We start from the raw sequence: 124,876 nt of genomic DNA on the forward strand, positions 1-124,876 counted from the left end.
TTATTTGGTTTTGGTGCATTGAAACCAATGTTACATATTTTTTAAATCCGAAGATGGATAAACATCTGGCCGTCTTTTATTTGGCTGGAACTCAGGAGAGATGAATATACATATCTTTTGTGTACTGTTCCAACTAAGGTGAGACCATTACTGAGGAGATTCTCAACGAGTTCTTTGTCAGTAAAGTAGTTATCGCAAGTTACATTTCTGTTTGTTCTTTGATAAGACATTGTTTCTACAACCCTTCGACCTACTCCAGAGTGAACCCTTACACAGTTTTCTTTTCCGGTGTATGGCAGACCATTTAGGGGATAGAAGGTTTTGGAGTCACAAGCCCACCATACCTTCATGCCATATTTGTCAGGGTTTGATGGCATGTATTCCTTGAAAGGACATGTACCACGGAATGGAATAAGTTGCTCATCAACCGTTATATCAGTACAAGGAATATAGGCCTAATATATTTTTTTTAATTCGAATTCACATTTTCCCAGACATCTATAACCAGGGCAAACTTATCCTTCTCACGGCAAATGGATCCTGTTGTTCTGTCATCAAAGCAAGCAAAGATTTGAATCTCTTGGGACCCATGGTCGCTCTAAATACTGGAACACCATACAAGCTGCTCCATGGAATGTCATAATTAGTGTAATTTGCCTTGAGGTGTCCTGTAGTTACTAGTAGACCGAAAAATGGCCGCAATTCAGTGTCGTTACAACACTTCCATGGGTGTGCAACATTTCTTTCTAAATACAGCTGCTCAGCCTTTTGATTATTTATCTATGTCACTTATAACTGAATAAGTATAAAGATTGAAGGCATCACTAGATTTCCCAGGTGAAAGAGTGACTTTATTTATTGACCCTTTGATAATATTGTGAGCCCTAGGCTGAGAGTTTCACGTGGTGCCATCTTTACCAAAGAAATTAGCAGTTTGAACAAATGCTTCCCACCATATCCTAGTTCTAGACGGTCGACACTAACCTCTTGTGGATCACATTGGTGATAACTGCTTTTCTTATTGATAGATAGATCCTTATCATGAGGGTTTCAGGGTCATATGGTGGCTCTAAATGATGATTACTAACTTCTGATGCTTCACTCTGATGATCAGATTTGCTATTATCGGCGTTAATGTCTGGCTCGTAGCTAGAATCGTCTTTTCTTAGGTCAGGTTCCCTAAGTAAATCCAGAATGGATTCTTCACACAAGTACTTAAGCTGAGTCTGTCAGAATATTTGACCTAATTACAACTCTTCAGTATAACAGCATAACTAAGATGCATTCAAATATACTGTAACATCTAAAGACCGTACCTTTGTTTCTTTGACTTTCTTCAGCTTTTCCATAACAATTGCTCCCATATAAAAATAAAGTAAGGTGAGAGATTCAGTCACTCTTTCTATTATAAACTACACCGTATTATGGCTAGCATAACTTCACACTGACTTATATATATATTTATTATAATGCATAATTGGTCCATTTTTTAAAATGTCATTGTTGTTGAGCTTCGGAAATAATTTTGCCAACATTCCATTTCCGTCAGATTATCACTGAATGGTTTCAAATAGTGAAACCTCGTTGCGAAGTGAGAAAAACCAATAAAATATACTATGGTCCAATAGACCCTGCATGCTCGGTTAAGACTTTAAAGAAGTAAAAGTGTTCTAGAACATTTGTGAAAAATACTACAATATTTTCCTTCTCCCTAACTATAAAAAACGCAGAAATTAACAAAGTCATGAAATTTCAAGTAGGTAGAAATTATAGTTTTAATTTCATTCACAAAAATAGTAGTGCCAGGGCCCGACGGACCCTGGTTGCCCAGAGAAGGGTTAAACCTGAGAATGTAGACAAAATAATAAAATGGCTACCTGTGTTCTACATAACATGATATTGTACAGAGATGAGGAAGTGTGTGATGAACTCTTGTCATCTCCAGAAGCCTTTGTGAACCTAACCAGTGAGATACAGAGCAACACAGAAACAAATGTGAATGCCTCAAGTCGTTGCTCACGAGAATTTAGAGACAGATTTAAAGAATATTTCAACAGAGACTATGTTACACAAGGGGAATAGACGAGCAGTAGAGTTTTAAGACCCTTAACCATTTTTAAATTTATTACCATTTTGGAGCAAATGTAACAGATATTGTTTGAACAAATCATAATTAATATGGTAAGGAATTGCATATAGAATATGATAATAAGATTGTAATTATTTTATTTATTTGGAGAGTTTAGAATAAAGCCCGGTTCAGACGGTGCGTGTTTCTGTGATGGATTCCAAGGTGGCTGCGTGGATGGGTCGCCTGCCTGGTTACTCACTGGAAGTAATGCGCTCTGGTGGCTCCGTGGATGGCTAGCTTGCTGGATTTCGAGGGTAGGTTCCTTGCTATTTTTCGTGTTGGTTTGCAGGCTGGAAACCAAAGATGATCATATAATATCACCACTGAAACCATGTCGCCATGTTCGTTGTTTTCTAACTAAACCTGTTTTTTCCATATTTTCTAGTTTCTAAGAAACAACAATTAAATATCGGACTTTAGCTGTTTTGCACTTATGGCTTAATTACTTTATTACGACATTTACTACTGTTAATGTAGGTCTTTAGTTGTTTTCCACTCACAGTTTAGTTTCTTTCTGACCATGAGTGTTGGCAACAGATGAAGCAGCAGATGATTTTCCAATTTGAACTGTGAAAAGAGCCAGCTCCGTGTGAACAACTACCATCACCGTAGGCAACACTGGAGCCAGCCAGTCAGCACGCAGGCTACCCATCCGCGCAGCCACCTTGGAATCCATCACAGAAACACGCACTGTCTGAACCAGGCTTAAGTTAGGTTAACGCATGTTTCCTTCATTTATTTAATAGTAATTTATAGTATAAGAGTGTAAAATTTGATTTTATAGCTTGGGCGATAATTTCCACGAGTGCATAAAATCTCTTCACTCTCATGTGCTATACAATATTTTATCCATTACTGGTATCTAAATTCAGTTTTAAATTGTACGCCTTTTCTTTGTCATGTGTTGTTTGTGAACAAGTTATAAATGAATGAATGTAAGTTATGGATTTTATGGTTGCTAATGTGAAAAAGTTTTTAATTCAGTGCTGTGAAAAAAGCCATTGTTTAGGTTGCTAAGAACAATGAAATTAAGACCAGTTTTGATACCAGTTATGGATAAAATATTTAATAGTAAGGCATTTGTGTAGTGCATTGCATATCATTGCATTGTATATTTGTTTGTAACTCAAGTGATGAATTTTATATGCATGTAAATTGAATTAATCTGTTTGTTATATATTGTATACCGGTATTTTTATAGAGCCCACACTCTAGCTCAGTTGGTAGTCTCGCTTGTCTCCTGATCTGAAGTTGCGCTCGGGCTTGGACTGATTAGATACATGGTTGGTTTTTATCCCCCCCCCCCTTCGAGTTATTTTTTTTTACCACCTTAAAGCAAATTTCAAATAATCTATGATGAATTCTTGGCCTCAGCTCATCTCGCCAAAAATTTGTGTAACTCTTGAGTTGTTCTACATTTTAAAACTTCAGTGCTAATGTAAGTTCTGTGGAATACAATAAGTGTAGTGAATAGTAAATTAAAGTGCAACTTCGCTAATATGTGAAAGGAAAAAAATCAGCTCGGTCTCAATCATTACATTGATCCAGCCACCTTAAATGAGTATATCAAAACAAACTCGTTATATTAGTGTGCAAAATAAATTTTATCAATATGGTACAGTATGCATTCCTTTAACATTTAAAACGTCTTTGTATTACACCAATTTATTAATACTGAAAGTAAGATATTTGTGTTTTGAAAGAAAATTAAAAATCATTATGATAATAATGAATAAATTTGAGTGTAGTACCTATTGGCTTCTTGCTATTCACTAAAAATTCTCCACTATTAGATCCTACATTTGAGAGCTGATGGAGAATTTTGAGTACTAAGTAAAATGTGTTGATTTATTTGTTCTGTTCTATGCTATAACTTACGATATCTTGATCATGAAAGTAGGCCTATTTTTCGTCCTAAAAGAGCTGTCTAGACTCACATGGCTAAAAATTGGTATTTTATTAATAACTAACACATTTTTTTTTTCACAACTTTCAAAATATAAGTTTCAGTTCACAACTAGCTATTATTACCTCAACCTCAAGTTCTGAATTAAGAAAGCTCTTCCCATACTTACTGAGTGAAAGGACTTGATGAATCCCTAGTTTTAGAATTAATTTATTAAACTTCAGAAATCATGCTGAGATATTTAACTTCAGTATTGAGTGTAAAACTTCTATTTCATAATATTCTTATAACATTGAGAATAAGCCGTACATATGTTCTGTTTGTTTTCTTATACTGTATATTGAAATGTTTTTATTCTCATTGTTACAGAGACTTTGTCATGGTGTTTCACGATAAAATAAAGTAGGCCTACTGTATATATTTTCATAAACTTATCGTAATGTAAACTTACTCATTATTAGGGTAAGAACTTTAGACAACTTATAGGATATACCAATGCAGTATTAATGACAATATCACTGTAACATAGGCAAATAAAAACTATTATGACTATTACCTAACACCGGTATGGCCTATATAGACTAGGTTGTAATCTGATATAAAATGTTCAAATATTATGTATGAATATCTTGCCCTACTCATTATTATATCACAAAAAATTGTTACCTTTGACTTCGAATTCAATTTGGAAATATAAGAAATAAGGAAGCATAAAAATGTAACATAAAAAGAAGAAATTTAACAACACAATTTTTTTATTAAACACTATCTTCATCATCTAACATGGTGTTCAGAATTTCTTGAACTCTAAGTTTGAAGGCCCTTCGACCTCTTTCACTAAGTTGTTGCACATCCTCATGTAAACTTTCCAGAAACAATATGGTTGAAGTTTTTTTCCCCACTATTTAGTTTTTTTTTTTTTTTTTTTTTTTTTTTTTAATATCATTGTCACTTTCCTTCCTCTTTCTAGAAGGTCTCCCATTCATACTCATTGAACTGCAGGTGGAAGCAGAAGTCTCTTCCAGTACAAATTCCACGTCCTGTACTTCCTCCTCTTCTACAACCTGTGAAGGTACGGTACTTCTGGTATGTCTGGTGCTACTTCAGTAGGGGTGTTTGTAAACGAACTGGAAAGAATAATGATATCTGATATAATATGCCTTGTTTATACAATCTTCCTCATTTTTTTTTTCACTAGTCGAATACATCTAAATTGTGGTAGGTTAGGAAAATGAAAAGAACATAACCTAACTTAAATTATTCATGAACTATACTAAACCTAACCTAATATAAATTAATAATAAAACTAACTGAATCTAACAACCTTTTGGTTGTGGTAACCTACCTAACTTAAATTATTCATAAAGTACACTAAAACTAACCTAACATAAATTAATAATAAACCTAGCTGAACCTAACAACCTATTGAGTTGTGGATATTTATCTACATTCCTTACAGACTTAGACCTATAGAAGAAAAGAAAAATATTTTATCTTCTTCCAGCAACAAATGGCTCCAAAAAAATTGAGGGTATCAACGTATACAACCACTTCTTTACTTCCGATGCTCCAGAGCCTGAGGGGAGCACACTGCCTCTTCTACTTCTATACCCAGCCCTCAAAATTTGCCATTTCTTGACACAAGTCTTTGCTGAAACAAAGAATTACATGTCATGCAATTGTTCACATAGCCTACTCTTTGTGACTAAAGAAAACAGAATTGTCCATTAAATGTGTTGACTGAGTGATAGAGGTTAAGTATATGGTATTGCTTTTGATTATGTCATGAGTATAATTACTACTCTTATACAGGGTGATTCACGAGGAAAGGTAAAAAATTTAGGATACGATATCTTAGGCCATTTTGAGTGAAAAAGTTCATATGAACGTAGGTCTGTTTTCGAACGATGGCAGAGCTAGATGCATTTTTTTGGTAAAACGTCTCGCCCCAATGTGAATCAGTCATTACCATATGCTGCTGACATGAGACAAGGTCACCCATTGATCGCAATGAATGACGTAACACTGGAATCTGCATTGTGAGCGATGTAGATAAGAGAAGAGAAACAAACTGGGTGGTGAGGCATTACAAATGTCACAACAAATACGCTATCACTTATCAGTTCACAGCAGTTCAGTCAGTTACCTACAGTACAGTAGTTATACAGATACAGTTATCAGAAGTGTTAAGTTGTGTTTTTCAAGATGCCTTATAAGTTTTCGACTACAGAATACGCCGATATTGTGTATGTTTATGGTTTGTGCAATGGAAGTACCTTGCGTGCCATCGCTGAATATTAACGACACTTTCCGAACAGAAGGGTACCATATTGAAGAGTATTTACTGTCTATGAGGTTGGATGAAAGACTTGGTATAGCAAAGGAACGGGGAAACGAGAGAAGCATTAATTGATTGTATTTTGGATGCGGCATAAAGAACAACGTGCAACTCTCCCGAGCGATAAGCGCAATTTACGCCCGAGCGCAACAGTGCATTGAAGCAAAAGGAGGTACCTTTGAAAATGTGCGAAAACATCGACCCCGACATCTAGAATATTAGGTATGTATGCATACGTGAATATTACACTTGTATCTGTTTTACCTCTTTTTTCGTGTTATATGCAATTCTATGTTTTTTTTTTAATCTGTACTGTCTATTGTAATTGGGGCTTTGCCCTGTTATGGACATAAATAGATAAATAAATAAATAAATAAATCAGAAACTGTTTTGTGTTGAGAAATTCACTGAATTACTGCAATGTGAATTTTCTATTTCCGTTTTGCATGTATTTATCAACATTCACATCACGGTCTAGGCACTGAACAATATCACTTTCCGAATACAGAACCAATAAGTTTGACAATCGATCCTGTGTCATTGTTGACCGAAGCCATTTGTTTATTCTGCGCATTGTTGAGAAAGTCCTTTTGCATGTTTCGCTGTTTTAAGGCAGCATTAATGCTATTAACATTTGGAAGAACATCAGCTGTTATTTTATCCAGAAGTTCACTTATTATTACTTGCAAAGTGTCCTCTTTGAGTTTAGTGCTTACCACATTCCTAGCAATATCTATATCAGCTTCTAACATTCTCTTATTTGTTTGTGGCACTGAATAATGAATGATCAATAAAATATCTTGCGCCTTCTCAATATATCAATCTCAAAAATTCTTCACATGACATTACTAATATCATACCTCCATCTGAAAATCTCATTTCTGCTAATAGCATGTCAAGTACGGGTAATACAAACACTTAAGCTATTTCTTACTCTGTGTTGCTGCGCTGTCAGCCCTTCCTGTATCTTTGCCCCACAGTTTCACTAACAACATAGTCATCAAATTTTTTTTGAAATTGTGCGAGGTCGTTTCAGTCTGTATTTACATCTTTCTTGCTCTGTAAATGTGTCATTCTCTTTCAAAATATCTTTAGGAAAATGTTGTAAATTATTATTGTTACAATATTCTATTACTTCTTCCCACATCTCCAACCACATCTTTTCATTCCTACTTGACTCCAAATTTCCAATAGCCCCTTGAACTGCCAGATTGCAGGAAGCAATACATGAATAGAGACGCTGTAGTGATCTACGTACAACATTTGTATTTGAAAAATGATGTTCTAAAATATCAGAAACACAAGGAAATCTGAAGATTGAATATTTTGTAGCAGTTCTTTAGCAATTGAACATCTTGGGTGTCTTAAGTTACTAGATGTATTCTTTAGCACCCTTACTATTGCAGGATATGTTGCTTTAATGGAAATCAAAGCCCAGCGAGTATTACTGAGTTTGTTGATTTCATGCTTATTTATTTTAAGCTTTTTCTGAATATCCACAAATTGCACATGGATATCGGGATGAGAGAAAATTTCATATAATGACTCATTATATTAAATCCATAACAAGCAAGTAGAAACTATAACAAGATTTAATTTGTGAGCCATGCAGTGTATGTAAGATGCATACTTGAGGTTTTCAAGAACTAAAGCCTGCAATCCACTATTAACACCCGCCATAACAGCATCATAAGATTGCCCAATCATTAATGCTGTGATCCCCAAATTCTTAACCTGTGACTGAAATTATGTGCACTACCAGTACATGAAGTTGAAACGTCTCCCATTCCTAATAAGTTTTCCTTTACAGCAGATCCCTTAGCTATCTAACACATATAGCCTACTCGTCTCTTGGCACTTATGAGACTTAGCTTCATCCACAAGAAGTGCATAAAACCCCGCATCATTAATTTCTTCAACAATTTTTGTCACTGTTTCATTATAACATATCTCTAACAATTCGTTCTGTACAGTTCCACTGGTTAGATTATAATAACAACTGAATTTACTTTTGAAATGTTCGTGTTTCGAAAAAATTTCACGTAACTCCAGAAAGGTTCCTTTACTGCACGATTCTTCACCATCATTATGTCCTCTTATACCTAAACCCTGCTTTGCTAAGTACAACAGTATGTCAATTATCTTAAATAAATACTGTCTATTTTTGTTAATCAGATCCTTGTGTGAACTGAAAATCTGTGTGATTACTGATGCTTAGAATGTTCCGTATTAGTCCATTTAGTAACTGAAAACAAATGAGATGAACTTATCGCGTGTTTACTAAGTTTTTCTGATATTTTCTTCCAGTTGTGAGTGCCCTTTTTGGTAAATAAACATTCTTTACCAGAACTCGAAAACTGTCTGCAAGGAAAACAAAATACAGCATCTTTCTCCACACTGTACTCTAGCCATTCAGATTTACTGTACCATGAAGTTGTAAAACTTCTCTCAATACCAGCATATTCACTTTGGGGAAACTCCGAGACAACTGGCCTGGAAGCGCCACTAATAAGATTGCCAAGATCAGAAATATCTATTTCACTGACTGCATGGTCACTAGCACTAGCAATAGGTTGATCATCACACAGTACTGGTTACACTAGCATTAGCATCAGTAGTGGTGCTGATAGTGGTAGTGATTACTTATGTTGCAACTGGAGCATTTTTAACACTAGTTAACTCATTTTTAGATTTTTGTACACTGACAAAGAATGAACGAATGTCTCACAAACTCATTGCCCCGAAATCTCTCGCACAGCTGGCAATCATAATAATGGTGTATTGACAGTACAGAGTCACAGTTCCGTGTTTGTTGTGCATTGTTGTCACTGATCGGTATTTTTATAACATATTCACAACAATATATTGAAAGTAAAATTGTAACAAAATATACAGACAGTTTTACATTTAATTTATCTGTTTATTTCAGAAAGCAAGATATCATGAAATATAAATTCAAATTATTTTTATTTAATCTCGTCTTTAAGTTTATTTACACATTATACTGGAATCACTTTTCTTTTTTTCTGCATTGTTGTGCAGTATGTTATTCATATTTCTCCAATGCTTCTATTCCTCAAATGATGTATAGAAATTCTTATACATTCAGAAATTTAAAATAAATATTATAGTCCAGACACATGCTCTAAAGACTTAATTCGTCAATTTAAGTACAGAAACGTGATCAGAAACAAAACCAAGAAAAATCTTTTGAATGCAATATTTTCTAACATTAATAAAAAAAAAATAAGAGTTCAGACAAGTTTTGGGGGGGGGGGGCAGTGCCCCCACCATAACTCCATCTATGGTCCTATATATGTCATTTCAAACTTGAATTTTAAATTTCTGACCACCCAGTTCCCCTCAGGATATAACATACCGTAAAATGCAGGTGATCACTTAAAACAGATAAACTTCACTCTGCTTGGACTTAGAGAGTTGTTTCAGGACTTAAAAGAAAGCTAATTCATTGTTCAACAATTTTGAGTGAGGAAATTAAAAAAGTAATATTTCATTTATTTAAAAAATAAAAAAGCTATTTTAAAACTATTTTTTTATAATTATATATTAGAAAAATCATAAAAATTGTAAATTAACAGATAACAAAATTCCATCTCTCCAAATCACTCGTTCGTAGGCTATGTCTTCATCATGCCATGCATATTTGAAGTATTTATCTTTAATGGCTACAGAGTTTTTACAGTTTCATCATCATCATCATCATCATCATCACTGGCTCAACAACCCATTGAGAGTCCTAGCCTTCCTCAGTATTTTATTCCAGCCGTCTCTACTTCTGGCCTTGACTGTCCACATTCGTGCACCAATAAAGTTGGCATCCTCGTATACATTATCCTCCCATCTGCTCCTCGGTCTTCCTTTGGATCTGCTTCCTCCAGGATTGGATGTAAAGGCTCTTTTAGCGGGTCTAGTATTGTCCATTCTTACCAGGTGTCCAGCCCACTGCAATCGACCAATTTTAATAACTGTTATAATGTCTGGCTCCTTAAACAGATCGTATATTTCTTTATTATATCTAATTCTCCATTCATTATTTATTTTGACGGGTCCATAAATTGCTCTCAGAATTTTCCTCTCGAAGATACTAAGTCTTCTGATGTCCTGTTTGTTCATAGTCCAAGTTTCCAAGGCATACGTCAACACCGGCCTAATAAGCGTCTTATGTATTCTTATTTTACTTGAGATGGTTAAGAATTTCGATTTAATATATTTCAGTAATCCAAAGTAACATTTATTTGTTATAGATATTCTTCTCTTAATTTCAGGACTGATGTTGTCATTATTGATCATGGAGCCAAGATATATAAATTTTTTTACATATTCAAATTTGTAATTTTCAATTGTAAGATAAGTCGGTGCTTTATTAATAATACTTCCTTTGCGGCTGGAGATCATGTATTTAGTCTTGCTCTCATTAACTCTCAATCCCATTATCTTTGCTGCCTTTTCCAGGGAGATAAATGCCTCTTCTAGTGCTTTCTGTGACCTAGCAATAATATCTAGGTCGTCTGCGAATGCCAGAACTTCAACAGACTTATAATAATATTGTATTAGTTGTCTGTATTCCTGATTCTCTTATCGCTTTTTCCAAGGCTGTGTTAAATAGCAAGCAGGCCAATGCATCTCCTTGTCTTATACCTCTGTTGGTTTCAAATTCCCCTGATAAGTCTGACTGGATCTTAATACAGTTTATAGTTTCTTTCATTGTCATCTGGGCAAGTCTAATGAGTTTATTAGGTATTTTCAGTGCTGCCATTGCTTGATATAGTTGTTGCCTATTAATAGTATCATACGCCATTTGGAAGTCAATGAATAGATTGTGTGTCGTTACATCGTATTCGTTAGTTTTACCTAAAATTTGTCTGAGTGTATATATCTGTTCTATTGTCGATCTGTTGGGCCTAAAAAGCCACATTGGTAGTTTCAGATTTCTCTTTCTGTATATTTAGATAGTCTTTTATAAAGAACATTTGAGAGAATTTTATAGACATTGCTCAGCAGACTGATGCCTCTATAATTGCTACATTCCAAGGGGTTCCCTTTTTTTTAGTATAGGACATATAATACTGATTTTCTAATCTTTTGGCATGGTTTAATATGTCCAAACTACTTACAGATCTGTTACTAAATCTACGTATTACTCTGTGAAGAGATTTATTAAATCTACATACTTAGACTTTAACAAACAAAATTTAATAACACAATCCCAAGGGAAAAAATGGAACTTTCTGCATCAAAATCCACAGTTAATTCCCGATTTACCACGAAAATCGTCTGTAACTGCATTTAGATTGGCAACAGGCCATGATTGTTTGGCTAAACACCTGCATAGAATTGGAATATATCAGTCCCCTAACTCAACTCAAACCAAGAAATGGATTCGGAACACCTCAAATCTGTTCTTCATTGGCTGGTCATGATAATATCTTTGAAAAATATTGGAGTGCAAGAGGTCAAATGACTTTATTGTCAAACGCCTGGCATTAGAAAACAACAACTTATTCACTTCAACAATTAAATGCATACAACTATTGACATTAATTTGCCATAAATGTTATAGAAAGCATTCTATTGGAGGTATAGCCAGTCGTACGTTAATATATTCTTTCTGAATGCATTTTTCAGAGTATGATACAATAAAATTCATCGAAGCTGGGAAATGTCATTTTGAAGTTAATTAAAATTAACTGATTCCTCCTTGTGCAACTAGTTAAACAACACATGAAAAGTTCCTTGTAATAAAGGACTGTTGACTATTGGATGTACTCAATGTCTTCATCTTTACTTTGTTTATCAATAACTGCATTTCGAAGTACACTAGTATTGCACAGTGATTAGCATCTATGGTGACTGTCCACCTCAAATCCTTCCGTCTGTCTTTCATCCGCTCGTGTGGCCTCAGAATGGTGCAGCCGCCACGCGACTGCCGTTCCGCAGACATTCCGCTCGTGTGAACCGGGCCTAAAGTGGTGCCCTTCTTTGTCTCACTAATAAGTTGATGTAAAGCAGTGCCCATTCATTTCAGAACATGGTTCACCCATTCCTCTTTCTCAATGGGGTGACTGTCTCCATATACATTTAGCCCGACCAGTTCTTTGAAAGCTTTGGAATCCCCATCACTGAGTATTGTTGTATATCTAAATCCATGGCCAACAGATCTTGTCCACAAGCGTACAGCAGCTTCTCGTTCCATGGCAGGAGAGGAACCAATATAGTTTATGATACAATCAGGTTTATGGCCTTCAAACAAAAAGTGAAATTCTGCACTGTTCCCATGAAGCTTTTCTTTGCTACTGAACATCTTTGGCTGTTTTCGATAAAACAACAAAATCTGTCACATATCCTGTGACTACATCAGTCACACAACCGACACCAAAGTTTGAGGTATGGCCTCGTTTGTTCCAAGTACCATCGAAACTGACCATAATATTATGTAGCTGTCTCTCCAGTCCATACTCACACACCAGTCCGTGGGTATCAAGCACTTCTTGTCTAGGATAAGCTAGAACATCTGTACTAGTGTGTGTAGCAGTAACACATATTTTACTTAGATGATCATTGTATGCAGTTTCAGACAATGGGTTCATATCCATGACCATTGCGAAATTTTCTTGTACCATGTGACCTTTTCCAATTTCGGAAAATGCTCGTACAATCCTGCGTTTGACATCAAAAGCAAAGCTTGAAGTATCATCACACTTTACTCTACTTGATGAAGTAACATTTCCTCCAAAGCCACAATCTTCGCATAGAAAACCAGTGTGTGACTATAACCACGAGAAGAACTTATTTCAAGATTTGCCCTGCCTCCACACTTACATCCCAGCCTCCCAACTAATTCAAATAGTTTATTTTTAGATAAAAATAAATAATTGGGACCCTCAATATCATTAAGCCTACCATTACTGTTTCCACATTTTGAAAAATATTAAAAACTAGTCATACCTGTGCGCTTCACTGCAGTTGTTAGAAATAAATATGAAGTAATTACATAATTAAAATAGGACATTTGGTCCAGGGAACATCCGTGTTTGATAGGAGGATAAATTGTTTAATATGTTACTTAATTGAAATTGTATTTAAATAATTAAAATACGATCATTTTGGTCCAGAGAGCAGTCATTTCCTGCAAGGATAATTCTTTTAACACATGCTTAAATATATAACACTAGTAAGTTGCCCATTTATCAATCTTCTGTAATAAAGTGTTAAAAGTAGTGTACACAAGACTCAAGATGGACTGTAATATTCCATCTGACGTATTATCGTAATTCATAAAATAATGCTTATTACATTAGCTTTCATCAATATTTTTCATAGCAATACAGTCCTGGCCTTATAAATGAGAAGAGAAGTGTAGACGTATAATTACTGTGTAACTAAAGCCTCAACCATGTTGGCTTTCTGAAAAATCTGGCTGAAAAACTATAACCACACAAACTTTGGCAAACATTGACCATTCTGTTTCATGTGCTCTGGAAATATAACTTAACAATATGAAATATGGCCCATTTTGTTCTGTTCAAATAATGGTTGGCATATCCCATTTTGATTAATTCATTAATAATATATCCCATTTTGATCTATGTACTGATTTTCTCCATGCATTTTATACATCTAAAATAAACCATTTTGAAACTGAACCTTTCTCTGTATAAAGTCTTCAACCCAAACTTGCCCATGACGTCAGTAATTCATTTTCTAAAAAAAAGTCACATGGCCCATTTTGATCTCAGGCACCTCATTTGAAAAGAGTAAAATCCTGTCTTAGAAATACAATGAAAGAAGAGGGACTGATCGCATTAGCCATGTTGTCCATTGAAAAGACTATGTTAAACGATATTAATAAGAAGGTGATTCAAAAGTCTGCAACCTATAAGACAAGGCGAATGGAACTAATCTTTAAATAAGGAAGTTGCATGATTTATAATGTATGCAGCCCCTCTGAATTCAATACCCACGAGCCACAACTGTTATTATATTTTGTCTTAAATTTTCATTATTTCTTGTACTTCCATTTGCAGATGGTGTCCAGATGATAACCCTCTGAAACAGTCAACATATCACATGAAGGGCCTGGATGCACTGGTTCTAGTGGATGAAAAAGATGGTACTTTGACTTTTTAAAGTATATCTTTCATTTGTAGCATTTCTCTGTTATGTATAATAAAAAACCACCGATTTTCTAATTAGTTGTGAAGATTGTTCCACTCAGTGCAACATCTGGAAAAAGGGACTAAAAAGTGAAGATTCCATGTATGAACAATCTAAGCATTGTTTACGAAGTTTTTCTTTCTCCTTCACCTACACACTGCAGACAATGATCGTGAAGCAATTGAAAGGAATGGTGGAAGGCCATGTATGGAATTCTATTCTATCTTTACCACATCAAAATAACATCTTTCCAAGGTTACTTTGATTTCTGGGAACAAAAATAAGTCGCATGGTGCTAAGATCGGTGATTACCTGACTACAATAGATGAGACAACACATATTTTTTTTGTGCTGATCAGAAACTTCCTAGTAATGAAAGCCTTGTGACGTATTGTGTAGTCAGGCAATAGGAACAAACTGTTTTCTTCTTGACACTTACACTGTACACAATGGAATCTCAAAGTTTCCAGATAATAGTAACTGCCTGGTCACTGGTCACAAGCATTTTGTGCACAGCTCTCTTGCTGCCATACAAAATAACTTACAGCCTTGTTTATTTTTTATACAGCCGAACCTCATACAACATATTACTATGATGTACCGAAGTACATATGGAGTTTCAGTGCAGTAATTCTGCATCTCCATATGGTAAAGAATTGGTACAACAGAAAAAAAATTCTCTCTGGCACCAAGACTAGAACTCAGGTTTCCAGCTTTATGTGCTGGTGCTTTATCCACTAAGCCACAGAGAAAAGAGAGAATTTATCTCTGTTCTGCCGATTCTTCGCCATCTCAATACAACAGTTTTCTGGGGACTAGAAAAATTGTATTATATTAGGTTTATTGTTGTATTGAAGGATTATGAAATTTTTCCCAAATTTTCTGTTGTGAAAGAGAGAGTACAGTAGAAATAGCTATGAAACATTACATACTGTGAAATAACATTTGATTACCAGCACTGTGTTTGATTTTTCTTCTACAGCTGGCACTTTAATGAAAGTAATCCCATGTCTGACTTTAAAACGTTATAGCCAACTGTTGTTTGCTTTGAAGTTCGACTCACATTGACAAAATTAACTGCTTTTGACATACAATAGGGCCTGTATGACACTTCTGCCCAGCTGAACTGTAAATTTTATGTTCTTTCTTTGTTTCATTCTTGCTTTATGACACGCACACACACACAGTATATAAGAGAGACCTATAGTTCTTCTCACACATTTCCTTCTCAAATGGCGTCAGTTTATGATGACCTTCAATGTAGCACTTTTAAGAACAATCTCTCTTAGGATTCATATTCAGCTCTGGTAGATGACAGCACCAGTTGATACCTCGTAACACTAGTCCCTTGTTTCAGTTGCCGCACTGTGTGATCTAGTACTTGGAACATTTGGACGAACTTTTTTGTACCAAAAAGGCAAATATATTTGTTTAATATTCTGTCCTATACTTAGCCTTCATCTGTCATTTTTAAAGGTCTGACAGCCATTTTTAAAATGCTATGCACAGCTCTTTTAAACTGTCACAGCCAGTAAAACTTGGGTTTTCTCAGAACTACGTTTGTGATCAATAAAAGGCCCCTAGGGGCTTCTATTTGCTTTGATTTATATGAAACTTTTCAGCATGCTCCAATGGGTACAGTACACAAAGTTGTGCATGAAATCAGCTCTTCATTATAAACATTTCATCATATAGATTTTTAACTTTAAAAAAATCAAAGAATATTTTTTATTTTTTTATTTACTTTTATTTATTTAATGCAGGGCTGTAGAGTTTATCTTTAGCCTGATAAAGACAACATGCAATAGTGTGAGATAAGTAAATAAATAAACAGTGAGAAGAGTACAAAAATAGTTCATCTCAGCAAGAATGATGGAATTTGGATGGCCATCATCTTCTCTCTTGCTTCCCAATACTTCTCTACCAGTGCATCAAAGAATATTATCGAGTAAAAATTATGATTTCTATTAAAATTTTTATCTCATTAATCAATACTCAAATCTAAAAATTCATGCACAGTTTTCCTAATCATGAGATGTAATTTTAAAAATGCAAGTAAAAAATCTGAAGCTGTGAGGAATGTTTTGAATTTATACATAATTTAATTAAAATAAGTGAACATTATTACCTAAGGAACTAATTGAAACTTTATGAAATTTGTTACTATCATTTAAATGTACAGACACAAGAAACACAACGAATTTGGAAGCAATTTATAAAAAAATTTTAAAAGTTTCTAAACTCAGTCCCAGTGACCCTTTATAGGAACAATGGAATGATTTGAAATCACAATAAAAACAGAGGACAGTATAAACTATAAGTACAGTAACAACTCACACTTGGCAGTTGGTGTCAAACATGTAAAGGAAAAATATCCAGATTGTACACGGTTTGTTCCCCACAGCTTGGCAGATCATGTGTGACTGTATTGGACATGCCTTAGATATCACAGAAAATGCTCCAAGAAAACAAAATTCTTGGAATCGATTTATTGCAACAGATAGCTCTGAAACAGAGTACTGAATTACGGAATGGGATTGCAAAGAAACTGTGGTTTCAGAAATAATTAAAAGAAAAAAAATGGGGGGTTATAGATCTAGATTCATTTTCCGGGCTGAGAGGCCCTGGTCTATTGGTTGGTTTTATACCAGACGTTTCTTCTGCAACTGCGGCAGACATCTTCAGTGGAGTGGTATCCGAGGTCGCAAGACTCTTCTCGGCGTACCTGAGGCAACTGTTCATGGATATGTATGGTTAGTTGGGAGACTGGAGGGAAAAAGACCTTTGGGGAGACCAAGACATAGATGGGAGGATAATATCGTCGTGTGAATGCTAGAACTAGATAACTCGAAATTAGCGTTTTTTAGTTACCTCTTTTATAGCGCAAGAATCGAATAAAATGTAATGCAAGAACTTGGTAACTGATCAAACGATACCAGCGGCATCTATTTTCCATTATAACAAATAGGTAAATGAAAACGAGACATATTCCTTAGTGCAATAAATAAGTAAATAGGCAATGTCACAAAATATGAAAAATCAAGTTACCTAGTTCTTGCACTCACATGACAATATAAAAATGGATTTGAGAGAGGTGGGATATGATGGTATTGAATGGATTAATCTTGCTCAGGATAGGGACTGATGCGAGCTTATGTGAGGGTGGCAATGAACCTCCAGTTCTCTAAAAGCCATAAGTATGCTTAAGAATTCTTTTGGTATAAGTCTCCTTTTCTGTAGGCCTATACAATTCGCTTGTGACTTCATGAATAGAATTATTAAAAAGAATGGAGACAAGCTTGTTATTGTTCTGTGGCCCCTTGTGTTACAGTGCAGTCTTCGTATGACATGTTGAAGTACACATTCTTGTTACTGACCATATTTTGTAAAATATAATTAAATAATATGTGAATTCATTGTTTGGTTGGTTCTTTTAGGGCCATTCATTCTCATTGTTCTTTCTGACTTTTCATTGTGTAGTGCAACAGTACGTTTTAAACTGTGCATATTTTTTACATTTAAGATGGTTTCATCTGTATGTTGGAGTTTAGAATGTCATTTGTGCCCCTCGTATTGTCTATTTACAACCTGAGCTTCAAGTTTAAAAATTAATAAACATGTGGCACAACAGCCTGTAGAGGATCAAGGCCGACTGCTGACAAAGGTGAACGATCATCCGACTAGTATGGGGATAGCTTATGGCCCAAAGTGTTATGAACTGAAATTGCATTTATATTTTTTATTTATTCTTGAGTCTGTAAGGCTACTTAAAAGAAAGTAGTGAGTTTTGTCGCAAACATACAAATAACCAAATTTTGAATAAATTAGACCTACTTGAGGTTTTCTGGAAACATATTCCTTGATACTTCGTACATGGTTCTGAAATGTACTGATGACAGGAAATGAATTTGGTAATTCTCTAAAAGAATTACACCGAAGGAGACACATCTGCCTTTGCTCCCTTCTTGTTAAACAGACGAGAGGTTCAGGACGCAATACTAGGGAAGCAGACCATTTCCCTAGTAATTCGTTCTGGACCTCTCGCATGTTATTTTGGTATTTAGTAGTGGAGAGAAAGAGAGATGTACCTCCTTTGATGTTTTTCTGGAGAATTAATTTCAATTTCATTACATTGTTGTCAGTTTAGTCAACTGTCCGAGGACAGGTTGGAGCCCCATAAGTGACACCAGTAAGGTAACACTCATGAGGTAACTAAGCTATGAGATAATGGGGTAGGATGGCCAATTCCTTTCCCTCTTCATTTCATACATCATTGACTAGTAACATATTTCACTAATCGGACTTAAAATGTATACAAATAATAATTATTGTTCTTCCTCTGACACCTATCATCAAGTGAGATGTACTGCCTGATAATAGATGTACAGTATACATCAACCAGAACCTCAATCAGAGATGTTTTGACATTGTGGGTAGTAAAAATATATAAGTAGACAGATTTTGTCTATTCAGAATCCATTGTGTGAAAATTTATGGTGAATAAATATGCAGGTTACGAGACATGCACACTTGCTGCTGCTGCCGCAGCTGGTAATTGGGATAACACTGTCAGTTCTTTTGTTTTTATGTTTTAAAGCTATAATTTTTTTACTTAACCCCTATGTGGTTTTATATAGTGTTCCCATCCTAGTGATTAGTTGCTTGCCATTAGATACAAAGTTTCATTCTTCAAAATTCATTGTCCTTGACCATGCTCATACTTTGGATCTAGTTGATTGTAGTAGAACTGAGTTTGCTCCTTTCAAGAAAGAAACTTTACAATAAAAAAAATTTAAAATTATTTTATTTAATCTAATGTTCTTAATGTTACATAAAATTGAAGAATATCAACATACTTTATAAATAATACATAATTTGTAACATATCAAGTCATGACTATAATACTGTTTTAACATTTATCTCTTAAAGGTTAATGGCTTTGCAGTACTCATCTTTGAATAATTTCTATCTGCCTAGTCCCTTGAAATCAATTTTGGGTCCATTATTGTTTTTAATTTACATCAATGATTTAATCTCAACCATACATAAATTATCCCAGGTAATCTTATTTGCAGATGTCAAAAGTGTGATTACGATACAATCACCTTATTAACACATCTAATAGTGTTAAATCTAATGAGTGTATTGTTTAATATAAATAGACTAGCACTCAATGTTGATAATTCCATTGTGGTCAAATTTAGTACCAGTAGCTACATGTAACAGTGCTCAGTTTTTCTACAAGATTAGATTAAACGATATTGATCTCAAACAATCTATAAGCACAATCAAACTGGAAAACCCACATGTAATATATTACTCCTAAATTAAGCTCTCCTTGTTGAAGCATTAAGATCTATATTTTCTGTTAGTGATATAAACATTCCTAAAGTTTTATACTTTGCGTATTTCCGTTGTGTAATGAAATGTGGATTAATATTCTCATCTGAAGCTGAACATATTTTTGTTTTACAAAAGAAAGGTACTGGTATAACGATAGTGACAGTTATGCATAAAAGGACACCATGTGAAAAGATTTAAAAAATTTATAAATATTGACTTTACCTTATGAGTACATTCTTTCCTTTGTAATGTTTTGTGTTAAAACCAAAATACATGTAATACTAATAAAATAATTCATAATTTTAATACAAGACACAAATTAGACCTCCATCTATCCTCTGTTAGTCTCAGCTATTATAAAAAAGGAGTTCACTATTCACTGCCTAACTATCTCAAAGCTTTGAAGATCGAGAGAAAATGTTTAGAACAGAATTAACAAAATTTCTGCATACCGGTACTTATACCTTCTACTCAGTAAATTGATGACTTGTTTATACTTCTAAATTGAATTAATCTGACTTAGTATATTGAATGACATCTGTAAGTTTAAAGCATCATTAAGTATTATTACTACTGCTACAGATAACGATACTTACTGTTATTGCTGTTAGGATGAAATAAGCATTATAATCTTGTATAAATGTTTATTAAGGATTCTGCATGCTGCCATTGCTGCTGGGATAATAGACTGATCATTAAAATATATTAATACATTAAGTTGTTGAATTTTAGTGTTGTTAGTAGGAACTGCACAGTTTGCTCAGTGGTTCAAGTCCGTTGCATGATCATTCTTCACAGTTCAATGAGATAAGGGATCCAGTTTTGTTGAAATATTTTGTCAATGTAACTGTGTTACAAAATGAGTCGAATTGTTGTGTCATTGTTTCTCCATGGAATATGTTTGGGCTGATCAATTGATCATTAAAAATACTGTCACACATTGTTCTCTAGCTAAAGTTCGTGGTCATTGTTAGTTCTTGAGTTGTGGTGAATTTCTCTGGTTGAGTGAGATGTTGAAATTCTGTAGTTATTGCACATCCTTTCGTGGTAAGTTGGTTGGCAGTTTCATTCACAACAGTAGCGGTTATTCAAATGAAGGACATTTCACTTGTTATTTTGCGAGCCATTTGATTTATATTTCATATATTAAATTATTTAATTTTAAAAACAAAAGTGCTATAAATCAGTAAATCTCAAGTACAGTATCACCAGTCTGTTTAAATATTCCCGCTGTTGTGTAACTTTCACATCTCAGTTCCTCGAGCGGCAGCAACAAGGCACTGATTCTCAAATTTAAAATATTATTTTGTTCCTATGTGTTAGGGTGGTTGCTATGACAATGACTGAGACATTTCCCCCCGCACTTCTATATTCTTCAAAAAAATGGGTGTTGCTGTGACGAACACGTATTTGGTCTTCGGCCCAGTCGATGCGCTTTCTATAATGGATGACACGGAGATTTACGACTACTTGTCTGTCCAGCAACATGGCCCATCCTAAAGAAAACTTTCCTTAAAATTCTGCTTTGTCAAGTCTTCTTTCTATATAGGTCCTATTATGTTTTATGATTTTAATTTTTGTGCTGCTATCTTCACTCCTTTCATTTTTTATTCTTCTGGCTACAATTTTACTGTACCTCATAGGAAAATTCCACTAAAAATTAATACTATAAAAGCAATGGAAAGAAAGTTTGATGTTCTGAACACAGCCTTGTTAGTGTAAGTTATGAATGAATTTTTACCTTTCCTCAGTACCTCAGTCTGTTTTTCATTGTTTTTTATGTCAGTTCTCGACTCTCGCTATTCAGTTGTGATAATTTTTAAAATATAATTTATTTTACTTATTACTTTATTAGGTGAAGACATTAAGTGCGTTTCAGTTTTTAATAAATCTCTAATAAGTGTGTTAGGAACTGAACTACTATGTAAGTTTTTGTATTGTTATGTTGCAATGTCAAAATGAATCCATTCAATCACACAGTATGTACATTAATTCAAACCTCTTTTAATCGCTGGTGTGAGCAGGATAAGAGTTATCTATTGTTTCTAGACAGAACTCAACCAATTTTAGACATAAACTGTAAAAAGTTAAACTCACAAGCTGGTGAATCATACGAACTTAATTTTAAAACTTCATGGTACTGCAAGCATCAGTGAGTGGTAGTGTGGGAGCCACTACATTGAAATACTATTTTGTTTAATTTCTATTACTATTACTATTTTGTTTAGATTTGCATACTGTTTTGTTAGTCATGCCTACTATTGGAGTTAAAAGACGTGTGGAATGAAACCAGATTCAGTGATTTTTCTAAAATAATGTTAGTCATGCTCTACAAAAACATGAAAATTCAGCAGAACATTTAAAGTGCGTGCTGCAGTTCAAACATTTACAGAAGAATGTGAACACTATTGGGAATGTTCTGAAAGAAAATGCTAGGCTATTGTTAGTGCAGTATATTGAAAATGTTCGTGTAAACAGACATGTTATGCGGTCAGTCATCAATGCTGCTTTGTATTTAAGCAAGCAGGAATTATCATTTCGGGGCCATGACGAAAGCGCTTCTTCGCTTACTCGTGGAAATTTCAGATACTGCACCATGCTAGAATTTTGTACGTAGAGAAAAGTAGAAGTGAATTCTCAGGGAGGAAGTACAGACTGACTGCTGCTACAGTGGAAAAAGTGATGTAGAACATGATCGTAATTACAAGATATTGTTCTTTGAGATCCTTGACATCATCATGCAGATCGATAAAAGATTTGGGGATTTAGAAAAACTTTGTTTCTTCAGAAAACGTATTGTGTGTCTTTCTCGTGTTAAATTTACATTATCTCGTTAACATGTTTCAGCCTGTTATCGGCCATCTTCTGAACTGGTTGTAGCTGGTCTTAGCACCTTTTGTTTGTGTTTCCTGTGGGGGTGTGTTTGTGTAGTGTAGTGTGGAGTCAAAGAGTGTGTGTGTTCTGAAATTGAGTTGTGTGTTGAGAATTTCATTTGGATGTGTTTTTGTGTGCCTATATATTTCGTATTGTTTTAGTGTGTTTAGTTTCTGGCTTTTTAGTTAAATGTGTAGAATTTACATGTGTTCATGTCTCTGTAGGTGTGGTTAGCATTTGTGATGTGTTCTGCATATGTGGAAGTGTTTTGTAGTTTTGTTATGGCTGTGATGTGTTCTTTGTAACATGTTTGAAGTGACTGCCTGTCTGTCCTATGTAGAAGTTGTTGCAGGTGTTGCAGTTTACATTACACTACACAAACACACCCCCACAGGAAACAAACAAAAGGTGCCAAGACCAGCTACAACCAGTTCTGAAGATGACTGATAACAGGCTGAAACCTGTTAACGAGGTAATGTAAATTTAAATGAGAAAGACACATAATATGTTTTCCGAAGTGATATAGTGTTAAAAGTTGTGTAATCAAGATGTATAACTTCGTTTTGTCAGCCTGGCTGATGCTTCCAAATTTGACACTTATAGCAGAAACTTTCCACATGATCCACTTTCTTCACTGCAAGCTAGCTATTTCAGCATATTAAAAAAAAGACGCAGGTTCTGAAAACTAAACTTGAGCTTTTGTACCAGAATAGTGAATAAAGGAATATATCAGTTAAGAAAGTGCTAGACTTCTTCATGACAGCGATGTCAACAAAGATGTATTTGGAGAAGTGTATAAGTTAAATTCCCTCATTTTAATACTACCATCTACTAGCGTATCCGTCGAGAGGAGCTCCTTGTATTTAAAACGAATAAAAACAAAACTGAGAAACTCAATGTCACAGAAGAGACTGTCAGTGTTAGGTTAGGAGGGAATATTTCGCTCCAAAAAGATGTGTTGGACAAGAGATTGGAATCACAGCCCTTTCATGAGAACGTTATTAGCAGGTTCCAGCCCTGAAGGAATGGAGGATCAACTTAGTGTACAAAAGATAGGTAAGCAATAAGCATATCTTAATTTACATGTACCGTTAAGTGCACTGATAGCTGGCAGAAATAAATACAATGAAATCACTTTCCACGATTGAATATAATGGAAATTTATGGGAGGGAATTACTTTAGTTGCATAGAGTTCCGATTTTTATCAATGCAACTAGCTACATGGGCTTTGAAAACCTTGCAATAATTTTGTGCTTCACCTACTTTTTCAGGCACGAGCTGCTACTGATTCACAGTGATGCCATAATGTGCCAGGAACTATCGAAATGTGCATTGTTCTTCTACCTGTGAAGACATTTATTATTTTGCAGCACTCAGTCTGAGCTGGAGACGAATGTAAGATTTATTTAGTCCAACTCTTGTCTCCCATTTTTCTTGTGATCATACCATGTAACAGACACGGGCATATGGGTCTCAAATAAGCCAACGTGCTTTGCAATGCTCATTCAATATGATGTCAGCATTATAAGCCCCTTGTTGGCACTGCGGGCAGTATCAATGTGCTTTGGTGAATGTCTTGTATTTATTCATCTCTCTAAGCATTCTATTTTTAAGGTGTTTAAAATGCTGATGAAATAAATATAATAAAATGTTTCAGTGGTGTTACGAAATAAGCTTATATTTAGTTTGTCTTTTAATTTATGAGCTGTCTAATATTCAGAATTAGGCTTTTTAGTATTTCACCATGTCCTGGAACTTGAGATTTGGAACATTCAAGAACTAGATACAGGTTTCAACATCAGGGCAGATAGATTGGGCTCATTATACCAGGCTAACCCGGACAACTGAGCCTGGCATAACGGCCCAACAAAGTAAGCCATCCTATCTGCCCTGATGATGGAACCTGTATGTATTTCCAAAATGTTGGAGATGTCAAGTTCCAAGACATGGTGAAATACCCAGAAGCACCTAATTCTGCTCACAGTCACCATGAAAGCCTGAAAACTCAAATGTATGGTAGGCCTACTTATTTTACGCAGGTCTAAGGCTCTAGTACAGTTTTTCTACCACGTCTGTATTTTTTTGGTTCAAATGCCATCCTCAACTGAAAACAGTAAAGTCTAAGTAATATTTTGAATTATCTTTATTGTCCTGCTCCAGAATTTTATATTAATTTATTGTCTCTCGATTACAGACACTCAAATTTAATTTGAGCAAATATTTACTGATTAAAAAATGAGCAGAATTGAAGAAAATAATTTAATTAACTTTATGTTACACCGAGTGTAGGAGGCTTTTGCACTGGGATGAAAGTGGAGATGAGCAAGGACTGGGTTTGGGTTGAGTTAATTCTTGACCTTGAATTACGAAAGTAGGAGAAGTTGTGTCGTCATATCAGCCAGCCTGTACAGTTATGCTGCACATATATTATGTTGATGTGGAGCTGCACTACAGCTCTGCATTGGTAAGCTACCCCTTTTAGGTATACATAACTACGACTTTTCAGATACAGGATTTGTTATGAACAGTAACATCCTAATCTTCGATGTCAGTGTCAATGCCTCTATACAATATTTCTTTACTGCCGAACTCCCTCTGCACACATGTATACTGATCCGCTGTTTGCTCTGGACTGAGAAATTGAAATGTGTTGAATTCCATTACTACTTGCATCCCACTTGGTCTAATCACTTGCTTGGGTCACGTAATCCCGTAGCTCATCATCAATTCATTTTGCCTTAATATTACCTCCATTCCACCAATTCAGTCGACACTAAGTGATCTCGTTAAATAACAGACTCACAAGCTGCCGGAAAGGAAAAGGAAAGTGTATACATTTTATCTTTCCACGTTTGTATGTGAAAAGTTGCACTGTGTGTACTGCATTTTCGGCATTGCCTCCAATAGCGTGAAAAGAAAAAAAAAAATATGTGCACATAATTATAATCAATCAACCGGAGTGTAATCAAACTCACATCCCAGCACACGAGTCCCTTTTCCTACTCCATTTACGCCGGTTATCACCAGCTGTGTTAAATTGCATTCCAAATTTTAGGCAGTGTTTACAAGTCTTTCAGAACTTTCGAAAGAATTCCAGGAATCTTCAAGTAATTCACTGATTCGATTATCGAAGTTTCTTGCAGTATTGTAGGTTTACAGACACATCTTTTTTTGAAAGAGAACATTTTCAGAGAAAATGAACTCTCAATCTCTCATGGAATCCACTCATTCAGGAATAAGACGAATTTAATTGCGTCAATCTGTATCATGGGATATCTCACTTTATTTTTATTAAATCTACATACATAAACTTCAACAAACAAAATTCGATAACACAATCCCAAGGGAAAAAATGGAACTCTCTGCATCAAAATCCACAGTTAATTCCTGATTTACCACGAAAATCGTCTGTAGCTGCATTTAGATTGGCAACAGGCCATGATTCGCTAAACACCTGCATAGAATTGGAATATATCAGTCCCCTAACTGCCCATTGTGCAACTCAAACCAAGAAATGGATTCGGAACACCTCATAATCTGTGCTTCATTGGCTGGTCATGATAATATCTTTGAAAAATATTGGACTGCAAGAGGTCAAATGACTTTATTGTCAAACGCCTGGCATTAGAAAACAACAACTACTTTATTTTTGTTCTAAAGTGAGACAAAGAGCCCTTAAAACTTCACCATCGTCGATTAAAGTTTTACCATTTATTGTTCCACATTTCTGAAATTTTCTAGGAACAAGAGGGGCCCATGTGGTGGGAAGGCATTGACGCCGACAACGACCTGCAGCCCATGGGGTGAGACCCTTTAACTAACCCAGTCGAACATCAGGATTCCAGACAATGGAATTAATGATGGTGGACTAAACGTTTTGCCAACAAGGTAAGACCTTGCGGCTTTCATCTTCTTTATTACGTCAAATAATTGAATTAGCATGAACTATTACTCCAGAAATATTCCTGGTCCGCATTGCAGTAGCAGGAACCTGAGGGTTTAAGATTATTTACCTCTAGAAATATAAGGCTTTGGCTTTGAGAAATATTAATGTTAAATTATTGCATGTTCATACCATCTTGAACGGGCAATTCTTCTTAATTCTTGAAATTAGTTAGTAGAGATTTCTTGATAGTTTCTGCGTTCAAATTGTGTGAAAATATGTTGATTTTAACGACGATGAAACAGTATGTTCTTCCTTATAGGGGTTTGTGTCTTTCGGGGTTTAGGCAACACCAAGACTCAAGGGGCTTTAGTAGCACAATCAAAATTATCCCATGCATACCTGTGTGCCTTCCACTCCATACGAATATAAAACTTGAAGTTAAAACTTTTTTTTTTTTTTTTTCAGAATTCTATCAATCCTATAGTTATTACTTTAATAAATTATATTCAGTTCATGAGTTTTCTTTGTATTTGTTTCACAACTTCTCTTATCACTGCATAAATAAATAATATTGAAGTGTTAGTTTGCTTAAGGCCTGATGTCCCTACATTATACTGTACATTGTTTCTTTTTTTCTTTTTTGGAATGTTTTCGATACTTTTAAATATTTTTAAAAATTCAGTGTGATAGAAATGGAGAATATTATTTTTTAAACATTTCTATACCTGAATTAAAAATAAAATTTAAAATTTTGGGGCCCCCAGGGGTGAAAATTGTTCCTAAATTTTGATTTTCTGTGAAGACTTGATTCGGGAATTTTGGATCCCGAGAATGATTATGTGACCATTTTTTTTTTTTTTTCAATTTTTTAAAACATAAATTCAGGTCTGAAGGGATTAATTTTGATAGAAGTTTAACTTTATCTTGTTCCTGTTTCGCATCTAGTTATTGCACAAACTAAAAATTAATTAATAGTATTTGTGAACTTAAAAATTATGTCGTTCTAATAATCTTATTATTAATGTAGAAGAACTTCACGTTTATTTCTTAGCATGTATCCTATGCATCTAATGTCTTCTCACTTCACTTTAAGTGATTCGGATTCCGCACATTGTGGATAGATGGCAGGACTCTGACCCATTTTCTAGACTTGTGTCTAGTGCCTAACCCATCAAAAGCTTCCACTTGAGTAAGTAGTTATAATTTCACTCACCAGGTGGCAGTGGTGTTAATACAAAAAACCAAGGTCGGTGAACTGTCGGTCGCTATCACTCTCACAGGTCCCTTCATAACAGCATTTAAAGAGACAGTCAAGAGGGTTGTAAATCTGTGACTTCACCACGGCAACATTGTCAACCCTCAGCTTGCACTTTCTAACAATAACCAAGTGATTTAAAGACCTATATATATATATATATATATATATATATATATATATATTTGTTTGGGTTACATACACACTGGAGGAGTAAAGGCTTAGAGGTAGAACTCTCACTTCAATATCCCATCTTTTTTTTTTTTAATTCAATGATCGTTTACTTTCCAAATTCTCATAGCAATATAAAAACTACTGTGAATGCTTCATTGTACCTACTTGCTTTTGTATCTCTAATCTTTGTAGAATATTTCAGTCCAATTTTAAAGAACGTTATTAACGAATACACATTGCTCAATAGGTAGCCTATATTTAATTTATTTTACATGGCAATTTCTGTTTCCGAGCCTCAAAATATTAATTATATTACTGATGAACGACAGAATTTAAATTACGCATGTAAAATGTATTAAATTTCTCTTAATAACAGTGGAATAGAGTGTGTACTAAAACTAATTGATAATTAATTTTATACAGGATTGTAAAATGAAATTTTGTAAATTAACCTATTTTAGTGAAATGGTTGAGGATGGATTGCAATAGCAGCGGAGAGTAAAAGTATCCCAATTTTAACACTGATTGTACAAATACAACAATTTATTTTAAGAATGTTTCACAAAATTTGAACTGACTCAAATAGTCTTGTGAAGGCCGCGATGAGCAGCTCTGCAGCCATTGCTTCTGCTTCATACGGTTTCTTCTTTTGACGTCCTGTTTTCTTCTATTTAGGTAACGAATTCTAAAAAATGTTCGTGCTCTACTAAATAACTTTAGTAATTCCAGGTCTTCATTTGGAAACTTTGTCCTCAAAAATCTAATTAAGCGGCCTATGACATTCTTTTTTCTCTTGACTGATTTTTTATGAAATTTTCTAAATATAACTTCACACTCTTCAATGGTTGCCATCCACTGAGGAGAGGGATGAACCAGTCCAACACGTGTAACGACCTCTATTCATCCTGGAGATTGTTGACTGGAATTAGCATTCGAAACAGCACTTCTGTTGTTACATTTTCTAGCAATATAACCAGCAACATATGTGAGCAATTGTACTTCTTCCCTTTCCATTAGCTCTGTTGTGTCAATTCTATCATCAGTATCCACTTCTAATGAGTTTATTTCCTCAAGGATTTCGTTCATGCTTTCATGTGAAATGTCCACGAGATCCTGAAAAACTTGCTTTGTTATTATTGTTCCACCTGAATCTTCTACTGGGGCACTTGTAGGGTGGGGCAGGCGACGTCCTAATATTAATAGGTGCAAGAGATTTTTCACTTCCACGGTCAGATGATTATTATAAAAATGTCCCATCCCACGAATTTGGGAAAATAGGTTCTCCAGAGCATCGTGATTGAGTTTCCTGGTCATTATAGAATCAATTCCTTTTCTTTTAAATCGCTATACAACCGTTTCAAGCCCTAAATAGTGGTAAGGAAGCCATTCTGAAAAGGTAGAAGAGTATTTTTGCCTCTGACTCTCAGTTCTACTGTTTCCTACATTCCTTCTCTACTTGCTCCTTGTGGGATCTTTCGGAATTCCCGAATTCATTACATCTGTGAAGTCATTTGTGAATTGAAAAATTCATGAACTTACTCAGTTTCGGGTAACAAATATTTAATCAGCGCAGCAGTGAGATGCGAAAAAAGTTCCATGGCTGGTGCAACTCTTTGGCTGTCATTCTCTTGCACGGTAAAGTGACCCCAATGTAATTTCGGGAATAGCTGCAACTCCTAAGAATCAGATTTAATAATCCGTTCAATTACATTTTTTTCTATAATTGTCTTTCAATTGAAACCCACCATCAATAAAATGGTTCCTTAATAACTTAATCAGGTGGGGCAAATATTTTCTTCCAAAGCAGGATTTGAAAAGCAGGTCTGATTTACATTTATTTGTAACTCATTCCACAGTCTTCTGTTGCCGCCACCCAGATCAGAAACTATTGCAACTACTCTGAAACCTGCCACTTCAATTTCTGTTATAATTTCGAACAGTAGCTCTCTGTCCATTGTTTTATCGAAATCATAACAGATGGGCTGCTTCCACCCACCTGTCAATCCTCGGATCATTACGATTTGAGCACTTCTGTGAGGGCCCAATATCGAATCATCCTCGTGGTCGTAACAAATGACACCATTGACACTCTACTCATCAAATAGTAACACTGATAACTTATCCATTTCGCTCAAAGACAGTCCCTGCTCTTTTAAAATTTTCAGTACCGGTGTAAGAATACTAGAAGAAAAGGGCAATTTTTTTGTCCAACGCTGCAGGGTAGCAACGCTTGGTAGAGGAATTCCCACCTGTGATCTCAAATGATTGTACAGTTTATCACTAATTGCTCTCTGAGCTAATGCAGGGATTATGTCTTGTGCTTCCCTTCTTTGCTTCCTTTTCCCGCTATTAAGCATTTTTATTTGCCCTGGAGTGAATACTTTAGCTAATCTGAAAAAAACAGTCGAAAACAATCTGAAAGAAGAAAAAATAAATTTGACTTTGAACTAGCTCAATTTTATTACTATTATCAAAGGAGGAAAATTGTTCATCATGTAATATCTTCTTCTAATTCAATTGAATGTAAACTCAATACCTCAACTGTTTCCGATTATTTTAATAACCAGTTTGGATCTACAAATGATATTCTAATGGAAAGATATAACCTATATGTTGATCTTGATAACTTAGACCAAGAAAGTATACTAATAACAGATACTGACGTCATCAAAGCTTGTAGGAGTATACGCATTGATACTGCCCGGGAGAGGATGGAGTAAGGATGAAAGTTATAAGAGAACTTAAAATATATAAAGCAATTTCTTACCTCACTACATACATGCTTCGTTGGGGTTATGTCCCACTCCCTCTCAAGCATGGTCGAACAATTTTAATTTTTAAGAATGGTGACCCAGCCGAAGTTAAAAACTGGCGCCCAATCACAATTTTCTCCTTAATCTGCCGAATTGTTGAAAGAATAAATGACACCAAATTTAAAATGTTTCTCTGCCTTAATGCCAACTGACGACGATGTATGGCCACTCCAGGAGCTTACATTAATTCATCGATTTTGAATGGTTGTTTAACTGATTCCAAATTGAAACATAAAGATTGTACAGTAGTATTCTTGGATATAACACTAGCTTTTGATAATATTTCTCATGCTCACATAGAACAGATTCTTCATACTTTCCCTGTTCCTTCTAAATTGAAAAATCTCATCATTGCTTTGCTTAAGGGCAATACAACTAGTGTTTCCATAAAAAGAACATCTTAAACAGGACAAATCTCAATGCAAAAATTAGTTGCACAAGGTGCTCCTCTTTCTCGTATTCTCTTCAATATGGCACTAGATTTTCTTTTAAAAGAATTGAGTGAAAAGCAAGTTGTAGAAGAATATGGTTAAGATATCATTCCTAACTTTGAAAACGTATCAGTGCTAGCTTTTGCTGATGATTTAATTCTCATAAGTCAAAATGATAGTGCTGCAAAACATTTGACAATGTTAGTCAAGAACTCACTTGCAAAAATTGGACTGCAGATTGATACTGATAAAAGTAAAGTCATTTCTCTTCACCAAGGTCAACTCTCTTCTCAGCCTTTAAGTTAATAGATGGATCTATAATATCCTGTCTGACTTCTAATGAAAACATCAAATATTTGGGAATCACTTTTCATGATCAAATTAAATTTAATCCTACAGAAATTATTAATAAATTGACAAATAGTCTCAACCACCTAGTGTCATCACCTTTGCTCATTCCTGATCAAAAACTGAACATTTTAAACCAATATATTTGGCCTCAGCTTATCTATCCATTTCAATGTGCACCATTAAAGGATCTTAAATTAAAATTTCTTAATGATATTGATAAACTTATCCGTAGTTCTGTCAACGAAATCGTTGGCTTACCGACAGATGTACTGGATGCAATGTTATATGCACCTCGAAATTTGAGAGGACTTGGAATTTTTAAAGCACAGTGGGAAGCTTTTCTCCAACATCTACATTGAATCAATGCCGTCATGCGTTCGTTCATTCTAACGTTGACCGTAATCAAATACACGGAGCTTGTATTTGTCTAACTTCAACGTACTTCACCGCAATGTAACATAATGCAAACGAACGTCGATCGTAATCCCGGCCTTAAGGATAGATTGAAGTAACGTCGTGTTCAAGAGTGCTCCCGGAGAATTGTTATACTGATAAAAATCAAGTAACAAGACTGCAAAACATAACTGCATCATAAAATGTACGTTATATCATATCCTCAGAAAACTTAAATACGTAGGCCCTACATATTTTTCAAATGAAAGAAGAAGCCCTAAATAAGGCTTAAATATCATCATCATCTTCCTAACAAGTATTAGGCCAAGTGGCCTGTTACAGTCTCAAACTAGAATTTTCAGTCCATCTCTTCTTTGGACGGCCTAGAGATCTTTTGCCATATGGATGGTAATGAAACAGTGCTTTTGGAATTCTGCATTGATTCATTCGTTCGAGATGACCCTTCCACTGAAGTTGATATTTGCTGATGAACTGTATAATGGGTTCTATTTGAAGTTCTTGCATTATGTCATTTTTTTATGATCCCAGCGAGTATATCCAGCTGTTGCTCTCATAAACCTCATCTCACTTGCTGTTATTCTACTGACATCTTTATTCTTCACAGTCCACGCTTCACTACCATAGCTTAATATTGGCTGTGCTGAGGTTCTATACAAGCCTATTCTTGTGTGTCGTATACTTTATGAATTAGATGAAAACTTTGGGAGGAACGAGAGTAGAAAATTTTTTGAAAGTATTCGAAACTTTAAAACAGGTTTCCAACCAAGAACTACTATGTGTAAAAATAAAGAAGGAACCCTTGTTGCCGGAGAACAAGAAATACTAAAATTATGGGTAGAACATTTTAATGATTTGTTAAACGAGGCCAGGGAAGATAAACCCACATCAAATTTGATCTATTTTGGACCTGATCCTCTTGTTCCCCCTCCAACTATCTTCATGGTAAATGATGTAATTAGAAGGATGAAGAATAACCGAGCCCCAGGAGAAGATTCTATTAACATGGAATTAATAAAACATGGTGGCAGAGCTTTATGGAAACATATCTATAATTTGATTCTTGATATTTGGCAGCTTGAACAAATGCCTAATGATTGGAATGTAGCCATTATATGTCCTATACACAAAAAAGGCAGTAAATTGGAATGTAATAACTATAGAGGAATCTCACTTTTAAATGTCACCTATAAAATTTTTACCAATATTTTATCTAAATATATTGAACCATATGCTGAATCAGCTCTTGGCGATTACCAATGTGGCTTTCGTAAAGGAAGATCCACGACTGATCAGGTTTTTTCCTTACGTATGATTTTAGAGAAATTTTATGAATTTAACTTACCGTTACACCAGTTGTATATTGATTTTAAACAAGCATTTGATACAATAAATAGGAATTATATATTTGATGCAATGGCAGAATTTGGAATCCCTAGAAAGTTAATTGCCTTAACCAAGATGACCTTAATGAATACACAAAATAAAGTTAAAATACAGAATAAATTATCAGAAAAGTTCATAACTCATAATGGAATTAGACAGGGTGACTCCTTATCAACACTCCTATTTAATATTGGTCTAGAGCGAGTTATTAGAAAGATTGCCATTAATCCAGGGGGAACCATATTTAATAGAATGTTTCAATACTTTGCTTTTGCTGATGATGTAGCTGTATTTGCACGGAATGTGTCATCCTTAGATGATGTCCTCAAACAGACACATAATGAGACAAATGCTTCAAATTTAAATATTAACAGAACAAAGACAAAGTATATGAATAACATAACCACGAGAGACAATACTGTAAAAACTGTTGTCTTAAATGAGGTTACTTTTGAGAAAGTGTCAAGGTTCCGATATCTCGGCTCGATAGTCACCGAGGATAACAACATATTAACTGAGATCAAGGATAAAATAGCCATTGGAAATCGAAGCCTCAGAGCATTAGATAAAATTATAAGAACCAGATATATCTCCAAAAAAATGAAGGTGAGGATTTATAAAACAATTATTAAACCTACAGTGACTTTTGGAAGCGAAACCTGGACTCTACCTGAACGAGCAATAACCATCTTAAATACGTGGGAAAGGAAAATTTTAAGAAAAATTTATGGCCCTATTTATGATAAGGGAGAGTGGAGAATTAGGACCAATTCTGAACTACAAAAACTATATAAAGATTCAAGTATTGTCACTGATATAAAAATTAGACAGCTGGAGTGGCTGGGCCACATTATCAGAATGGACAATAATAATATTCCTAAAAGATTACTAGATGCCACGCTAAGTGGTAAAAGAAGAGCAGGAAGACCAAAACTACGATGGTTGGATGATGTTCAGGATGATCTAGTTAAAGCAGGAATTAAGAGATGGAGACGGAGAGCCCTAGAGAGGGAAGATTGGGCGGCAATTCTTAAGGAGGTCAAGGCTAAACTAAAAGGGCTGTATGACCACAGATGATGATGATGATTCTTGTGTGTCTTTGTACTACTGAAGGTTTCTTGATTTTATTAATGATCCCCATTGTTTTATTATATTTACATATTTTTTCAGCAATATCTACTTCATCATAAGGTGATAGTGTATAGCCAAGGTAAGGTATTTACTCTTTCTATTATTTTATTATTCAAACAGATTTTACTTGGTACAGGGAATTTCCCACAAAATGACATGATTTTCGATTTTTCAATATTAATTTCCATGTTATATTTTTCACTGACCATATTTAAATTGTGTACTGAATATTGTAAATCATCCTCAGTTGATGCCATGAGAACTAAATCATCAGCGAAAAGTAAAGCATCAAGCTGCAAATTTCGATTAACTGGAATAAATCCATGGCATGTCTGTCGCCAATCTTGAATGATTCTATTTATATATATATATATATATATATATAATAAACAGAAGTGGTGAAAGGCCACAGCCTTGTCGTACTCCACTATAAATGGGTCACCACTGTGAAAGTTTATTGTTGCTTCGAATTGCTATGATGGTTGTTTTATATACAGGGTGCGGCATTTAACGTTTCCTATTTTCAAACCCCCATAACTTATATAGTTTACAAGTAAATTACAAGAAATTAATCAGTTTACAACCATTATAATCTTAGAATTACAGTACATCTTATGTTTTGAAAATAATGTCTTTAAGATGTCCTCCATTGGCGTCAATGCATTGTTGCAATCTTCCCTGAACACCGGTCATTACTCGCCGCAATGTTTCAGGTGTAACATCAGCAATTTCTTCACGAATCGCGGTTTTAAGGTCCTTGATGTCATTAAGGATACGACCGTAGACCTTACTCTTAAGATACCCCCACAAAAAGAAGTCTGGTGCAGTGAGATCAGGAGAAACAGAGGGCCACTGAATGTCACCTAATCTGGAGATAAGTCGCCCAGGGAAAGCAGCACGAAGTGTGTTCATTGAAACACGTGCTGTTTGGGATGTGGCTCCATCCTGTTGGAACCACAGGCGCTGAATGTTCCAGTTACGCCGCACGGAACGATACGGACTTCTCTGCAGAGCCGTTCTCACACGTTCGACATTATCAGGAGTCCGCGCCGTTTTCTGACGAACTCGAGCTTTGTTTTGAACCGATCCCGTTTCACTCCACTGACGCACCCACACACATTATTTTTCGTGATGGTGCAACTCCACGTTGATTATCACCAAAAATCCGCCTAAACTCGCGCTGGACAGCAACAATTGACTTGGTTGAAACAAACTGTTCAACACAGAAAATGCGCTGTTGCACCGGCCAACGTTCCATGGTTAACTAAAGGCTTTGCTACACCGAATCCCTGTGTTGGGATGTGGCTAACTAAATCCAAGGCTTTGCTACACCGAATCCCTGTGTTTGCAAACATGTTTTACCAACAATGTGAACAGAATCGCCAACTTAAAATGGGAAACGTTAAATGCCGCACCCTGTATATTGTACATATTTTGTATAATCTGTTGAGGCACTTGATCATCTGCCAAAATCTGAAGTAATTTATTCCGATTAACTTTATCAAAAGCCTTTTTACAGTCAATGAATGCCATATGCGTTTCTAGATTAAATTCTCTATGTTTCTCAACCAGTAATTTCAATGCGAAATATCCATCACAACAGGACTTTCCTCGACGAAAACCATTTTGTTCCTCACTGATAATATTGTCGTAATGCTTATTGAGTTTGTTTTTCAAAATATTTGCATAAATTTTATATCCTGCATTCAATAAACTTATTCCTGTATAGTTATCTGTAATTTTCAAATCTCCTCTCTTATGTATAGGGATTACAATAGATTTAGTCCAGCTTTCTGGAAATCCTTGTCCCTCCCAAATCAAATTTAAAAATCTCAAAAATCTTTGTAGAAATTTATGGCTAGCATATTTAAATAATTCACTATTTATTAAATCTTCTCTTGGACATTTATTGTTTTTCAAGACTCTTTGTAGTTCATCCATAGAAATTAACTTCATTAAAGGATTAGTTGAAAATGGAAGCATGAGAGATTGTGTTGATGTAGACCATAGTAGTTGAAAATACTGTAACCAATTGTCCTGAGAAATAACATTTATTCTTAGATTATCTTTTACTTCACAATTTAATTTCTTAAGAATTTTATAAGTCTGTGATTGAGGCCGAGTAATATCATTTTTTAAGTATGCCACAAAGTTTATCCAATTCTGTCTATGTTTTTTTCGAACTTCTCTCTTTGCGATTGCCCATTTCTTACGATAATCAATTTGATCTTCTTCTTTCTTGGTTGAGATATATTTATTGAATGCTTGTCTTTTATCAGCAATTATCTTGCTTATGTCATCATCCCACTGTCGCAAGCCTTTCTTTCTAAGCCACACCTTTTTTTGTCCCAAACTTTATTTGGCGGCTTGTGTTAAAATTTGTTTCATATTCAACCATTCATCTTCAACATTATCAAGAAGGGGTAATTGATCTACAAGAATAGCCATTCTATTTCGGTAGAGATTAACAATACTAAAATCTCTAAGTAAACTGACTTTGAAGAGTAAATTATTTTTCATATGCGTTTTCTTTCCCAACCATCTTGGTTTTAAACGTACTGAGCTAATTAGTAGATAATGATCTGTTTCTAATTCCTGGCCTCTAAAAACTCGGGCATCCATAACCATGTCTGATAAACGAAAATTATATTTGATATAATCGATGATAGATTTTGAATCCCTGGCTTCCCATGTATGTTTATGACTTTCTTTATGTTCGAACATTGTATTCATGATTTTGAGTTGATTATACATCACAAAATCAATTAATCTATTACCATTATTATTACATGTGTCTTCACCATGAGTACCTACAAATTGTTCAATTTTTATATTTCCGCTCTAGCATTAAAATCTCCCATGATTAAAAGCATATCTGATTTGTTAACTTTACTGACAATTTTTTGTAAGTTAGTATAAAATTCTTCATTTTCTTCTTCTTTCCCTTCTACTGGAGCATAGATGCCAATAACTGTAAGATAACCTCTTTGCAATTTTAATCGTAATTGAATCAATCGTTCATTCCAGTAATAATAATTATTAATAATTATCTACAACATGCCTGAAACGTTTATGTATCATTACCATGATTCCAGCTCTGGCCCTACTCAACACCAGAATAGAATTGAAGGTAGTTTTCAGTTTCTTTAGATCCTTTCAATTTCTTTTTAGTTTCCGAAATTACTGCTATTGATATATTCTTTTTGGCTAAAATATCATCTAATTGATCTTCCTTGTGTGAAATACCCTGTACATTCCAAGTTCCAAATTTTAAAATATTTTCTTTTTTCCATGTCTTGTCCTTGTTCTTGCCTGAGTCGTCATCGTTATAATCCATCCTTGTCATCCGAGGCTTCTGTTGAGACTTGAAAGCAATGTGAAAATGACGCGCAATGGGTTGCTAGCCCAGAGAGGTGCAATTGGTGGCTTAAATATAAAATATGAAAATGACGATATTTAAATTTCCTTGCGGCCAATTGACTACATTTAAAATCAGGTCGAAAGTTCTCAACACAAGTATTATCAGTTTTTTTACCTACAGCTTCTACTCACTGAACTGTGCTCACTGGCGCTAGTTCCATTTTTTTATTCTCTATGGAATTCGCGTTCATCGTTCAATGCATAACAATGCTGTCTTCAACAATGCAAATGACATATTGGACCGCCATTATGAGTTTTGATTTCATATAAAGCAAGCAAAGATAGCGCTTTATGGAGTGTACGTTTATTGAGGAGCTCGGTTCGATTCCCATGGGACAACTACGATAAAGCTCTTCCTACTGAGGTAAGCTTTCTAAGTTACATTACGATTCCTGCTTGAGAACGGCAACAATAAGTAGGGAATAAAAACATTTACGTTTTGTAGCGTCAATGGCGTTTCTAAGAATAAAATAATATGTATATTATTGGAGGTTGATAATTAAGCCTCGATCGGACAGGCACATTTAAAATCACAACCAAACACACGATGCAATTTAAAAATGACTGAGACAGAGAGGTTTTGTGGTTTTAATACATTACATTATTTTATGACCATCCTTCCTTATCAATAAATACAAACAAAATAAATCTTATATTGCAGTGCTTCTAAAAGATAGGAATTCTGTGAATCATAAATTGTATTTAAATCGTTGCTTACATAGTATAATCACGTGAGCAATGATTTAATAGTACCGGTTCTTTAAATTTTGAGAATACTGCAAAATGAATACTAAGTCACGAAAATATGAATCAATAAAAACATTAAATATCATCAATAATGATTGTTATAGTATAATCGTAATATTAGAAAATAAATATTAATAATTATCATATTCCATTATTAATATCATTAATACTATTAAAGATCTAAAAAAATATATAGTATTTATCAGTTTCATATCTGGATTCTCTGCCTATTTATCCATGAAAACAAATTATCGAAATAGGCTAAATGCAGAAGGAGAAATGAGGCTACAGCTTCCCGCCCTAAAACCAAATAATTATACAAAAAATTTGTTGTTGTTTTCTAATGCCAGGCACTTGACAATAAAGTCATTTGACCTCTTGCACTCCAATATTTTTCAAAGATATTATCATGGCCAGCCACTGAAGCACAGATTTTGAGGTTCCGAATCCATTTCTTGGTTTGAGTTGTACAATGGGCAGTTAGGGGACTGATATATTCCAATTCTATGCAGGTGTTTGGCCAAACAATCATGGGCTGTTGCCAATCTAAATGCAGCTACAGACGATTTTCGTAGTAAATCGGGAATTAACTGTGGATTTTGATGCAGAGAGTTCCATTTTTTCCCTTGGGATTGTGTTATCAAATTTTGTTTGTTAAAGTCTAAGTATGTAGGTTTAATAAATCTTTTCACAGAGTAATACATGGATTTAGTAACAGGTCTGTAAGTAGCAGTGCTGCCCTTCTCTGCTAAAGCATCCGCATTCTCGTTTCCCAGAATTCCACAATCGGATGGTATCCATTGGAATACAATTCTTTTATTGAGTGATATTAATTGAGAGAGCATTTTAGTTATTTCTGCTGTTTGAGATGAAGGTGTGTGTTTAAAGACTATTGATAGAATAGCTGCTTTGGAGTCTGACAATATAACTACATTCTTAAATTTATTGATGTGGCATAGAAGATTCCTGAGACTTTCACTTATTGCAATGATTTCACCATCAAAACTTGTTGTTCCATATCCAAGAGATCTATAAAGTGAGAAGAGACAGCACGTAACACCTGCACCGGCACCTTGTTCTCTGGAGATCAAGGATCCGTTGGTGTATAAATGAAGCCAGTTTTGTGGAGGGTACCTAATATTAATTGCCTCTAAAGACAATTGTTTCAGCATTTCAGTGTTTACTTCTGATTTCAGTATTTCTTCTGTTAAATTTAGATTATATTCTATATTTAATAGAGTTAAAGGGTTTGGTTTAATTTGTAAGTTTTCTTTTAAATTCGGGATATTGATTTTCTGTTTTAATTCTTGAACAATGGATATGAAACTTTTTTAAGTTTTCAATCTACATAGAGGACTGTATGAATGCCAATTGTTTCCTGGTAATCTGATAAGTTTTTCATATTGAATCAGTGCTTTTTCTTCTATTGTCATTTTGATGCTGTTAATATTAGTGAGGAATCTCATAGAATCTATTGGTGTTGTGTTGATTCCACCAGTAATGAGTCTGAGAGCTTGGTTTTGAACATATTCTATTTCGTTTATGAAAGGTGAAGTAATTAAAATTTCTCCGAAGTATGTCAGCACTGGCTGTATAAACATTTTGTATGTAATGTTCAAAGTATTCCTAGAGCATCCCCATTTCTTTCCTGCTAGTCTTTTTAAAAGGGAGAATCTTTTACGAGCTTTTTCAGAAAAGTATTTCAAATGGTTGCTCCATGTTAACTTACTATCGAAAATAACTCCAAGATATTTGGATTCGTAAGTCCTAGGAAGGTGTTGGCCATTGTATTGGATATTGAATACAAAAAATTTGTAGCCTTTAAAAAGAAACATATTAATCCCACTCAACAGGGCAATTAAGTACCAGTACCAGATTTTATATAATTGCCTATGTTAATTATTAAATACTATTAAAATGTATTAACATTTGCATCGTAATAATTATTTTGTTCGAGTAAACTGAAAATGCAAGTTTTTAGAGAAAGTAATGTGCATTATTAACATAATTAGTTTCAATTCTATAGTTACACCCACGTCAATAAATGTGTAATAATAATAATAATAATAATAATTATTATTATTATTATTATTATTATTATTATTATTATTACTATTCTAATAATAATGAAACTTCGAAATCCTCCCATTCCACACATGAGACTGTTATCTGATTTGGGTTGTATTTTTTTTCCAACATTTAGGCCCGTCATTGCTCCGGACGCACCACAGCCTTAAGCTTATTGTGCTACCTATGTTTTATAATATAATACCGATTCATCAGCCCTGTTAACTTGATTAAGGTATACAGTTCAGATATAGAACTCGGTTCAAAATCTTTTGGTTCTAGAGAATCTTTCCCAAAGGTAAGGTATGGTATCTTCTGCGAGCCTATGCATCGCAGAAGCAAGTAATGTTCTGGGCTGTTTCAGCCTCCTTCCCGCAGAATCTACAGTGTAGGTTACCTTGAAGTAGGCGCATTAAATTAAGATGCTTTTTCACAGGTGCATGACCTGTGAGAAAAGCTGTGACTGTTCTCAGCTGAAATCTGTTACATTGTAGTAATATTTCAGCTCTTTTGTTGCTTGGTCTAATAATAAATTGTTTCCCATGATTGATACCTGGTGTCTTAATCCAGGTTTAGTAGTGTTGAACCTTGGACCATTTTTTAATTGCTTCTCTGACAGAACGACTAGATATTCTGTTACAATATATTTTGAAGCCACTCCTTGTCTTGCATGTTCGTCACCTTTTTCGTTTCCCTGGTACCCAGATGAGTTTAACCTCATTCTGTTCTGCCAGGATCGAAATTATATTGAGGCAGTTAAGAACCAGTCCTGAAGTAACAATATGGCATTTAAAGCCATAAGGGCAGCCTGGCTATTCGAGAATATAAGAATCTGCTTTCCTATATAAGCTCTTCTTATATTTTCAAGAACGCATTGCATAATGGCGTATATCTGTGTTTGAAAAACAGTGGCATATTTACCCAAGGGGAAGCTTAAGCTAACCATTGGTCTGATGCCATAGACTCCTGATCCAGTTCCTAAGTCTGTGTACCTCAGAGACTTCTCAGGAGATGTTGGAGTTTTGTTTTTCCATAGTTCAGAGTCAATGATGACTGAAATTCTTTGTATAATGTCGAACAGGATTAATATGGTCTGATTCCATGCACAGTATGTCATCTGCCATAAATCTCTTGAATTCCAGCAAACCCAACTGTACATCTGAGAATATCAGTTGCTTAGAATGTTGCAGTCTCGCTTCCTCCATTCCTACTGTGTCTAATGGAGTCAAGTTTAAGAGTGCTTCCATAGCTGCAGTGGGAGTCGTTTTCATAGCTCCCATTATAGCCATGCAGGCTGTTCTTTGAATTCTGCATAGCTTGATTTTGGAGTTGTTTTGAAGAACTTTTTTCCACCAAACGAGAGCTCATAGGTTATAGATGGTCTGATTATTCTAGTGTAGAGCCAGTGAATCATACTAGGCCTTAGTCCCAAATTTTTTCCTTACGTGCGTCTAACAGTTTCAAAAACTGTATTTGCTCGTGTTATTCTTTTTAAATGTTGATTCCAGTCTACCTTAGAGTCAAAAATCACCCCTAAATATTTGACTTCCTCAACCATTTTGAGTTTTTCACCTTTAAGAAATAAGGTCCTAATCCCTTCAAATTTCTTTATCTGGTGAAAGGTACTAAGGCTGTTTTATGAGGACTGATCTTAAGACCTTCTCTCTCAGCCCATGTTGTTACCTTATTTAGGGCCACTTGCATAAGTTCCCTAATGGTATTCATGAATTTTCCCCGAACTATGATGGCCATATCATCAGCATAGTCCATAATATCAAATCCTAGATTACTGACTTCATCCAGTAATCCATTTGCAACTAAATTTCACAGGATGGGTGATAATACACCTCCCTGTGGACATCCACTCATGTCCTTTGCAGCTAAATTGCTGCCCATGAGGGTTGTATGTACCACTCTGCCTTTCAAGATGGACTCAATCCATCTGATACAGGTTTCATCTATACCATGTTTCTTTGCAGTTGTAGTAAAAGCTTTAAAGGAGGTAATGTCAAAGGCGCCTTCAGTATCAATGAAGGCACCTAGTGCCACCTCCTTTGCTTTAAATGTCTTTTCCAGTTTTCGTGAAACCTGAAAAAGTGCAGTGTCTATTGATCTGCTAAACCAGGTCAGCTTGGTATCAGGATGACGTTGACAGACAACTGCCATCTTGATACCCGCAATAAGACACAGTCTGCTCCGCAGTGAAGCTCTTGTGGTTTTTGGGATGTTGTTTGACGGAAGTAGAGGTGCTAGAATCCGAGTGGGGCCTTTTAAATCTCCCACTGGGTCCCGCTATTTCTTTTCCTTTTGGAGAGGTATTCTTGCGCGGTTTTTCAACTGTTTAAGTACCTTCTTTCATTTTTTTATTTTTCAGGACTTTTTTCCTTTGAGCTCCTGAAAGCTTCCGGACTGCAGTCAATGCCTGCAGCCAAGGACTCGACAGCCTTTTCTGAGGAAGTATTGCCAAGTCTGCCGAAGTGGCTCCTTGGTCAGTTTCAGTTAGTTTGATTTCTGTATTTGTGTTCATTTAGATCCCACGAGTGTGGGGGGATTAAACAGTCCACACTGGCAGAGCCCTCTTTGCCAGTGCAAGGCTGTTTACTCCGAGAGGTCGCCAGTTTCTCGGAGATTCCATTAGTGACACATCCCATGTGCCATGCACCCCATCGGCATGGAAACGCGTAACACTTTAGGGTTGGGGAGTTTGTTCATAGTCTGTTATTTGATATTCAGAGACAGGCCCAGTGATTTCGCACTATTCCCAGTGCAGGTCCTCGGCTATCCACCACCTGCTGGCACGTCCGATACCCACTCAAGGTTGGGCTTTTAGGGGTTTGTGGATAATTAATATCTGCCAGGGACCCCCCAGCCCAACTGTTACCTACTAATGTAACCTTGTCAGTGAAGACATTGTGTCTCTAGAATGGTATGTTACAATTTTGAAGTTATTTTCAATGATATATGTACGTTTTTCCTCCTGAGTGTGGTGAAGAAGTGCCAATGATTAATAATAATAATAATAATAATAATAATAATAATAATAATAATAATAATAAAAATGGACTACAAGAATTCTAAGTTTGTACAATATGTTAAAAGTGATCGGAAATGGAAAAAGTTTGAGAAACACAGGCATAATGCATTACAATAAGTTTACAGTTATTATTAAATTTAATTCAAATTCAAGTAACTGTTATGAAAATCTTCACCTATCTCTAATTTAACAGGAATATATTGTGTGAATGAACAAGTGCTACGAAATGTTTGTAATTTTTCATCCACGTTATGAACTCACAATATCAAAGGCCTTAAAGGTGGCCACAGGTCCCTTAATAACAACTAAATTGACATGAACTCATCTTTCTTCTTTGGAGCTACTATTATCGAAGTGATCTCAACATTGACAGCAATTGAAATATTTTGAATTCCACAACTGCTTGTATCCCACTTGGTCTGATCACTTGTTTGGGTCACATAACCCTTTCATTTTGCCTTAATAACCTCTCCATTCCACTAATTCAGTTGATGAGTGACCTCGTTAAATAACAGACATATAAGTTGCGGGAAAGAAAAAAAAAATGCATCGGCCTACAGTTTCTCTTTCCTCATTCAAATGTGGAAAGATACACTGTGTACTGCATTTTCGACACTACTTCCAAGAGCGTTGAAAGAAAAAATATATGCTAATATAATCAGTGAGCCGGAGTGTAATCAAACTCACTTCCCCAGCACACAAGTCCCTTTCCCTATTCTATCTACGCCTGTTATCACTAGCTGTGTTAAATTAAATTCCAAGCTTTCCGAAAATTTTATAGACGGCTTTTACAAGTCTTTCAGAACTTTCGAAACAATTCCAGGACTCTACATGTAATTCGCTGATTCGATCATCAAAGTTTCTTGCAGTATTTTAGGTCTATAGGGAGATCTATCTATGACAGAGAAAATTTTCAGAGAAAGTGAACTCTGAATGTAACATAGAATCCACTCATTCAGGAATAAGATTAATTTAATGCATCAATCTTTATTTTTGTTGGAAAGTGAGCCAAATTACGGCATTTATAGCCCTTAAAACTTCACCATTGTCGATTAAAATGTTACCATTTATTATTCCACTTTCTGAAATGTTCTGGGAACAGCAGGAGCCCATGCAGTGACACCGAGAATGACATGCAGCCCATGGAGTGAGACTAACCCGGCCGAACAGAAGTAATGATGGTGGACTAAACATTTCGCCAGCAAGGTAAGACCTTGCGGCTTTTATCTTCTTTATTAGGTCAAATAATTGAATTTGCATGAACTATTACTCCAACAATATTCATGATCCGCATTGCAATAGCAGCAAACTGAGGGTTTAATATTGTTTACCTCTAGAAATATAAGGTTTTTGCTTTGAGAAATATTCATGTTAAATTATTGCATTTTCATAATGTCTTCAACGGGCATTTCTCCTTAATTCTTGAAGTTAGTTTGTAGAGATTTTTGATAACTTGCATGCAGTAGCCTAAGTTCTTCCTTATAGGGTTTTGTGTCTTTTGGAGTTTCGGCATCACCAGCGGCCTATTCCACAAAGGTATGGTGTTGTACATTACAAATAAATTCTCTAGTAAGTAGTGAACGTACTAGAGTTTCTATTCCACAAAAGACTCCTCTACAGTAGTATTTTACCACTCCATACTTACAAATTACCAATGAAGTTTCCTGATTGTGTTCCACAAAAGTACTAGTATATTTAACTTACTAGTGAATTGTCAAGTATTAGGAGACTAATACATTACATGTACTAATGCGATTTAATTATATTTATTTCATAATATTAAGATATATTTTGATAAATATGTGCTATAGAATATCTTCTTTTCTTGCTCCTATTTCCTTCAAAAGAAACAATTTCATCTCCTTTGACGCCATTTCAATAACTTTGCAGTGTTTGTAATTTCGCAACAATTAAGTTTGAGGGTGAAGATCGTTATTATAGTAAAGGCAGAAGAAATAGGCGGGTTTTTGGTCTTGTGCGGAAACTACTCACTCCACACTTTCCCCAGCGGTTTATGACCTGAACAAAGAGACCTTCCTGTCGCTGCTAGTTGTTGACAAGTGCTCGTCTGTGATATTACTATGTTAGAGCTTGTTCGAAAAAATATATCATAATAACACAATAAACAGTATTTTGAAATACTAATTATCCAGGCAATCACTGTCATGTCTCAGTGGAGCCCTGATATCAGAAGTCATGCTAAAGGCGTTATTTATCAAGTTTGTTGTTTCTTGAAAGAACTTAAAGTTTGTGACGACATTAAAAGTGTCAACACAGACAGCCACTGCGAAGGAGTGTGGTGTATCTCTACATCAGTTAAGAGAATCTGTACAGAACAATTTTTAGTCATATTTATTGTGTTATTTCTTTTGTTAAGCTAAGCCATTCTTAAGTGTGCTTCTAATACATAAGTATTTTTTATTATGATACTCGTTCATGTTATATTTTTTACACACAGAAACATATATTACTTTTTTGCACTTTAATTCTTAATTTCCTCATGATTCACAAAGTCGACAACTGTATAAACTTTATTTAGTAGTTACTATTTCAATACAATATTCTGAAAACACATAAAAACAAAATACTAATAATTGTGTGTAATGCTAAATATTTGATTTCTCGTATTACGTTCACATTACATGATGATAATTATTACATTTGTGAAATGGCTAACTTGCAAAATATTATAAATGATAATATAATCTAAAGTCTGATTAGTGTAATATGTTACTATTCAGCGATGTATGCAAAGGAGGAACTGGCCACCATAACCCATTATCTCCTGGCTTAGTTACCTCATTAGTGATGCCTCGTTGTTGTCACTTACGAGTTTGAGACCTTTGTTTGGACAGTTGACTAAACAAAACAACAATATTCAGTAAATCAGGTATTTGCAATTACTAGAAATCACGTTATTATTTCATTTGTTCTTTTAAGTTTTCCTATAATGCAAAAAGTGTGAATGGAGGAGTAAGTTATTTGGCACAGGACCATACACCCAGCAGGTTCTGAGGTGTATAGAGTCGGGGTAGTGAATGAGGGGTTCGCCATTCCCGCCTATTTCTTCTGTCCCTAGTACAGTGCTAATATGGGAAACTATCGAACTATCAAGGAGCATTATGTGTGGATCACAGAGGAACATGATGATAATAAGGAAGTAAATTTTTCATTATTAAAGAAGTAAACTAAAATAAATAACATTGCAGTGTTACGAAATTCATAGAATCTACGAATCTTTGCTCTATAACCAACCTTAAAATACATTACAATTAAAGAGGCAAACATAACTGAATTCGATTAATGAAATACGAAGATAACCAGTTGCTTCATGTTATGACATAGTATGTTTATTGATATGACTCATTAGTAGCGGTTCATTGGTAATGTACAATACACTTTAATTCTTTCGTGGAACAGAAAGATACAACTCCATACTTTACAACATCTTTCATCAGTAATTTGTAATGTACAAAACCATATCTTTGTGGAATAGCCCCAGGTGTTACAAACCACGTACAAAAGTGTCAACCACAGATATATGAGTATGTACAGATATGGAAAACAAATTTGGAGCTCTCTTATTGTATAAGTTTTGCTTACAGCACACTGCGCATGTGCAGTAAACAAGAGCCCCTGTATATACTCGTATGCTACTTGTAGACAGTCGTGCGAAATTGTTGCCTACATACCGGTGGACTCCCAACAAGACTCGCTCCAAGAAAGAATTTTGAGAAGAATAAGTACTCAGTGCATATGAGAATGCGCGTATTTTTATTACGATATTGTTGAGATGGGCTGTTCACTCTTTGTAGTGCCTGTTCTGTCTGCTTAGCATTTTCGTGTAACTTTAATGGATCATACCTGGAAATGAAAAGTGTCGTAACTTTAACTGTGCTTTTTCTGGAATGCACAAGAATAAGATTGTTCCAGCTTTCATATTAAACAGTGTAACGTACACAAATTTACAATGTGAATACTGAATACTGTTATTGTTGTTGACCAATGCTAAGGATCTTGGATTTCTCTGATTCTCCCAATAATATATGGTGGGCTGTGGTGATAAATCAGCATTTATTTTTTTTATTGCTGGGAATTGTAGCAAATGTTGTTTATTCCATGATGGAGTTTTGATTTCTACAGAGGGTGCAGTGTGCACTGTGGATGCTGGTAAATATTAATCCAATGCAAATGAGAGGTGATTAAGCGAAATATAACTATAGCCCTTTTTATTGTGGCAAATCTGGGATGTTATTACTGTCTAGCAGAATATTCCAAGGTTTGCCTTCGCTTTTCTTCAGGGATTCCTGTTTACAAAAGGACTGGACTGTGTGTTTGATCCTGACTTTTGAGGTATGAAAGGAGATTGTACTCATATTATTTCGAGTTTGTCTCATATTTGTTCCTTTTTTGGCTAGGAAGTCAGCCTTCTCATTAGCTACTGTTCCACAGTGTGAGGGTATTGATTGAAAAACTACCTCTTTACGAAGCCCTTGTAACATTTAAGAGCAGAAAGAATTTCTCTTACTAGTCTGTTTTCTGGAGGACTCGATGTTCGTGCTTGGAGTCCAGATTTACAATCACTAAGTATAACTGCTTTGTTAAATTTATGTATGTGATGGAAAGCTGTTTCAGGGCTCTATTGATTGCTTCTAATTCACCATCATAATGAGTGGACATTGTTCCAAGAGATATGTAAAAGCTAAAAAAGTCACTTAGATTCCTGCTCCAGCATTACTGTGTTTGTCAAGCAGAGATCCATCTGTACAAATATGAAGCCATTCAGATTTTGGATATCTTGTACATATGGTTTCAATTGCTAATGATTTTAATACTGATTGGTCAATGTCATGTTTTGCAGTGATGTATTGTATCAGTTCATTTTCACATTTAATTTCTGGGAATAGAAGTTTTTCTATATTTTCAGTTGTTTGTACATTGTATTTACTTCGTAATTTTTAAATATTCTGGAAGAAGCCAGATTGTGTTTTGAGTTTCCTTCAGAATTTTTGTAGTTCCTCCTAGTAAGCATTCTTTGGAATTCGTTTTAATTTCTCAAACAAAATAAGACTTCGTTTCTCAATTTCGTATTTAATAGGTACAATTGGCAGTTTAAATGTAACGTTTTTAAGTCAGGCTCACACAAGCAAACTCATTGTGTTCGAAGGCAATGCTGTGTTGTTTGTTCTGGTTGAGTCTTTGACAGCGACCCATCTGCAATGCAGCAATTGCAATGAAGTGGTGTGGCATTGGGATAATGTTTCTGATTTCGAAACCAGAGGTGTAAGTTCGCTTCCTGGTAGAGTTGATTTTCTCGTATTGTATTATTTTATATTTTTAATGACAAATGTTAGTGGAATTTGTTAATAAACTTAGTTATGCAAGTATCATTGTGGGCTATTATTAGGCACGACCTAGCCTGTGTACAAAATTAATAGTTTATTTGCTTTTTTGAAAATCAGAAGCACATCAAATATGAGTAAACAACATTTATAGTCAGTTTCATGGATTCTTAAGCAAGTTGCAGAGCAAGTCAGTTCTCTTTGTGCAAGTCAGGAGATAGTAACGTGTAGTAGAGGCGTTGACCTGTGAAAACCGGCAAATAAGTGTGCGTAATAGTGAAATGGAGGACAGTACAGTGAAACAAGACCTAATGGTAATGAAGGAGAGCATGGCAGAGCTAAGGAAGAAGATGGAAGAAATTCAACTGGAAAACGAAATTCTGAAAAGCAAATGGGATCAATTTTAAGAGGAAAAGAGGAGAAAAAACTTGTTATTTTCGGTATAGAAGAAAAAGATAGAGAACAGAGTATCGATATATATGAGAAGATATTAGGAGTGTGTTGGGAGTGTTTTGGTATGGACGTGAGCAATGGACAAGTACAGGAAGCATTTAGAATGGGAAAAAAGCAAGTACAACATTCAGAACAAGCTAGGCCAATATTAGTAAAATTTAAGAGTGTGGTTACGAAGGAGAGGATTATGAAGAATAGAAGAATACTAGGGAACACAACGATCAGAATAGATGATGACTGGAGCTACGAAGTGAGAAGTAGAAGAAGAGTTCTAATCCCTTTTCTTAAAGCAGCACGTAATAATGGACAATTCGCAAAACTCATCAAGGACAAAATTAAGATAAACAATTTGGTTTTTAGTGTAGAGGAGTGTTTAGTAACATTAAAGGAACCGATTGTAGGCTCAGAAGAAAAGGAAAGGAACAGAAAAATTTTGAAAGAAAAAATCAAGAATATCGTAGCTAAAGGCGAGGTTAATGACACAAGTATTGTGAGTGTACGCGAGAAAAATGCAAATGTATCAAACTCAGTGACGATCTCCGGAAAGCAGGCAGTGACGTCAACTGATGAAACAGAAGTGACGCGAACTGGCATTCAACAAGCTCAGCAGAACAAGACCTCAATGCAAGCGAATGGAAATAGTGGACATCAGATGGGAGCAATTCCGAAGCGGGTGAAGGAACTAAGATCTAAATCGAGGCTGACGAGAAGCAGAGTAATGCAAGTAGGAGATAGTTCAGGGAGCAGTGATGAAGGAAGAGGGGAAAAGAAGGTGAAAAAACAGTATGACTTAAGGAAATGGTGTGAAGGGGAAATAAATCGTGAGAAAAGAAAACTAAGATCTAAAAAGTAGCAATGTGGAAAAGTGAGTAGTGAAAAGTGCAAATAATTAGAGATGTAGAGTGAGGGGAAATGTGTCATACAGGAGGGGGTTATAGTATTTTTGGTATAATGATGATTAGGAGTAAAATAGGGGATGAATTGATGACAGACAAAAAAAGACTAGTGGAAGAATTGCAATAAGAAATTTAAACAAAGTAATGTCCTAATTGACTTGTACGAGAGGCGTGTAAAACGGTGAGACGGCACTGTATGCTAATATTGTGAAGTGCAATATACCGAAAGGTATATTGCATAAAGACAAGACAAATATATACATACATACATTTATAGTCAGTTTCATGTGTTCACCATATCACCTTAATAATAATAGTAATAATAATAACAATAATAATAATAATAATAATAATGATAATAATAATAATAGTAATAATGATAGCGATGATAATGACAACCGTGATAATAGCGATAATAACAATAATAATAATAATAATAATAATAATAATAATAATAATTTCCCAGACTCTTATACTTTGCAGAAATAATAATTTTATGTGATATTAATTATATAAGTACAGCCATGCTACATAGGGAAATTATAATTATATCTCAATAAACAGAAGATTACAATAATAAATGGAGACAACACGTAGAATGAATAGAATCCTGGAATACCATATAAAGTATATAAAGTAAACTGTTTTATTACAAACCAGTTGAAAGGAGAAACATAGGGCGTCCAAGAAAACGCTGATCAGACAAATATTAAACCACTTCGAAACTGAAATAATTTGACTTAATCCGTGTCATAAAATATGACGATGTTGATAATGATATTATTTCTACTTGTTTGTTGAGAAATGTCGCAGACCAAGCCACATAATCGCTGAGTGAAGACTGTCTCATTGTAATAGAATTCTCTTCCCTTGTCATAACACATTTGTAAGACGTGAATGATCCAACATTATGAGAGTTGTAAAAACTTCGTGTCACGGATGTTTTTGGACGAAAATACAATTTATTTCTGGAGTTAATATTCAAAACACATATAAAAGTAAAATAATTTTAGTATGTATCTAAATAAAAAGACGAACTATCCTTCTCTAGTCCTCATGCAAAATTTTACGGTTTAATTCGATATGTAGGCCCCAATTCCCCAATTAATGTTTGCAATATCATGTCTGGCCCAAAAAGGGGCTTCAAGAACCTAAACGGCTGCAGGTATCAGCTGACATATGACTGATGAAGAATATGAAATATCAATATAATATGTTATATATTAAGTAAAGTAAATCCATTGCACTATAGCCCATGAAGGGCCAAGACCGATCAGCCGGCTGCTGGCCTCACGTCCACATGCTGAAGCAGAGGTGGACGATCATTCAATATGTTATATATTATTATAACATATCACTCTACGTTTTATTATTATTTCAAATATTGTTTTATTATTTATGAAAATTGGCTTTCAAATGTTGTCAACACTCCCTGTGAAGAATATAGGTAAACAAAACAAAGCTAAACTGAAGAATGGTAAACAGTATCACTTGAGTATTGCCATTATTAAAAGAAATAGAACAAAATTAATGTTTACAATGGTAACATGTTTTAATGTTGTAGTTAAACATATTTTTAAAAGCTATAAATGAGATATAAATGCAGACGGTTTTATTAAGACAGTAGTGTTGCCCAGGAGACGGGTTGTGCTATGTACTAAATATTCAATCGACATAGTAATTTTGTAATGTAAAACACTAAGACTAACCGAGATTCGAACTTCCTACAACCAATGCTATCTCGTTTAGACCCATGTTTAAGCCACCTATGCTACAATGGCTCATACTTTAATCTGGCGTATTACGTAGCTTTCTCATTCATCTTCGTTTTGGTAAATTTTGTACCCCATTTCGATAGATTTAGTATTTATCAATTTTATTGCCATTTCACTCTTCAGTTGTTTTAGAACAAAATGCAGCACACTTACATGAACTGGAGCTTCAAGGCGACGCCATGCGCACTGTTCTGTTCCTGGAACTCAGACATGTGTCATCAGCCCATTCTTTTTTAACCTTATTGTACGTATATTGTCAGTACTTATTTGCGTGGGGGCAGATTTAACACTACATGTAATTATCCTCTTAGCTTGGTTCTGTTTCATTAAGTTGTGTTGATATAAGAATTTCACTGCCATATATTAAAACTGGTTTCACATGTCTTATATGTCATTGATTAAATTTCCGACTTCCTTACTGTGTTAATCTTTAGGATTTACCTTGCTTGACTAGTTTCGAAGTCTTGTGCTTCATTGTCCAAAGTCTAGTGGAAATCCTGCGCTATCTTCTGGTTTCCTGTTGTGGTGGGATGTGTTCATGATTGTGTGTGTTTTGAAATTGAGTTGAGTGTTCAGGATGTTGTGTGGGTCTGTTTTTGTATGCTTATAAATTTCATATTGTTCTAGGGTGTCAAGTTTCTTTTTTTTTATTGGGTTATTTTACGACGCTGTATCAACATCTAGGTTATTTAGCATCTGAATGAAATGAAGGTGATAATGCCGGTGAAATGAGTCTGGGGTCCAGCACCGAAAGAGTATTTACTCATATTGGGTTGAGGGAAAACCCCGGAAAAAACTCAACTAGGTAACTTGCCCCGACCGGGATTCTAACCCAGACGACCTGGTTTCACGGCCAGACGCGCTGACCGTTACTCCACAGGTGTGGACGTCAAGTTTCTGGCTGGATGTGTAGTATTTTCATGTCTTTGTCTATGTTGCTGTAGCTGTGGTTGGAGTTTGTGATGTGTTCTGCGTAGATTGAATTGTTGTGTAGTTTGGTAAGGCTGTGATATGTTCTTTGTAACGTGTTTGAAATGATCTTCCAGTCTGTCCAATGTAGAAGTCGTTACTGCTGTTGCATGATAGTTTGTAAACTCTTGTTAAGTTGTATTTATTTGTGATGTCTTGTTTGTGTGTTAAGATGTTTTTGTAGTGTGTTCTGTGTTCTATGTTGTATTTTATTTTTTATTTCAGTTGGTTATTTAACGACGCTGTATCAACTACTAGGTTATTTAGCGTCGATGAGATTGGTGATAGCGAGATGATATTTGGCGAGATGAGGCCGAGGATTGGCCATAGATCTATGGTTGTATTCTAGTTCCTTGAATGATGATGCAGTTTTGTATGTGTTCATGTTTTCATATGTTAGTGTTGTTTGCATTTAGTCTTTCTTGTGATGTTGTCTATTATGTTGGGGTTGTATCCATTTTCCTATGCCACGTATTTGATAGTGTGTATTTCTTACTTATAGTCCTGCTAGTTCATAGGAATGTTGATGAGTCTGTGTATCATGGATCGGAATGCTGTGTGTTTGTATTGTGTGGGATGATTGGAGGTGTTGTGTATGTGTGTTACCATGGTAGTGGGTTTCCTGTATATTTTGAACTTGTGTTTGTTGTCTGTATTTGTTATTGCGATGTCTCAGAAATTTATGGATTTGTTGTTCTCTGTTTCTAGTGTGTAGTGTAGTTTCGGGTGTATTTTTTTTATGTGTTTGTGTAGGTTTTCAATCTGTCTTTTGTTTCCTTTGTATAGTTTTAGTATGTCGTCTACGTATCTGTGCCAGTTTATGCTGTTGCAATGCAGAAGGAAAGAGAGGGAATGGAGGCAGTAAGCATGAAAGTTGAGAATGTGGAGGTGCCAAAAAAAAAAAAAAAGTCTACTTACATTAATAAGACTGTGGCAGTTAAGGAAGTCTGCGACAACAATGCAAATCAAGCAAAAAGAAGATTTTCTTTTACTGCTCACTTTTCTGCCTTGTGTCTCTTTGATGCCAAAAAATTTCAACAGTATGAGAAACACTTCCCTTATGAACTAATTGAAGAAATAATAGATGTTTATGAACTTCTGGAAAAGGATCGCCTTAAAACAGAATTGCAGATTATCTACAGAAGATCGGATTTTAGGAATATGAGTGGCGCTGTCAGTCTTTTGCAATTTCTCATAGAAAATAACTTACAATATACATTTTCAGAGACTTACAAGCTATTGCTCATTGTTATTACAATTTCTATGACAACTTCTGAGGCCGAGAGATGCTTCTCAACCTTAAAAATGATAAAGACCTTTCTAAGAAGTACCATGACTGAAGGAAAGTTAAGTGCATTAGCAATGCTTTCTATTGAAAAAAGCATGATTAGCAACATTGCTAATTTTAATGAAACTGTAATTGATTTGTTTGCTTCGAAGAAAGAAAGAAGGATCGACTTTCTATACCAAAACTGTATATGAACATTGTTTTACTGTGTGCCAAATTCTTAAATATTGTCTTAAATCTTTTTATGCTTGTATTATATTGTCCTATTGTATGTAAAGCTTTAGATGTTTTTCTATCATGTGTTAAATTTTTAGAAGGCGTATATTTCCACAGATAAGACGAGGTATAAATTTCGAGCACAGTATTATGGTTTTACTGTAGCTTATATCTGTTCTTCAAGACGAACCCCAAACTATGAACATGTGTACTGCGTCACTTATGAGTTCGCGCTGAAATCAGGGAAAAAAGTGGAAGTGGAAACAGTGATAAAATCCTTTAAGAAATAAGTGCGGAATTTCTAATGCTATGGATGTCCAGAGGATGATTTGTTATGGAATATTGATGAAGTAGAACTGAGTCACCACTTTCAGAATGGGACCATATGACGACGCTGTTAACACTGAAAGTGAGGACGTGCTTGACCAGTTCTTTGCCTTTGACGACGAAAATTATGATTTCGCAGGATTTTAAATATACAAGTAACTGATTTGTTGTATTTTGTAATGGTTTTAGTGTAGAATTTTAAGATCTCCTCCTTTTTGTATCTGCCAGATGAGACTACCCTCGTCTTTCGGATATTTTTATAATTCACTTGTCGTCTTATCTGCAGAAATATACAGTATTTGTGTTATTGTGTGTAAAACTTTGAGATATGTTCCTACTATAAAAATATTTTGTGTCAAATCTATAAATATTAGGCCTATCTTATTTTGTAACTGATCATTAGGCCTACGTGTCTTATTTTATGTCGAAGCTCCATACATATGTGTTATATTACCTTACAGCATATTAGATCTTTAGATATTTGTGTTTATTGTGTGTCAGATCTTTATATATTTTCCTACTGTGTGTAAAATATTTAGATGTTGTTCTATCGTATTTTTGTGTCAAATGTACAAATATTGTTTTATTTTATATCCGATCTTTAGGATGTCTTATAATGTGTGAAATATTTAGATATTTTCTAATTTTGTGTCAAATTTAACATACAGTATCATTGTGTATCAGATCTTTTGTTTATATTTAGCTTATACATGTATAAAGGATACAAGAAAAATCGAAGTCCAGCCATGATATAAAAACTGAAAGATGCATATTCCTAATGGGTACTTTTAAGATAATACACTTTATTTTTTTTTAAGTACAAACTATCAAATTGTTTTAGTAAAAGGAAATGTTTATTGTAGAAACAAATAGTAAAACCAAGATATTAAATGCTTTTATTTTGAAAATTTTAGATATGAACTTGAATTTTAATCTTCATATTAATTAAGCTTATTGTTTAAATTTATTTTCAGACCTTGTCAAAATGAATTTCTCTTCCAGTACCTATTTAAAAATATTTGTCTTATATTATTGGCAATTAAAGACACATAAGAAAAGGACAACATTTAATCAATAGTCTCCTTTGTTATCCATATACTATTGTGAACCCCGAATTTAATAATTCACGAGCCGCCACTGTATTATTATTAATCATATTGGTGTCATATCCTGTTTTTTCTAGTCAATTAGCTTAAGTGATTTGTGTATTCTAAAAATACAACTTAATAAATAAAATTCACTATTTCAGATTATTGCGCATGTCTTTTACACTTGCGTAGTAAAACAATGTAATAAGGACCGAAGTTCATCACTTATCATCCTATTTATTACCCACACTATTAAATTCAGACGTGAGTGTTCATTATCAGTCAGAGTGGTGCATTATGACCTGCAACTATGCAAATTTTTGTTAGCGTTGGTGTAATGATTTAGGAGATGTGATGTTTTTTTCGTCTCCTGAAAAATTTACTTCTCTGGACTTCAGACCTTATTCCACTGACTGATTCAATTATAACATTTTTAAGTCTTTTCCTGTGTATAGCATGCTTTGTTAATGGTTACTAACAATCCGCCACTGATCGTCCTAGCAATTAAGATAAGCGGACGAGTCTACACCTGTGGAGTAATAGTTAGTGTGTCTGCCGCGAAACCAGGTGGCCCAGGCAAGTTATCTGGTAGAGATTTTTCCCGGGGTTTCCCCTCAACCCAATATGGGCAAGTGCTGGGTAACTTTTGGTGCTGGACCCGGACTCATTTCACTGGCATTATCACCTTAACCTCATTCAGACGCTAAATAACCTAAGATGATGATAAAGCATCGAAAATAACCTACTGAAAAAAAAAAGATAAGTGGACGCTGGTCACAGTTTGAATCTTCCTTCCTACTCTGCCCTCCTAGTAAACAAAGTATTGCGTAATATTGTGCCTCACGCAACTGAAAATTCTGCCCATGTATGATTTATTTGTTTCATGATTGTTCTGGTAATACTGTTACCAGTAGATATTAACCCAGAAGATTATTGATTTTTTGGCTATCTGAAGGAAAGGGTGTTCTTGAGGAAACCTACGACAATTGATGAGTTGGATTTCATCGCACACACCGTGGCAGATATTCCAGAGCACGAACTCAGCCTGCTGTGTAAAACATTGAAGAGGGGCTGTTACTTGTACAAGAACAACATAGTGAACACACAACAACTATGATTAAGTTATTACGATGGGTGGTGATGCGAAAAATCCTATTTCTTGTGTAATATGTCAATGCCAGAATTTTTATTCTTGATTAGGTATTACTCTTTTCATTCATTCATAGTGTTCTGCCCAAGGGCAGGTCTTTCACTGCAAGACCAGCATTCTCCATTCTTTTCTATTGCCCGCTCTTTTAATGTTTATATATTACTGAAGAACTGTTAAGTTCTTTTTTAAATAAAGAACTACTTTACTGTGTTGATATTAAACTATGTATTTTTGCCTTAATTGATTAGTTACAATGTGACCTATGCAGAACACATAAAAAGCCCCAACTACAACTACAACAATACAGAAACAAAAAGGGACTGAAATATTGTTATGGACGACCGCCCAACTTTTGTATCACAACTTGAAATGATTAGTTAACCGCTCATTTAGGAATGAGTTTCTCTCAGATCTTCAAATAAAGAGTGATGGCAAGAAATTGGCTGGTCTTGTTGACAAGTCAGAGATACTAGAGAGACTGTAGCTGCCACAGGACACAACTGCCTGGCAGAATATTTATATAAACTGGGTATTTTACCATCACCTCAGTGTGTCATTTGTAATGAGGAAAATTCTATTATGAATTGGGAGCATTGTATTGTATTGTATTTATTAACATTCCATGGTATTCATACATGCTTACAGCTAGAATATGGAACAAGTCAAAAAACTTAATACTATTATAAAATCTTAATTTATAGTCACAGTCTAGATGAAATATATACAGACGAGATTTACAATATAGTCTACTAGTACAACACAAAGTTTTAGTATCAATTTCATGAAGTGTTATTGAATGTCATGAATTCACCTACAGAATAGAAGGCGTGAGAAATTAGGTACTTCTTTAATTTGGCCTTAAATAATTTTATGTTTTGAGTTTCATTTTTTTATATCGATAGGGAGGCTATTAAAAATTTTTACTGCCATATAACGCACTTCTTTTTGATAGCACGATAGACTTGTTGATGGAGTATGAAAGTAATTTTTTTGACGTGTATTTATGCTATGAACTGTTGAATTAGTTACAGAGTTTTCACGATTGCATACGAGGAAGATTATTAATGAAAAGATATACTGACAAGCCATGGGCATTATTTGTAGTTTTTTTAAAATAGCCCTACAAGATTCCCTAGATTTGGCACCTACTATTATTCTAATTACTCTTTTTTGTAATAGAAATATATTCTTACTATCTGTGGAATTTCCCCAGAATATTATTCCAAAACTCATATTGATCCTTGAGGAATTCCATTATTAATAGTTCCCCATGTCGATGCAGATTTCATAGTTGTATTAATTTCAACTTTCTGTTTTCTGTCTGAAATGTTTGTAAAAAACTTTACATTTTAAATCCTCTATGGGAATTTTTGTACTGGTCTGCCAGAAACCAAATGATGTTGAATCAATCTGGTTAAGCATCACATACATACATACATACATACATGTTGTTGTTGTTTTCCAATGCCAGGTGTTTGACAATAAAGTCATTTGACCTCTTGCACTCCAATATTTTTCAAAGATATTATCATGACCAGCCACTGAAGCACAGATTTTGAGGTGTTCCGAATCCATTTCTTGGTTTGAGTTGCACAATGGGCAGTTAGGGGACTGATATATTCCAATTCTATGTAGGTGTTTGGCCAAACAATCATGGCCTGTTGCCAATCTAAATGCAGCTACAGACGATTTTCGTGGTAAATCGGGAATTAACTGTGAATTTTGATACAGAGAGTTCCATTTTTTCCCTTGGGATTGTGTTATGAAATTTTGTTTGTTGTAGTCTAAGTATGTAGATTTAATAAATCTTTTCACAGAGTAATACGTAGATTTAGTAACAGGTCTGTAAGTAGCAGTGCTGCCCTTCTTTGCTAATGCATCCGCATTCTCGTTTCCCAGGATTCCACAATGGGATGGTATCCATTGGAATACAATTCTTTTATTGAGTGATATTCATTGACAGAGCATTTTAGTTATTTCTGCTGTTTGAGATGAAAGTGTGTGTTTGGAGACTATTAATAGAATAGCTGCTTTGGAGTCTGACAATATGTTGTTGTTGTTTTCTAATGCCAAGCATTTGACAATAAAGTCATTTGACCTCTTGCACTCCAATATTTTTCAAAGATATTATCATGACTAGCCACTGAAGCACAGATTTTGAGGTGTTCCGAATCCATTTCTTTGTTTTGAGTTGCACAATGGGCAGTTAGGGGACTGATATATTCCAATTCTATGCAGATGTTTGGCCAAACAATCATGGCCTGTTGCCAATCTAAATGCAGCTACAGACGATTTTCGTGGTAAATCGGGAATTAACTGTGAATTTTGATACAGAGAGTTCCATTTTTTCCCTTGGGATTGTGTTATGAAATTTTGTTTGTTGTAGTCTAAGTATGTAGATTTAATAAATCTTTTCACAGAGTAATACGTAGATTTAGTAACAGGTCTGTAAGTAGCAGTGCTGCCCTTCTTTGCTAATGCATCCGCATTCTCGTTTCCCAGGATTCCACAATGGGATGGTATCCATTGGAATACAATTCTTTTATTGAGTGATATTCATTGACAGAGCATTTTAGTTATTTCTGCTGTTTGAGATGAAAGTGTGTGTTTGGAGACTATTAATAGAATAGCTGCTTTGGAGTCTGACAATATGTTGTTGTTGTTTTCTAATGCCAAGCATTTGACAATAAAGTCATTTGACCTCTTGCACTCCAATATTTTTCAAAGATATTATCATGACTAGCCACTGAAGCACAGATTTTGAGGTGTTCCGAATCCATTTCTTTGTTTTGAGTTGCACAATGGGCAGTTAGGGGACTGATATATTCCAATTCTATGCAGATGTTTGGCCAAACAATCATGGCCTGTTGCCAATCTAAATGCAGCTACAGACGATTTTCGTGGTAAATCGGGAATTAACTGTGGATTTTGATGCAGAGAGTTCCATTTTTTCCCTTGGGATTGAGTTATCAAATTTTGTTTGTTGAAGTCTAAGTATGTAGATTTAATAAATCTCTTCACAGAGTAATACGTAGATTTAGTAACAGGTTGGTAAGTAGCAGTGCTGCCCTTCTTTGCTAAAGCATCCGCATTCTCGTTTCCCAGGATTCCACAATGGGATGGTATCCATTGGAATACAATTCTTTTATTGAGTGATAATAATTGAGAGAGCATTTTAGTTATTTCTGCTGTCTGACAATATAACTGCATTCCTAAATTTATTGATGTGGCATAGAAGATTCCTGAGACATTCACTTATTGCAATGATTTCACCATCAAAACTTGCTGTTCCATATCCAAGAGATCTACAAAGTGAGAAGAAACAGCACGTAACACCTGCACCGGCACCTTGTTCTCTGGAGATCAAGGATCCGTCGGTGTATAAATGAAGCCAGTTTTGTGGAGGATACCTAATATTAATTTTCTCTAAAGACAGTTGTTTCAGTATTTCAGTGTTTACTTCTGATTTCAGTATTTCTTCTGTTAAATTTAGATTATATTCTATATTTAATAGAGTTAAAGGGTTTGGTTTAATTTGTAAGTTTTCTTTTAAATTCGTGATATTGATTTTCTATTTTAATTCTTGAACAATGGATATGAAACTTTTTTGAGTTTTCAATCTACAGAGAGGACTGTATGAATGCCGATTGTTTCCTGGTAATCTGATAAGTTTTTCATATTGAATCAGTGCTTTTTCTTCTATTGTCATTTTGATGCTGTTAATATTAGTGAGGAACCTCATAGAATCTATTGGAGTTGTGTTGATTCCACCAGTAATGAGTCTGAGAGATTGGTTTTGAACATATTCTATGTCGTTTATGAAGGTGAAGTAATTAAAATTTCTCCGCAGTATGTCAGCACTGGCTGTATAAACATTTTGTATGTAATGTTCAAAGTATTCCTAGAGCATCCCCATTTCTTTCCTGCTAGTCTTTTTAGAAGGGAGAATCTTTTACGAGCTTTTTCAGAAATGTATTTCAAATGGTTGCTCCATGTTAACTTACTATCGAAAATAACTCCAAGATATTTGGATTCATAAGTCCTAGGATGGTGTTGGCCATTGTATTGGATATTGAATTCTCTTTCTTTTTTACCGAGTGAAAATATTTGGTAGTTACTTTTGCTTAAATTGAGTGTCATCAAATTTGATGTATTCCATTCATGTAGTTGATTTAGAGCTTTAAGAGCAGAATTTTGAATTTTGTCTCTATGTCTGTAAGATCCGGAAGTCCACAAAACTATATCATCTGCAAATAGTGCTGTTTTCATGTTTGATTCCTCTAATAGGGAGGGTAAGTCATTTATATAAATATTGAATAAAGTTGTGCTGAGGACAGCGCCCTGAGGTAGACCTCGATATGTTTGTCTGTAACTAGAAAGTGAGTTATTGAATTTAGTGGCAATGAATCTTAGACTGAGGAATTCTGATATCCATTTGAACATATTGCTGGAGATACCTAATTTCTGGAGTTTTAGTAATAATTTATTTCTCCAAACAGAGTCATATGCTAACTGAAAGTCAATAAATATTGCCAAGGTATCTTCTTTCTTGTTAAAACTGTCTTTTATTTCTTGGCCGAGGCATATGACTTGTTCATTGGTAGAGTGTAGTTGTCGAAAACCAGCTTGTCTTGGTGATAAAAGATTTTGGGATTCTAAATACCAAGTTAGTCTGTTGGAGATCATGGACTCCATGGTTTTTGCTATCATGCTTAATAGTGCTATTGGTCGATAACTTTAACATCATGAGCAGGTTTCCCTTTTTTTGTGAATTGGTACAATGATTGCTTTTTTCCAAGCTGCAGGAATTGAGGTGTTCCATAATAAATTGAAAATGCATAAAAGTACAGACTTGGCTTTTCCCCCCAGATGTTTCAAGAATTCGGAATGAATGTTGTCGGGGCCAGGAGATTTCTTGGTTTTTAAATTTTGTTAATTCTTTGGAAGTAAAATTTTGATGAAATATTTCAGGTTTTGTACTAGTAATATTGTTCTTATTATTTTTATGTAATTCTCTTTTGATAAATTTGTCAGTTTTTTTGATATTGGGATGTAATCTGTGAGAGTATGAGTAGTGTTTATTAAATGCATTTGCTATATCTCTACTATCTGTTAGTGTTTTGTCATTATGAATAATAGGTTGGCTAGTATTTTCCTGTGTATTGGAAATATTCTTCAGAAATTTATATGTTTTAGCGCTATCGGTTCTGTAATGAATATTTTCAATAAATTTATTGAAACTGTTCTTTTTTGTTGTTATGATTGCTTTTTTAAGAATGGCAGTCTTCTTCCTCCAATCTTGAATATCTTCTGGTGTTTTGCTATGTTCTGCTTTGGTTCTTGCTTTATCTTTATCTTGTTTCAATAAATTCAGGTTTTCTGTCCAGAATGGGGTGTATTTTTTTGGTTTGCCTCGTGGAATGTGCTTTTTTGCAATTTTAAGAAGAGATTCACAGAAATATTTGTTCAATCTATCTGAGTTTGTATTTTCCATTAGTGGTGTGTTGAGCTTGAGGTGTTTGTCGAGTTCTGTTTAAATAGTTTCCAATTCGCTTTCTTAAAGTTCCATGTTGTTTTGTTATTGTAGGGTTCTTTTTTTTCGGTTTTGGTGGAGATTGATAGAAGCAATGATGACTCTATGGCCAGATCCAGGGTCTTCAATTATTTTTTTCTTGGTTTCGTGATGGATATCTGATGTTACTAGTAATAAGTCTGGATTTGTACCAGAACCAGAATAATGAATGAAAGTAGGGGGATCTTCTTTTCTGTAGACAAGTTCTGCGGTTGTAGTATTTAGGAGGTCCATGATCATTTTTCCAGGTTGGTTTACATTATCGTAGCCCCAAAGTTGGGAGTGGGCGTTAAAGTCACCAATTATGATAGTTTTAGGTTGTATATCAAACAAAGTTAGATCAAGGGGATTATTAGGTGGGTTATAGGCACTGTAGATTTTGAAATGTTGTTGATTTTTCCATACTTCATTTCTCTCTCCACAAATATTTTACCTATCTGTGTGTATATACTGGGTGTTTCAGACCACCTGTATCAGCCTTTCTTCTCGAAAACTATGATACTGTTTGTTCACATAACAATATTTTGATAACCAAAAGCTATGTAAAGAATCGATTGGTGGTAGTACCATTTTCTGTAACTGTAACAAACAGAAGTAGGGGTACCTGCGGTCAACTTCAAAATTTCAAATGAGAACATGGTTCATTGAAGGCACTATTGGAAATTACTTTTAAAAAGAAACAACTTTTACTCAAACTTTTTATTGTTTACTCACAAAGCAACAAAAATGGTATGTTCTGAGTAAGGCTGTACTACATTGTTTATGTACGTACACTCTTCATAGTAAGTGTTCAAAATGACGCCAGCCTGTCTAAACAACGCTATGATCTCCTCCTAACATCCATGATTGCACTGAGCATTTCAGCACACCTGACGTGAGAGACCCACAGGCTTCTCCAATTCTTTGTTTCATGTCTTCTCTAGTTGTTGGACTCACCTTGTAGATCATGTCTTTAATTCTCTCTCACAAGACGAAGTCATTTGGAGCAAAGTCAGGAGATTGGGCCAACCAAGCTACTGGTCCTCCTCGTTCAGTCCACTGTAGGGGAAATAACCAATTAATAACTCACTGAGCCCTATGTGAAGAGTGAACTGGACAGCCATCCTGCTGAAGCCACATTATTAACCAAAGTGCAAGGGGAACATCATGAAGCAAATGGTGCAAAATGTTTTAGAGGAAGCTTGCGTACATTCTACCATTCAAATTCTCAAAAAAGTATGGTCCTATGACTCAGTGTCTGAGGAGGCCACACGGTGTTGAGGCTCCACACATGCTAATAATCCATTTCCCCTTAGCCAGTGTGGATTAACCTGAGACCAATAATGGACATTGTAGAGATTCACCTGACCATTACTTTTGAAAGTTGCCTCACCAGTCAACAGAATTTTGAGCTCGAAATCATAGTCCATGTTTAGAAAGTTGCAAAAATCAACACGAGTTTGGAAGTCATGTCCCCCAAGTTCCTGATGGAGATGAATATGATATGGATGAAATTTGTCTTCGAGAATTCTAAATATTGTACTATGTGTAATTCATGGGCAATCCTTCTTGTGGAGTCATGAAGATAACTATCACTGCAGTGAGGACATCAGCAGCTTTCTCATTCCTCACAGCTCGTCTGATACGCTCACCTTAATTGTGTTTTGGTTGCACCATGCCGTTTATATGCAAAACATTGTACGAATGAGGGGCTCACAATGGATATTTCTCTGCATAAACATGTGCTGCTTCTCTGCAATTCCAATGGCATTCTTCCAAGTATCATGAACATGTTAAATGCCTCTTCGTTTGTGAATGGCATTTTCCAAATAGCAAACCCAAAGGAAGACGATGTGATATGGATGAATGAACAAAATGCACTATGGCTATGTAAAATAAAAGACAGTGAAAAGTGACTTGGTTTCAAAACCTGCATTGTTTACAATAGCTGTACATACTACAGGTACAGTAAGTACATAAACAACATACAGCATTTTTCAGAAGACAATTTCTGTTGCTTTGTGAATAAACAATAAAACCTAGAAAAAAAATGTTTGAGTAAAAGTTGTTTCTTTTCAAAAGTGGTATCCTATGGTACCTTCAATGACCTATGTTTTCTTTTGAAATTTGGAAGTTGACCACAGATACCTCTACTTCCGATTTGTTATGGGAAATGGTATCTACTACCACCAATGGATTCTTTACTTAGGTTTTGGTTATCAAAATTGTTATATGAACAACCAGTATCATATTGTTTTTGAGAAAAAAAGCTGATACAGTAATCACAGGTTGACGTCGGTACCATAGTGTTCTGATTAGGGGTGTGTAAAGTCTGAATATGACGAATAAATTGTGGGTTTCGTTTTAATTTCCAAGAAACATGGCAACAAGACTGTTTTGTTATTATGAATAAAGGTAAAATTCAATGTCTTAATTGTTCAGTTGAGATTTATGTAAAATGTTATAATATCAGACACCACTTCAATCTTGAACATCAGAAGGATTTTGGCGAACATAGACATATTCATAATAAATAGACAGTCAAATGAAGGTTCTTTTATCATCATTTATTTATACGTCATCAACTCATCATCATCATCATCATCATCATCATCATCATCATCATATCCTTCACGTATTAGACCCTACAGGATCTGTTACAGTCTCATGCCAGCGCTTGCGTGATCTTCCCAATTTCCTCTTTCCTCTTGGTACATAAGTAAGAATCTGTTTAGGCCATCTTGTGCGATCCTTCCTTTCGACATGTTTTTTCCACTGAAGTCGATATTGTTGAACAAAATTAACTGTAGGATCCATTTTTAGTTCCTGCAATATGTCCACATTTTTATGGTGTTCCAGCAAAGAGCATCACGCTGTTCGTTGCATGAACCTCATTTCAGCTGTCATCAGCCTTTGCTCATCAGCTTTCTGATTGTCCATGCCTCGCTACCGTAAGTGAGGACCGGTCGAGCTAGTGTTTTATATAGCCTACCTTTGGCCTTGTATGTTTCTGAACATGGGATGATTTGAAGACGGTGTTAATTACGCCAGTGATTTTTATAAATTTAGATATTTTGTTTGACATATCTTCATCAGTGATGTAAGAGAGGTTATAACCTAAATAGTTAAATGAATTAACACGTTCAATTAAAGTATTATTTATCATGATCTTACTGGGAATTGGGTTCTCTCCCGAAAATGCCATGACTTTCGTTTTCTCTTTCGAGATTTCCATATTGAAATCTGAGGCGATTATTTGCAAATTATAAATGGCTCTTTGTAAAGCTTCCTCTGTTTGAGCGATAATAACCTGATCGTCGGCAAACATTAGTGTATCGAGAACTGTGTTCGATTAATTTGAATTCCAGCATGATGACTTTGCCTCCAAATGTATGAAATATGGTTCATATATATATAATAAACAACAGAGGGGAAAGACCGCACCCTTGTCTAACACCTTGGTTGATGGAAGTCCAGCTAGTAGTTCCATGTTCAGTTCTTATGGCAATTTCATTTTGTTGATATAAATTATAAATGGAGAGAATGATTTGGTTTGGCACATTATCATAGTGTAAAATCTCTAAAAGTTTATTTCTATTAACTCTATCAAAAGCTTTTATGAAATCAATAAAAGCTAAGTGGGTTCGAATATTAAATTCTCTGTGCTTTTCAATTAAAATCTTCATGGTGAAATAGCTGTCACAACATGATCTTCCTTTTCAGAATCCATTCTGTTTGTTCTTCAGTGATTTTGTCTTCGTAAAGATGTGATAGTTTATTTTTGATTATGGCTATATAGATCTTATATCCAGAATTGAGAAGACTTATACCCCTGTAATTTTCACATAATTTTTTGTTTCCTTTCTTATAAATGGGTACTACAATGGCTTTTTACCAACTTTCTGGGGGTTTAGATCCTGCCCATATATTGTTTAAGAAATATAAAAATCTAAAGGTAAATTCTTCTCCAGCATATTTAAAAAGCTCGAAATTTAAATTATCCTCACATGGGGCTTTCCCGTTTTTATATACTTCAATGATTTCATCATAAGTAATAATATCTGTTGTGTTGTTGTTGGAAGTCTTTAATGTAAGAGAGGTGTTTTTGTGAAACCATATATTTTTAAAGTAATCAAGTAGAGATTTGTTAGGAATAGGGTTTATAACAACATTTTCTTTTATCTCCGTATTTATTTTCTTTAAAATTTTGAAAGTTTTGGGTCTTGGTAATGTTAAATCTCTTTCTAATCTTGAGACGAAATCATTCCATTTCTCTCTGTGTCGCTTTCTTGTTTCCCGTTTTGCAATTGCTCTCTTTCTTTTATAATCAATTTCATCTTCAAGTTTTTTTGTTTGTAAAAATCGGAGATATGCTTCTCGCTTATCATTTATCACCTTCTTGATATCCTCATCCCATTTCAGTATGCCTCTTTTTCTCTTCTGCTTAAAATTTTTTACGCCAATACTTTCAAATGCAGCCTTTTTTAAAATATCTGTTAAGTTGTTCCATTCTTCCTCTATATTATCCGAGATTTTGATTTTTTGAAGATATTCCTTTATGCGACATTCATAAAGCCATTTAATACTATCATCTCTCAATAAGTCTACTTTAAAAATAAGCCTATTACTTTCTTGCTTGGAATTTTTAATATTTATTTTATGCCATGGTGCTGGTATTCTAATAGGGGATACAATTAAATAATCATCTGTCTCTAATTCAGGACCTCTACAAGCTTTGACATCTAAAATGAAGCTAAACAATTTTTAATTACAGATGACATAGTCAATAATAGATTGTGATCCTCTTGCTTGCCATCTATATGTGTGTATATTTTTGTGTTTAAAGAAAGAATTCATTACTTTTAGATCATTATAAATCACAAAATCTCGTAGTCTTTGTCCATTATTATTACAAGGTGCTTCGCCGTGTTTTCCAATGTGCCCTCTAACTTCATTATTACCAATTCTTGCATTGAAATCCTCTAATAAAAGTAACATGTCTGATTTATTAACTTTATTGGTGATGATTTGTAATTTATTGTAAAACAACTCACTATTATCTTCGTCCCCTTCCACAGGTGGATAGATGCCTATTACTGTAATAAAACCTCTTCTCAATTTAATTCGAACTTCTATTAATCTTTCATTCCAAAATTTATAATGATCAATAGAGGAGCGTAGTGACTTATGAATCATTAAGATAACCCCAGTTCTTGCTCTTTCTTGTCTATTAACACCACTGTATAATTGAACATAGTTATTTGTTTCTTTCGATCCGTTTTGTTTTCTTTTTGTTTCACTAATTGCTGCAATTTTGATACCTTTTTGTGCTAAAATGTCATCAAGCTGATCGTCCTTGTATGATAAGCCTTGAACATTCCAAGTGGCAAATTGTAAAATACCTTTTTTTTTTTTTTCATTTATTTTTACTCATAGTCCTATTCACGCCATAGTCGTCAACAGATTCTGCATTCCTGCTGTTAATATTATGAGACTTGAATGTAATATAGAGTTCCTGTGGATAGGTTACAAGCCTGTCGCACAGTAGTCCAGTGGTAGGGCTGCTACCTTAATAGCCTTCTGGACAGGCGTTTATATGGCATTTCCTCCATATGTGTTGGAACAGTTATACCGCTGTGACTTGGTCCCCAGAGCCTCGTCTGTTTAGGAACAGATTGCACCACGTGAAGGTGAGGTTGGGAATTAGGTAGGAGAGGTGATAGATGGAATGAACTTCACTACCCTTTATACGTAAAAGTTTAAAATGGGATTGTTAAAAATGGTTTACATTAATGAAATAGTTGTTACATGCAATGAAGCAGTGTGTTATTTTAAGTAATTTGTTGTGCAAGTTGAAATAGTAAGAAAGTTTTAAAAAATCCATAAGAATAATTTTTTAATGGAAAAGCCAACCCATAATCGCTATATTACTAATTGAAAATGCAGTTCGATCAATTTATTGCATTTCAATCATATAAGCCGGTCATAGAGAACAATCCCCTTTTTCAAATGTCAGGTAAAACCAGCAAGGAATTGTATGAATTATTACCTAATAACAGGTCTCCTAACTTACGTAATTTGGCAACTAAGATGCTGGCAATCTCTGAATCCCCTTATGTCTGAGAACATTTCTTTTTTCTAAAGTGAATCCAATGAAAAATATTGCTTGTACACGTCTAAAAACCTATCATCTTGTAACTGCTCTACGTTTATGTAGTAATAATATTCATCCTAATATAGACAGACTCATCCTGACCAAACAGTATAGGCGATCTAACTTGTAAGTGAGTATTTATAATGAGTATATTACATGTTCAGTGTAACTGTTTGCCACATTAATTTTGTATATCCCTAAGCAGAAGAAAAGCCAAGAAATATTGTTATGCCCAGCTCTGCTCTACAACAATACGAAATTTATAGACACACAAAACCATACCCACTGCACATACTGAATACACCCGCTACTAATTAGGAACATACCTCACCAAGAATAACAGAAAGCCAGAAGATTCCACGAGACCTCACTAGAATTCAGAAGATAGTGCACATCACATCGAAACTATGAAAGTCTAGTTTTTCAGGCAAAGCTCCTTGTGACGCAGACTTGAATAATTTCAAGGAACAAATTGTTCTAGGGCCGGATATCGATCCCGGAGCCTCTGGTTGAACGTATCAGTGCTCTACCAACTGAGCTACCCAGGAACTCCATCCGACACCATCTCAGTTTTTCTCCTTATATGCACACAACTCGACAGGGCTGACAAGATGCCAGAGACCCACACTGAGTGCACACAAATTCTGTGTGACTTGGAATTGTGTTAGCATACCTAGAATAACGTATATACGAGGCGTGTTCTTAAAGTAAGATCCAAAAGGGTGTAATAAGTAAATGGGAAGATATTTACAAACCATTTTTGTTGCATTGTATTCCCCACACTTCAATTACTTCTCAACATAATCTCCACCATTATTGAGGCATTTATCGAGTCGTGGCACAAGTCTTTCTATCTCCTCATTGTAGAATTCACCCGCCTGCGATGTGAACCACTCCCACACTGCTGTTTTCACTTCATCGTTGCCATCAAAACGTTGACCACTGAGGAATTTCTTGAGGTGCAGGAAGAGATGAAAGTCACTTGGAGCCAAATCCCGCCTGTAGAGGGGATGGTCAATTTGTTCCCAGCCAAATTTCGAGATGAGATTTTGGGTGTCACGAGCTGTGTGTGGCCGAGCGTTGTCATGAAGCAACACAACTCCGTCGGTCAGCATCCCACATCTCTTGTTCTGAATTGCACGATGGAGCTTCTTCAAGGTCTGACAATAGGTTTCTCTATTAATGGTTTCACCCCCAGGCAAGAATTCGATGAGCAGGACTCCTTTTCTGTCCCAAAAAACTGTGCACATGATCTTGCATGTTGACATGGTTTGTTTGAATTTCTTTTCCTTGGCGATGCAGTGTGCCTCCATTCCATGGACTGCTGCTTCGATTCAGGTGTTATGTGAGACACCCAAGTCTCGTCACCTGTCATGATATGGTCAAACTCATCGCCTTGCTCACTGTAACGTGTGAGAAAGCTTAATGCACTGGAAGCTCGTTTGGTTTTGTGTTCCTCGGTGAGCACCTTGGGTACTCATTGTGAGAACAATTTTCAATATCGTCTTCGATCTGTCACAATTATGTAGAGAACACTCCGCGACATTTGTGGAAAATTCATGGAAAGCAAAGAAATTGTGAAACTCCTGTCCTCATGAATTTTTTCATCGACAGCACACACCAAATCATCATTGATCAAAGATGGCCGACCGGTACGCTGCTCGTCATGCTCAGAGACGCGGCTCTCGAACTTCCTAACCCATCTCCTGACCATTCTATCACTAAATCATCACCATACACCTCACAAAGTTGACGATGAATGTCAGCTAGTTTGATGTTTCTAGCATTCAAGAAATGGATAACAGACTGCATCTCACAGTCAGCAGGGTACTTGATCTTACTTACTTACTTACAAATGGCTTTTAAGGAACCCGAAGGTTCATTGCCGCCCTCACATAAGCCCGCCATCGGTCCCTATCCTGTGCAAGATTAATCCAGTCTCTATCATCATACCCCACCTCCCTCAAATCCATTTTAATATTATCCTCCCATCTACGTCTCGGCCTCCCTAAAGGTCTTTTTCCCTCCGGTCTCCCAACTAACACTCTATATGCATTTCTGGATTCGCCCATACGTGCTACATGCCCTGCCCATCTCAAACGTCTGGATTTAATGTTCCTAATTATGTCAGGTGAAGAATACAATGCGTGCAGTTCTGTGTTGTGTAACTTTCTCCATTCTCCTGTAACTTCATCCCGCTTAGCCCCAAATATTTTCCTTAGCACCTTATTCTCAAACACCCTGAACCTATGTTCCTCTCTCAGAGTGAGAGTCCAAGTTTCACAACCATACAGAAGAACCGGTAATATAACTGTTTTATAAATTCTAACTTTCAGATTTTTGGACAGCAGACTGGATGATAAGAGCTTCTCAACCGAATAATAACATGCATTTCCCATATTTATTCTGCGTTTAATTTCCTCCTGAGTGTCATTTATATTTGTTACTGTTGCTCCAAGATATTTGAATTTTTCCACCTCTTCGAAGGATAAATCTCCAATTTTTATATTTCCATTTCGTACAATATTCTGGTCACGAGACATAATCATATACTTTGTCTTTTCGGGATTTACTTCCAAACCGATCGCTCTACTTGCTTCAAGCAAAATTCCTGTGTTTTCCCTAATCGTTTGTGTATTTTCTCCTAACATATTCACGTCATCTGCATAGACAAGAAGCTGATGTAACCCGTTCAATTCCAAACCCTGCCTGTTATCCTGAACTTTCCTAATGGCATACTCTAGAGCGAAGTTAAAAAGTAAAGGTGATAGTGCATCTCCCTGCTTTAGCCCGCAGTGAATTGGAAAAGCATGAGATAGAAACTGACCTATACGGACTCTGCTGTATGTTTCACTGAGACACATTTTAATTAATCGAACTAGTTTCTTGGGAATACCAAATTCAATAAGAATATCATATAATACTTCCCTCTTAACCGAGTCATAAGCCTTTTTGAAATCTATGAATAACTGATGTACTGTACCCTTATACTCCCATTTTTTCTCCATTATCTGTCGAATACAAAAAATCTGATCAATAGTCGATCTATTACGCCGAAAACCGCACTGATGATCCCCAATAATTTCATCTACGTACGGAGTTAATCTTCTCAAAAGAATATTGGACAAAATTTTGTACGACGTCAACAAAAGTGATATTCCTCGAAAGTTACCACAGTTGGTTTTGTCCCCCTTTTTAAAAATAGGTACAATTATGGACTCCTTCCATTGTTCTGGTACAATTTCCTTTTCCCAAATAGCAAGTACAAGTTTATAAATTTCGCTACATAATGCACTCCCACCCTCTTGTATTAATTCTGCTGGAATTTGATCGATACCTGGAGACGTGTACTTTTTCAGATTTTCTATCGCAATTTCGACTTCTGAAAGCGTGGGTTCGGGTATAAATGGCTCAGCAGTTTGTATTTCAATTTCGTCCCGATCATTTCTATTTGGCCTATGTACATTTAGTAGTTGCGCAAAATAGTTTTTCCATCTGTTTAGGATTGATGGAGAGTCTGCAAGCAAGTCACCATTCTCATCCTTGATCACGTTTACCCTTGGCTGATATCCGTTCTTAAATTCCTTTATACCCTTATATAAATCTCGAATGTTTTTATTCTTACTGTTTGTTTCTACCTCATTCAGTTTTTCCTTCAAGTAACCTCTCTTTTTATTCCTAAGTATACGACTTGCTTCCCGTCTTTCATTGAAATAATTATCTCTCTTCTCCTCAACTGGATCCTGTAAGAATTTCAATTTTGCCTGTTTCCTTCTTTCTACTACCATGCAACAATCTTCATCAAACCACGGTTTCTTTTTCTTAGTTTCATAATAACCTATGCTCTGCTCAGCTGCAATTTTGATACTATCTCTCATATTTTCCCACACGCTATTAACATCTAATTCTTTCTCAACTTCGTCGGAACTTTCTAAAGTGGCAAACCTATTCGAAATTTCGACCTGATAATTTTGCTTAGCTTCCTCGTCCTTTAATTTCAAAATATTGAATTTAGTAATATTAACTTGTTGCTCTACTCGCTTGGCTACTGATAATCTTTCTCTTAATTCTCCAATCACCAAATAATGGTCAGAATTACAGTCTGCACCCCTGAAAGTTCGAATATCTACTATACTAGTATGTCTCCGTTTATCTATCAAGATGTGATCTATTTGGTTGTGTGTCAATCCATCTGGAGAAGTCCAAGTATATTTATGTATATCCTTATGGGGGAATGTTGTACTTTTGACAATTAAATTTTTCGATGTGGCAAAGTTGACTAATCTAACTCCATTGTCACTACTAATTGCGTGTAGGCTCTCTTTTCCAATAGTTGGTCTAAAAATATCCTCCCGTCCTACTTTAGCATTGAAATCCCCCAATAAAATTTTCATGTGATATCTAGGGAACTGATCAAAAGTATGTTCCAATTCCTCATAGAAGCTATTCTTTATATGGTCGTCTTTCTCTTCTGTAGGGGCGTGAGCATTTATAACTATGATGTCGCACCATCTACCCTTAAGTACTAAATATGATAACCTGTCACTGATAAATTCGACCTTTTTTACTGCTGATTTTATTCTTTTATGAACAAAGAATCCTGTTCCTAATTGGTGATTATTGTTTCCTTCCCCATAATACAACAAGTAATCTCCTATTTGTGATATGCCATTCCCATCTAACCTAACCTCTTGTACCCCCACGAAGTCTATTCTATATCTAGCTAGTTCTTTTGCTACTAATGTTACCCCTCCTGTTCTATAAAGACTAGTTACGTTCCAAGTGCCAAATCTCAAATCCTTATTCCTTTGCTGTGGTCGTGCCAGAGAATCAGTCCTATTCCGAGGCTTATTATAGGGATACGTAACAAGCTGTTTTTTACGGTGATGGGTTGTTAGCCCTTCGCCCAACCCCCAAGCTGGAGGACCACCCCTTATCGGCTGTCCACGACTGCTTATTCAATATATTCGCAGCTACCCTCCATATCTGGAGGCCGTCTCCTCTATCCGCAACCTGAGGACGCGCCATGCCGTGGTGATAGGGACCCACAATACATGGCAGGGTACTTGATCACTTTAAATATTTCAATTGATCACAACTAACCACACACACGGACTGAAGCTCTGAAACTGCATGCACAGCTTGCCTGAGGACTGAAGAAGAAAACACGCATGCACAAAATAACGATTGCAGTGATGCGACGGCTATAATTGAAAACGGAACTTACTTTAAGAACATGCCTCGTATTATGCCAGTCTAGTTTTTCAGGTAATGCTCCCTGTGAAATTATTCACATCGAAACTGGTCAAGAAAGGCAAAAATATGTAGTTTAATAGTTATACAGTGAAGTATTCTATTTGAATAACTTAACAGTTCTTCAGTGAAATATGTACAATTAAAATTACCTCTTACTTTTGAAAAAGCTTATATTAACAGATTTTCGTGAAGGAAACTGTATTAACATATCTCTCATTAATGAAATGCATCTTACTGCAATTAGATGGTTGACAATAAGAAATTATGTTATATATCGAAATGACGGACCAAGAACACCACAGAGTGCCACTGCTATAGCAGTGAAATCTTCATTTCATTAAAGGCCATTCCCAACTTCTTAATTCATCAATCTAGAAGCTTCCTTTATAGAAATTCCTATAAAAAACACAAATCTGCAAATTGGAAACATTTACAGTTCTCCGAATTTGACATTATTAAAATCATATCTCTATTTACTTTGCTTTCTTTCAAATATTTAGGCCTATATACATGCTGGGGATTTTAATACTAAGAATATAAGTTAAAAAAAAAATCCGTGGCGCTACAGCCCGTGAAGGGCCTAGACCGGCCAGCTGGCTGCTGGCCTCACGCCCACATGCCGAAGCAGAGGTGGACGATCATCCAACCAGATTGGAGGTATCGTGTGGTTAGCACGATGATCCCCCCAGCCATTATAGCTGGTTTCGCAACCGGATTTCGCTACCTATTGTAGCTCCCCAAGTGCATCACGATGCTGGGTGAGCACTGGTCCCATACACTGACCGAAATTTCATGAGAAAATTTCTTCCCCCATGAGGACTCGAACCAGCATGCATTCTGTAACATGAGTCCTAGGCGGGATGCCTTAGACCGCGACGCCACGGCACGGGACAAGAATATAAGTTAGAATTCATCAATCACAACTTTCAGTGAAGAAATAGTTATTGATCATTCAACTCAACATCATTGCAATATTATATCTCAATCTACACGTTTTCCATACATCAGTCATCGACCTGATTTATTGAATATTGCAGTAATTCATAGAGTTACGGTATGATATTACTTTATCTAGAATCAATAGTAGCTCTAACTTCTGATCATAACCCTGTTATTCTTATCTTGCACTATTCTTCAGCCTCAACAGCAATAAAAGTTAACAGTGGTGCTGACAATGATTGTAAAACTTACAAAGTCATTTCCATTCCTGGAATTATAAATCCTACGTGAATTGAAGATTTGGATATTGCAATGGATATGTACTTATATATCAACTATTAAATTTGCAGTCAAAATAGCAACAAAATGATACGACTATTCATTCTAAACAAATCCAGGAATTAAGTATTTTAAGTATTTATGCCCACAAAAATCAAAAGCCAGAAATAGTGGCAAAGAACTAGATCTGAGGCTGACAGAAATGTAGGCTATATGGTAATCTCAAAAACAGACTATGGGAAAACAAATGAGATAAAAATAAACAAATTTGAGGCTCATATTCGATATGCCGGACCCTCTAGTAATATTTGGTGTATCACAAAAACATCTTAGTAAACCAACTATAAAATAATATATATTCAGAATTCATTGAAATATCTACTGTCAACTTATGAACAAAACTGAAGCTCTTGGAAAGTACTTAAGGGGCTATTTAGAGAACCCTCTATTCATGAATTGAACATTAATGAATAAATTATTTCATAGAAAATATTAGTATGGGCCTACCTTACACTACTCCGTCAGAAAAAAGAAGATACTGGTAATTAAAATCCTAAAATCGTTCAAAGCTCTGGGATCTGACAAAATAAATAATCTTGCTTTGAAAATAATGTCCCGTAAGACAGTACCTATACCACATCACTAAGCTGTTTAACACAGTACTCAGGTTGGAATATTGTCAAAAAATGGAAACCTACAAAAATAATTACAACTAAAGCCAACAGAATAGAAGACATATCATTCCACTAGAGCACCTGTGACAAATTTTTGGATAAAAAATTATTATGAAAGGAATTGATCAAATAATCCCTCCTTCGCAAACTGCATATCAAAAATGTAAATCACAATCTACTAGCACTGATTGAAGATATTACAAAAGACAAAGAAGAAAGAATTTATGGGTCTTTATAAGACTGCAGAAAAATGGTTTTGTGTCTCTTGCTGATTGGGTGAAAGATGTTGTATATACATATACTGTATATCAAGAAGAATGGTTACAAACTCAATGTCTATGTATAGAATATAGAGTAGTCAACCAATGATAATGGAAATTCAAATACAAGTGGGTAACATTGAGGTCTGAAAGAGTGTGGTGAAAGAAAGGTCGCCCTTGATTGGAAAGAGAGGGGTGGGCCCAGTAGGCTACTTTATATCCAAAAGTAAGAAAAATCACAGAAGCCAAATTGAAGGATCTCAAGCAACTTTTTCCTTACATGCAACCAATGCAACACATATTATCACAAGATGGGGTAATAAAGTTGAGATTGTTGTTTCTATAAAAAAAAAATGATGATGAAACCAGTACGAAAATATTCAGTGCAAAGCCAATTTTGTGGTTTAATGCAATATAAAATGTAAGATACATACTACACATTCTTGCTGTATAAATGTACAAAATGAGTATTGTCCACTTTTACCTCAAAATTCTGTCACTTAACAATAAGAAGAACAGAAAATTACCGACACCAGCCTTTCAGAAAGGGGATTAAATCTCAATCCTCTAAAAAGTAAATCTATTGTCTTACGAAAAGGAAAAATCACCACTCTACAAGGATCAATTATTGCTTCAATTACCTCAAGAAACGAACATATTCAATATCTAGGGATATATTTTAATAATGAAATCTCACTTGATAAAACTAAAGTAATAAAATGCCTAACACCTGACTTGAATAACCTTGTCAAAACAAAACTATTGAAACCAGATCAAAAACGTAAGGGACCCAGTAAGCCAAAAAAATCTTGAATTTTTCATTTTTTCGTGTTTTATTGATCTATGAAGCTTTATCTTTCAGATGAGCCTTGATTTAAATCTGTATCTGATTCCTAAGTATGGTTTTTTTTTCGGTTTAAATGGACAGCGACATTTAAAGTGGGCGTGTCTCCTGTTCGTCTGGCATTTTACTATGTTTCAAATTTTGCGCCTTATATGCGACATTTTTTCATTGTAGGGAATTTTTATGTATTGGCATACCTGGTTTAGAGTCCTATGCTTTGTTTCGTAGCAACGGTTTGTTTACAATGGTTGTGACGTTATACACGTGCTGTACGATACAGTTGAGTTGGATTATAGATGTGCATTTTGTGATATTTTCTTACAATATGGGTTATAGAAGTAGTTTGAAAGTATTTAAATTAATTGTGAAGCTTGGGCACGCCATTTCGTATTTAAGAAGAGAAGAAATGTTGGTAAACGCAAGAACACTGTTAGTAATGTGAATTCTAGCCTACAACCCTCTAGCATGTGGTCATAGTGAATCTGTAAAAGTGGCTGTGCATCAGGAAAGAAACTTGAAGATTCTAAAATGAAACTCTGAAACAAGAACACAGTGTTAGTGATACCAATGAGGTTATAGATGTTCGCATATTATCTAGTGTACTGCAAAATAATGTACTCTGTAAAGGCTGTGGCAAAGGTGGGATATCTCTTAAGGTAAAAATGCACATTTTATTTTGAAATAATTACTCTAACAGCTAGTAAAATAGTTTCAAAAAAATTTGGCTTGTTATGAGACTTAGCAGGACACGTCAGGAGATTCAGAGTGCATTTAGATTCTTAGTGCAAGCCCTATTACCGGTACTCGGGTTACTTAATTAAGATGTTATTGTCACGTATGGGACACTTGAAGTCCACCATCATATTGCTTTTGTAAGACTACTATCAAAATTCAGCTAAATTATCAATATTAAAAATTTGACGTTGACGTTTTCATTGTGAAGTTTGCTTATCGACTAGACCATTCAGATTAACTTCTTGCTCTTCAACAGAGTAGAATTTACCTTTAACTATGTTGTCACGTATGGGAGTTGTGCACTGAACTATGAAAGATGAAATGGTTTCTTGGTATTCACAAAGCATTTAGTTAGACAGCAACACATTTAACATAGGCTATAACAAACAACAGTACGACAACATTAGCATGAAATATTACAGATTCTCAAATTTGAAACTTCCTTCTTGTTCACCTGTTTGGGTGATCATTTTTTCAATGTCCCCCAGATCATAGATGATGCAGTCTGGATCCTTTGGACATTTGTACTCCCAATGCAAAACTCGTGCATAACTGACATTACCTGAATTATTCTTTTTGACCTGGTCTGGGTATACTTGCTCTTCATATGTAACAGTTACCCATTCTCCTACTTCTTGCTCGAGTTTCTTCTGACAGGGCGTGTACTTTGCAACTTACATTTATGTCATGACATGAAAAGTATAAATGCCTGGAACCATGACCACTGTGTTCCATGGATTGCCGTTTCTATTTCAGTTCTGATATCGTCTTTATTGATGTGGAAAATACATGTTTACGGTATAGCTTTGTTGCCAAATCAGGAAAATATTTTGCACACTGCACAAAGTTGGAATTTCTTTTATTTATAATTTTTTGCCTCACTAAGCGTTTCACATTACTGCCCACATCATCTATCACATCTTTCCTGTGAGACGTAACGAAGTATTTTCAACTGAATTGTTTCTTGTCTTATCAGAGAGGAACTGCATCAACCTAACAATGTACTTATTCTTAAATTCAGAAGCTGGTTCATCACTCCAAATTGCTTCTTCAGCAGGCTGTTGTGAATCCCTTTCCAACATAATTCAATTGAATTCAAACGCAAACTTACTAGGCACTTGGTCAGTAATTGAGACTCGTTCAGACATGGTTTCTTGTAAATAGTTCTTTTAATCTACCACAAAATATCTCAATATCCGGTAATTTCATCACTATAGAATTTTGTTATTGTAGGTTTAATTTGTAATTTAGTAAATACAAAAATATTCTTTGTTCTTAACTTCTATGATAAAATGTCTAGCTTTCATTAATCAGGTATTCTTGTCGTACTTTAATTTTTATTGTAATTGTAATTGTAAATTTAATATTAATTGTAATCTTATTGTTCATGTTATAGTTGTAATCCTCTGGTAGAGGGGCAGAGAAGGTCTGACGGCCTTATCTCTACCAGGTTAAATAAATAAATCTAAATCTAATCTAACATAAATATTCTGTTACAAAGTTGATCATGACAAATATAATATCTTTATCCTTGTGTGCAGTATTAGAACAGACTTGAAACATCTTGCATTTATCCATGAAAAATGTAGCAGCTGTAAACAAAAGGATGCTTCTCCTAGACCATAAAGCCATAGGTGGAGAGAGAACCGTTTACTTGGCTGGGACAAAGCAAAACTACAGAATTCTCATATAATGGGGTTATGGGGGACATCATTTACTTCCTCCCCCTGTTACAGCTTGACTGTGGTACAGTATCGGAATACATACATACATAAGTGTTCTGCTGATGGTCAGGTCTTTCACTGCAAACCCAGCATTCTCTAATCTTTCCTATTTCCTGCCTTCCTCTTAACTTCCGTCTATGATCCACATATCTTAATATCGTCAATCATCTCATATCTTCTTCTGTCCCTAACTCTTCTCCCGTTCACCATTCCTTCCAGTGCATTCTTCAGTAGGTAATGGTTATTAATGGATATTATTGGTTATTAATGGTTATTCTGTAGAACAAAAAAATCTTTACGTAGCTTCAGTAGGCAGTTTCTTCTCAACCAGTGACCCAACCAATTCCTTTTTCTCTTTCTGATCAGATATCGGTATATGATAAAATTTAATAAAAGTATTTTTGGGAGGACATGTTTCTTACAGTGTTACATCTATATCTGCGATAGTTCAGACCAAGTTGTATAGAGCTTGAACTGTAGGTCTACTACATATTATAGGTCTAACAGGACATAACTTAAAACAATCTCCCTCTTTTTCTCTATCATACAGAAACACAAGCCTGCATCAATAAAACTACGTAACAGTGCTAACAGAAACTTCCTTATATGAAGCTTACCTTCCTGAAGATATCATATGAAATGTAAACTCTAATTATTTTATTTAATCTCGTATTTAAGTTTAAACATTATACCGGGATCACTTTTCTTTTTTTTTTTTGCATTGTTGTGCAGTATGTTATTCATCATCTCCAAGTAGCGGTCTGAACACCTGCAGACTTCTAACACAGGCAGTTACAAAAGAAACATTCCTCAAATGAGGTAGGCCTATAGAAATTCTTATACATTCAGAAATTTAAAATAGGCCCTAAAATTATGGTGTAGACACACGATCTGAAGACCTTAATTCGTCAATTTAAGCACAGAAACTTAATCATAAACAAAAGCAAATAAGATCTAAATTTAGATCTTTTGAATTCAATACTTTCTAACGTTAGCTGGAAAAAAAGAGTTCAGACAAGTTTGGGGGGGCAGTGCCCCGCCCCTCATTTCCCCCTCTCCCATAACTCCGCGTATGCATAAAGCACTTATTATTTCATCCTGGTCTTCACAACTGAATGACACTGAGAAGTCCACCTGTAATATGCAAATATTATAATCCAATTTGTCATTTTCAAATACCATGGTTTGAATTCTCTTCAGATTGACATGTCACATCATTTCTGGAAAATAGTTAATTAATATCTCGAAGTTCATCAACAAAGCCTTCCTTCAAGAACAAAGTCAGTCTGCCTCTGAATCTTTTTCCCAGATCTTCCAGCAAGAGTTCTATCAACATGCAGAATTTAATGAAACATTACTTAGCGTAAATTTCCAGAATTCTTCAGAATAAATTATTTTTAGTGCTTTCAATTTAAAAATGAAGTGTTCATGTAAATGACATCTGCATTGATCACATGGTATATCCTTCAATAAGAGGATATTTTTGAGTTTCAAACTGCAAAACTTTGAAAAGTCTGAACTGTTCCTCTCGAAAGATAGCATAAGCCTCTTTGAAAAACATTGTAATGTAATGTTTTTGTAGTGTCACCTTTTTGGCATTTTCCCATGTAACAGTTGAATCTTTCCTGGGCATATGTATACAATGTCAGGATGAGGTAGGCGAGACCTCATATATAATGGAATATGTGATGTATTAACTGTTAGCAGTTTTCATAAACTGATGTTGAATATGGCCATAAAGTCATTTAAATATGCCCTCCTGCATGTATGACTTACATTGTCTAAAGTGCAGGTAGTAAGGCCGTAAAACATTACGAGATGAGTTCGGCCGGCAGCGTGGATCGTGTCCCGGCATAGCTCAGTTGGAAAGAGCACTCAGTGCGTAGAGCCGAGAGGTCCCAGGTTCGATTCCCGGTGCCGGAACGAATTTTTCTCGAATTAAATGGTGATAACACACATTGGCTACTTCATAGTAGTCGTGTAATTTTTTTTTTAGTAATTTAAGCTAGTCTTCAATGACGAAGTAAAATTTCCCAATATAGGAAAACTCGCAAAATTAGTACTGACACTACCTCATTCAAATGCAGAACTTGGAAGGATTTTTTCGATAGGCATGTCAAAAGGAAGAAGAGAATAGAATAGCACATGAAGCTCTCAGCTAAGTTGTACGCTTTGCTTCCAAATAAAAGAATTGAACTAGAGCACCTTTGAAGTCACCAGCATCCATTTTAGTTTCTGCTATTGGGATACACTATGCTAGATGTGGAGGAGATTTGGTGGTTGGTACATCCACCCTTCTCTTTTATTGTAGCTGAACGTTTACTTATGACCTAATTAATTATTTTATTGTAGCTCACACTGTAGGTTGTGGGAAACTTTGTGTTCGTTTGGGAAATTTTTATACTTTTATATGGGAATACCATAGTAGAAAGTCTGAAGAGCTGTTAATTTAAGGTAGTATTTTGACTACTTATGTATAGGATTGTTTGTTTTTAGGTCTGTTTTTTCAGCATTGTAGGTCATTATTAGAGCCCAGAATTTTATGTGCTAAAAGTTAAGAATGTCACTGAGTGTAGATGAATAGAAGTAGGCCTAGTGCCGGTGAGGAGAGTTTTAAGCTTAGTTCACAAGAGTCCGATATGTAATAATAGACAACAGAGTCAGAAGGACTGAGCAATGGAACTTGTAAACCGTGTGCTAATTTGTAAGTGAGGTTAAGAGGATTAAAGACCTTTAACGATACCAAAGGGAAAATACTGAATGACAAGAATGGCATTTCAATGAAGTGGAGGTATGGCAATGATCTTATAAATCGTGCGCTACTTTGTAAATGGTGGTTACGAGGGTTAGACCTTTAGCAGTACTGAAGGGAAAATACTGAATGATAGGAATTGCATTTCAATAAAGTGGAGGCATGGCTTTTATATTAAACTATAGCGAGGAACAATATTAACTTTTAGCACCTAAAATTCCGGGTTCTAGTCATTATAATATAACTTTTTGGGTCTTTTATAGATAATTTTTTAAGTAATCAAAATCCTCACTCTGGCTGGGGATCGTCCCATACATCAGGGGCATTGTGGTCAGCACCATCAGAGAGAAGCTGTGTCATATGACGCCTTTCCCCCACAACACACGTGATAGACGTGAGCTTACACTCACCTTTGGCACGGAGTACGTGTGTGCAGACTGAAGACTGACACAATCTCCATGACCCTGCAATCAGGAAAACCTGTAAAACTTCCTATAGCTTTGCCAATTTTCAATTCCATTACAGCAGTTTCTTGATTTCATCAATTTATCTTATTTATCGAAATAGAAACATCAATTTTGAGGCATACTTATGACATTTCACTAGTTTCTGTGGCATCTCACAAACATTTCAAGACATATTCAAACATTAATAAGGAACATTTTAATATTTCTGCTGATGCCCAGTTCACTCTCTCGTTGTACAATTTAAGTTCTCTGCATTGATTGATGATTCAGTAATATAACTGTATAAAATGTAGATATAAACAAATTATATTATTAATTAAAGTTTTGCAATTTAGAATATTATGCATTTATTGTTTGCAATAAATTATATTGTTTGAATGTAAATTAAACATCCTTCAAGAGCTTACTTGTATATTTTTGTGAATGATGATAATGAATTCACTTCTTCTGCAGAGTAAATAGTGTTGTTACACCTTTTACACTTTGTTTGGTACATTCATAGAAGTCATAAGGCGAATTTATAATCACTTGGCGTGATTTCACCATTTGCCAAACAGTTCTTTTCAAAGTTCTCCCAACATTATCAACTGCTCCTTTGCCATGAGAAGTGGCAAAAAAATTGCAGTCTGCAGAAATATTGAAGTCAGACTGAATATGTGTGAGGTTCAACACTGCGAAGCAATTCTTGAACTGTGCAGCAGCCACCAGAGAATATCTTCACATGTTGAATATTCGGAACTTGTTTCAGTTTCAAGTCTTAGAGAAGGGTTTTATGGAATACCTAACTAGAATATTTGCTGTGTGACTAGTCATCACTTATAATGACATAATTATAGTTCTTCCCACATTTCAACCAAACAGCAGCAGTGAAAATGGTGGTTTGTCACTGACTCCAGTCAGCACTTTGAATTTCATCTTGGCTCAAAGATATGTAGTTTTCTGCAAAATCAATTTGGATGACTGGATCATGAATTAGAAATTTTTTCTTCACCTCTTCAGAGTGTTTGGACTGTTTTCTTTTCACGTAACTATGGAGCTTGAATGCCGTTCAACTGCATTTGTATTTTCTTCACATAGATACAGTTCCAGTTTCCAGGACAGTTTGAGGTTGTCCTTCCACGTCTCTGCACTGAGGCCATTTCATTTCATTACTAACTGTTTCTTCATCACTAATGATATTTTGAACAGAATTGCAGGCCGACTTGCATTTCTCACATGTATCTGACATCATTCAAAGTGTTCAATGTCACATACAAGGATGGCTAATAAATCTTGTTTACTACGTGGAAATAGCTACATCAGTTTCTTTCCTACACTTTCCACCAAAAACTGTGTGTTCCCATGGTAATGTTATGGGCCATAGAAGAAATGGGAAATACAAATGGTGGGCGAAGCTCGAAAAAATTTAATTTCTTTATCACACAATCAGGATATTCCTTCACAAACTCTTTATAGGCTTCAGCAATGGTCATAATCATAGTTCGTTTCTGAACCACTTCTTATTGCCGGTTTGAACATTCTTTATGGTGACTTTGTCTTTTTTACCTAGCTCAGTCCTGCTTATGTCGACACGGAGATAAAACTGCACCATGTGATCTTTTGTGTCATCATTCAATCTTTTACGTATCTTCTTTTTTTGATTTTTGTAGCAGATTGTCTTTTTGCAAATTCCGGCAATTCCTCAAATATAAATTTCGATACCACTGCTTTCCTTTTCCTTAGGCTGTTCGATAAACCTCTGTTCACTTTAGGAACTGCTTTCCCTAGTGATCTGTTGCTCCTATATGAATCCCTTGTTGGAGATGCATTACTTATCTCAGGTACTCACTTTAGTTTTTCTCTGAGCCGCCTCTGTCTTATTCTGTCTTGCTTGCGCTTTAGCTTTAACTTTATTTTATCAGTTTGAAGAGCTTGTTTTTGTCTTTCCCTGTTTTTTCATGTTTTGTGTTGCGGGTGTGACATTTGATAATATGAGGCTAATGTCACACACGCAACGCAATTTTGAGAGCAAAATAGTCATGCTACAAAAAAAGTTGTTATATGTTAAAATTTAGATCTTGTGGATAACCTCACTTTCTGAAAGTTTTACTTTGCTAAGTTAATTACTTTCTTATGGGCATAAATAAAATCATGTTTTGTGTTGCGGGTGTGACATATGATCTTAATATTTTGATTTAGTCCCATGTACTTGAAAAACTCATCTGATTTGCTTCAAAATTTCACAGTAGATTGTGGAACATCTACACAGCAAGTTTCTCACGCAACAACAAATCAGAAGACAAGCAAAGATGATCAAAGCAGGAAACATATGAGGTGTATTTTTCCTTTTGTCAGCAGTACTATTAATAATAAAGTCAAATATGCATAGACATTAAATAATTTAATATTTTCATGAAATTAACTGTTTATCTGGTATAAAGGTTCATCTACTCTAGAAATATGAATATTACAATTACTTTGAAATATTTTAAATTTTTTGCATTCATGTTCCTTTGACATGGAATAACCCATCAACAATTTTCTCCCACAGACAACCAAAGCTCTTACACTCTATAGTGACAGCTGTGGAGGGCAGAAAAGCTCTCTTCTTATCTTACGTATTGCCAAAACCATCCAACCCTTCAAGTGATCAGTCAAACATTTTTCATTCCTGGCCACAGTTTTGATATCTGTGACATAGACTTTGGAGTCATTGAGAGGTCTAAACGCTATCACGAAGAATTATATGTTCCTGAAAAGTGGGAAAGAGTAATAGCTGATGCGAAGAAAAGATATCCAAAATTTCAGGTCCATCGTATGACTAGCGAACTATTCTATAATTGAGATACTTTAGAAAATGAAATAACAAACAGAAAGATATCAGAAAATAAACAAAAAGTGGAATGGCATGAGATTCGATGGTTACAGTTTCGGAAAGATAAACCCAAGAATCTTTTCTACAAAACATACAGTGTGTCTGACTGCATAGATTTTGATGTGGTTGATATAGCACGGAAAGGGCTCTGAGGGCGCTCATCGTGAAACTTTCCTCAGAAATTGAACCTCCTGTATTCCAGAGGTCGGCCAATCACGAAAGAGAAGAAGAAAGATTTAATGTCACTACTCAAATATATCCCTCCAATTTACCACCATTATTACCGAACTCTGAACGTAGGAGGAGAAGGTTTCAACAATCCAGACATGGAAGCAACTGACGGGGATAATGAATAGAGAGTTCCATATTTTTCTTTGTGTTCCAAAGATTTATAGTACGTAACTTTGTTAATTAGTCCAATAAATCGGTCATCATACCACTGACCTGCAATGATTTTAATGTCTTATACTTTTGAACCTAACTTGCATATCCCACTTACTTGGGTTTTAAATTTTTTTTACGAAGGCCAAACTTGCCTAACATTGCCTATGCCACATGTTTGGGCTTAAAATATAATTTGTTTTAGGGCTAAACTTGCCTAACATTCGTTATACAGTTAACACATTTCTGGGTTAATGATATTTTTCAACTTACTTTTTTACATGGACTAGATACATACTAGATTACGGTAAAAGAGAAATAATTTTCTTTTGACATGTGATTATTTAAAAAAATGACGTCCAAATTTAGACTTGAATAACTCTTTTCAGTGTAATTGTGGTTTAGGCAAGTCTGGCACTGAGCCACTCAACTTGTGTTAGTTAGGTGATTAGCATAAGTATTAAATGTTGTATATCTGTGTATATTGTATCGTTATATTACAGAACAACTATTTTAATTACTTATTGACATATTTATTACGAGGCTTATAATTTATTGTGTCAATTTCTCTGGGAATTTTTGAGACAAACATAAATAACAAAAAGTATGAAGACTCACCTAGTTAATACTGCTTCATCCATGATTTTAAACATGTGAGTGCATTCACATGCTCCGAATTAAGTGCCGCTCTATGTTTAGTAACAATGTTTCCTGCATCACTAAACACGAAAAAACTTTTTTTCTGTCAAGCACTTCTCCACGATCGTTTAATTTAAATCCTAACATTTCACCAAGTTTACCTCTCAAATTCTCATATGACATAATGGAGTTTACACTTTTCACAAACCACATAAAACTGATTTTTTTTTTCTTTATCAAACTAAACACACAATCTTCATATACCAACTCAGTACAGAAACTGCAACTGCAAAAATACAGCGGTCGAAACAGAAGACTGGCCCCTGTTGTAATTGAATTACCAGATTTTAAAAAGAGAAGAAGGTAGTTATGCTCTCACTTGCACACAGTATAGACATGGCTATTTTGAAATGGATGAGGGAGACAAGCCCAGAAAAGTATGTATTTCATATACTAGGAAGATGAGCTGACAACAAGGTGGAAGTTTTCTTGGAAAACCATAAAACTTAATAAGGGTTTCGCATTGTGTTTCAACTTTCAATAGAGGTAGACTAGGTCACTGTCCTCATATTTGCATCTCTTTCTGAAGTGTTTGTGCAAAGATTTTCCCTACACTACCTGCTTTGCAATTAAAAAAATAACAGTATTATTGTGCTTTTTAAGTAAGCAATTTCCGAGAGAGGGATATCGATTAAATATTTTTGATCGATTAATCTTATAACAGAAAGTGATCAATTAATCGATTAAATCCCACAACACTAGTTTTAAGCCCATATAGTGACCGAACAATGAACAAATGCATTTGCTGACTGAATTCGGAACATGTGGACGGTACAGCGAAGGTGAACCAGTCATTTGGTTTGCTTCGTATGTGATCCATTGCTTGTCAGTACATCAAAGGAAATTCGTATTCGCTGTGGATGGGATTTGTCACTTTTTCGTAGTTTGTTGTAGCAGCAGACCGCAGTGGTTAATATACCTAATTTCACAAACCAGTACTAGTATATCAAAACTGGAATGGATTGAAGAAGATGTCATCAACAAAGGGCCATATTTACGCATGGACCAACATGAGCCATGGCACTGGATGGCAAATTTTTGGGATTAGTACCATACTCAAGCTGTGAAAATTTGAGAAATTTTATACACATGTGCATTTATGACAAACATTTTACATTAATTTTTATATATCCGAACAATAGATATTTTTATACTATATGCGAACAGGATGTAATTAATTAACTAATTAGTAAAAGGTAGTAAGGTTGTCTGATATACCAGTCAAGCTTTATTTCACATGTGCGTCACATAATTAAAGCTTGTAAGTTACTGTACTTAATTTTGCATGGCAGCTCATAACATCTCAAAGCAAAATAATACTTGTTCTGTGCAAAAATTGGTAACTTATTGGTTTAATACTTGAAATTTTATTTTTATTATTATTGTTATTATTATTATTATTATTATTATTATTATTATTATTATTATTATTATTATTATTATTATTATCAGTTGAAATGAACTAGTACACAAGTTACAGGTTTAAAATGACTGTCTGCAGTTGTTAAATTATGAAGTTTTAAGTTATTAGTAGGCCTATTATTAAGTTCAGATACGAAAAGAATTGAGGCTGAATATTAGAGTCGGGCAGACTGCCTCATATTATCGCCCGTTCTCGGTTGCGTAATCACCTCAGTCTCGCCCAGTGCGCGAGTACCTAACGTAGCCAAATGACTCATTGATAGAGAACACGAGATTCTCTTGGTCCTGAGATTACCGATACTAGATCACTCCCGACAGTCTCGGAGGTCTAGGCGGGACTGTACTACTGATAAGCAAGCAATATTGCTCGGGCCGTGCTCCTATAGGAAGCATTGGCTTATACACTTCCCGGTTCTTTAAATATATATCATGTCGTAGCTCCTATAATACTTAATCGCGCTGTAATTTTTTGGATTGATAGCTCAATGTCTAAGGAAAGCATAGAAAAACAAATCGAACTGAAAATCTTTTTTGGAAAGTGAAAAAAAATATATATTAACTTCGATGGAGATTGATCTGTTCAACTTCACCGCTGGTAAGCGGCAAACTTTTTTGTTTTTCACGTTAGATGGGGGGTCAGAGCGAGAGAAATGTTGAGAAAGGATGGAAATTACTTTTAAAAGTGATGGCAACTCAAAATTTTTACTGGTTCTCGAATAACGGCGAGTTAACCTGTTAGCGCGGGACTCATGACTCAAACGTTTGTTCCGTGAAATTTGTACGGAACCCTTCAATGCTTGAAAACTCGTTATTGTACGGATGGTATTAAATGGTATTTTAATATCGGTAGTTGAAAATGAGGCTATATAGTCCAAGATGGTTTACACTTTACAGTAATTAGGCTATCTTTTATAACAACTAAATAAAAGAATAGTTTGTAACACAATGATATGAAACATGAAAATATTAAAAGCTGGTTCACAATAAACCGAGAACGGAAACGGCAACGAGAACTAGAACGGAAATATTGTTAAAATAAATGTATTTAAAGGTAAGCATTCACAATTAACTATTCTGAATGCTCACATTTAAATACTGTACATTTATTTTAACATTATTTCCGTTCTCGTTTCCGTTCCCGGTTTATTGTGAACCAGCCTATATTACAGAAAACTACACTTTCTATTGGTGTGCACGTTATAAATTATTGTTACAGAACAATCATTATTGTATTCTAGCCATGTTACAATATAAAATTATATAGGCCTATATGGTTTATAATAATTATCCTATATGTTATAGGAACGAGAATAACAAATTAAGAATTAATCAGATTTCTAATACTTGTACCAGTACCTAATAATAACTTACAAGACAGTAATAAATAATAACCATCATAATAATCCTGATAATCATAATCTTAATCATCCTAATGATTACGATAATAATGATGATGATAACAGTAATACTAATAATAATGATATGATGATAATGATAATAATAATAATAATAAAAATAATAATCGCTGTAGAGTAACGGTTAGCACACCTGACTGTGAAACGATCGGCTTCCGGTTCGAATCTTGGTTGGGACAAGTTAAGACTAGTTCACAATAAACCGAGAACGGAAACGACAACGCTAACGGAAATATTGTTAAAATAAATACATTTAAATGTGAGCATTCACAATTAACTTTCACGGTCCCGTTTCCGGGCTCCGGCAATCTTCTCGTTAATTTTGAATGTTCACATTTAAATATATTTATTTTAACATTATTTCTCGTTGTCGTTTCCGTTCCCGGTTTATTGTGAACCAGCCTTTACCTGGCTGAGGTTTCTCGCCTCAACCCATTGAGAGCAAATGCTGGGTAACTTTCGGCGCTGGACCCTGGACTCATTTCGCTGGCATTATCATCTCATTCAGACGCTGGATAGCTATAGCAGTTGATAAAGCGTCGTAAAGTAACTAGGTAATTCAATAATAATAATAATAATAATAATAATAACCCTCTTTTATTCTCTGTTGTTATGATAAAGCAAATATAAATGACACTCAGGAAGAAACGCAGAATAAATATGGGGGGGGGGAAGTGCCTGTTATTATTCGTTTGGGAAGCTTTTGTCATCCAGCCTGCTCTCAAAAAACTTGAAAGTTAGAATTTATAAAACAGTTATATTACCGATTGTTCTGTATGGTTGTGAAATTTGGACTCTCACTTTGAGGAACAGAGGTTAAGGGTGTTCGAGAATAAGATTCTTAGGAAGATATTTGGGGCTAAGAGGGATGGAGAATGGAGGAAGTTGCACAACGTAGAACTGCACACATTGTACTCTTCACCTGACATAATTAGGAATATTAAATTCAGAGGTTTGAAATGGGCAGAACATCTAGCATGTATGGGCGAATCCAGAAATGGATATAGAGTGTTAGTTGGATGGCCGGAGGGAAAGGACGTTTGGAGAGGCAGAGACGTAGATGGGAAGCTAATATAAAAATGGATATGATGGTAGAGACTGAATTAATCTTGCTCAGGATAGAGACCGATGGCGGGCTTATGTGAGAGCGGCAATGAACCTCCGGGTTCCTTAAAACGCATTTGTATTTTAAGTAATTATGATCAATTTGTGAAAGGATCTACTCTATTTCGTAATTCTGTCCTTCCCCTTGCAAAAGTGTTTCCATTTCACATTCAGCATTTTATCAGTTGAGAAACAAAAATATCTTTTGTCAGAGTCTTTGGTCCTTTATAATAATATAAATAAGTATTATTTTATTTCGTCCTTACGCAGCGCAATAATTATCCATGCTGATGAAGATGCCCTTGCATAACAACGAAACATCCAGATGTGAACGCGCAATATAATAATAATACAGTCGTGTGATATCCATTACTATAGCGTATACAAAACACTATCGAATGATTAAATATGGAATGTCAACAAAATGCTGATAGCGAGAAAGTATATCATAGCTCCAACCATAACTTGTTATTGTTTTAGACTAGCTTAGGATTAGGTAATGGCTGAAAGTGCTGCATTATTTTGTTTCTCCGGAAAGGCAATAAATAGTTCATTAAAATAGTGTGACTTCTGTAAGAATGTCGACAATCATAATGTGCTGTATTATTTATTGCATACCACACTGCTGTGCCTTCTTAAATTACTTTATGAACATTAATATTTCAGAAAGAGTCACGAATTGCAGTGATGAGCGGCAATTAAGCCGGCAGTCAGTGTACGCATTTCATAACGATAAGTTGGCCATGCGATAACAGGCCGGGACCCGGTATTCCTCGTTCCCGAGAGTGCCAATCTCGAGAATACGATTCTCGGAACTGGCGTTATCGGCCAGCTAGTCTCGCCTACGAGAACGAGCGGGAGTAAGAGGCTGTTTGCCCGACTCTACTGAATATAGAAAACAGTGAAAACTTAAAATAATTAGAAAAGAAACAAAAAGTGCTTATGTAGTAAGACACACAAAATCGAGTTGTTCAAAATGAAACTGAGGTATTCTTTCAAAAACTGATGTGAGTAAATCGTCACTGTTATGTGATACATCTTCTAAACTAACAATAAGTACGATAATGAAAGTGAAATGAATGACAGTATTGATCAACACCCACGTAATTAAAATAATGACTGATGAGTATGGAAATGAAATAAGTAAAATTAGATCCAGCATTCTGAGCAATAAATGAAGTAACTATTTCACCAGTCAAGGACTGAAACAATAGGCCCCTCTAGAAGATTTCAGATCCAGGGCGGTGATCGCTGAATGTACTGTAATATATTACTGACATTTAAAGTTATATTTAATTTTATTTCTTTTGTATTATTTTCTCTTTTTTACTAATTAATTCTATTTGAATATTGATTATTCGATTCTCTGTTTTCATTTTGACTAATTTTCACATATCATTATTTATGTAGAGGGGGCAACATTTCTTTAGTTGCCTGAGGTGGCAGAAATTATAAACACAGTCTGCATCAACCTTGTTGAATTATATCGGGACCAGGAAATTTTTGGAAAAATCATGGAACTCGGCTGTTTGGAAACTTCGAATAAATACATAAAACTTGTATACGAATCCTCTGTTGCCAAATATTGAAGTGTTCGTGCTAATCTTTCATGAACAGGTATTGCTTCTCACCAGTCTGTCTTTCTTGCAAAGTGTTAGCCTATTTTGCATAGTAACATTTCAAAGCCTGTTGCTGAAATTAAACAAAGTTTTAAAACTATCCCTCTAAATTTAACGTAAGTAATTAAACAAGTCAATGCTTCTATTCTATAGCAATTGCGACTTTTGTATATTGGAATCTGTCACAATCACCCTTTATTTTTTAACTTTATCTTTGTTAGACACCCCATAATAACTGCTGCACTTACTATAATAAATCATCTACCATTATTGAGAATAACCAGCAAACACGAATGTTCCCTGACCATTTGCTGATTATTTGTATGTTGCTCCAAACAGTGAAAGTTCACTCCATCAGTAGTTCATTGTTCGTTCCCTATGTGTGTACGCACCTTTATTGATGTCACTAATGAGGTTCAGACCTATCTTCGGACAGTTGATAAACAAATAAATGTATAGTAAAATATTGATGTTTGCATTAAGGAACGCACTCGGGACAATTCTAAAAAGGCAGAAGGCTTCCGTGAACAGTTCAATACTTGCAGTGCAGAATATGTGGAAGAAATCTTGTCACCTCACTTTGGTGGCATATTGCAGTTTGTGAAGGAAGGTGAAGTGCTGGTTGACAAGGGACAAGCAGATGAACTGAAAAATCATGAAAGTGAGTATCTTTGTTGCATATCATTTAATTTTGTTACTGCCACTATAGATATTAGATACTTCCAACATGTTGTTATGGCTGGTTCTACCGGTCATCAGTTTTGTTATGATCAGTTCTGACACCAAAATTATTGTGGCTCTACTTATATAATCAGAAAGGTAATGGTCGAGCTATTATCTTAGATTGGTACTGCGTTTACAAGACAGGATCTTATAAAGTACATGACAGTGGCACTGTCGTCAACTCTTTTGAAACTCATTCTCGGAAGTCTTATTTAATAACATGCAAAATTATGATAAACAATCATGCGAGTCATACAAATGCTTCATAAGTTGATCTGGAGCTGTCGAGATTTCCTAGCACGAATCTGTTGACCACTGATGATGGGTCCTTCAACAAATTCCAACTTTTCTTCCTCTCGATGGATAAAATTGCTAGATTACAAAGCCTTGTGCTTGACATGGCTGTCCTGGTATAAGATTTTATTCGTCATGATGCAGAAAAATTCCTTTCTGCAGATGCAGTCGTGATGGGACAGATCAGTAGGCCTATAATTTGTAACACTTGGAATAGTTCCTGGAATGCCAAACCCATGCTTATGTTCTGTAGTTTAGAATATAGGTCACACACATGTTTTGATTTAATATTCACAGGGAATACTTTCTCTAGAAGTTCCTTGTTTATGTTTAACACAAAATTTGAAGATCCATACAAGTCAGCCAGTTCTGGCAGCGTCTTGAAGTTCATGAAATCAGAAGAATTTGGATCACCAACTGATACTGCTTCGCAGAAAACAGAATTTTGTTCAAACCATCTTTTCATTTCTGATATGACATTATCAAGTATATTATATAAACTTACTGTCAGCAAAATCTTATCTTGTTGTTCTGAATTGGAACTTTTCAGCGTAGCGTCACCATCATCAGTAATGAAATAGTCTCTTACCAGAGACTGAGGTGATTGATTTAATTTAATTATGGTTTATTTAACGACGCTCGCAACTGCAGAGGTTATATCAGCATCGCTGGTGTGCCGGAATTTTGTCCTGTTCTTTTACATGCCAGTAAATCTACTGACATGAGCCTGTGGCATTTGAGGTGATCAATGATTTCTTTTTTCTTGTGCAGAGACACTGATTCCGAAACTTCTGTCATACAAACAGCACTAGAATAAAATTCTTGGAATTTTTCTTTGTTTCGGAGCTTTGAAAAGTTTTCTATCATTGCCTTAATGAGGGACGAACATTTACTAATATCCATTTTTGAAGACTGAGGTGCTTCCGATAATGAATTTGCAAGAGCAAGAACATGATCTAAATAAACCAAATAAAATAAGGTGTCAATGAACGCATTTTTGACTTCTTATCTTAATTATTGCTCTGGATCCATGGTTTATTTTTGATGTTGAGTGTTTTCCGTAAAAAAGAACTAAAAATTCACAAATTTTTTTGGGCCCTGGCCCACCCATTGGCTGCGTCACTGACGACAATTTCATTACTTTTTGCACTGTTAAGTAAGAATGCAATGATTATTTTTTGCACTAAAGTAAACAAGGTCTTATTTGCAGCTTGTTTCATGGACATTCTTTCATGCTTGTGTTAGTTGTTCCAGATGTTGTCTTAAAATTAAGTCGTAAGTGACATGGAGGTATCAGAAATAACAGAGAATATAGCTATGCAGAATGCTAGTATAAAGAAAATAAAATTTTTTGATGTACTTCTAACTCATCGAAAAGAATACAGATCATGAGTCAAATAAATTACAGAAGACGCTTGTTTAAGTGTTGAGGATTGAGATGTTCTCAGAATATTTTACTTATAGAAGGGAGTAGATTAATGAGTGAATGAAATCTAATGGCTTTCTGTGCTACATAGAATGCTCACCTGACAGGACATCATTGTAAATACTATGAGGTCCTACAAGAAATATTAATTGATTTTTTTTAATTAGTACAGCATAAGTTTTGGGTATTTCAGAAGTGACGCATGTATTTCTGATAAATTTAGAACCAATATATCTCAACTTGAATTAGAAATAAACAATGATAAAGATGCAACTCAGGTACACAATTTGAATAGGCAAAAACGACAGCGACTCAAAATGAACTACATAAGAGGAAAAGAGATACTGTGTATGAGGTAAAGTGTTCTGAATGTTTGGATACCTTTCAAGTCCAGAACGGTTTCGAACAAAGCGCATGATGAAGTATGCTTAATGTTGTGGTATTCCTGTTTTGAAATTTTTCCTGACTCTATGTGTGAATTCAATATGTTCTATGAATCCTGCTGATGACAGACAACAAATTTCATTGTGATTCGATTTTTCCATTTCTTAGTGCATATAGTGAAGAAATTTTGTTTGTTGGCAACATTTCCAATAAGAGGCCATTAGTACCTCAAGTGCAATAATAATGTAGAATTTATAAACCAGAAGATAAGATGTGAGTTTCCTGATGACTAGTGACATGAGATTGCTAATCCTAGGAAGGAACCTGAACCATTCTTCATAGTTGATTACAAGATAGAAGAAGTACTTTATGGATGGGGAGAATTTCTGAATAGCTACTGCAAAAAGAAAGCCCTTTTGCCTAGAGGTCCATTGCAATCTACAATGTAAAATAAGATACCGTACTAAAAATATGTTCCTGATTATCATCAAGCGGACGATATGAAAGCTATATAGTGAGTTTCTGTTTTATTTGTCAAAATTATTTTATCTTTAATTTTATTTATCGCATTTTAATTTCAAATGCTATTAAACATCCAAATTAGTCTATAATAGTCATTTTCTAACATTATTTTAATTATATTTCAAGCCACTAAAAAGAAATCAGAAGAACAATGCGAAAGAGTTGAAAATGTTCAACTGCTTTATATGATGACATATTTCAAGTCCTGCACTGTGACGTGTTCTCAGACATTCTGCCTAAGACTCGCATTACAGAATCTGTGCTGGTTTGAGTCCTCATGGGGAAAGAAATTTTCTCATGAAATTTCGGCCAGTGTATGGGACCGGTGTCCACCCAGTATCATGATGCACTTGGGGAGCTATGATAGGTAGCGAAATCCGGTTGCAAAAGCCAGCTATAATGGCTGGGGGATCATCGTGCTAACCACATGGTACCTCCATTCTGATTGGATGATCGTCCACCTGTGTTTCGGCATGTGGACGTGAGGCCAGCAACTGGCTGGTTGGTCATGAGCTGTAGCGCCAAGGATTATTAGATTTGAAAACGGCAACATTCAATAACTTTCAAATAAAGAAGCAGTCCTGCAGTACAAGACCAATGAAAGGAAAAGGAGAATTATATTTTGAAATTATGTATAAAACGATCAAAAGCAAATTAAATGTCTGAGGTAGAAGTGGTGTTTCACTATAATGCACGCTGTATCCCATGTATCTCGAAGATTCATATTTGGAACTTGATCGTTCTTATTTTGGAAGTTTACACATTGTTTCTTTATATTACATTTTCCATTGTTGCCATCCAAATTTAGAACAAAATGGCATTGTATAATTAATAAGAAATAATCGTTCTTTACATTCCACCACGTCAATTTATATTATATACACATATAACTAAGTACTAAAACTTTAAAATTCGTTTTTTTCGAAACTTTCTGAAATGGACCTTGATCGTTATTCCTGTGTACCCTTCAGATGTTAACAGAAAATGAGAGAATTGAAATTCCGATGATAGGATTTGGTGACACAAAGCATAGACCTATACAACAAGAGGTATGCCACCTATTTCTGAATCCTCTCATTTTTCCTGATGAGTGATGACTGGAACTTGAGAGCTCAAAATTTAGTAAACATAGCCAGTCCTAATGACTGTATATTTTGCAAAATGTTCTGAAAGGTTAAAAGTTTATATCTTCTTTCCAGAAAAAGCATTGGCACTTGTTCAGTCTTTCTCTGCGGGATGGAAACGATCTTTGGAGGAGTTGAATCGAGAGATCCTGTCTTCATTTCCCAATTTGGTGACTGGTTCCTCACTTCTGCAGTTGGCTCTCACCCAGTTGGTACAGTACTATCTCCGTTTCCAAAAATTATTAACACCAAATGCTCGTGCACAGCTGACGAATATTCATCACATGAAGGTGGAGCTAAAGAAATACAAGACAAATTTCTGAATATATATTTTGGCTGCTGTGATAGGTAAATGAGGGAATAGTTTCATGAAGAGCTTAATATATTTAAGTTAGGAATATTTGACTTTTTTAAATTAATATATTTAAATATTTGTTACATCTGAATTGTGTATATATAATCACTGTTTAATTAATCATATATGAACAATTAATGTGTTGATATAATTTTTGTTTTAGTGTTTGAATGCTAGATATCCATTTGCAGTAATGTGGTTCAGATGTTATTTATGAATTCTTTACAAAAATAGGAACAAGATTTAAAATTGGAATCATATCATAGTTGAGCATTTTCTCAAATCACGTGCGACAATCATACTGCTTTTGTGGTGCTTCAGTTTGTAGAAGTTGTACCAGTTAGTGTCTGCAATGTTTGAACATGAGAGAGACAACAAGACATTAAAAATTTCGTCTTATTTCATATGAAAAACTAATCGCAAGATCTGTGCTAAAATGCTTAAGCGGTTAAAACATGAATGGGTGGGAGGGGAGAACAGAGAATATTTTTTAACAAGGTGGAACAAACACGACAGCCTCCTCCTAAATTGGCAAATATCGAACTTCGTTGTACTTGACAAACTTGAATCAAACATAGCGCCTGTAATGCACAATGCTAATACCAACTGTATTAAATGAATGTAGTGTAGCAAGTTTTTAACAACGTATACAGGATGTAAAAAGAAAGTTACAAGCTTCGGTGGTAGGTAAGTGCATACTACGTGATCATATTTTGTTAAATGAACCCATGTCCAGAAACATTTTGTTTACATGCTAGCATCTCTGAAATGTGGAAGAAAACATAGGCAGTACAGATCACAAAAACTAGGAAAGAAGTTGAAAAGGCAATTGAAATACTGTAAGTAAACATTATTTTAATCAACTACAGAAGATGCTCTAAATGGCTGCCACCAACTTCGATACATTTTGTGCATCTCCTGGTTATGTCATGTCGAACTCTTGGAAATATTCTTGGCATATCTAGGATGACTCCAGCTACTACCTGAATTCGTGCCACAAGATCTTGTTGTGTCTCCATGGGAGTCTCGGTTTCCATGTACAAAGAAATCCAATGGTGTCAGGTCAGGTGAGCGAGGGGGCCAGACTTTTGGGGCTGGGTCTCTGGACATGGGTGCAATTTTAATTTCAATTGTCTTTTTTACTGTACTTCTTTCCTAGTTTTTGTGATCCATACTGCCTATATTCTCCTCCACATTTCAGAGATGTTAGCATGTAAACAAAGTGTTTCCAGACATGAGTTTATTAACAAAATATGATCACGTAGTATGCACTTACCTACCACCGAGCCTTGTAGCATGTATTTTTTTACACCCAGTATAGTGGAGGGGTATAAGTTCATATATCCTACTCCGTAAGATTTTAAATGAAGGAACAGCATGACTACTGAGCATGTACAGCTTATGAGTGAGAGGTGTTTTGTCTGAATCTGTGGCAGAGAGCCTGTGCAAAGTCACCATTTCAAGATGTATGACGTAACTCTGTAACTTGTCTCAGGTCGGTTCTACAGCAATTGTCCTAATAAACTTTTTTGTTCCTAATAAGATAAAGAATAAAAAGGGTAAGGGTATATTTTTTATACCTTTCATAATTTCTGCGATATTGCTGAATGTGTGGAAACTAATTTAATTATCATCATACTCGTTGTCATCATCATTTTCAGGGATTAAGCCTTGCATGGCCAGTTCCAAATTTCATGAATTAGAATTGTTGTATCCACCTCTTCTTAAGTCGGCCAACATATCTTCTATCCTTATAATTTAATGTTAATTTCATAATGCGGTGTTCCTGTATCTGACCTCTATATTCCTTCCGGCATTTCTGTATTGGTGTATATTTTTATTTGTTGATTTGCAGATATATAATTCTCTCCTGATATCCTTGTTCCTGTTCTTGTCTAGTAGAGTATATCCAGCAACATTTCTTAAAAATCTAATTTCTTCGGCCTCAATTTTTCTTTCCTTATTCTTGCTTAATTCCATAATTCTGAACTTCACTTTAACTGCCATTAATTCATACAGTTTTAGTTTAGTTTCCTTTCCAGTATTCTTAAGTTATCTTTTTATTGTGCTGCACACATAATTAAATGTAATTTCTCGAATACCCCACGCACTTTTCTTTCCAAAATAAAGTAAAAAATACGGGTACTTGGCTTATTCTAAGTAAAGTTGGCAACATTGCCCAATTTTCCTCCTGCGGAACTCCTAAGGTGATAGTACATACCACTAACTTTCTACGTGAGTATGTCAATATTGTTAACATTGTTAATTGGGATTTGAGTTAGCAGTACAAGTGTCCGAATTAAGTTCAAGTGTGATAAATGTATAGTTTGTGCGTCTTATATTTTCAATTCTCAAAATCAGTACCATCTTAACCAAACTCTTCAACCAGATCATAGAGGGTATTACTATTCCACCAGAATGGACCTTATCATATATAAGTACAATATACAAAGAGGAACCCAATGAATTATCGAGGTATCAATGTCTTGGCATCAGTGAGTAGGATACTCAGTAAAATAATCAAGATATGATTGGAGTCTTTAGTACAAAATAAGATATCCAAAGAGCAAGCTGGATTTACAACAGACAAGTCCTGTGTAGACCATATATTTACAATTAGACAGATGATGGAAAGAATGTTAACCAAAGGAAAAGAGATACATTTTATCTTCATTGATCTAGAAAAGGCATATGACACAGTACCAGTTAATCGACTTTGGACTGCCCTACAAAAAACTGGAGTCCCAAATCCTCTCATAGACCTCATAAGGAGAATGTATAAGTGTATAGTATGTGTCAAAATGGGGGAAAATCTATCAGCAGAATTTTGTACTACAAAAGGTTTGAGGCAAGGGTGTGGAATGTTACCAACTTTATTTAAAATCTTCCTAGAGAATGCCTCGAAGAAATGGAATGACTCATGCAGAAGTATGGGCATCAATATTAATAACCATATGTTGCATATTTGCCGACGACCAGGTAATAGTAGGACAAGATCAGTAAGATATTGAGTGTGTAAAAGTTTCGCAAGCTTGTAAGTGAGTATAGACTACACGAATTGAAAGTGAGTTTTATGAAGACAAAATATATGGTTGTTGGAGGGAAAGGAGAGGACTTGGTTGTAAATGGTGTAACAATTAAGAATGTCAGCCAGTTTAAATATTCAGGATCAATTATAGATAGCTCTGGTACTTGTGAAAAGAACAATAACTAGAAAAGAGAAAAATAACTAGATCCTTGAATGGTATCCTTTGGAACTGAGAAATGACAAAAACAACTAAAAAATGTATCTTGAAAACAGTGGTAGAGAGTGTCCTTATATATGGGTCAGAGTTTTGGACTTTGAATGACAGATGGAGGAAAAAGTTGGAGAGCACTGAGATGGATGGGTTACGTTGAAGTATGAGAGTGTCTTGGTTGCAGCATGTAAGAAATGATTTTATTAGAGCAGAGATGGAAGCAAGAGAAATTATAGTAAACAGGACTGAAAAACGGATACTGCAGTGGTATGGACATGTACAAAGAATGGAGGAGGAGAGATGGCCCAGACGGATAATTCATTGGTCCCCCACAAGGACAGAAGAACTCGTTTAAGTTGGTGTGATAGTGTGAAAAAAGTTATTAAATTCGACTTAGAAGATGGACAGTGGAATGATAGATCCTTATGGTGAACAGGAATTAGAAGCAACCGTTGAAAAGTGGATAGCTGAATTAAGAAGAAAATCAGTGCCACTAAAGTATGAGATTGTGATCCTTTACTTACAGCAAAAATCTTAAAATGATCAAAGATGCGGAGGAACATGGAAATCGTAATGCATGCTAATAATGTTTCAGGATATCATGTTAAGATTAAGATGACAGCTGACATGTGTGCAGTGTGTGTATGCATAAGATGGGTTTGAAATGCGTCCTATTCCAGTACAAAATATATTAATTTATTAACTGAACTGTATTTGTGTTTTAATTTGTCGTGAATACATTTTTTTCGAAGTTCCATTTTTTTAATTTGTGTTTGTTTTATTTTTATTTTTTTGCCTTTCAAAAGTGGGGTGTGCAGCTTATGCGAGGACTTGAAGTATTCGAGAAAATATGATAAATGTATTTATAATGTCTTCCTTGTATGGCTCTTATGGTTGTGAAAAGGACACCTTTATCTTACAGTACGATTATTTAGTCCTGGTAGTTGCCGGCAGTGTGTGCCTGGGTCAGGCGAGTCCATTTAGTTATGCCAAGGGATGTTTGGGTTAGTCAGTCGCTTGTCTTCAGAGCGATCGGATGTCATGTGTGCGGTATAGCGGTATGTTTCTAGTACAGTTAAGCTTAACTGCATTCCTTTACTGACCACTCACTCTTATCTCTACTCCTATTACTTCCCCTCTTTTGCCTCGTCGAGCTGTCAGACTAAATAATCAGTCTGTACATCTTTTCTTCTTTCTCAATCTTTTTCAATCTGCCATCAATTAAATTTTTGCAAATATATTATTATTGTTGTTATTATTATTATTATTATTATTATTATTATTATTATTATTATTATTATCATTATCATTATCATTATCATCATCATCATCATCACTACTATTAAATGTTGCGTTATACCTTTTTGTTTCATTATAATCCATAATGTGATTTTATTAAAATTATCAAAAGTTTCTTTAAAATCCATAAAAACCGTGCATGTTATGTTAAACTCTGATTTTAATTATTTGATTGTGAATATGCATTCTGCATAAACTCTGCATTTTCAGAATCCATCTTGAACTTCTAAAGTAGTATATATTAATATCTATTATTATTTCCAACTAGTTTATTTTATTATTGTCGCATATGTTTTATAATACAACATATATACAAAATGCTGATTCCTCTGTAGTTGTTATATTTATATCTGTGCCTTTTTTTCAGTTAGGTATATGACCGAATTTTAAGATATGTTTAATAGATTTAATGTGCAGTAGGCCTACATGGGCAATTCCAAAGTAACGGACGTAACTCTCAGACTTGTTATTTGGGGAAAACATCTGGATTGTTTCAAACTTGATACACATCTATAAAAACAAATTTTACCACAGATGTATCTAATACCAGTGCATCAATGTATGAAGTGTGAATGGACCTAACCATTGTTGTCTTTATATAATAATATATAGTTGAAACGTAACTGATGTAACAAAGAAAGGACAAGGTAATTTCTACACTAAATTAAATGTCTGATTTATCTGAAAGTATAGCAGATATTTATTCCAATTTTTTTTTACTTTAAAGTAGACATCATAAATGTTATGGTGGTACTATTTTAAAAGTATACCACTCTAATTTATCTTGGCATTCTTCAAGGAAATATAAGTGTAACGGATGTAACTCAACAATTGTAACGGACGTAACAACTGAATATTTATGTTGAAAATGAAAAGAGTCCTCTTGTATTGCCAGGTACAGGTGCATTTATCTTTCTAACAATGTCATCAGGTGAGTACCATATTTCATCTTCCATTTGTGGCCATACCCATCCACATCTGGCTAGATGCATAACCCGTACACGCAACTCTCCATTCCCATTGATATCAGTCACAATCTCATAAAATTCATTATTTTCATTAATTACAACAAAATCATCTCTTTTAAATATGGTATTCAAGCCTACATTCTGTTCTGTATCTGGTGGCGAGAGACATATCCTTAAATGGTCTCTGGTATTCTTTAATATTGATTTCACAAGCTTGGAACACATTCCTTTTAGAATCATGTAGAAAATAGTGGAAATTCTTAAGACCAGGAATGGGGGCAGTGTTAGTCTTCGATCATTCATGTTGCTTCTGCTATCTGCATAAATCTAGTTTCTTCTTTTGTACAAAAATAATTTTGATTTTCTCGAACACTGCCAGTGCAGCTTCAAAGAATTCCATAGCATTGTGATTGTGATTTTCCTTTGAAGGATTGCTCTCCACACAGCCCTTTTTATGGTACGACCTAAGCTATCCACTGGGCCTTTCCCGTGAGCAGTGCCAAAAAAGTCCAGGTTACTTCCTTCAAACCTGAGTGCAATAGAGTTGGGTTTGTGACTATAGTCAGTGTATATCGATTTTTAAATTGACTTGCAACACCATCAGAGCAAAGGTGAATTTTTTAAATGTTTGGATGACTCTCGTCATGGGTACTAAGAATGATTTGATTGAATTCAAGAACAGCATATTTGTCATGTTGTAAAGCCATCACTTACTACAACATAACAAGCAGATTGATTGTCTTGTGTGATGATGCATGTATAGAGTGTTACCTCTTGTGTAATCCAATGTGCAGACATAAGCTCATCCTGCTGACGTATATTGAAGTTTTCTGAAAAATCGACATGCATGATAGCTTCACCATGTGCAAGAGATGATTTCATTGATTTGATAGCTCTTAAGTGAGTTTTTGCTATGAAACAGTGGCGCCTCATCATTATAGTTGTTCAAGAAGAGCAATATTAGCCTCACGAACAGTACAAGAAATGGCAGTCTTCTTGCTTTCTGCATTCCATTGATAGTAGGTAATAGTAGAATTTAGATCAACATTCTTCACCCATTCTGAAACAAAAGCTTCAGCATCTCCACACTTATTGCATTCACCTAAACAGCAACTTGGTATCCACAAGCATACAGAATCTTTGACAATAATATCTACCTTTGGAAGATTACAGCCAAGTACATGAAATGCATCAAGCAGGAACTGAAAATTCTCATGATACTTGCAGCAACATACGGCATGGTCTTTCTCAGACATTACCCTTACATGAGTTGGTCTTAAATTAGCAAAAGTTGACTTCCCTGTCTTCAGTCTCGGATTTTCTTCTTTAAAATGTATGTATGCTTCCATGACATTCATATTTAAAATTCTCTTCTGCACAGTTGTCTTCTTTCCTTCCTGTTTTATAGTGATAAAATGTTTCATTCCTGGAGATTGCCTTATTTTTTGTTTCCGAATTTTCATCAGGTAGCCTTCTGTGTGTCACAAGGTTTATAAATCCAAAAGATTGAGACAATTTTTTCACTACAGCTTCTTTCTTTCTTGGAGATTGGGGTAGCACTTTCTTCACTCTCTTTTTAGAGCTTTGCCAAAGGACTGTGGTGACTCAAATGATTTTGAGGAACTGCTGTCAGTTGTCTGTTGATTGTCACTCGCTTGTTTACATTTCCGCATTTCTGCCATTCTGTTTCTTGATTTCGCTGCTTCTGCTCGCCTTTTGCTACGATTCAATCCAGATCTTCTATTTCTCTGATCTTCTACATTTTCTTCCTTATTTCTTCAGATTTTTCTGCACTCAATCTGGATCTGTATTTTCTCATTCTTTCTGCAGGTGTCATTGGTTTCTTTTTAGTATTTTCTATAGGCATGTGGTCCATCTGGGGGAAAGGAAGCTTATTTTGCATTTATAGGTTATGGGGCATATGTTGTTAATGCTACAAATACAACATAAACTATGTTACGTCTGTTACATTAAGTATGTTACATCTGTTACAGTTCATAACTACCAAAGTAAATGAGTTATGAACAAATGACATACCATTCCATAATCATTACATAATCCATTAGAAATCTGGTAATTATCACAAATATACCTATCTTGAGTGCTGAAATATAAAAAAATTATCGAAAATCGTAACTGACGTAACATCAAATATGTGGTATTTTAATGCTTTTATAAATCCATAAACCACATGTCATACTACTTATCGACATAGCAATTCTGAAAGTACATTTCCTCAACTTGATTTTAGTGCCACATTAGTTTCACCTTACCTTTGTTTCCAGAAAAGAACAGAAGATATTTAGTGATAATAGTCAGTGTCCAACTGAAGCTCTGATGTCATTATTGAAATGAAGCAATATGGCAGCATGTCATGTGACACATTATTGCCAACTCTTGTTTTAGAAACTACAGATCATCCCTTAATTGGAGGGTAACTTTTTGTTTTAATAACAGAACTTCTTTTTTTCATCGATCATGTCCACTTTTCATTGGAATTGCCCTAGACTAGTTTTACACACAACAGCACTCATGGGCATTCTCATTGACAGCAGTAGGAGATGACTTGCATTATCAAAGGAAAGGGATCTGTACCCCATTTCTAGTAGTCAACAAGTCACAGGTATTTTCAAAATTATGCACTTCTCAGAGGTTACAATCACAGTTCAGTGATGGTGGTGTCCACTTCAGTTACGGAGTCCATGTAGTTTCCTATAACATGGTCGAAATTCTCCTATCTGAGGGTGTTGCAACCCTCCAAGTCTGATAATGAGTGGTACTTGTACAATTGTCTGAGCAGACTTCTGGACATATCCCTTTAGTTTGTTCTTCTCAACTGTGTTTCCAGTTGCTCACCTTCCATCTGTAAATCTTGACCATTCTTCCCAGTTCTTTTTATTTTTGTTGAAGTTATTGCATCCTTAGCTTATTAACCCATGTTGGCCTTCACTTTCACGCCTTCTGTCGAAAATTGTTAGTCATTTTTAAGACCAGTAAAATATATTTAGTAACAATGTGTATCACCATGGTACAGTAGATGCCCTTGATTTGGGACAATGCTCAGCTATTATCTGTGTGTGTGTGTGTGTGTGTGTGTGTATATTTGTGTGTGCGAGTGTGCATGCATTTCAAAATTTTAACAGAGCTGCTGCTGTTTTAACAAAGCTAAAATGCAGTACTTAAGGAGTTAGGTACAGCTTACAGGAGTAAAAATGTTTGGAAATATTAATCTTTTTCCTCCATTACTGTATCTTGTCCAATAATGAAAATTGGTATGTGTAAAACACTGTCCTTCTGCTATATGAAAAAAAAAATATATATATATTTTTACGATTTAAAAAAATTATTATTTTTTCTTCAGAATTCAAAATGGTGGCAATTCACTGTACAGTGATGAAGCATTTCCCTCCTAATTCATAAACTTGTTAACTTTTTCATGTTCTCTCCCTTTTATTTTATTGCTGAGACCCATGTTTACAATATCATGCTCTTTCAACTACAGTCCTTAATAAATAATATTTTTTTTATTTTGTGTTAGAAGAAAATACTGATATTTGACCATATATTAAATGAATTTATTTTTTATCACACAATCTATCAAAGGCAGAGAAGTGATTCTGCATCATATTGTAGATATGACATGCATAAATGCATATAAAACATTTCATTACAATGTTGGATAGTTTTTGAGTTGTGAGGGAAACGCTTCATCCTTGCACAGTGAACTGCCATCATTTTGAATTTTGAAGAAAAAAAATGTAAATATTTTTTTAAAATCGTAAAAGTATTTTTTTCATATAGCAGGACAGTGCTTTACATATACTAATTTCCATTATTGTACAAGGTACAGTAATGGAGGAAAAACATGTTGAATATTTCCAAAATTGTATTGCTGTAAGCTGTACCTAACCCCTTAAACAAAGAAGTGAGCTGGAAGTATCCCTCAGTGCACAGATGCATAATATTAATAAAGAATGACTGGTAGAATGCTAGTGTAATTAGGTAAACATTGCAGTTTAAATAATTTTACATGCAGTGTAAAAATGAAATATGAACATGAACAAACGAATAAAGAAACCTCAATAAAAAGTACTTTACATTTTCTTCTAAGTTTTCATGTAAAATTTCACCCTCGGATCTAGGAGAGATGGCTGTGCGCAATTTCCAATCACTAAATTGTGCACCAATATACCTGGGTTAAATCCCAAATCTTTCCGCAGTGACATGTTGATTGTAATTCGTCCGTAGGATGGGGATGTTAAGACTGGCGGCCCCCTTGGTGCCATTCGATAGGAGTGGGCTATGTGCTGGCACCGGGTTTCCCCTTCTCACTTCATTATCATAATCATCATCATCACCCATACCCTACACTACACTTACACATACACTCACCCTAGTACCCGACATAACTCTTCACAGATACACATCATGCGCAACGTGACCCGCCAAAGTGGTGTGCAACTTGAAAATGGGTCACAGTCCTGCCATCTATCCGCAATATGCGGAACGCGAATCACGCAAGTGAAGTGGGTAGGCATTAGATACATATACATTTTCTGAAAATGTTGTATACATTGTGTGTACCGGTACGTGTGTGTCTAATGCCTACCCTCTTCACTTAACGTGATTCGGGTTCCACATACTGCAGATAGATGGCAGGACTGTGACCCATTTTTTTTTTCAAGTTGCACACCACTTCGGCAGACCACGTTATGCATGATGTGTATCTGTGAAGAGTTATGTCGTGTTTTTAGGTGAGTGTGTGTGTAAGTGTTCGTGTAAGTGTATTGTAGAGAATGGGTGAGGAAGGGAAAAGGGGAAACCTGTGCTGGCTTGTAGCCTACTTCTGTCGAATAACACCAGGCTTAACGTCCCAATATGATGGATGAATCACTATCAACAGCGACATATGCACTGCAGAGAGATTTGGGATTTAACCCAGGAATATTGGTGCTCAATGTAGTGATTAGTACACAGTATATTTTATTATAACAAAGGGTTGGTTTTGTGTGGAATAAAAAATCATTTCAGTACGGAAAAACGAATATAATGTCTAGTAGTTCAGTTGGGAATGGCTACAGACTCAATTGGGTCGTGAGTGGTGATGCGATTTTCCTCGTTGCCAAAACTTTCAGAATGGCCCCAAGGTGTACTCAACCTCCTATCAAACTGAGTAACAGATCCTTCCTGGGGATAAAAGGCAGTTGGAGTGTGGTGCCAACCACACAACTTCGTTATAGTGCCGAGGTCATGAAGGCATGGAGCTTTAGTTCTAAGCTATTATCTTTTATATAAAGAAATGAATTGTTTATTTGAATATTCTGGTACACTATCTAGTCACATGGAAGTAATAACTTGGACAACTTTTAATTGATTTTATCCATTACTCATATCTAACCTGGTCTTTATTTCACCGTCCTTAGCAACCTAAACTATTACTTCATTCACAGCAGTGAATTAAAAGTTTTTAAATCACTCTCTCCTTGACAACATTAGCACAGCAATAAAATCCATACATTCATTCATTTATAGACATCTCTGTAATTTTAAAATGGAGCTTTAACAAATTTTCAAGTTGGTACGTTCACAGATTCTCCCTACAACAAATAAATGCACTACAAGTGATAAACAAGTGCTAGGACTTTAATATCAGTTGTGTGCAGACTCGCAGGATGTCGATAAATACACTGGAGTGAAGTTAACTTCTTCACAAACAACACATTACAAAGAAATGGGCTACAATTTAAAATTAAACTTAGACGCTAGTAATGGATAAAACCTGTGGTCTTCAGGTAAAGGGGAAACTGTCAAAATTTGGCCAAAATGAGTTATATATACTGTTATAATCCTGAAAGCGCGTTCTTTAATTGGGTAAAGGGAAACAAGAGATATCTCTATTAGAAATTGTTAAATCCACGTGTATAAAAGGACACAGAACTTTAATGTAATAATTTGGTTTGGGTAAAAGGAAATATGTAAACTTATTTCCTTAAGCACAGTTTGGTGGCATTAAATTGTAATTTTTAAATTAGAGCTCATAAGTATGTTGTGTTGGTACTTCCTAAATAGTAGTAAAATTTTTGTGAGTTGTGAATTAAGATTTCGCAAAGGACTTGTAATATCACAGCACTCTGTTCTATGTGTCTTGACAATTCTTCATCAAGAGGTAAGTGATAGTATACCTATTGTAAGCAATATTGAACTGAAATAAATGAGAAAATATAGATTTTAAAATCAGATCAAGCTCGGATAGAAAAAAGAAAGAAAATAAGTGGAATGTCTATCGATCATCCACATGATTGGATGCAACTTGTCAGAGGAACAGGGAGAAAGAAACCAATTAAAGCGATAAAAATGAAGCAAATTTTTACCAGTGTTCTGATTTCTTCCAAGATGCCTTGCAAATGAAGAAGAAGAAGAAGAAGAAGAAGAAGAAGAAGAAGAAGAAGAAGAATGGTAACGGCGAAAAGTTTATGTGGAAAAATGTGAAATGGTTTCGATTTATTCAAGAAAATGGGATTATGATGTATAGAGAGTCTTTGGACGCAGCAGCACCTTTCAAAACCATGACTCTTGGACAAAGAGCACAGGCAAGAAATTTATTTAATTCAATTGTATTCAGAACCATCAGCTGTTTTTTGCAGCTAGAATGACAAGTTCTTTCAAAGCCAATTATCAGAGAAGATGATAGGAAATCCCAACCTGACACACCGTAAGATATGCTGTCTAAGCACTCTAGTGCTGCTTCGCCATGAGAAGCTGCATGTATGCACCATATTTCCACTGAGTGTTAATGTATGTTGTACGAATCTATTTGGCTAAAGTAAAGACACATTAACATATGTCATCGCATGATCAAGTCTTGTTTGTAACTCTTAAGACAGTTGTCCTTTCAAAGTGTCCATTTGCACTATTGTCAGAAAGATTTCTGAGACCTTTTATTAGAGCAAGACTGGCTTAACGTCATCTTTGCTGGTTTCGTAACACTGTCATCAATTTGCGTGTGTTCATTCACAGCTAAGTGTTGTGTCACCCTGAGTTAGACAGTCAGTAGTTCAACCATTGCTAGCAAGACATCATGAAGTCGACAAGAAGGTTTTATCCTTCTGTGAGGAAGAAATTTAGACTTTGCATCTGATGGCACTATGGCATCAGAAGAGGAAGACCCATCACCAATACGTAGAGGCAACAAGCCAACAATATGTATCCTTTAAGGTTCTTCCAACTTACAGTCTTAATAAACCTTGTTGTGTTGTGAACTAGACTTCAGTTACTAGAAGTGCAAATTTCTAATAATTTACGAATACCCACAAGTTATTTCCAAGTAGGAATTCTGTATGAAGTTCCTTGTAGTCCTACTGTTCTACAGTAGTGGTGTCAGAATCCTGATAGTGTAACATAGTAGAATAATAAGGAGGTGATGAAAGTAAATAATTCTCAACTCGAACCCACCTGCCATCCTTGTGGAATAATAGACAAGGAGAGAACGACAAATTTGGTTTTCAGAAGTGGGATATAACCTGCTTTTTTCTTAGAGATAAATACATGATTTTTCCGAGGTCTTCACAAGCACATGAGTTATTCGTAAGTTATAAAGATTCTATACATTTAAAGTAAGGTAATGAAAATATTTTTAATTTAATAAGGAATAGGAAGAGTTGGCTGTCTCTCAACGAAAAGTTTAGTTTCCTAGACATGTGGGGTTTCTCGATATTTCGGTTCAATTTATTCATGCTAGTATACTATATCATGCATTTGATCTAAGCTCAGACAAACAATAGATCTTAACGTACATGTTGGAGCGATGATAAATTATAAAAGAAGCAGTGATGCTATATCAGAGAGAATTGAACCATGCATTGTCATTGAGGTGTGTGTACTGGAGTAATGATAAAAGCAAAGATAGGATGATAAAAGCGACGAAAAAGAAAAATTTCATTTTCTTCACTCTTATCATTCATAATAGGATCTCTGACACACATGTGTACACGTGCATGCGGGTGCACACATACTCACACATACCGAGATTCTATATATAAACAAGCAAACCTCCGGAAGTTGCAGAAGGTACAATGTCTTATAATTAATATAAAGATGGCTAAGGCCTATAGAACTCTCTCTTTGAAGCCTCCTGTGTGATGGTCGGTGTGCCACCAATAGGAGTGAATGGTAATAGAAGAAAAGGTGCAGCTCTACAAAGAAAAACACCACATAGAGAGACGATCTGATTATGATCTCCCACTATCTGTTGACTGGCCACACCCAGCACAACGGACGAAAATATATGAAATAAATGGCTCAACATCATACCAGGTAGATATCTTCAGGGACGGGAGCAAAATCGAAGACAAAGTTGTGCAGGAGTAACAATATGTGTAAATAGAACTCTGACAAAGAAATTTAAGTACGGACTATATCAAAATTGCTCAAACAATCAAGCCGAGGCTATAGCCATTTTGAAGTCCCTGGAACAACTACAATCTCGCCTCAACTGTACTAACAACAACAAAAGAGCAGCCATTCACACTGATAGCAAAGTGACGCTTGCCTCACTGAAAAACATTGTTATACATAGCCCAATAATAGAAGTAATTCGAAAGAAGATTTGCCAACTTAAGGATCTCAACTGGACAATTCACTTTGGATGGCTAAAGGCACATATTGGTATAGAAGGCAATGAATTGGCAGACAGACTTGCCAAAGAAGCAGCCAAAAATAGTGGACTAGCTATAATCTATAACAGGAAACCTGTAACATCAGTTGTCACTGACCTGCGGAAAAAAGTCTTGAAAAATGGCAGAGTCAATGGAAAAACACACAAAAAGGTGTCACATGCAAATTATTCTTTCCAACATAGAACAACGATTAACTCAAAATCTCCATATCACCAGAGTTCACAGCACTTGTTACAGAGCACGGGAAAACAAGCTTACCTTCATAGGTTTAAACTAGATTAGAAGTTGTGTAATAACCATAATTGATTTTTATCGTCTATTTATTATGGAAATTTAAAGTTGCATTATATATATATATGGTGCGAATGTTAAACATTTGATGGAACCACTGACAGCAGATTCAAATTTTTAAATACTGTTCAATATGTACCTCCGTGTATTTCTAAAAACAAAATTCAAAGTGGAGTTGTTTGCTCTAGCCTGCCCTCACAATTATACATAACTACAGATGTGGACAAATTATTAGACTAAATATAATTATTTGCACACTTTGGTCTATTTATTTTTAAAATGGAATACATAATTCATGATCTGTGATAGAAAAATATTAATATTTTGTATGTATTTCTGTTGCCTTTGTGAGAATTTCAAGTCTCTTTCGAATAGTGTGTATAATATTTCTGCAAGACTTCTGAATTTAAGTATCTCAGTGGCAAATAGGTACCATATTATTATTCTGTGAGCCCAACTTGAGTGGTAATATTGAATTTCTTTAATCCCTTTTTGACACAAACTCGGATATTATCTAGTGAGATCACTGTTGATAAAAATCAAGTAGCCTAACAGTAATGTAATACATAACTGCTTCGTAAAATGTACGTTATATCAATTTCTTCAGAAAAATTAAAAATACGTTTTAAATATAAAATATGAAAACGACAATATTTAAATTTCCTTGCAGTCGGTTGACTACATTTTAAAATAAGATCGAAAGTTCTCAACCAAAGTACTATCAATTTTCTTATCTACAGCAACTGTACTACAGCACAGTCCGGTATAGCTTCGTGGCTGTGACTGTGGCTACAGCTTCTACTCACTAACGCCACAGTCTACTATATACAGTCGCGAAGCTTGAGGTGATTTTTTGCAAATCTCGTGATAAAGCGCTCCAAGCGGTTAGCAACTAGAAACAATAGACTGTCCACGGTCGACTTTGGACTGTGTCGTATTTCCATCGAGTGCTAGCTCGTTGCATATTTCACATTGCTGCTTGTGAAATGTTCGTTATTGGTTGTAATGAAAATGTTAATGGCTAAAATACAGTAATTGGAATAATAATATTTTACTAGAGACGTAGAAAAATTAAGTTTGTTTTAATGAAATTTATTGATCACGTTTTATTTTCAATTCTGGTGGGATTATTATTGCTTAGGCCTACTTTTTTTTCAAAGGATATGTTTTTAATTATAGCTGTTAATTTTGTTGTTATTTTTATTTGTTACTTTACTAGAGACCTACAAAAAGTCTGTTACAATAAAATTTATTGATCACTTTGTGGACTACGTAAGCCTACACTACAAGTACCAGTACACCTAAGTTACTCCATTAATTCATATTTCCATTATTATTGTTGTAAAGGGAAATGCAAATTAATATTTACTGGTTTCATAGTTAATTATCGCCATAATCTTGAATGAGTGAAGCGATTATAGTAAATTTCAGTTCGTTTTGCACAAGCAAAAATAATATTGACCTATTTCTTGCAGGTATCTTCGGGTTTATGGTGGAATTTAATAAGCTTCATTAAAATAATAAATTAACTTTATGCATTTAATATTTCAATTATGGAAGGAAGGTGTTAATTTTTCCAAAAGAACACGACAATGAAAGTGTAACATATTTAGTCGTCTGCTAGGAGAGAGATCTGCGATGATGAGGCGATAGTAGCGATCCTAGTGGTGGGCAACTACCCATGTTTGCATTTCTACTACATATTGAGCTTCGCGACTGTATATAGTAGACTGTGCTAACGCTTGTTCCATTTTTTTCATTCTCTATGGAATTCGCATTCATTGCTCAACATATAACAATGCAGTATTCAACAATGCAGATGACATATTGAACTGCCATCGTGATTTTTGATTTCAATTAAAGCAAGCAAAGATAGAGTTTTATGGAGAGTATGTGTATTGAGGAACTCGGTTCGATACCCATGGGACAACCAGGATGAACTTCTTCCCACTGAGGTGAGCTTTTTAAGTTATTTTATGATTCTTGCTTGAAAACTGCAACAATAAGTAGGGAATAAAAAAAAATTTACGTTTTGTAGCATCAATGGCGATTCTAGGGATAAATGTGTTTATTGAGGGCTGATAATTACACCTCAATTGGACAGGCACATTTAAAAACACTACCGAACGTGCAAAGCAATTAAAAATTTACTGTGGACAGTGAAGTTTCGTGGTTTTGATACATTACATTTTTATGACCATCCTTCCTTACCAATAAATACAACAGATATAGTATAATGCAGCGCTTCTGAAAGTTTGGAATTCTGTTAATCATAAATTGTATTTAAATGGTATTTTAAATTTGGAGAATACTGAAAAATGTGTACAAAGTCACGAAACTATGAATCAATAAAAATATGAAACATCGCCAATAATAATTATTATGATATAATCTTAATATTACAAAATAAATATTAATTATTATATTTCATTATTATTAATACTATTAAAGATCTAAAAAGAAATATAACATTTATCAGTTTCATATCTGGATTCTGTGCGTATTTATCTATAAAAACAAATTACATTATTACTACTACTGCTGCTGCTACACATTTATTGAAATGGGTTTAACTGTAGGATTGAAACTGTGTTAATAATGCGCATATATTGTCAAAAACTTGCATTTTCAATTTAGTGTATGTGTATATCTTAATATTTACATAAAATACAGAAAATAATAATTCTAACAATAATGAAACTTCAAAATTCTCTCATACCACACATGAGACTGTTATCAGATTTGCTTTGCGTTAATTCATGATCAAATGAAAGTGAGAAATGTATTAATATTACAAATGAATAGCTTCAGAAAGGAACTAAGTCAAAATTTGCTAGTTTTCAGGAGAGCAAAGAAACTTATTTTCATGAATAGGCTAAATACGAGTGTACCAGTCCCATACTATATGCTTAAATATCAACTTAATATTAGAGATACAGAGAAAGGTTCTAAGTTCCTTTCTTTGCAAATCAATATTTGGACCATGCTAGAACAAACTTTATAAAGTAATTACATAATAAAAATATGATCATTTGGTCCAGGCAGCATCCGTTTTTGCACAAGAATAAATCCTTCAACATATTTCTGAATTGAACTTGTATCTAAATAATAAAATACGATAATTTTAGTCAATGGAGCATATTCCTTTAACATGTTTCTAAATCAAACTTGGATACTATCCTTAATAAATCACTCCAAACCAATTTCAATAGCGTGGATTGTGTAACCTATTAAGATAATTTTTTATGTTGAACCAATTATGCATAATAATAATAATAATAATAATAATAATAATAATAATAATAAAGTAGACCTGGGTAGCGCAGTCCGTATAGAGCTGGCCTTCTGTGCTCGAGGTTGCGGATTCAATCCCGGTCCAGGTCGATGGCATTTAAGTGTTCTTAAATGCGACACGCTCATGTCAGATTTACTGGCATGTAAAAGAAAGAACTCCTTCAGGACAAAATTCCAGCACACCAGCGACGCTGATATAACCTCGGCATTTGCGAGCATCGTTAAATAAACCATTATTTAATAATAATAATATAATAATAATAATAATAATAATCTTGTCTATGCGGATGACGTGAATATGTTAGGAGAAAATCCACAATCGATTAGGGAAAACACGGAAATTTTACTTGAAGCAAGTAAAGCGATCGGTGTGGAAGTAAATCCCGAAAAGACAAAGTATATGATTATGTCTCGTGACCAGAATATTGTACGAAATGGAAATATAAAAATTGGAGATTTATCCTTCGAAGGGGTGGAAAAATTCAAATATTTTGGAGCAACAGTAACAAATATAAATGACACTCGGGAGGAAATTAAACACAGAATAAATATGGGAAATGTGTGTTATTATTCGGTTGAGAAGCTTTTATCATCTAGTCTGCTGTCAAAACATCTGAAAGTTAGAATTTATAAAACAGCTATATTACCGGTTGTTCTGTATGGTTGTGAAACTTGGACTCTCACTCTGGGAGAGGAACATAGGTTAAGGGTGTTTGAGAATAAGGTGCTTAGGAAAATATTTGGGGCTAAGAGAGATGAAGTTCCAGGAGAATGGAGAAAGTTACACAACGCAGAACTGCATGCATTGTATTCTTCACCTGACATAATTAGGAACATTAAATCCAGACGTTTGCGATGGGCAGGGCATGTAGCACATATGGGCGAATCCAGGAATGCATATAGAGTGTTAGTTGGGAGACCAGAGGGAAAAAGACCTTTGGGGAGGCCGAGACGTAGATGGGAGGATAATATTAAAATGGATTTGAGGGAGGTGGGATATGATGATAGAGACTGGATTAATCTTGCACAGGATAGGGACTGATGGCGGGCTTATGTGAGGGCGGCAATGAACCTTCGGGTTCCTTAAAAGCCATTTGTAAGTAAGTAAGTAAGTAATAATAAAATTTTATTGTGTATTGTATAATTGTATTGTGTATTGTAAATTTATTGTTTATTGCTTATCATTTTTTGTGTATTGTTTATATTGTGTATACCACTGCCACCAGGTGCTTGCCCACTTGCAGTGTAAATAAATAAATACATACATACATACATACATACATACATACATACATACATACATACATACATACATACATACATACATACATAAAAAGAAAAATAAAAATGAACTAAGTCTTCAGAATTCCAAGTTTGTAGAACTGCAATAGAAAAAGTTTTAGAAACATTAGCATAATGTTTTACATTAGGTTTATAGTTATTAGTAAGGCACTCCGGTCCACTATATAACGTCATTGCTCTGGACAGCTGAAAATGGTGAAATTTTTAATTTTTTTTTTTTATTTTATGGATTCATGTTCTTTAAACTCCTCTTTTGAATGATATAGCCAATTCTGTATGTGTTTTTTTCCATTCTAAATAGTTTTAATAATCGTTTAAACAAAATGTTACATGGACGTGCCTGTCTGGGTTTTGACATTTCACAGATTTGAACTGTTACATATTTGAATAGCCTGCTTATGCAGGGATTTCTTTAGAATATTTATAGTAATAACGATGAATGCGCACAAATGTGCAGATTGTATAGTTATTGTGCGGTTATTCTTTGCTGTAGTCTTTCAGAGACCTTGTACTGTTGGACATACAGTGAAATGGTAGCGGCTACAATGTTTCTCGCACAGATTGCACACACACTGTTCTGTTGGCTCTTGGAATCTTGTTTTGTGCATAGCTTGTGGTGGAATCCATGGACTGCTAGTCTTATCAGGGCACTGCGCAGCTCACAGTTTGGTCCTGTCCAATTTCTATCTATCATGGGATCCTTGCGAAGAACTCCTGCGAGATCTCTTCTCTTTTCTTTCTTCGTTTGAGTAAGAGCTCTTCCGCTCATTCTGAAGATAGCAGGAGCAGTTGTGTTCGAACATCCTCGATGAAGAAGGTTTCCTGGGCAAGGTTGTAAGCTAGTCGTGATGGTGTATATATTGATATTTCCAGAGCTGTCTGTAGAAATCTGGCTTTAACTGCTTCCAAGTTTTCCAGAGCTTTTTTGGATGAATATGGCCAAATTAGATTTATGCTGTATTGAGAATCGGGGATATTTTTGCACTGAAAAGAGTCATTGCAGTATCCAGCGACAGTTTCTGTAGCTGTCTTACCTCGTGAAAAGCTTTCGTTGCTGTTGTTGCCCTTTCCTTTGCATGTATGTTGAAGCATGTTCTGCTTATCTGGAAAGTTACCCCAAGGTATTTGAAGGTGTTCACGAAATGCAATTTTTTCCCATTGAGTATAATAGATTCACTTCCTGCTATTTGCCCCCCTTTTCTGAACACCATCTGCATGGTCTTTGTTTCGTTGACTTCCAGGCTGTTGATGTGTGCCCATTCACTCAGGGTGTCCAGTGGCACTTGTAGTTCGTTTTTATCCCTTGATCCTAGTATCATGTTGTCGGTGTAGGTACATGTACAGTGAGGCTGGCGTGTCTTGCAATGCTTTGGCGATATCAGATATGAGTATGTTGAACACCGTTCATCTGAGTTATTTCTCTTGATGTTGTTATAGAATCACTTATATGAACTTTGTTTTCTGTCAGAATATTTCTGATTAGGATCATACTGGGTTCGTCATTTCCTGTGAATTTTCCTGTCGACAAAATCGAATGCCTTCTTGTAAGCTACGAACACAGCGTATAGTTTTCGTTTTGGTCTTCTTATGGCACTTGTTATGTTGTCTATAAGGTTCCCGATTGCATGTAAAGTCGACTGCCTTTGTGGAAGCCGAGTTGCTGGTCTGGAATTTGATGGTCTATTTGTTCGGTCAGTCTTTCCGTTAGAATCTTTGTGAAGACCTTGAAGATGGTGCTCTCTAGGGCGATGCCTCGAAATGAGTCGACACTATCGGTGGATCCTTTTCCCTTGTACAACAACTTTATTTGCGAGATCTTCCACTGGTCGGGGATGTCTCCCATTTCTAGGTTGAAGATTTTTGACCATAGATTCGTCATTAACATGCTGGTGTCCTGTATGTTCTCATTGAATAATTTGTCAAGGCTGGCAGCCTTGCATTTCTTTAAGGCTGTTATCGTTTTTGTTACTTCCTCTTCTCAGATTCTATTATATTCTTTGCTCGACTTGTTTAAGGCTCTTTTTAAGGGCGGAATTCGTCCAGTTTTGTTGAGGGTGCTTTCAAAGTGCTCTTCCCATTTCTCCATTGGTATTGTATTCAGTATCTTTTCTTTTGTTTCAGTGGGGTCCACCTTTGCCTTCTCGGCTTCTTTTCTTCCTTCTCTTTCTAAGTATTCATTTTTTCTCGGCTTGATCATATTCTTGTATTCCTTTCAACCTTGAAATATTCTTTCATGTGTTCAGATGTTTGACTTGTCTTCATGGCATGGAGAAGTTCTAGTACTCTCTTGCGCTTCTGGTAGCAGTTGTGGTCGAAACACATCTTCCCCTGTTTGATGTGTGCTGGCACAATTACTTCTTTGATGACGTTTATTAATATTTCTACTGCCTCGTTTATGTTACCATCTTGTATTAGAGTTTCGGCTGTTTCCATCCTTTTGGCAGTAAGCTTTTGCAGGTCTATTTTTCTCGAGTTGGTGGTCTTTTGCTCGTCTTTCCTGTTGTATCCCCTGTCTTCATTGAAGGGGAATTCCGTGTTAATGGGTAGGTGTTTTCTGAGTGGGGTTGTTCCAGATTTCCACTTCCCTGTCTACTTTCCATGACTGATGTTTCCTTGGTAGAAAACAAGGTCGATTGTCCTACATCCACTTGGTGCAAAGTAGATTTTCGTTTTTGCCTCGTTTATAAGTATCAAACCTTCTTCTTCTAGGCATTTTAAGATTTCTTTGTTTTGAGTTTCGGTTGGTCAAGTCTGCAGTTTAAATCACCCACTATCAGCGCAGGCTTGTCATGGCACATTTTCTGATATTGCGGTTAGTAATTTTGCTGTGATGTCTGCTGGGTCTTCTTGGGGCCTGCAGTACATTCCTGCTATGTATAAACTCGTTGTCTCTGGGAAGATCAGGTTTTTTTGTGTATGTAACTTATGTGTGTATTTACTATTCTACCAATGATTGGTTTATAATAACATGATACACCACCTGAGGATCTTCCTGTTTCTTGTGTAGCCAAGGCATGTATACTATAGTAACCTGGTATTTCGGCAGGTTCTGTGGTGAAGGTTTCTGTGAGTATGTTTACGTCAGAGTGCTGCATTGGAGTTAAATCGCTCACTTGCACTCGGTTGAATGTCGCACCCTCGAGTGAGATAAGATCGGTCGTGATACGCTCATAATAAATAGAAGCACAGTACAAGGTCATCTCACAGACATGTCTTATCTTGTATGGAAGGCGACATAAGATATGCATATGTTTTGCTCACACGGTAAAAATAAGGCTTTATTTTCTGCATTTATGACAAACGTTTAATGGAATGGTCTAATGGAACGTACCAAAACAGTAGCACAAAGTTATGAATAAAATAGTATGAAAAACTTTGATACACAGTTATTAATGCTAATTAAGAATTATTCACTATATGATTTACCACATATATAATATGATAGGTCCATACATATGTAGTGTTCCGCCTATATACTGCGACAATGTAGAAACGTTTTACAAAATATTATTGATATAGCGGTAGATTAATAACAATATTACTACAGAGATAACGTCACAGAAAATATAATAAAACGAATAATCATGCTCCACAACAGTTACAGACGCAAAGATTGATATACTAATTATTAGAGATTTTTATTGTTACTAGAAAACTTGATACGGTTCTTGCATTATCGTGATTGTGTTCTCCGTTTATAATAATTACATTTACATCCAATAACATCTACCAGATGTGGCAAAAGTAAAATCACTCCTGTGTAGAAAAAAAAAAAAAACGTTTACCTACAACATTTATATTACATTTTAAAGCAAGTTTTGTAGTTGTACTATGTAGAGGTTAGTTAAATACTGCAAAGTTTTGAAATGATAACATCATAACATCTATGATGTTACTACACAGTTCATCACTGTAACAAGAACGAATGTCTAATGCTCGGCTTATACCGTTCGAGGATTTATTGCTCGCGACACTTTTACCCATCATGCATGTGCACTACCTATCGGATTATGCTACTAAGTATGAACTACTTGGCGCTCGAGCAAAAACATTCGATGCAGACCTCTGGTTTATGTCGTGTGTCTCCAGCAGGTTATCCAGTGCTAAGTTCAGTACCTACCTATGCTTTTTAACCCTTCCACATTTCATAAGAGCATAGTCCAGAAGTCCTTTCCTGTTGTTTCTGTGAGGGTCTGTCCGATCGTTTTCTTTCTTCTGCTTCTTCTTCTTTTTCTTCTTCTTCCGGTTTCATGACTGCTGATCCTGTCTTCCAGAAACCAAACGCCATCCTCCCTATCCATCCACTGCTCTGGAAATCACACTGCTCTACCGAAATCGAAATGGTTTCACCATGCAGAAGGATCGAATATAGTGTGTCTCTCTTCGAGGGATACACCTACTTTGAATGCTTTACTGGTGCCTCTTGTCTCAAATACAAAATTACTATGGTTTTGGCTATAAGGCAGAACACCCATAGTGTTGAGGCAATGAAAACTGCAGTGTGGTGTATTTTATTTCACATGTTTTCGAGTGACAAAAGTCCAAATCAAGAACTATGCCCTAAAGGTGGTGACTCTTGGTGTAAATACCAAAAAGCCAAAGAATCTGGCCAACCTTTCAGTCACAAAAACAATTTACCTTGTGCAATAGTAGAAGAAATCAAGTCAATATCCTGTGAAGTGCCGCCCCATCAAAAGGTATATTGCTTAAAGACACATATATACATACATATACACACATATACAAGTCAATATTCAAAGATCTTACAAATACTGAGCTTTTGAAAAAATGCCTCTACGATCAGATACAGAATCCAAATGAGTGCGTCAACACTATCATATGGGCACAACTACCAAAGAGACAATGTTTGTTTCAATCAGTGCACTTCACTTTCGAGTGTATGATACTGTGATTACGTTCAGTGATGGCAACATGTGTAGATGTAAAGTATTACAAAGCTTGTTGAAAACCATCAGACTCTGTACAGTGAAAGCCATGTACAAGATGGACAAAGAAAGACTTGGAGCTGGTGATTAGTATGCAAGGGACATTGAAATGAAGACTAGACAGCACAGAAGATCTGCATAAAGAAAACTAGTGGATGATCTGGGAGAGGAAGCTGACAATCCATCATATGGACCAGGAATGTATTGAGAAACTTCAGCGGCCATTTCTCGTAAGTTGTGTTTTTTTCTATAAATTGTACTTTTTTTCAGGTTGTGCTGGTAAAAATTAGTTCAGATTTTGAGGGCTTATTAATCATGAACACGTCAGTAATTTAACACGAGCTTTTTGTGATTTTCAATTTTTTATATGAGTTATAGCTAAAAAATATGATGAAAAATGTTGTCGACAAGATGCCTGAAAAGAGAAAATAATTAATCACTTTACTGCAGGGTGATTCGTTTGGGTGTGGTTAAAATAAAACAACCGTAAAACATTTACTACTGAACTTTATTTGTTGAAACTTTGTGCACACAACACTGAAAGATGGGAGTTGGCCATTGCGCACCCTGCACAACTCATAATGGTGATGTAATTCAGCCCATGTCCGTTGTAACATAAGAGGGTGATTTGTTGAAAAGCTTGAGTAATTTTTACTCTCAGATCATCAATGTTCCTGGGTTTCTGTGAATAGACAATGTCTTTAACAAAACCCCACATGAAGAAGTCAAAAGGGGTTAGATCTGGGGAGTTCGGAGACCATCTGGGGAGTTCGGAGACCAAGCCAAGAGATAGCTGGTTCTCTTATTGGGTTTCGCCTGCGATCTCTTGCATGTTTTTTTTAACACAGAACCTCTTTTTACAAATATTCGATACAACAACATTATGGAATCATATTTAGGTACATTATGCACACCATACTCACGTCGAAATTCCCTTTGACCTCTTTTAACACATTCAAATTTAGCATACCAAAGAACACATTGTGCCTCCTGTTGATTCTTAGTAGCCATTTTAATTATCTACTATTTTCATTTGTCCTTTCAGATTATGCATTGTTGATTGTCATATATGGAAACTCAAATCTTTTAATCATAATATAACCAGCAAGAAATTTTTCCTACCATCATAATAGCTTTATAATGATAAAATAATATTATTCATATCCAAATGGATCAGACTGTATATGACATAATTTGAAAAGCCCATGTTAAATTGCTCACAAGTGTCCCAAGAACAAATCCACAAAATTTCATAGTTCTACTCCAAGCAAATCCTGAGAAAACATACACTTCAAATCAGTAATTTAACATTGGTAGGTAAATAGGGCGTGCCAGAGTGCCTTAAATCTAATTCAAATTCAAGTAACTGTTACGAAAATCTTAATATATCTGTAATTTAACAGGAATATATTGTACGAATGAAAAATTGCTTCGAAATGTTTGTAATTTTTTAGTCACTTTACGAATTCACAATATCAGAGGTCTTACAGGTAGCCACGAACTGATGACAGGTTCCTCGAATAATGGCCAAATTGACATGAACTCATCTTTCTTTTTTGCTGCTCCTATTATCGAAGCGGTCTCAGTGTTCACAGAAATTTAAATATATTGAATCCCATAATTGCTTGTATCTGACTTGATCTGATTACTTGTTTGGGTCCCGTAGCTCATCATCGATTAAATTTGCCTTAATATCATCTCCATTTCGCCATTTCATTTGACGCTGAGTGATCTCATTAAATAACAGACTTACAAGTTACCAGAAAGGAAAAAAAAAGTGCATACATTTTATCTTTCCACGTTCGAATGTGGAAAGCTGCATTGTGTGTACTGCATTGTCGACATTGCCTCCAAGAGCATGGAGAGAAAAGATACATGCACATATAATGTATCAACTGGAGTGTAATCAAACTCACATTCCCAGCACACGAGTCTCTTTCCCTACTCCATCTACACCGTTTATCACTAAGGAGCAGATTCCTATGTAGCCTAATTAAATATATATTTTTTTTTGCGTGTGATAAAACACAATTAACAAAGTTAAAAATCCCGAATGTGAAGTTTCAAGTTTAAAACCCGAATTTTATTTCACATAAAAACACATATTTTCACAAAAAAATTATGTAAATACATATTTTCAGGAAATCTATTATAAACACATTAATCTTGGAGTTTTTTTTACTCAAATAATTTTTTTACAAGAACTTTAAAATATTTTAAAACTAAATCAATTATATCACTCAAAAGTACGTTATCTTTTTAAGAATTCCTGGTTCTTCTTAAGAATTCTTGCTTCGTGTTTCTATGCTCTGTGTGGCATATCCTTGATTCATTATTTGTAATAGTATCACCTCAAGTTTTAGAACTGCTAGGCAGCATATCAATATTATTATTATTATTAGAGAATAAATTAACGTGGACAAGAAGGAGAGATCTTGCAACATATAATTAGGAATGTTTATTGTTGCTGAAGATGACTTCATTCCCCGCTTTGTTTGTGAAACACAAACGCAACAGATAAGAGCTGGCTTTGTGAAACACAAACACAACAGATAAGAGCTCGGGTATAAACATTATTTTATTTAAACAAATCTCTCGCCTGTCACCCATGCCTATCAAGTGAGGCAATACATCTTGTTGTGATTCCCTGTTATTGGACCATAAGCATAAGCTGTGTAGTGTAGGTGTAGTGTCTTCACTATAGGAAGCTTTTCTCCGACATTGTCAGTCAGTAGCTAGAAACGTTTATGTTAAGACATGTATCTATTAGTCCCTTAAGATGGCTAAAATCAAATCGAGTTTAAGATCGCGTCTTCAGCAATACGTTAATGAATTTAAAAACATTTTTACTACTGACAGAAAAGTGTTATTTTGCCAACCATATGATAAATCAGCAAGTGAAGATCAGCGTTCTCAGGTAACCCAACATTTGTCTGGAAACAAGCACATTGCCACTGCTTCATGTATGCATTCACGACAAGTGCCAATAGGTGGACCAGCTTCTTCCAACGTAGGACCGTCAAAGTGTTCCCAATATTATTTAGGTTTATGCAGAGCATTTGTTGCAGCCGATATTCCACTCCATAAATTAAATAATGTGGAACTTAAAAATATCCTGACTAAATACATCAACATCGAACCTTCTGAGGAATCGACATTAAGGAAACATTACCTCCCAAAATGTTACAAGGAAACTTCACAGAAAATTCGGTCAGTGTGTGAAAGTGAAAAACTGGGGGTGAGCATTGACGAAACAACCAATTCAAGTGGTAGAAAAGTAGGAAACGTTGTTGTTGTTATGTTGTGTTAAAGAATGATAAAACTGCTTGTGAACATTCGTTTTTGTTAGCGTGTAAAGAAATGCCTACAGCAAACCGTGTCACAGTAGCTAGATTATTTAATGCAGCTATGCATTTACTATGGACAAATGGGGTGAAGTGTATGACAATGTGTTGCTCCTACTTACAGATGGTGCAGCGCATATAAGAAAAACAACTGAAGGCTTTATAGTGAGCTTTCCAAAAATG

At 35.2% G+C, this 124,876-nt stretch overlaps 1 long non-coding RNA gene across 1 annotated transcript; it reads left to right on the plus strand.

Moving 5' to 3' along the window:
* The first annotated feature begins 3,447 nt into the window (after positions 1–3,447).
* LOC138693828 (uncharacterized) lies at positions 3,448–97,971 on the plus strand. The gene is made up of 6 exons (XR_011330528.1): positions 3,448–3,569; positions 5,008–5,109; positions 14,421–14,506; positions 44,977–45,080; positions 92,991–93,168; positions 97,056–97,971. It is a non-coding gene; the product is annotated as an uncharacterized lncRNA (long non-coding RNA).
* Positions 97,972–124,876: the final 26,905 nt, after the last annotated feature.

This window comes from Periplaneta americana, unplaced genomic scaffold, assembly GCF_040183065.1.
Source record: "Periplaneta americana isolate PAMFEO1 unplaced genomic scaffold, P.americana_PAMFEO1_priV1 scaffold_22, whole genome shotgun sequence".
In the NCBI taxonomy this organism is placed as follows: Eukaryota; Metazoa; Arthropoda; class Insecta; order Blattodea; family Blattidae; genus Periplaneta; species Periplaneta americana.